At 46.0% G+C, this 110350-nt stretch overlaps 6 protein-coding genes and 2 long non-coding RNA genes across 11 annotated transcripts in view; 4 read left to right on the forward strand and 4 right to left on the reverse strand.

The window, feature by feature from the left end:
- The first annotated feature begins 1024 nt into the window (after positions 1-1024).
- LOC144155168 (F-box only protein 22-like) lies at positions 1025-43033 on the forward strand. Its single transcript, XM_077686449.1, has 4 exons — positions 1025-1413; positions 4321-4513; positions 6988-7270; positions 32313-43033. The coding sequence occupies exons 1-4, from the start codon at positions 1219-1221 to the stop codon at positions 32941-32943; spliced, it is 1302 nt and encodes a 433-aa protein (XP_077542575.1). The 5' UTR covers positions 1025-1218; the 3' UTR covers positions 32944-43033.
- LOC144155171 (uncharacterized) lies at positions 20469-24405 on the forward strand. The gene is made up of 3 exons (XR_013319519.1): positions 20469-21154; positions 21271-21444; positions 21592-24405. It is a non-coding gene; the product is annotated as an uncharacterized LOC144155171 (long non-coding RNA).
- Positions 43034-43862: 829 nt separating the features above from the next.
- LOC144155172 (uncharacterized) lies at positions 43863-54168 on the reverse strand. Its single transcript, XR_013319520.1, has 4 exons — positions 53965-54168; positions 50819-50998; positions 46688-48402; positions 43863-43998 (listed from the first exon to the last, which is right to left on the reverse strand). It is a non-coding gene; the product is annotated as an uncharacterized LOC144155172 (long non-coding RNA).
- Positions 54169-54292: 124 nt separating this feature from the next.
- Positions 54293-62169, forward strand: Ppl (glycine cleavage system H protein, mitochondrial). Its single transcript, XM_077686450.1, has 5 exons — positions 54293-54560; positions 55114-55197; positions 55913-55972; positions 59058-59189; positions 61942-62169. The coding sequence occupies exons 1-5, from the start codon at positions 54428-54430 to the stop codon at positions 62034-62036; spliced, it is 504 nt and encodes a 167-aa protein (XP_077542576.1). The 5' UTR covers positions 54293-54427; the 3' UTR covers positions 62037-62169.
- Robl (dynein light chain roadblock) lies at positions 60887-67070 on the reverse strand. 2 transcript variants are annotated; one of them, XM_077686451.1, is made up of 4 exons: positions 66542-67070; positions 66088-66163; positions 62924-63091; positions 60887-61023 (listed from the first exon to the last, which is right to left on the reverse strand). In XM_077686451.1, exons 1-4 carry the CDS (start codon positions 66545-66547, stop codon positions 60905-60907), a joined length of 369 nt encoding a protein of 122 aa, XP_077542577.1. In that variant the 5' UTR covers positions 66548-67070; the 3' UTR covers positions 60887-60904. The 2 variants fall into 2 exon arrangements, with proteins under 2 accessions (XP_077542577.1, XP_077542578.1); XM_077686452.1 differs by lacking the exon at positions 60887-61023 and adding an exon at positions 62149-62278 and having other exon boundaries at positions 66542-66691.
- A 2792-nt stretch (positions 67071-69862) lies between these two features.
- Zc3h3 (Zinc finger CCCH domain-containing protein 3) lies at positions 69863-88890 on the forward strand. Of its 3 annotated transcripts, none has more exons than XM_077686453.1 (11): positions 69863-70061; positions 70127-70239; positions 70434-71783; positions 72490-72583; positions 73251-73378; positions 73455-73674; positions 73733-73894; positions 76447-76645; positions 79568-79767; positions 85083-85231; positions 88793-88890. In XM_077686453.1, the coding sequence occupies exons 2-11, from the start codon at positions 70176-70178 to the stop codon at positions 88828-88830; spliced, it is 2604 nt and encodes an 867-aa protein (XP_077542579.1). In that variant the 5' UTR covers positions 69863-70061; positions 70127-70175; the 3' UTR covers positions 88831-88890. The 3 variants fall into 3 exon arrangements, with proteins under 3 accessions (XP_077542579.1, XP_077542581.1, XP_077542580.1); XM_077686455.1 differs by having other exon boundaries at positions 73458-73674; XM_077686454.1 differs by having other exon boundaries at positions 69863-70046.
- The window catches only part of LOC144155174 (putative ATP-dependent RNA helicase DHX35), a gene marked incomplete in the record, with an annotated part of 25093 nt that continues 3623 nt past the window's right edge, over positions 88881-110350 (reverse strand). The window contains 13 exon segments of the mRNA XM_077686456.1: positions 88881-88987; positions 89071-89182; positions 89249-89402; positions 89465-89594; positions 91021-91098; positions 93658-93752; positions 93827-93919; positions 93981-94035; positions 94120-94244; positions 94304-94456; positions 94538-94634; positions 98044-98131; positions 101378-101578. Coding sequence (XP_077542582.1) covers positions 88955-88987; positions 89071-89182; positions 89249-89402; positions 89465-89594; positions 91021-91098; positions 93658-93752; positions 93827-93919; positions 93981-94035; positions 94120-94244; positions 94304-94456; positions 94538-94634; positions 98044-98131; positions 101378-101578 — 1414 coding nt within the window.
- Positions 102097-104930, reverse strand: LOC144155175 (putative ATP-dependent RNA helicase DHX35). Its single transcript, XM_077686457.1, has 6 exons — positions 104673-104930; positions 104474-104610; positions 104295-104387; positions 103252-103329; positions 103082-103186; positions 102097-102318 (listed from the first exon to the last, which is right to left on the reverse strand). Exons 1-6 carry the CDS (start codon positions 104713-104715, stop codon positions 102283-102285), a joined length of 492 nt encoding a protein of 163 aa, XP_077542583.1. The 5' UTR covers positions 104716-104930; the 3' UTR covers positions 102097-102282.

Consider the following 110350-nt stretch of genomic DNA (forward strand, 5'->3'; position numbering starts at 1 on the left):
ACCGTACTGTACGTTAAAGATCATAAATCCTGTCGGGGGATGATAGTTAACCAGTAGTCAATTGGCTAACTAGCATTAGGTGTCGACGGCCATACAGGGTGGCGAGGCCTGGGCCTCTTTTGCACTCGGGGAAGCACAGAATTAAATATAGTTTGAGGAGACGCTCGGAAAATCGGATGATAAGAAATGGGGAAAAGATTGCACACAGTCATTTGAAAGCGGGGCAACTAAATAGCACAAGACGACAAGAGAGCTCGAGGCGCAAATATGGGACCATCAAAAAGAAAGTGGCGGGAAGCATGGAAGCAAAAAGTCGCTGGAGGTTGATAAAGCAGGCGAACAAGGAAACAGAATAGAACATTTTTACTGTAAAACGACACAGGGTGCGTTGCTTTTTGAAGTCGAAGCTTGCTGTCTGAGAAGCAACGCCTACATTAGCAAATACTCGCAATTGGATGACACTTGTGTATGGTGTGCAAAGATTTCTTGAGCTAATTGAAGACTGTCCGTAATGAAATGCCAAAGTTTCCGTCCAGTTCGAAATGGAGGGAACAACCACCTTCCTGAAGCACTGCATGGTTTTTACAGATGGTGTACTGTTCGACTGCTCGTGCAAGACCGCAATCTATAGCGAATTGTGCAATCGGTGTAGGGGTAGGGACGTTGACAGTTAATGGGAAGCAGTGCTGGCATGCAGTAGAAATTAGTGCCAGTCTTCATTAAAAAAAAAAGCAGGGAAGTGGCAGCAAAATAAGGCCGTAGCAACAATAGTTGGTGTGAGCCTATAATCAAAGGGGAAATATGGTCCTTTGCTTAGACGAAAGGTAAATGTTAGCAACAGAGTCACAGAGTACTAAGGCAGGCCAGATGGCAATTGCCATCACCTGCACGCATGCGAGAGCCAACGTTTCGATCTATAATTATCATTCCTCCATGATAATTATAGTAACGTTGTGCGAGAGCTGCGAGAGGGCGAGAGGCGTTTTCAAAAAGGAAGCTTAAAAACATCATCATCATCATCATACTGAAAGCTGGAAGCGCTGGCTGTGCGTGCGGCGATCAGTCGGTTGGTCACAGAATGCGCCGTGCGCTTGTTTCACTAGTCGCGTAGTAGGCGCCCTGGGCCCTGGCTCGAGGCATAGCACGTAGCAGCCCAGCTCGTGCCGCTCGAACCATCTGACTCGAACTGTAGGTGTGCGGCGCCCCGAGTTTGATGAAATGGCGAGCTTAAAAGAGAATTCCATATTTAATATATTTGGCTACGTAGTGTCTACTTCGGCAGATCTTTCAGAGCGCATCCTCGGCTATATGAATAGCCGCGAGCTAGAGATTTGCGCTCGAGTTTGTACCCTCTGGATGTCTACTGCGAGACGTCTGAAGAACAAACGTCACGGGTTTGTACATTGTTTTGAGGTAATAACCTTCTTATTACTCTTCTCGTAGTAAGTGCCGTATTTGTTTGACGAAGATTGATATTCGTTAGGGTGTACCACAGTGCTGTTGTGCTCGTTCCCGCTTTTCATATTCGAATTCGTGGAGTGCTCAGACTTCGCCCCCGCGCTTGATTCTGCAACCCAGTCGTAAGCACTAACCTGTTTTGGTAGGGCGCAATGTAACGTGTGCCTTCACCTCTTTTCACAATGTTGACGTCTGATGTCGAACGCTGGTATCGGGTCAGCGCTCGATCGCAAGCATCGGTTGCGTTTTCCGCAGAGCGCTTACTTCGTCACGACCGACTCGGTAACAGTATAGCAGATCATCATTGAAATTTCCAGTGGTCGACCGCCACTGCAACTTTCAATGACGATCAGGGAGGGGTATGTGACAAGGGCGATCAGTGCGCGCGGCGCAACCGATGCAAGTGCTGCGGCAGTCGCGGCTGCCGGTGTGCGCCGTGCATGCGTAGTAAAGACTTGCATGCGCGTGCGGGTGATGCTGCTAGCGCGCTCAAAGCTGCAGGACTGTCTCTCAAGGCAGGGTAACACGAGTAACCGCACTCTCGGCATCCACGCTCTGTCACTTCTCTGACAGTAATCTCACGCGCCCCAAACCCAAATGTCCTGGTGCAGCCGCAAATTGTGGGACCATGTAGGACCCCTGCAAAGAACTGAACTCGCGGAGCAAAATCACGCTGCAGGGTGCATCCGCGATCTCAATTTTGGGACACTTACGAGGACCTGAGTGAAAGAAAAAGATGCATAGCGCAGCCGTTATCAAAACTTTGAAACGCCTTTGAGAACCTAAACTCAAGGAGCGAAAGACAGTTGAATTAATGCTTACAGCGCGACCAATTACACGAAGGACGAAAGAGAGTGGCTACACGGACAAGCGCTGACTTCCAACTGATCAAAGGAAGGATTGCCCAGAGAAGAATTTTTGTTTAGGTTTTTGTGCTTATTTGATGGTTGACGGCAGTGAACAAGTGCAGAAATTATTTGTGTTCGGTCACCATGAGGATTTTCTTAACACCGTGCACAGATTTTTCTTTTCTTCCATGGAAACACTCTTCTAGATTTTGAACCGTTTTTATACGAACTATTAGAATAAAGCAAATGGGCACATTTAGGGTATCGGCCCATGCCGGAGTGCAGCGTGCTAGCTTGTAGCCTTCTTTATCCTGCACTTGTGTTAGCAGTACCCATGGCTGGAAAGACCAAAGCCAATATTTTGTGCCACCAGAGTGTAATGTTTCTCTTGCACATCCTGGCGCTCTGCATGCGTGACCAGAGACGGCGTATGCTTGCGCTATATCCCTTGTCCCATGTTGGGACCGAGAATCAAGTATTGATATTCATTTGATTGATCGGAGAGGGAGAAAAGAATGTGACCGATTATGAAGTCGAGGATAAGGGAAAGGGAAAGTCCCCGAATGGCATTGACTGCACTGTCAGCAGCACATGGTTGAACTGTTTCATTGTGAACCAGTAACGATTATTTTTTTGTTCAGTTTACCTACAGTGCAGGTTAAGTTCTGGCAAAAGTACTGGTTTGCTTTTGGCTACCGGTGTCGGCGAGGGGATCCAAAAGGGGCACTTGCCCCCCTTAAGCCACACCAGCACTTGCCCCCGCCCTTTTCTCCACGATGAAATGGGTTTTCCTCCATCATCCTGTCGACGCTCATGCTATTCAGGGTCAGTTTCTGCATGTAAAAAATTCGTGCACTTTGTGCAGAACCACGTAATCTAGGCATTTTGTTTCGGAGCACTGTGTCACCAAGAGCGCTTCTGAGTGAAAGCAGCTTGTGAGGGCACGTCAACTAGCAAGGCGAGACAGGGCAAGGCAGTCACATCAGTGTGGCAGGGTTCACTCGGATGCAAACTGCCTCAAGCCAGGAGCTATAGACAGATGTCACCTATGCAGCCTGGAGCATGCCCTTTGAGCGTTCCTGATGTGTGTTGCAGTGTGTACCAGAATTTTCATGGAGCTTGGATTGAAGATGTCACGGGTGTAAAAGAAGAATTAATGCAGAAGCATTAGTATTCTTAGTACGTCAAAAACCCGGCATTCGTGGCGCACAAACGGTGCACGAAATAGCTGACGGCTGGCACACAAAGTGGCCGGCTGCTCATAGAATAAAAAACAGGTCAAAGTATGTCTGGAGTGTCGCCAAACTTCTCAGGGAAGCTCCTGTAACAAAGGGAAGTAATTGAGTTGTAAAGAAAATTGGGTAAATTTGGGTCTGGGTGGGATTCAAACTTGGACCTCCAATATTCAGGATGAACATGTATCCCCACCACCACCACAGCATGACTACGCTTATCTGTCTAAAAGTGGACCTGGTGAATGCTTTGTGGCCTGTCAAATTAGAAACGTGTGTTCGAGACATGTACTGAGGCATACGGGAGTAGTTTGAGCATGCTAATTACAGGAGTAGCAAAGCATGTTCGCAATAAGGGGTCTTTCGTCTTGGTGATGCAAACGTGGTATGTTCCGAGTAATAGTAATGGAGGAAAGAAAAAGAAGCAAAGGGAAAAGGAGGACCTAGTCAATGCATTGTGGCTTTTGACTTAAAAACGTGTGTCGAGGCCTATATGAGTGATTTGAGCATGCTAATTACAGAAATAGCAGTTCCGGAAGTAGCACAGTATATTTTCACTTGCTGTCCTTTTTTCTTGGCGATGCAAATGTGGTTATGTGCCAAGTCATAGTAATCGAGACAAGAAGAAAAAAGGTGCAAAGGGAAAAGGATGATAGCGGTAATGAAAAGACATGTTCGGCAGACGGACATAATGCTTTCGCAAACTCTAAATCATAAGGAATGCTTAGGTGCCCTTGTAATTTTTGCAGGGCTTCTCTACCTGAATGCTTATTATCGTGCAGACCCTGAGACGCAAACGCAAGGCTAGCTGTCAAGGAGAGTGCAGCAAGGATTTGCTGGAGAAGACGCCAAAGACTTTCCTGCAGAGTCTGAGTGATTCCTGGTCAGAGCCACGGCAAGCACTTGTTTTTGGAACTCCATCCATGTACCGGGTCCTCACATCTGTAAAGCTCCGCAACGACATGAGAAACAAAGGTAAACCACTTAAGTATGGATGTCCTTTATGTTTGTTCTTATTTTCAGTTAAATTTTGCCAGATACGTCATCTGCAGGGTGGCTATATTAGCTGAACTTGTGCAATGTGTGCTATTTTGTGGTAGCTTTTCTTTAGAAGAAATATTCGAAACTTCGATTACTTCACAAATAGTGTTTGCTACTTGATTTGATTCGCAGTGCAGTTTTAGTGTTCGAAGTACTTGAGGTTGTCGAATTTCAAAATTCACAAATACAGCAATAAATGTTGGCTCTATTGTGCGACACGCAAACTTAAAGGAGTCATGAGGACAAGACACAAGTTTGGTTCATTCAAAAGACGGCCTCGTTAGAATCTTACTGACACCAGTTTAAACGTAAACTAGGTCAGTATGATTCAGTAAACCAACGCGCGAGTACCTCGATGCCAGCACTGCCGTACAGGGTGGCGGTCCCGTGCAGCTGCAATTCGGTCAACGTGCTCAACGCGTTGTTCTTTTTGTTTCCCACGAGACCCAGCAACGTAAAACAGATAAGATGATTCAAACTTCGCCAGTAAACCGCATTGCGGCGATAATTTTAGCGCGGTTTTAATAGAATGACTTGCTTCGGCGGCGAGTGACCCAAAATGGTGGCACCAGCGTATATGTGTCTCCACCCTGTACGGTGGACACGTGAATCAAGGGATTCTAGGCTGCAGAGCGGTTGGTTCCTGTGATGTCATTGCAGACCACGTAAACACATGATTTAGCGGGAAAATCAAAATTTTAACTTAAATTGATTAATTTCTTGGTGAATAAAGCATCGTTTGTATCCGGACAAGCTCTGGGGGCACTATAAAACATGAAATCTTTTGAATAAAACCAACTTGTATTTTGTTTTCATGGCTCCTTTAGAGCTTCATGGTATGACACTCATTTTTCAGTTGGCTTTTTTGCACAACGCTATAGCTGTGCAAAAAAGCCTATCACGGGTAAGCCTTGCGCGAAACAAGTGCAGGCTAGCTTTGGTGAATGTTAGCTGAATTGGGACGTTACTTCTGTACAGTTTATAACACGAAGAGAAGTTTCCTGCCAGTATGGTGGCATGAATAAGGAATCGATAGTTACTACTTGTTGGCAATGCTTGGAGCAAGGTCATACCAGCCACTAGCATGCCTAGCAACTTTGCTATCACTAGAGGAACTGCACCCAGTCAAATATATGCTCTCTGTATACACAGTATGTTGAAGAACCTGCATTTCTTTATGGCAACGTGTGCCAAATTTTTGCTCCACTGCCTTTTCATATTGTTTTAATCCCTCATTTTATCATTTCTGCACATTTTTTTATCAAGTCCCGACTAAGTTATCTTTTTCTTTTGTTTTTGTAGCTAAGTTCTCTATGTGGCTAAGTTTTGTAGCGCTATGCACACGGAAGCAAAGATATATGTATTGAAAAATATTTGGTTCGATTCGCAGTCAGCTTTTACTGTTTGTATCGTACTGACAATCCCAAATTTGATATTTGCAAGTGAAAGCACCCGTGCGTTCAGGATTTTAGCACACGTTGAAGATCGCCAGGTGGTCAAAATTAATCCGGGGCCCCCCACTAGGGTGCGCCTAGCTTTGGCGCGTTAAAAAACCTCAAAATCATCAGTCAAATTTGATATTTGCACACCTGTAAATTTCTTGCGTTGCTGGTATCATGGCACGTGTGCTGCGAAGCTCTGATTTGCAAAACAAAATGCTTTTGCCACTTTGGAAGCTTTAGAGATTGAACCCAGGCCCCTCTGTTTCCGAAATTTCGAAGTTTTGTCAATATTTATTGCTTTTTTTTTTTTTTTTTTTTTTTTCTGTTAAGAAACATCTTTTGTGGCTGGAGTGGAGCTGAGTTAGTTACCAAAGGCTCGTCCTTTCAAACTGAACAGAGCTATATTAAAGCAAAGCTTTACTACTTTTGTCTAGCAGTTTCGCCGCAGACACACTTTCTGTGACACACACCTTGAAGCACATCGCGTTATTTGCTGGGCCTACTGTCGGCGCTGCGCACAAGGCCCCGTTTTCAGCCGTTCTGCTCACGTAGCGGCGGCCGCCGCTCATCCGATCGGCAGCCGACCAACCCCCCAGCATGCGCCGCTGGGTCGTCTCGGGCTACGTGACTCGTCTTGCACCGCGTTCACCGTGAAAGAGGAATGTCGCGTTCGGTGTGAATGAAAGCGAGATCTGGCCTCCTTCTGTGAGCGTAGCATGGGACCGAACGGCTTTGAGCCGGGGTCGGCAATACAGCTACATCAAAGGTTAACGAAGTGAAACCAAGACTCACCCAGACTAAGCCATGCTTTTGCTTTGCATATCCAAGGTTAGCTGAGCTGAGCCGAAGCCATTTTTGTTGTCTTCATGGCCCCTTTAGAAGCCTGGGCAAACGAAGGGATGCAGTGAAACTGTGCTCCTGCAGGCACAGGCTCGGTGTCCGCTGATGTGTTCGCCCACCGTGCAGGAGAGGGGCGAGGCCGACGGAGGCGTGGTCCTGCCATGTGCGTGGGTGCTTTGCTGGGTGCAGCGTCTGACCGCCTCGCTCTGCACCTCCCGCGGGGCTGCTCCCTGATGCTGGGCGCTGCCGAAGGAGTGGTTGGCATGGATGCCGATGGGCCTCTGGAGGTGGAACGAGGGGAAGCAGCCTCGGGCCTCCTGCTGCCCACACTGCTTCCTGACGGGGTCCGTGCACGACCGTTTGTGGTGACCAGGAGCCAGCTTCGGTGCAATGATGATCCGAGCGACTGGTAAGGCCAGGAGTCCACCGGCGCAATTGCTTTCCGTGAAGACGTTTCGTCTTCACTAATAAAACGAGCACGCTTTGTTTTTAACAGTGAAGCTGTTTAGCAAATCGTATTTTTTCGTGTCCGCATCTAAAAATACCAAGAAATTGCTGAGCGCGCACACGTGAGCGCAAGCCTCGCGGCTACCGCTGGACGGTTAACAAAACCAAGAAAATGCCTAGTGCTGGTGTGTGCATGCCTCGTGACCACCGCCCAGCGTCTCCTGTGCACATTTGTCAAGCCAAGCATACCCACTTAGGGGGATTGGCAAAGATTGCGGCAACTGCCCGGCAGTTAAAAAAGCAAGAAAATGCCGAGCATTCGTGTGCACGTGCCTCGCGGCAACCGCCCAGCGTCCCTGGCGCACGGTTGTCAAGCCAAGCATACCCTTTTAAAGATATTAGCCAAGATTGCGCCCCCCCCCCCCCTTCCCCTTTCTCCCCCAATAGCTCCAGTGTTTGCCGTAATCGTGGCAACATTTGCTCAGAACAACAAAGAATGAAAGGATCACTTCCAAAAATCACTTCTAAAAAAAATGAAAGGAGCTCACACTTATAGCAACAATGACGGAGTAAAGGTCGTTGTGTCAGCAAAGAAGAAGCAAAACGGCTGCAATCGTGGACTTAAACTGTCGTGATGGTCGTGAAAGTTGCGTACAGCTTCGCTATACTTCGTCTTGCGTGTTAATGTGAGCTGCCTTCATTTTTTTGTTTTGGAGGCTTTTAAAGCTTCACAATTATTTTTAAAGAACAGCTGTGGTTGTCGTCTGGGCCCAGAAAAGAAAGCTTTTAAGGCCCGCAAGCTTTTAACTGTGAATTATCAGTAACTTGAGTGAATCTGCTGACACAAAAATCGAATTTACACACGGATCGAAATGCATGCAAGTGATGCTGATGAGCCCTGCATAGGTGCTGCCTGAGTCAATTTCATCCCCGACAGGCAGCTCATCTTTTGTGTCAAGTACTTGACATTAGACCTACTGTCTTCATTTTGGTTACCTAGACAAGGGGTCGGCAACTTTTTGAGGCAAAGGGCTGAGTTGCATGAAGCCACCCCGGCGGGGGTCGGGATGGCTTCATGCAAAAATTTGGTGAATTAATAATAATGTATGAAACTGGAACATGGGGGACAATGCCAACTAGGAGCGATCTTTATTCATATCTCTCCCCATGTGAGGTCAAAAGTGCCATGTCGGCCTTCTGGTGGGAAGTGACAAGGGGAGGGAGGGGGTTCTGATGTCGTACCAGGGGCCGCATAATACTACCCCACGGACCGCAACCTGCCAACCCTTGACGTGACCATTGCCAAAACACATAAACACCTGTAAAGCCACCCCTAATAATTTTTCACGGTGATGTTTGTGACTATATTTCGTATGGGTTTAAGCACAGCGTAAAGGTGGATAAAGGCTCTTTTACACTTGGCGACGTATGTGAGCAGCACAAGTGAGCGATGCAACTGGAGCAACCACCACTGAGGTGCCCACATGTGCCCCCAATGACGGCGGAGGCTTTTTATCTCTCTTTCCTTGTTCTTCTTGTGTTTATTTATTTATTTGCATTGAGACTTAACTTCAACATCGTGAAGTATTACAGATTTCTTAAGAGTACGTATCACCTGTGGCACTTGCAAGCCCTGTTTTGGAACTGCTTGGTGCTTGCATTTTGTGTCGTTTACTGTCAGCACAGCAAAATTACTACTGGAGCTACGCTCGGTTTGCATTGAAGGAACCACCTTCATGTGCGAAGGGCTCGCAAGCCTGACCCCCGCCCAACGAAATGACGCCGGCACACAAGAAACAGAAATCACAGGTTTATTCCGGACAATGAAACAAAACGGCATGCGTAGAAGTATCAGCATGGAACAGAACAGTCATGCGAGCAACGTGACACTCGATAACGATCTGCACCGATTGTGCAGAAAATAATACGGCACTTTCATTAACACTCACGGTGATGTCCGAGTCCATTGTCCCAAGCTGCTCACCACATGTGCTTGTTAATCCAAGCCGACCGAGGTACGTAGTTGCAGTCGTCTACCACTCGCTGCTCGAATCGTGGCCATCCTCTGCCGCCGGGCGGTTCCATCCAAATCCCCCTCCGCACACGTGAGAGCAGTCTTTATACCAGACGGGGCCGTTTTGCACATGTCCCAGGCGTGATACGCACCACATGTGTTCCTTGTCCGCTCACTGTTTATCATACGAACACGCACAGGGCTCATGACGCATAGGGGCTGACGTCCGTATCTGTTATCTGTGTTCGTCGCACGTTCACTGTACTGTCATCACAACGTGCACCATGCGTAGTAGCTGCGTCCCTACACTCCCCCTCCCCCAAGACCGGACAACTCCGAAGTTGTCTGAAAAACCCTTGGAAGCTGCAGCCGAGGAAGCCTGCTCCTTCGGGTTCAGGACGGATGCCGGTTTCGTGGATTTTCCCGCTCGAACACTGTTGCTGTACCATTGAGTGGCTAGCGCAACCTGGAACAAAAATGATGTTAGTTCTCTGCACCAGAGGTTCTTCCATGATATGCCTTAAGGTCATCATGCCTACTGGACCCGTTTCCTGTCCTCCGTGCAGGTTACGAAGGCGATAAATCAGCCAAGGTGTGTGCTGTGTCACCTTGTGAGGGCCTTCCCATCTGTCTGCCAGGGAAGCAGCAAAGCCTTCTGCTGCATCGCTCAGTGGATGTGTGTGACATATAGTCAAATCTCGATGTAATGGACTTCAATGTAATGAAACCCCCCATGTAACGAACCATGAAATTTTGTTTAACTTCAAGTGTATGCACACCATGTATTTTCACCCTCTGTGTAACGAAGTCCCGTTTTCCGAAATTTCAATGTAACAAAGTTTTATTAACAACTAGGCACGCAATTTTGATTGTAGAAGTAGATTTTGGGAGATGCAAGCGCTGAAACAGGGTTTCGATAAAAAGTGAACGGTGACTCGGGCCGCCCAATGTCGCGGATGCAGCGAGCCACGGAGTGCGTGAGCGAGCTCCTTGCCTACAAGTACGTATGGAGCTGTCGCCGCTGTATTCCGCTGCTTTGCCCTTCGTTCGAGTTCGCTCATGCTTGTTGGGTTCCATCGTTCTGGCAAGTGCTCAGCAAAGCTTTTGTGGGTCATTACAAGCCTTGCGCGCGCGTTTTTTTCACGCCTGCGTCCATGATTGCGCGCCGGCAGCGGCTTCTGCCTCGGCCAGAAAGCGACTCGGGCCGCGCGTGGCAGTGGGAGGAGCCAGATGACTTTCGGGAGGCGTGCACCGCATGGCGGGAGCTTCGAAGTGCTCAGGGATGCTGGCTGCTTAGAGTTTCTTAGTAAGTAGTAAGAAACACTATGGCTGGCTGGCCCCGCCAGAGACGATTAGGCTTACCACCATGGAGGATATTAGGGGCAAAGCCCCTTAGGGGCTCGGGTTGTCGGCGTCTCATGTCGTAACCGTCGTCTCATGTAGTCACGGTACTAAAACACCGGGACACTTACTTACGCCTCGCGCTAGAGAGCTTCGTGTTTCAAAGACAATAGACTTTTACAGCAAAGCTGTATACCTTTACCCCCAAATAGTTTCATCTTTGTTGGCAAAAACGCCAAGGCGCCAAGAATACACTTATGCACTGCATGCTTCACCCCTCCCCAGGTTTCACGTTAGCGTTGATGGCCCGGGATTTTAGTACGCGTTTTTGCCCGCGGAGATAAAACGTTCTAGGGCGAGGCATTGTAAAATGAGTGTCCCGGTGTGCTCTTTTTGTTTCAGTCTGCCTTGCTTCTTTTGGTTACCTTGGCTGTCTTTGATTCGCCACTGTTCTTTTCATATTTCATCGTTAGCCTTCTAGTCTGCCTTAGCCACTGCATGTCCACGCTTTTCATGTATATGTCCCTAAAAAGTTTAGCTATCCACCTACGTGGATCCATTGCTCTCAACCTCCCCTCAAACCATATTTTACTCGGAGCTTCTCGAACTTCAAACGACGCCCAGCCCATATCTCCCTGCACTGCTTCGTCAGTTGCTTAACCATGCGTCCCTAAGGCCAAACGGCCTACAGTTCTCTTCTCTTCTTCACTTCTCTGATTCAGTGGAGTCCTGAAATGAGGATGCCACTCTGCTAATTTATTGTTCATAAAGACGTTCATCGTCTCTCTTTCTCTTGCTTTACCAGAGAACGGGTTTCTCAAACTCGGTGGAGCAAAAGTTGTTGGTGTTGTTCCTGTGGCCCATCTCACGAGAGGGATTGGCGAGGAATCGGGAGCTTTGAGGCGCTGATGTGCCCGCTTCCCAAAATTCACAAAATTGTGAACTGCAAACATAAAATAAATATGTAAAGATGTAATTCCCACTGTTAGGCGGAGAAATGAAAGCGAAGAAAGCGGTTTGATTGATTGATTTTGGGGTTTAAAGCGCTGAAGCTACACCTGGACTACGAGGTGCGCCATAGTGGATGGCTCCGGATTAATTTTGACCTCGGGGACAGCTTGAACTTGCACTGAAATCTTGGCGCACGGGCGTTTTCGTTTTTCGCCTCCATCAGAAAAGCAGCCACCGTGACCAGGATCGATCCCACGTCCTTGGGCTCAGTAAAGGAAGAGAGAGACACAAACACCGTGTAGAAGAGAAGCCGCTCGAAGTGATTCGTGTCACAAGACGAAGAAACAAATGCGAAGAAAGATACACAAATACAATGTAGCAGTAAAGGAGTTGCTAATAAGTAACACCAGGCTTTCGTCGTTTTTTGAAGAAGGCGAAAGCCTGCCATTATAAGCAGGATTAATTAAGTGCCTCGAGGATTTTGTTTTTGTTTTTAGTTTCAATCATTCCTTACAAATTTGAAAGGTACCGATCGTCTAGTCACACAATTAAAACTATTTATTGGGAATTACGCATCTTTGTGCAGGTAAAAGGCGGTATATTTTTCGGTTGCGTACTCAGAATTTTTTTTGTCTGGGCAGAGCAGAAGTGTAAAAAGGGTAAGGTGATATATGCCAGAAATATGGAAATATATGGAATATATATATGGAAATATATCCATGGGTAACACAACTGACGCGCATTGATTAGAGTTGTTCACGAGCAAGGTATGTACCTCTGGAAGCCGAGTTTTAGCAGACGACATCGCGTTGGGCAATGGACAATCGCACGAAGTCGCGGGTTCGATTCCCGGCCGCGGCGGCCGCTTTTCTGATGGAGGCGAAAAGCAAAAACGCCTGTGTGTACGAGATTTCGGCGCACGTTAAAGATCCCCAGGTGGTCAAAATTAATCCGGAGCCCTCCACTACGGCGCGCCTCATCGCCTGCGTTGCGTCGGCGCGTTAAACCCCACAATCAATCGGCAATGGACAATCACCACAGTCACGTGATATCTAGCTTGTTCACGAAATAGGCTTCAGTTTGTTGTTTCACAATCTTGAAATTTAAATGTAATTTTTGTAACAACTTTGATGTATAAGTTTTCTTGATATAAATTATTGCTTTGCTCAAAAATAAACACCTTACTTGCATCACATGACTTCTGGAGTGCAAGTTATTTCAGATGAAGTGGCAACCGAAATTTTATGCCTCATACGACGAAATTTAGGGCGCCGCGAAGTCGGCGATGCCGGGACATGCACAGTCAGCGTTGTACGTGTGCATTGTTATCTCACTGTTCTACGGTGATGCGTAAGTGGTGAGGTGATACATGTGTTGGTGCTTTTCTCCTTACCTGTGCACAACTAAGCGATTATAAGGTTATCTAGACTGTTCATTATTGAATGGGGTAGATTTTTGTCCCGTATAAAAAAGGAGCTACACTTCGTAACTTCGTGGTCCTTCATCCCAAGCATACATTTTGTAGCTCCCGCAGCCCAGTTTTTTTGATGGGCGCTTTCCTAAGCGGCGCGTATGACGTTTTACAGGGCACTTTTCGCCCTCATTGTCAGCTTTTTACCCGCATGAACAACTTCGTTGCCCCTCGTGTTGCATTTCAGCGACCGGTTAGAAGTGCTTGCTGGAGCTACCCGCATCCCACGGGTGGTCTCCATGGCTGAATCAGCGCACCTGTGGCTTGTGAGGCGCGTTTTTGCCTGAAGAAAACACCCCAGGCGGTTCACGCTGATGTCCGGCGTAGATGATTAAGCTGCGAAAAACAAACAATGCGCCAGCCGTGTATACGCACCACGTTTTCGCTTGCAGGAACCGCTTCATGCTGTTAACACTTCATTTTAACTGCAAATTTCAATGTAGCGAAGTAAATTACGAGTTTTACCGACTTCATCAGCCCTTGTAATACTGCCGGCGTTGTTCGAGACGTGCTAGATCCAGGTGTTGTCTGGCCTCCTTGAACACTGAAGGAATATTCAATAGGAAAACACCGATCGCGGCTGAAAAGCAAGGCTGCTAAAGCCGGTTGAGCAGTTGACCGTAGTCGGAGTAACAAACGCCATTTCGGATAGGTGAGCATCCCAGTCTTTGTGGCGTTCAGTGAAGGCCACCAGCATCATCTTCAAATTTCTGTTTACACGCTCCATTATACGGTGGAATCCCGATAATACGACCGCGAGAAAGCGTCGTATGACTGGGGTGTCGTACAACCGGGGTGCGGGTAACTACCGGCCTAGTAGATGGTCTGACGCGACAGGTGGGCTAAGAATTTATTTAAACTACTATATTTAGCGTGTTCAAGAAACGCCTATGTTGTGCCCCTCCCCTCCACGGCGTCCGAGCTAGCCTGCCAGCCAAGCACCGCGCGCTACGCGACACCCGTGCAGCCACCTTACCCATGCCGTCTGGTGCTATTTATAGCCCGCCAGCCCGGCACCTTGCACGAGCAAGATAAGGCCAACGTGGTCGAGCAAATTGAGAGAGGAAGAATGTGAAACTACCAAGGCTAAGCGAAACGAATGATAGTACAAAGCGGAGATGAAAAAAAAAATACGGCATTCCCGTACAGGGTGGAGACACTCCTTGAAACGGTCCCTTGCCGTCGCTATTGCGTCAAAGTGCTCAACACATAGCTGACATAGCTGTTTTTGTTCCCCACAAGACCCAGTAATGCAAAATTGATAAGATGATTCAAACTTCGCGAATAAACTGTGTTGCAGCGAAAATTATAGCGCGGGCTTGCTATAGTGACTTGCTGCGGCAGCCAGCGAGTGACCCAAAATAGCGGTGCCAACGTATTAGATGGTATTCGTTGGAAAGTTTAGCTGTCAATTTCTTCACCTGGCAACACTGGAAATGGCCACAGACATGGCCGATAAGCCACGTACATGGCGCGGCTTGGGCCACTGCGCCCGCACGCCAAAGAAAAAAAAATACTGGCGTGCGTCGTCTGCTCCGTTTCAATCCGATTCTAAACGGTGGCGTCAACAGAGATGTTATTAGTCGCGCTCACACTGGACGCGATGATGATGATTGTAGGGTTTAACGCACCGACGCAACGCAGGCGATGAGGCGCGCTGTAGTGGAGGGCTCCGGATTAATTTCGACCACCTGGGGATCTTTAATGTGCGCCGAAATCTCGTACACACGGGCGTTTTTGCTTTTCGCCTCCATCAGAAAAGCGGCCGCCGCGACCGGGCACACTGGACTCAAGGCAATACTTTGCGTTCGGTGGGGTAGAGTTTGTAACGTGCAACACAGACATGTGCTTAGCACGGACAAGTACCGCCATCCCACGGAGCCTGATGTAACGAGTGACGGCGCACTCACACGGTTGCCTGCATGCGCGCCTCGCTAGTGAATACAAGCAATACGTGTCGCCACCCTTGCAGTGGATGTGCGTGAATCGAGGTGCCCTAGCAAAGGAAGGAGCGGAGTGACAAAGCGGCTTTGAAAGACACTGGTAAGCAGAGAGCAGAGATGTGAAAGGAAGAACCCTGATCGAGCGGGCGAGGAAAGTGGGTGTTCGGTCTTCGCCATGGGGTTGCGTCATGTGTTTTCGCATTCGGCGGTGGCTCAATGGGAGCTTCAAATTCATGGTGCACCTGCCACCTGAACTGCGCCTGAAGTTCAGCTGAACTGCTGCCACGTGAAGCCGTCAAAGGTTAACTCCCACTCACCCGCTTGCTTGCTTGCGTCTGTTCAGCAAGTTGTCTGGCCCGCATGCGGACCTTTGCACATCAGCCAGCGTCAAACGGGGGCTCAGAATAAAGTAAGGTCAGGACGAGGCGGCGAAGCAGTGTAAAATATGGGGAAAACACCAGTTTATCTGCGCTAGGGTCTGTTGTATGAAGCAGTCTGCGTGCACCCGAGTGTCATATCATCGGGGTTTTTAATGCATTGTTTCTATGGGGAGTTTGCCAGGACCGCGGTGATCCGTCGTAAGAAACGGGTCGTCATAAGTCCGGGGGACGTCTCAGCAGGGTTCCACTGTATTTGCTTGTGGATGGTATGGAGTAGTCTTCTTGTGTACTATGCCCAGAACAGAACAAGTATCCCCGAAGTTCTTGCTAGTGAAGTATGTCGCATTGTCCGTTATAAGCTCTTCCGGGAATTCAAATCGCGAAAAGGTATCCACCAGCTTATCCCAGATCACCTTTGAATAAAGTTTACGCAAGGCGTACAGCTCTACCTACTTCGAGAAATGATCTGTAATGATTAGGAGGTACCGATTGTCTTTCACCGATCTTGGGTATGAACCCATTGCATTGCATGCCACAATTTACCAGGGAAAATGGCTCGAAACAGACTTAATGAGGTCCGGCGGCTTACCTCCTCTTGACTTTACAGACGGGCATGTCTGCGCGTACTTCATAACCTTCTTTTTCATGCAAGCCCATGTGACAACACAACAAAGCTTCCTGAACGTTTTCTGTTTGTCACTATGACCTGCCAAGGTAGTGTCGTGGTAGTATTCCAAAAAAAAGACCTCCTTAGGCTCTTTGGTACGAAAACCTGGAAGGGATAGTCACCGATGTCTGTGTCTGCGCTTTGAATGTACCGCAGTAGCACGGCACTGCACCGATAACGAACTGCACCGATTGTACAGAAAATAACTTGGCCCTTTCATTAACACTCACGGCGATGTCCGAGTTCATTGTCCCAAGCTGCACCGTGCGCACTCACCACATGTGCTTGTTAATCCAAGCCAGCAGGGTGACAAAGTTGCAGTCGTTTACCATCACTGCTCCCATCGTGGCCATCCGCTGCCGCCGGCCCGTTCCCTACAAATCTCCCCTCTGCTCATGTGAGAGCAGTCTTTATACCAGACACGGCCGTTGTGCACATGTTCCCGGCTTGGTACGCACCACAAGTGTTCCTTGTCCGCTCACTGTTTATCATACGAACACGCACAGGGCTCATGACACATAGGGGCTGGCGTCCGTTTCTGTTATCTGTGTTTGTCGCGGGTTCACTGTACTGTCATCACATCGTGCACCACATGTTGTAGCTGCGTCCCTGCAATGTCTCTTGCGTCTGCTTACGATTGTGCAAAAGTGGCTTTGAGAGAAGAAGAAGAAATTGTAGTTATTCCATTATCGATTTGTATATTTAAATTGGACCAAGCTATGCAGGCAACGCCAAAGAAATTTGCCAGAGGCACTTGACTACTTAAGTATAGGAATGCGAAAGCGTAATAGTTTCGTGATTATAGTCCCGTGGGTGAAGTGTTTTCAAGAAACGTTTCTGCAATGAGTAAAGTTGTTGCCTGCACAGAAGCGACTGCAATGCCGGCAGGGAGTGCAGAGGTGTGCTGTGCAGAGCTCCCAGGCTCGCTGGTGACTGCTGCACTGCTGGGTGAGGCAGCAGTGAGAATGGCGTGGTGTGGCTGAAGAAGCCGTTTTTGCGGCCAGAACAGTGGTGGAGCAATGGGGTGCTAGAGCACTGCCACACTCCCCCACTGCATAGGTGCGGTGCATTGCTGATATCACATGTCCATTTTTGCCTCCGCTGTATTATCGTACGTTCTCTTCCATTTGGAGCTTGCGCGGTAACATTTCGGCTGGCGTACCCGCAAATTTTCCCGCCATTTTTTCGCGGTGCAACCATGGTTGCCAGCCCAGGACTGCCCTCCCCTTTACGGACTGCCTTTACGGGCCTCATACGTTTGCAGTACCTCCCCTAGGCACGAAGCGAAAAAAAACAGAACGAACCCGGGCCCGAGCCCGAGCCGCGGCGTGAGCGCGCAGGGGTTTGCAACCAGAGCGGACTGACGATCCGCGGCCTTTACGGGCCCCAATACGTTTGTAGTACCTCCCGTGGGGACGAAGCGGGAAAAAAAACGAACCTGGGCTCGAGCACGAGCCCGCGGCGCGAGCGCGCAGGGGTTTGTAACCAGAGCGGGCTGACAGATCCGCGGCCTTTGAGGGCGCCAATACGTTTGTAGTACTCGCGAATGTATGATGCGAGCTAATCAACAGAGGGCAGTCCTGATCTGGCAACCAAGGTAGCCCAGCACAAAAATTGCGGGAAAATTTGCGGGTACGCCAGCCGAAATGCTACCGCTTGCGCTGCATGCTTGATGACTTATTTTTATAACCATCTTTTGGCCAAGCTATCCCATTTTTTCTCGTAATGGGACATTCGCAGCGTTGATACTGAAAGCTATGATACTGAGTGCATCCCTGTCTTCAAGAGCAGGACAGGTTGGGCCAAGTTTGCAACCTTTGCCACACTTTTCTTCCCAGGACACTGAATGGTACAGAGAGTAAGTTATTATCACAAGTTGCATTTTCCGATTTGCTACTTTCCTATGCAACAAACTTAAAATCTGCTGTATGGTTTCACGCTTTCTTCCTAGCTACTTGTGGACTGCCCTGCAGACTTTCAGTATGCTTCTAGAGCTTAAACTGCATCGCAAGATGGGACACAAGAATGCAGAAGGCCATAGCCACGAAACATTGCTCGACACCATCCATCAGGTAATGTCCATGGCCCAGAAATTTATAGAACTGCATGGGAGAAGCTTTTTAACTTAGTGCAGTGTAACCTCGTTACAACAGATCTGCTTACAACAGATATTTGGATACAACATACCGATTTGCGATGCTCGATTGGTCTTCCTAGAGCCACTAAATAAGCTACTCTTCAAAAGTAACAACACTGACGCACGGCAGCAGCCATTTTGGTGCCTGACACCAGAGTAGCCAGCTTTATGCACCCTATTGTGGCCGACATTGAGGGGTGAAATTGGTCCGGACACCGCTAGGCAACCATGACAGCTGTGTTTACTTTTCGAGGATTTCGAGACAGCGTACCAGTGTGGCAGGGTCAGGCTCAGTTAAGCTAGCGCAGCTTATTTAGTGGGTATAGGTTACGCTAGAGCCACTAAATAAGGTGCGCTTTACTAGTGGCTGTAGGTTACGCTAGGTGACTGTCATTCTTTCCCAGTGGGAAGCGAAGCAAGCGTTTTCCACCTTCTGCCCACTCAAAACAGCCAAGTACAGAGCAGCATGGCATCGCTACTCTGTCTGGGGCTTAGAAACTCGCTCTCAACATGTCATACAGCCACAGTGCGCTCTGAAAATCACGATTTATCGAAGAACGCATGCGTGCGGCAACACAGAGACACCAAAATGTCAGCGCACATGGGTCTTGCGGGGTAAACAAATGTCACGTGACGTGTTTCGACCAATGGCCGCTGTCGGCGGCATACAAGGAGAGAAAAGTGTGCTGATACTCTGAAGCCTGATCTAGTGGCTCCAGGTATTCCTATATCTCCCATTAGTTAAACTTCCTTTACTGCAGATTGTGTTACAACATACATTCGGATATAACACACTAGATTAAAAGGTTAGCAAGTCTATTTTTGCACCTATACAGTGGACTTTTCAAGTGCAGGCCTTCATTTCATACATTTGCAATGATTGTGTTTCTAATTTACAGTGGTGATCAAATAACAATTTGAAACGACGAAAAATAATTGTGAAATAGTAGAAATGTCCTGGCTGTCAGACGATGCGATTTAAAATTTAACAATGCTTGTGCAACAGACCAGATGTTTATATGTGAAAGTTACAATAGTTAAAAGAAAAAAATATAAGTCCCCATAAGGTATAGATGGCAAGATCTCTAAGCGGAACAGCGAGACTGTTACTTGCACTTCGCTTATACAGTCAAACCCGACTATATCGAACCCATTTACATCGAATTATCCTTTATACCGAACAATTTCTGGACACGTTGCATTTACAATGAGAATATATAACAAAAACTATGCTTATATCGAACAAAAATACCAGCAACAACCGATATATCGAACGTGAAATGCTGCAGAAGTGCCCCCTCCTCAAGTTGGCTTTCCCTCGGGGTGGAGAAATTCCACTGGCACACTCCTCCGAGTGGTTTAGCCCGGCCGCTCATGGGCAACGAGCGTTTTTTTTCCCTCCTTTCCTTTGCTCTCCCTATAATGACTGTGCCACCACGCCGTTTAGGGCGTGCCGTCGACACCCCCATGCAAAAATTGATTCTGGCCCTTCCGCCATGCGCTTTTTTTGTTTGTTTGTTTGTTTGTTGTGTTTGCGCCGTTCACGCGTTGTAGGCTTGTTTGGAAGTGTAGCTGTGGTGGCTAGCGCTAGTTTCACTAAATAATGGCTTTTTCAGTGGCTGTAGCTATCGTGAAGCGGCTAAATTTGCCTTTTGTCATAAAGCTGGCTATCGTAAATCCCGTCAAACTTGGTGAGAAGGCGGACGTCCCCGTCAGGCATGAGAGCACCTTGTCGAAGTAGGTTCCGGGCAGATTTTACTAAATAAACCGCCCGAAATTGCTTCAAATCTGCTGGCTTGTGCGTGCCAGTGATGACTGAAAATCCTGAGGAGTGCCACAAAGCCACGACCGGTGTAGGAATTTCCGGATTCCCATGCCGGATCAACAGTCAATGAGTTTGTGAGTGTGGTTGATGGTGTCACGACCAAGGGAGAGTTTGGGAGACTACCTTGCCAACATCGTAGCGAGCGCAAGTGAAAAAGTGAAAGCGGGTGCAATGAGGAAAGCAACGACGATCCTTTGCCCATAACCTCTGAAGTGATTGGTGCACTCGCACTAGTCCAGCGAAACCCCAATGTAAAAAAAAAGTGTTATTAAAAAAGAAAAAAGAAAGTTTATTAAAAAAAGAAAAGAAAGTAGTATTACTGTTATTGGGACAAAGCAGTCGTTTTAATGAACCAAACCTGTATTTAATGAAACCAAACCAAACCAGCCATCTCCATTGTCTTTTGTTTTGCATCACCTTTACTTTTAGTCACATGTTTTAGTATGTACGGTCTCATCATAATTCAGTAACTTCTTCTTTGGCGCTCTTTGCCCATAGTCGGCCTTGCGCCAATAAAACCCAACTATCATCATCATCATTAAACCTGTATTCTGTCTTCATAGCCCATTCAATATCGCTCTGCAAGATGACTAGCTAAACGTGCACAAATTTCTAAATATAATATGCTATTATAAACCGTGGACGGAGTGTGGTGAAGCCATAACTTAGTGGTAAAATGTAAAGCATAGAGCAGAGGCAGTAACTATTACAATGCATTTACTAACTGAATCTTTAACAAAAGGACAATTAGGTGCAGTTTATGGTACATACAAAAGTATAGGCATGTAGAAGGCTTCACAGTTGTTGCATTGATAGTTCAATGGTTTGTGCTGCCTTTATCAATTGCAAGTTTGGTACTGTGTGCATAATCTGTAGTCATTTCAGAGTCAGACATGTAAGCATACCTGTTCGAGAACAGTGATCGCTAGGGCAAGTGTGCAGTACTCTCTTAATAATAATCAGCAGGACGCCAGCCATCCATGTTGTGCTGTTCCACCTTCACCCGATTCTTTCATAAAATGCTATCTTTATTGCTTTCTAGGACTGATCCCACCACTTGCTGGTGTTACTGAAAGTCAACAGTTGTCAGGAACTTTGAAGAGGAGGATTTTCAATTGTAGGTTGAGTAGGGCCCACAGAATCATAGAAACGCATTTGGCATTTGGGCGCAAAAGTGGTGCATTTTTCGACGACCTTTCAACGCCAATGACAAGGACGTCATGTAATTCACAGGAGCCTGCGTCAAACTCCTAAACTTCCTGCTGTCAGAGCCTGCTTCCACTGCCAGCCAGGCTTGACCGACCACAAGGACTGGCAGGAATGCCTAATTGAAGGCAGTTGGGGCAATGAGAACAGTGGGACAGGTGCCCCGGTTGATCTCTCCACCATGGGGTGCCACTCAACAAGGTACGGCCTACAAGTACAAGTTTGTCCAGTAAATTTGTGATGAATGCTACTGTGGTGCTGCTCTGAAAAGTTTCTGGTGGATGAGGAGAGAATCACAAAATCACACACGTAAATATGAGCTTGCCTTTTATGTTTCTTTTAATTCAGGACTGCTTATGACATGAGGGACGAGCCATACAAGTATTCCATCGATGAAGGGCAAGTTCCTTGGCCAGAGGCCATGATAGCGAGCAGCAAGGCATAAAGAGGCAAGTTGTTTTAAACGTATGTATTTATTTTCAGATAACAAACCACCTTGTGTTCAGGGCGAGAGAAAATGTTTGACCACATACGTTGAAGTCGAATTTTACTTGAAATGTGACACATTGTAAAGATTGCACACGTGGTAACAGTACAAAAGGAGACCCTGAGGTTAAACACTATCTGAGGGGCCTCCTAACTTTAAATGCACAAGAACAATATGCTACATAAAGCATGTGTGAATTGAACAAGAATAATTAATGGGTTGTAAAAGGCAGGACAAGGCAGGCAGGTAAAAAAAGGAACTTTGTAGTAACAATAGAAGCAAACATACATCAAGTTAAAGCATATGAAACAACCATAGCAAAAACAAGAATGCACCACAGAAATTTCATGCAATACAGAGACATGCAATACAGAGACGCAGAAAAAAAGACGGTTGTAGTGGCAATAAAAATATGATTTAAAATGAACTGAGTAAATAACAATGGAAACAATCTTGAGGTAATGGCAATAAAAATATGATTTAAAATGAACTGAGTAAATAACAATGGAAACAATCTTGAGGTAATGAAACAATAATAATAAAAAATAATATTACGGAAAGTAATTGAAACAGGTTACCACATCAGGCAGTCAGGATTTTGAAGATTCTTTGAGATTTTTCATAAAGTTATGATCAAGAGGATTTTGAATTTCAGAAATGTCTGTATCCTTTCTTTCTGCGGCAGAGTTCCAGCCTGCTCAGCAAAGGACATGCACCAGTAGTAATTGTGGTTGTGACTGATTCCTGATAAACGTGGTTGTACTGTGTGATTGAAATGTATGTTGCTGCTAATGGTTTATGTATTTCATGTTTGTTATCCTACCCATGTGCCTTAGAAAGCCCTGGTGCTTTTACAGCCCTTGTGTCAGCAAAGAGGAAATAAGCTCCAGTAAAGAGTGGCGCAAATTATTTGAGCTGTGTGTACAGTGGGGTCCACTGTTAAAGGAAAACGTCAAGCGCGTGGATGCTGCACTCCGCAAAGCGCCGGCACCGAGAAGTGGCGAGAATCGGAGGCAGCCGGCACATGCGCACTGACCACATGAGGCGGCTCTGTTGTCTGCTACGGCTCTCCGCTGCGCCGCTCACATCCTTCGAGTGCGAAATCCCTCAGCTATTGCAAGCTGAGCGGCGCAGCGGAGCGCCGTAGCAGACGACAGAGCGGCTTCTCCCACCTCGTGCGGTCAGTGCGCATGGACCGGCTGTCTCCGATTCTCGCCACTTCTCGGCGCCGGCGCTTCGCAGAGCGCAGCATCCACGCGCTCCCCGTTTCCCTTTAACAGTGGACCCCACTGTACACAAGAGACAGTTGCCTTTTAAAAGTTGAATGTGTATGTAAATACTGCACATTACTTGTGGCCATATGTTTAAACTTAGCTTATACTACCTTTCAGTAAGAGCAGATATAGCAGCTTGGAGCTTTTCTGCAGTGATTCTGCAGTGACCCTAACTTTTGAGATCTGTATGAAAAAGGACATTATTTTTCCTCTGCCACTGCTGTCGAGTGATCTGGTGCGAAATACAACTTCTATTTCTGGGCTCTCTGGTTCCAGGAGGCTGCTTGGCATGAAGTCTGCATTTGCGTTGTGCAACTCGCTAACTTCAACTTCCAAAGCATCGGCCACTGCTTCTCCCATTTTAGCTCTCTCCTGCAGTAACACACAAAAATAATGTAGATCTTAGCACATGTGCTATGATTTCAGCAAGCACATCAGATACCAACTATTGTGTTGCAGTTGATAACAAAACTAGTTGGTGTCAAGTGGACAAAGGTGTGCAGATGAATTTTTGCGATGTATTGGTGTTACATCACTGATGTTAATTGAATTAAAATGTACAGGTTGCTTAAGTGCCTTTGATCACTAGTCATCAAACCCGAAACTGTTTACGAATATGAAAATGTGCTATTTCTGCTAGAAATGAATATTTTAATTCAATGTTTTGGGGTGTAGTGCCTTTATGTAGGAGAGCCTCCTCAAGCATTCAGTTGCAATGTGCAGATCAGGCAAGAAATGTTCAATGATTAAAATGTAATCAGGTAGCCTTGTCCTGTTAATATGTTAATCAACACAATAAGAATATTACAAGTGCCTGAAACAGTTTGTATTGTATTGAAGGTGTGTCATCACATAAATATTTGCGCGTTCATCTGCCATCTAACTGGTCAAAGAAAATCTCACATATATTATATTGTACATAATTTTTTTTAACTGTACCCGCCGCGGTGGCTCAGTGGGTAAGGCGTTGTGCTGCTGAGCACAATGTCGCAGGTTTGATTCCCGGCCGCGGCGGCCGCTTTTCTGGTGGAGGCGAAAAGCTGAAACGCCCTTGTGTACGAGACTTCGGTGCACGTCAAGGATCCCCAGGTGGCCAAAATTAATCCGGAGCCCTCCACTACGGTGCGCCCCATCGCCTCCGTTGCATTGGCGCGTTAAACCCTACAATCAATCAGTCAATTTTAACTGTATGTCAGGATATATTTGTAGGAACTTGCTTTGTTCAACATTGCACTGGTTCATTTCAAAATTATTCATGTCGCTTTGTACTTTTGATTTATCATCAAGTGTCGAGTGTCACCACAATGAAGGCACCCTTATCTCTACCACTACTCAAACATCACTGGCAGCTAGCACGGTCACACTTATTAACACAGTAGCATCACTCGGCTCACTGATTTTCTGTGGGTACTGTGTCCGCAGCTGCCGTAGTCTTCAGCTGCACTAGTCAAGCATCCACAGAAAGACATCATTACTGCCATCCCGAAACAGTGACTGCAGTGGCCACATGCGAGCGCCCGCCTGTAGCTGGAATCGGGTATAGCGACAACTGCAGTGTGGAAAGGAGGAGGGGTGCTGCTAGCCCCGCCGACATTTGAACTGTGGCAGGGAAGAAGAGAGACATGATTTAAGCGCCAGCCTGTGCAGTGAAGTTTGCTCTCTCGTGGGTACCTGCATCGGTGAGCCATTATTTTTGCGTGCAGTGGCATAGTATAGGCATGTTGCACTGATGTTTGCCATCCAAGCAGCAGCACCATTTTGCACATCCTGATGATGTAGGGCATGACTTATTTTTGGAATAATCACGTGCCCATCTGTTCATGAAATTCAGGCTGCTTATTAAGCACCACTGCTGAAATCTCGGATTCTGCAGCTTTTAGATCTGCAGTGTCTAGCCTCTTTGTGTAGAAAACTGTATATTATTCTATTATTGTTTGCTTTGTGTTTTTCAAATACTGCTTTGAAACCATCTACTCCCCTTCATAACAATATCCTTAGCCCTGAGGGGATGGAAATAAATAAATAATAAACTTTACCTGCGAGATCTAGAGAAGGTTCTTGTAATATGTTACTGTACTTTCTTGAGCATTTGTGGAGCTGTTTTATTCCGAAGTTTGCAAAATGATCGTTTTTTGCTTATTGCTCAGCTTCTTTTTTCATTTTCTTAGCCCCTTATGGGACAGTCAACTGTCACCTACAGTGTAAACTATGAATAGCTAAATGTAGACCATCACATTCATTGTTTTCGTTGGCTACAACAATTGACACTGTCTTCGTTGATGCATGGTCAGTTCACAGCCAAAACAGTCATTGCCATTGTTGGTGTAGTCGTTGATACAGGACATTGGCTAAGAAGCTAAATAAATGTATATCATCATTATTGTCACTGTCAACTTTGTTGATGCGTGGAGAGCCCGCAGCAGTGCATTGCTTTTGCTGCATTCCCCGTACGCTTCAATGGTTATGGCCACTACCCATCAAGATCGCATTGTCTACATGAAATGATGTCTTTATGCAGGTCACATAATTACTGGTGCTGGCAGAGCCTAATCTAGATAGGTTGGAATGTGGCTCATCCATCACACCTCTTGGGCAAACACTTGGTTGTAAATTTTAATAGCGGATCTGTTTCAGGGTTGGGCTGGACTAGTCTGTCCTTGTAATCGTGTCACGCCCCCTCTGCAGCAGGTTTCTCCGCCCTCAAAAACCAGTACAGAAAAAATTCATTCAAAATTTTAAAAAAGGCCCTAGGACTTTCATATTTTGAGAAGACGGCTTATACTGCCACTGTTAAAATTTCTTCCCAGCAATGAATTTGTATTTGGAGGTGAAGCCAACTAGATTGGCGTAAGCTTGGTCTTTGTAAACTGGCTTTCCCACATTGTGTGTTGTGCAGTGAAACATAGCCATCTACGAAGGGAGTAAGATTACACAATACAGCTCTAACTCTTGTGTTATCAAAATTACCCTGAAACAAATTTACGGCAGTTAGCCGCTAAGGCGGCTCTACCACGATGCTGAGTTTCATTTACTTCTTGTAATCAGTTAGTTCACCGTGAAGTTGTGCACGTTGTAGTTTACTGTCTGCCGTCAATACATAGCCATCTGCGGAGGAAGTGTGGTTACCGAAAACGGCCGTGACTGCTGTTTTACTGGAAATTGGCTGCTAAGATGCATTACGCACAAGAAGCCGAAGCTAAAGGGAATATTTGTAAAGACAACCCACAGCTCCTGTGTTTCAGCAGATTTCACACAGGGTGGAACCGCGTTTTATTTTTTTGTTATCTCAAGTGTGCAAAGACTTCGGTGCAACTTGTCAATCACACCCACATAGCAACACGTGGTCACCGTATAATCAGAAGAGTTGAAAGGGTGAACTTGCTGCATCACCCGTTTTATGATATTGCCTTATCATTTTGATGTGTAAGGGTGTGTGCATATTTGGAGTAGAGGTGCACAAATATCAAATTTGGTACAGCTAATCAAATCAAATATTTTTGAATATGAAATTTCAGAACTGCATGCGAATAAAGGGAATATTTTTGGATACGAATATCTTTGCTTGAGTGTGCATAGAACATAAACATATGTACAAAAAAAAAACTGGCAGTCAAGACTTACACATCTGATTGTTCATGTACTAGTGCTTGATAAGATGGTGATGCAAACAATTACAAATAAGTAATTAAGATAGAAAATAGTGGAACAAACATTTTGCATATATGCTGTGAAGAAATGTGGGTTATTCGGGAGGCTGTGAATAGAGCAGGTAGGTACATTTGACTGGTCCCTCCAGTCATCAAAAGAAGGCATGCAAGTATCAGTACCGTACTGCAAACCAACAAGTAATAACACTTGATTCCACTATCATGCCTCTATATTTCCACGATTCAGATGTGAATCATGTCATAGTTATCTCACTATGTGTGCGTGCGTCCTTTTTTTTTTTTTTTTTTCGACTGGAACCTTGTTTTCAGCTTACAAATTATGCATGAGTAGCATTGCACTTGAGGTAATGTATACTTCAGCTAATAAGTACTCGAAGATTTTAATGTTCGTAGGCCTTTAATTTATAGTGAAGACACGAAAATAGCACAGTGTGAATGCCTCTCTCTTGACCCTTGTGGAACTTTTGGAGCACCTGTACCTTCACTGGACGGCCTCGCCGAGTAGTTCAGCTAGATAGATAGGATAGGATAGACTGTTCCCGTTCCCTTTAAAGGAGCCATGAAGAGAAAATGCAAGTTTGTTTTATTCGAAAGATTTCGTCTTTTACAGTGCCCCCAGCGCTTGTCCGGATACAAACGATGCTTTATTCACTGAGAAATTAATCAATTTAAGTTAAAATTTGGATTTTCCTGCTAAATCGTTTGTTTTCTGGGTCTGCTATGACATCACAGGAACCGACTGCTCTGCAGCATGGAGTACCTTGATTCACGCGTCCGCCGTACAGGGTAGAGACAAATATACGCTGGCACCGCCATTTTGGGTCGCTCACTCGCCGCCGAAGGAAGTCATTGTGGGAAAACCGCGCTAAAGTTATCGCCGCAATGCGATTTACTGGCGAAGTTTGAATCATCTTATCTGTTTCGCGTTGCTAGGTCTCGTGGGAAACGAAAAAAACAACGCGTTGAGCACGTTGACCCAATTGCGGCGGCACGAGACCGTTAAAAAGGGGTCTTTACCCTGTACGGCGGTGCTGGCCTCCAGGTACCCTACAGTGGCGTTCCTGCGTTTCTTTACGTTACCTGAACCTAGATGGCGCCACCATACCGTGGCAAGCCTTTGGTTTGTTTTTGACCGTATTTAAACCTGGCTTGTTTTTGTTCTGGGAGAAAAAAATCGTTCCCTGAAACAGTGCTCGCTGGACAAATATGGTCACGTAAGACACCGTTGCTTGCGTCAATCTGCCAGTGTCGTCTGAGACAACCCCAAAGCCCTGCAGTGCTGTGCAGCTAAACCAAGCATAGTGCGCGCAGTACCAACAGCAGTACGCATCAGTACTTCTATGTTTACATGTGCTTTCGTAACTTCCACTGTTTCTCCCACCATTCTTATTGCTTTGTAAAGAATGTGCCCTAAATTTAAGCGCAAATCGCTCGTTTGGCTAGCTTGTAAGCTCTACCTAATTTGCGTCTGCTTGTGCCGGCCTCTGCCAATCGCAGAGCTGGCTCGAATGACATCATAGGTTCTGTTGCGGGAAATGAGCTGGTGGGTCGCATCGCCATTCGCTTTTTTCCTAATTATGTAGCTTATTTGAGCGAAGTTTACGTTAAAAGTGGTGTCAGTATGATTCTAACGAGGCAATCTTTTGAATGAACCAAACTTGTGTTTTCTCTTCATGGCTCCTTTAAAACGGGTGATCGACGGGAAATCCAGATCTGGCGTTAGCTTTCTTAAAGCTGGTCCGTCCTCACTGTCCTTGGCGGTGGTGACTGGCAAATGGCATGGCTCCCAGTGCCATCCGTGTGCAGAGGGCTCCGCTTTCACGATCCGATGCGAGCGATTCACACTCTTGAGGGAGGGAACAGCGGATTTCCGCCAACTTTTGTCACTGGCGGGACAGCTTACTTGGAAGCAGCTCATCTGACATAACACGGGTGATGGCTTCGACATACCCGTTCGAGTTTTCTTTGCCTGGGTGCGTTAAGGCCCGTTCACACTTGCAACGAAAGCGAGCGAAAGCCAGCGAAAGCGATGGGAATCATGTCACTTTGCCGCGCCGCGACAAAAACGATCGTCGTGTGACAAAGCGACGGAATTCCCGTCGCTGTTGCTTTCCTTCATCGCAAGTGGGAACGGGCCTTTAACGTCAAGCAGGCAGGGGTCCTGCAACTCACTCGCAGCAATACCGGCTGCACCATAGCCCGCGCAAACCGCAGTACTAGCGGCTCACGGGCGCACCCACATTCTCAAACACCTTGGGTCGCAGCATTACCAGCTGCACTAGACCCAGCGCCCGCTGCAATGGGAACGGCTTACGGGCACTATGACAGTCACGCTCGCCCACACACACACATCACCTACCGCAGCATACAGGCTGCCGTAATAAAGCCAGCTGCGGCTTACGGGCGCCGCGCCTGAAGGCCTGTTCCCACTTGCGATGAAAACGAGCGAAAGCGACGCATCGTCACGGGGTGACCTTGCGACAAAACGAGCCCCCTGCTGAGCCACGCGAAGCTATCTCGGGCGGAACCTTCTCCCCCTTTCCGGAAACGAGATGCACGTACCCAGTAGTGTGGACGGTGTGGAGACGATTTCGTCTCCCATCGCACCACTGGAAGCGAAAAGAAAAGACTTACCTTCAACGTCCTCCTCGCTCTCAGGGTGTTGCGACGATAATTGGAACACTATAAAAATTTTACCTGAGCGAACCGCTGCTCTGTTCGCGCTCAAACTTCACACGAAGGTCGCATTTTGTGGTCTATTTTGTTTGACACCAGGAACGACGACGGTACTTACCTGTTTATCCTGTAAATAAATAAAAACGATTTTCGCCTATGGGAAAATGGCGGCTGTTTTGGACGTGCGAGCCCAGAAACCGGGTTTTCTGATAGTCTGCTAGCTTATTCCTAGGTGCATTTTCTGATCGTCTGCTGCACCATTTGGCTCCTTCCTACCGTGAATCCCAAACGTGCCTTTCCCTCTGCATACCCCAGGTTGTTCCGTCGTTCCAACATCAACTTGCGCTGGATCGCACGTCTAAATCAGCCGGCACTTTCCCATAGGCGAAAATCATTTTATTTATTTTTCAGGATAAACAGCTAAGTACCGTCATTGTTCGCGGTGTCAAACAAAATAGACCACAAAATGTGACCTTCGTGTGAAGTTTGAGCGCAAACAGAGCGGCGGTTCACTCAGGAAAAATTTTTATAGTGTTCCAATTGTCGTAGCAACACCCTGTATGTCCGACGTCCTATCGGCCGCCGCTGCGGCTCAAAGCTCGAACTCAAAAGCCCTGTAGTGACGGGTTAATTTTTGTGCGTTTGCGTACTCCCAATTGCTGCATACTCGAATGCAGAGCACCGCACCACATGGTGCTTGGGGAACAACTCATCGCTGCCACCGGCGCGTCTGCGCGGGTACGACGCGGCGGGGAAGCCGACACGCCGCCTTGTTGAAAGTAGACCTACGTGCCTCCAGCCTCGGAAGTGTCAATGTCGGCGATACTCCTCCGGTCGCTCCACTCGCTGGCGTTGCTTGCCATTTTGCCTGTATGCGCCTCAATCGCGTTTGCAGTAGAGGCCCCACGTTAAGGGCACCAAAATGTGGGTGGGTCCGACTCGGGCGATCCTCCACACGCGCGTGGCTGCCGTGACAACGGCGCCGGATTGGGTGACAGGCATGAGTAACGTGACCAGACGTCCCGATCTAGGTGGGACACATCCCGGTTTTGCGGCTGTGGTCCCGCTGTCGCGCAGCCTGCTTGTGGGACGGCGTTTTTTCCTGACTTCGGCTGGAAATATGGAAAATGTATCAAGCCCAGTGTCACTAATGAAAAGCTGGAGGAATGAAAGAGCCAAAAGAAACTGTTTGAGGAACTTCAAGAAAAAAACGCACACGACAGGAATAAGCAGGAAACTATTGTTTCTTGTTTAGTCCCAATGTGTGAGCTGTTTTCTTGAAGTTACAGTGTACCAACAAACCCTTCAGTACACCGTTCTGCGTTTGACGAGAGCTGAGTGGACGTGCTTCAGTACTTATTTACTTATTCAGCAAATAACTCATTGTTGCTCGTCGAAGAAAGGCCAAGAGAACTACGAAACAAATGATCTTTCAGTTAAAACAAAATTGCGTTGAGACATTTAGTGTCCCTTCAAGCTATGTGCCACGTCCTTCCTTACATCCCCCCCTCCTCCCTCCCTGTCCCACTTTGGGGTCCGAGTAATATGGTCACTTTAGGCATGAGACAAAGGCAACCGACGCCAGCCTCTAAGGGGAGTTTATTCCCAAAACCACCCTAGCGTTCCCGTCTTCTCGTGAGCGTGCACATTGCACAGTGAGCCTAGTGATCGCATTACTCGTGTTACTTTAGATGAATGCGTGTTCAATTTTTAAGGCGAAAGCCTTCGGTCTCTGTGCGTCAGGGTCGCGTTGTGAAGCGCACAAAAAAAAGTGTGTGAGGTACAGAATATTGAAGCACGCAGCGGGAAGGGGAAACAGCAGTGCTGGAGGAGGGTTCTGAGGAAGGGCGACAGAGTGAAATGGGAAAGGGAAACAACAGCGCCGAAGGGGGTACTGAAAAAGGGCAACGAACTGTAGAACGTTTTGGACATGTCCAGTATATACGTCAGTGTGCGTTCAGAGCTTCATTTTACACAGCTATGGGTGATGACGCACCAGGCCCTAATCGCGAGTAGGGAAGACCAAGAAAGTACGCCATGGTGGAAGAGGCTTGAGCAGCTTGAAATGCTGCTCGTCGTAAACACCGTCATAAGCAAGCGGCCATGAATGAAGCTGCTGCAGCAACATGAAGGTTCAACAGAAAGTTCAACAGATCAACAGAAGGTCCCACTGGGCTTTCACTTTCACAACTGCTGTGGTGGCTCAGTGGCTAAGACGTGCTGCTGAGCCCAGGGATGCGGGTTCGATTCCCGGCCGCCGCGGCCGCCTTTCTGATGGAGGCGAAAAGCTAAAACTCCTGTGTGTTCGAGATTTCGGTGCATGTTGAAGATCCCCAGGTGGTCAAAATTAATCTGCAGCCCTCCACTACCTTATAGCCTCATAGCCTGTGTAGTTTTGGCACGTTAGACTCTATTAATCAATCAATCTTTCACTTTCACTTTATTAGAAAGCTCTGATCATCTCCAGTAATTTTTCTTCCTTCAGACTCTGTGAGGATTCCCTATTGTTACCGGAATATGTCTAAATAAATGGAGCAATTTAGCTTACTGTGAACTAAAGTTTAAGCGGGCCAGGTATGCCTGTGGAGTTAACAATTACCTGGCACCTTCGGTATGTGGCAGCACATAATGGTACACAGTAGTCTTCATTTTTTCAGTGGATGGCTGCGCACTCAGGATTGAATATTTAGGAACTGTGCTCTATTTTTGCACTTTTTTGGGACTCTTGAAGCAGCTATGTGCTACTAAATTGAGGAGCCAAGTCATTACCCGAAGTGAGCAAATTTAGAAGTGTATTTGACGTGTTTCTAGAGCATCCTGCTTCCTGTGAGTAGGGAATTGTTTGCTCATTATAGTGATTTTAGTCCAGGTTATGTGGGACTACGTGAGAGGGATTGCTTGAGGGTGCACTGTGGGCCTAGGATTTTTAGATGAAGTTTTCAATGGAATGAAACGGCTGTGCAGGTATGCCACTGACTACTTCAAAAGCATCGTTGGCCTTCCTGTTGGCGATGAGGCTCTGGACGTGAAATGCATCCTCTGGTTCACCGTCGCTGACTACACCCTCGATGAAGAGGATGAGCAGCTCTTTGAAATGATCAACGACTTCGTGGCCAGCTGCGGCGCTAGCCGCTTTGCTCTTGGCGGAGCGGTTCTCGATCACCTGGGCATAGTCAACCGCCCTGGTGGCACCGATGAGCTGTGCGTGTGTGGCGGCTACTGCTTCTCTGGAGACGCGGTGCGTGCTGCGTCAACCATACTGGGCCCTTCAGTACGGGGTGAGCAGTCTGTGGAGGAGGAGCTGACCAAGTTCAAGCAAGCGTGTGACTTTGACAACTGGGACAAGGCCAACTCCATAGGCTTCATGTTTGCCTGTGTCGCACGTGGCATCAAGCAGCACGGCAAGCACAACGTTGAGGCAGACGCCTTCTCACGGGTTTTTCCTGGAGTGCCGCTTATGGGTGCCTTTGGCAATGGAGAGATTGGAGTGGAGTATGTGCCTAATAAGAAGCCACCAGAAACCATACTGAACCAACCATGCCTGCACGGCTACACTACGGTATTTGTCCTGCTGTCCCTGGGAGGCAACAAGTAGCTGAGCCCTAGTGAAAGCTAGCTGGCCATGCTGTGATGATGTGGATGACTGCATCTCTCACAACGTGGTCACTGCTTGGAAAAGTCTCAACCACCGGGTAAAATAACACAGGAGAGGTGACTCAGCCATTTTTGCAATGTGCTTGCATTGCACCGTAATTGCCAGACTGATGTTACACACCTACTGTGTGCCCAGAATTCACAGATGCTATCTGCGTCTGCTCCTCTCTGCACTGCGCACCTTTGTTTGTGCTTTTGTCCTCTGCGGCACATTGTGACTGTCAGATTCTAACGAACGAAAAATTGGAAAAGGATCATGGGTCATCTGCTAGTGGTACTGTGGCGATCAGTGGTCATTTTTGTTTGATACAAATGCAGAAATTTAGAATAATGATGTGAGCATCAGTGGTTGATTTAGAGGGAACCATTATATTAACATTAAATATCCCCTCCACACCTCCCTCCAACAGAACAGTGCACCGTTTTTGTTACGTTAGCAATGTTCGCTTGCTTTCATGCCCTGTCTGTGGTGATGAATGTGGCATGTTATCAGTATTATTGATAGTTTTTTAAAGATAACAATAGTATCAATAACATGCCACATTATCGATAGTTTTTAAAATTAAAATAGTGCAAAACACTAATAATAATTAACTGTCGACAGTACTGATGGTAGTTTTACAATATTTGGCTACCCTGATACTGTGACAGTTAATGCAGATTTTCGTTTAGTACTGATGCTGAAATGTAAAAAAAGACTATACAAAAAGCAGTGGATGGATAGATAGATGGAAATTTTATTAGTCACGGTGTGGTGGAGACAGTGAATCATCATCCTAGCATTAAGTGCGAGACACATGCACGAAGGGGCCATCCAGTGTGATGCACAACTGGTCAGAAATATGGCTGCCACGACTAGCTGCATGGGTAAATTTGAGACACGTGCTCCGCTGCGTGCATGCGATGCGTCACCGGCATCGCCCTGCCCACTGCTTTCTTTCCATGGGTGCCTCCCTGTTCAGCCGCACTTTGGCCAATTTAGATATATGTGCAAGAGAAATCCGAGCAGGAAAAGAAAACGTTTATCAACTTGAAGTAAAAATTAATAGTACTATTACATTATACACTGCATTTTATATGTTCAGCAGATCAGTGTGACGACATTTAGCACCAACGATTCCGCTTGTCCATGCTGTTGGTACTGCTGGCAACAGTGCCTACCAGGCGTCTGCAGGTATTGTCGTTTTCAATGCATGACGCGTTCTGCGTTGGCTCTATCTTCTTTGCTACTCTGGGATATTCACTGGAGCTTTTTGTCACCACCAACTCCGCACAGCCATGAGCCATCTAGCCCACCAAGGCAAACCACTTCTGAAAAAAATATATATAGAAAGCAGAAAAAAAAATGCACTGTAGGGACTCGTGGCGGGAGCCCCTTCTCCCTTCGCAGAAGCGCATCGGCGAAAAGCGTGTTAGTGCGCCCTGCGCTGCCCGGCACTGCTCTCCTCAAAATACTCAGAACTGCCACTAGCGCCTCCTCAGGGCTTTGAAAGCAACTTTCACAGTGATTCCATTATGACAAAACTTTCGCACTCATTGGCTGCGGCCGCACGACGGTCGCAACGATTGAACGGTTGCATCTGGCTTGCCAATCTAGCGTCGTGAGCCTCCTCCAATGAGCATACGGTGCCAAAACTGGTCGTCCTGTGTGGCCGTCATCACGATCAGTCGAATGCCAATCGCGTGCTCTCGTCATGCATGTGTCTCGCACTTCATACGTGTCCCCCTCTCCTCTCTTCCCCTCCCAAAAACTACTACACCATTTTCATTGTTACATTAGCTTAGTTGGTCATCATCATCATCTTCTTCTTCTTAATCATCATGACCTGCCATCATTTATGTACGCTGCAGGACAAAGGCCTGTCCCATAGACCTCCAACTGCAACTGTCCTCTGCTGCCCAAGTCCGTTCTTTGCCCCCGAATGTTTTTACATCATCCTCCCATCGAGTTAATGACCTTCCCCTACTTCTAGTCCCACCTCCCGGTAGTCACTGTGCTAAATTGGCTGCCCATTGGTTGTCTTTTTGTTACACCACATGCCAAGTCCATTTTTTTCTCTCGGTTTGAGCTATGATGTATTCTACCTGCGTTTGTTCCCTCATCCAAGACGCCTGTTTCCTGAGGGCCATGAAGAAAAAACACAACTTTGTTCATTTTGAAAGAGCTAGCCTTTGGTAACTTGCTCAGCTCCAGTCCAGCCACAAAAGGTGGTTTTTAACTGAAAAAAAAAAAAAAATGCAAGAAATACTGCCAAATTTTGCGCCTATAGTGATGTTAAATGGGCAGAAGTGGCATAATATGGGTCAGCACTCAGACGGAACTAGAGACCCAGTCATGTTTCTTGGTGGTGGCAGCTTAGGTCGGCGGCCACCAATCGCATGACCAAGATTCTGTGACATGAATCACCGAAAAGTGGCTGGGGAGCTGTTACTGCTCCACGTGTTTTCTTTAATATCTTGAATATTTGTTTAATGTTTGCGATATAATTGGTATCATTGTTACTTGGACAAGGCAGTCTCTTTTAGTGAACCAAACGTGTATTTTCTCATCATGGCCCCTTTAGCCATTGTTCTTCCGTTCTTTGCTCCGCAGCTCATTGGGCTGACCTAAGTTCTTTCTAGGCAAGGTGTCAAGCGTCTGTCCCTCAAGTCATCACCGTAAATATGCAATGGTTTTACACCATTCTTTTTAGTTACAGAGGCAGCCTGCTATTCATTATATGAGAGTGCTTGCCGAGTGCATTCCAGCCCAACTCTATTCTGCACCGGTTTTTTTTCCTCATGGTTGACGTAGCGCTGACAGCCCATCCAAGGAAGTAATATTTGTCCATATCTTCAGGCATTTTATATCCTGGGCTCAAGAGGATGCTTTTGCATATATATTTAAAGGGGCCATGCAGACAAAATACAAGTTTGTTTTATTCGAAAGATTCGTGTTTTATAGTGCCCTCAGCGCTTGTCTGGCAGCAAATGATGCCGTAGTCACTGAGAAATTAATTAATTTAATTTAAAATTTTGATTCTCCCGCCAAATCGCGTGTTTTCGAGACGTCAGCAATAAAGTCATAAGAGCACGTATTCAAAAGAACTTCCACGGCGTCGTTCGGCTCTGCAGCCTTGCTTGCCGTCAGTCCTCCAAGATGGCGCTGCTATAGTCATCCACGAACCGTTGTCCACCGTTGCTTTGTTTTTGTGCGTATTTGCACCTGGCTTGTTTTTTGTTAATGTAAAAAGTAATCGTCTCGTGAAACATGAGGTATGCTCGACAAACAGGGTCACGCTTTCACCAATCGGCCAGTGTCGTGTAAGACAACTCCAAAGCGGTAAAGTGCTATGCAGCTAAAACAAGCATAGTGCACCCAGCACCAACAGCAGTGCGCATCAGTACTTCTATGCTTGCGTGTATTTTTGTAACTTTCATTGTCTACCTCACCCTTACTGCTGTAAAATGAATATGCATAAATTTAAGCACAAACAGCTCGTTCAGCCAGCTTATAAGCCCTGCCTAACTTGCGTTTGCTTTTGCCGGCCTCAGCCAATCGCACAGCTGGGCACATATGACATCATAGGTTCTGTTGTGGGAAATGAGCTAGTGGGTCGCATGGTCATTCCCTTTTTTCCTAATTATATAGCTGTTCTGAGCAAAGTGTATGTTAAAAGTGGTGTCAGTATGATTCTGAAGAGGCAATCTTTTGAATGAACCAAACTTGTGTTTTGTCTGCATGGCCCCTTTAAAATTATTTCCGATATACGTATTCACATTTAACTTTAGCCCTACGTCCAAACTTTCTGAATGCATGCCGTGAAGCACTTTTTGAAGGCGTTCTCCAGACTCGCTGAACAAGACAATGTTGTCTGCAAATGTAAAGTAACTCAAATACTCTCAATAACTACCCACTGACCTGACCTCTCCCAGTCAATCTTCCTGAATACCTCCTCCAGGTGTGCTGTGATGGTGTCTCACAGATTTGTATTACTCCCTCTCTGATCGGAAACTTTCCGCTCTTCTCGTGGAAGATTTTCCTGCCTGTACATACCTTGTATATGTCCTCCAAGGGTCTTGTGTAAGTCTGCTCTATTCCCTAGTCTTTCTATTGCTTCTAGTACCGTGGTGGCATCTATAAATTCAAACTTTTTTGTTGTTGTTGTCTGTAAATTCCGTGCAAATGGGTTTATTATACTGTGTGGATTTTTCTCTTGCTTGATTGATGACATGGATATAATGTTGTTGAGTATATTTTTGTAAATCTAGCCTGTTCTCCTGCTCGGTGGAAATCTAGGCTGTCACATATGAGGTTAGTTATTGCCATGAAGACAAAATACAACTTTGTTTAATTTGAATTAACGAGGTTTTGGTAACTATATTATAACTGAGCTCCGTTTCAACCAGGAAAGACGCTTTTGTAACCAAAAAAATGCAATAGTATTGAAATACTTTCAAATTTAATGCTACAGTGATTGTAACATTGGCAGAAGTGCCGTGGTAGGGGATAGGGGCAAGCACAAAAAACATAGATATCGGTGCACGATAGCATTTAAGCGATAGAATGAAACGGAAGTAGAGGCCCCACTACAATTGCCCGGTCATGTTTCGTGGTGCGGCTTATGTCGGCAGCCGCCAGTCGCACACAACATTCTGAGATGCATCGAGAAAATGCCAAAAAGTGGCTGGGGAGTCGCCACTACTTCATATGTTTCCATTAATATCTCCATTATTTGCTTGACACTTGCAACTCATTTGTATCACTGTTATTGGGACAAAGTGGCTTTTTAATGAACCACGCTTGTTTTTTTGTCTTCATGCCCCTTTAAGTTCTTTGACGTCGCCCTTCTTGTGAATCAGAATTACGGTGGCATTTTTCCAGGCTAGGGGAACACTAACACTAAAGTGTAGAAGCAATAAGTTTACATCGGTAAATTCAAGTGTCATGAATACAAATACAGTAGCAGCACTTGGTTATTAACAGAGATGACAAAAGCCTAAAAACAGGTATCAACACCCCATGCGCTTTCCCGTACTATGGTTTGTGACGTCATGAATCATGAATGCATGGTGAATCAAGATTTGTAGAGCTTGCCTAAGCATTTTTCTGAAACAAACACCGAGACCGGGACGTGCAAGTATAAAATAAATATACGCTGGAACTTTTACTGGTCATGCACTTCTTAATTAACAAAATACATCAGCTAGCGAACGTTATAAAATAGGATGCCTTACCACAGGCAGAGGATTTGTTCCAGTTTCAATGTCGTTGAAACGTTTTGCCTTGCAGTACAAGCACAGTCGAAAGGTTTATGCAGGTGAACATGTGAGCCTATCGTACTCACTGACAACTAGCCCACACTGTATTTATACAGCAGTCAGCAACAACAGTCGGAGATTAGCGCCATCAGCTACCCAGTGTGGATGCAGCGGCTGTCAACTTAATTGATGGTCAGTTGCACTTGTATTTTCTACGCCTTCTCCCAGGCAGCAGCACCTCACTAAAAAGTTCCGTTAAGGGCGGCATAGAGGGACAAAACTTGATGGCGGACTTTGCTTGGATGCCGTCTTACTATGACGGCGTCAAAGGGACCCTTTCTGATTGGCTTCCAAACTTTGCGACAAAAGTGAAAGCCAATGAGAACAGCCTTTTAGCTAGGTGGCAACGATGGAGTCGAGAATATGGCCCTAGCTTGCTCCAGGTGCTTCGTGATGTGTTCTTCAACGTCATGAAAAAATGGAAGGAAAATGAGAAAGGGAAAGGCAATCTTTAATGATTTCTCACCTAACAGAGCATCATTGGCCAGCGAACAAAAGCCTAGAGAGCTACAAAGCGATTTTTTAGTTCAAGCAAAAAGTTATCGAGCCTTTAGTGGTTTTCAAGCTTTTTTAGTACAGCATCTTTTCCCGCCTTTAGAAGAATCATGGTTGTTCCGTCATCACCTGCAGTTTTTCCTCTCCATTTCCGTGAGCACCTTTTCCACCGTCTCTTTATTTACTAATGGGACCTCACAAACCTAGTTGATAGGTTCAGACTGTCCCCTAACGTAGCTTTGTTAGCTTGCAGCTTAATATAAAACTGCTTCGCTACTTTCATTATGTCATCCGTGTTGTACGTAGTGTGACCTCTTTTGTCTCTGACTGGGCACATTCTATCTTTGCCCACAGCTAGCTTCTTCTTGGTCGTTCTTAAGCTGTCATCTTTTTCTGACATTCCTACTATCTTTGCCAGTGGGTATGAATGTCATTAACCTTGGTTCTGTTAATAGGTTTGGAAGCAATGTTGGGGACACTCGTGCCATTAATCATTTTTTAAAACTGTCAATGGTGTAAAAGCATTAACTGTATACTCAACTACAAGTTTATAATGACAATCTATGTAAGTGTATATTTGTGTATATCCCTCCGCTGACCAATCTGTGAAGACCGGGTGTGTTGAAACGAAAACTTCAGTATGTGCAGCTTTTGAAATGAGGCCAAGCTTGACTAATACGATATTTTCTGCTTTGCTGCCAAGTCTGGTTTTCATCATTGCACTCATTAATAGAAGTAGCAAGCCACATAAGAAGCAATAATTTGCTTGAATTCACAGAGATCATCATTCATGCATTATTGGCATCTAATACTTCAAACAGGCTGGTTCGACTACGTTGTTTCGCATGGTGTCCAGCATAAGGGTATGGACAGAAGACTGCAGAAGTCACATTTGCAACTTGTTTGCATTAACAGTCGCAACTTGAGCACAAAACACCAATGAGCCCAATTCTGCTGCTACTCATCCTCTAGTGCAGGGGTTCTCAGGCATGTTGGTCCCAGGGAACCCTGCTAAGCTCCGTTAAGTGCCAGGGAAACCCCCCCCCCCCTCTCCATTTTTCATTCCGTTCACGCTACATTCTCGTGCAATAAATTCAAAAGGAAGCGAGCTTGCTTGCTTTTGAATTTATTGCTCGTGAATATTGACTTTATGCGAGCGCGTACGCTAGCGGCACCTATCTCCAAACGGGATGTGTGCAGGGGGGTAATATAAGGCAGAGATTCAAGTGCAATAGTTTAACCACGCGGCCAGTTTTCAGAGTCTGGCTGACTACAAGCTTCTGCACAGCTCGCGCCTTTGTGTTGTGCACTGAAATGTGCTTACTGACACTTGGGCATGCGTAATGGAGGTTCCTTAGATCGATCACACCTCGGGTTCGCCATCTACCTAAGTTACTTGGCGAGTGCGGAACGAGGGAAAATTTATCACTGGCTCGCGGAACCCCGAGGAGGGGCCTGCGGAACCCCTAGGTTCCGCGGAACCAACTTTGAGAAACCATGCTCTAGTGCCGTCCTTTGCACAGCGTTCACATCGAAAACTGACCGGGAATAGTAGTGATGGGAGTAGTCATGTTGTAATATCACACGACAGTGGATGAAAGCAAAGCAATACCACCTGTGGCATTGAATGAAGAATGAGAGTTTTAAAGTTCATATTATTTACAGTATACATATAAGAATATTTTAGAATACCTAGTAACAAAGTAAAATGCTCGATAAACAAAACAATTGGTACAAGTATTTTTCCAAGTTTAGTTATTACCATAGTTTTGATGATGCAGCTTGCTCCGCGTGCTTTATCTAAACATGCGTATTCATATAATTGGTGCACCTGGTACACTATAAATTATAAGTATTTAGTGTAAACTCACACTCTTTTCTCCAGCTTTTTGGTTAAGTGTTTTAATAAAACTGAGCTTAGCTGCCGGACTATGTCAGGCATTGCGAAAAAATGTCCAGTGGCAGTAATTAGTTGGAGGAGGTGCTGCTTTTGAAATTATTAACTTGTAACAGAGTATAGTTGACCAATGATGTGATTGGCTGAAGTCATTTGGAGCAGTTTTTGAAGCAGCAAAATTGGGTTTTGTAGCAGCCAAGACCAGCACGTTGGAGCAACAAAAGGGGGATGTTGGAGAAGTGAGATGCAAGTCTTGGAGCAGTAAAACTGCGTTTAGCATGGGAAAACAACCCACAAGAACACCCAAGCACGTTTTCTGAAGCAAAGATAAATCTATTCACAAAATTGTGTCTGTTACACATGTGCATATCCTCTTCCATCACTCCACCTCAGACAGCAAATTGGCTCATATCCAGATGCATTGCTAAATGTAAGTGTGCAAACTCACAAAATAAGCCAAAGTCTTTTTTTGTTTCAAAATGGCTTACCGTAGAACAGAACAATATGAGCTCAGTACACGCGATCTACATTATTCACAAATTTGCATTTTATGCATAAATAAAAAACGAATTGACTTTCTAAGTCTACAGAAATATAAATAGATTTTAATAAATGGCTGTACAGATTTTTATCCTACAGGACTCTCCGACCCTTGTCCACGCACACCCCCCCTTCCACCACCAAAAATAATGCACCAATTAGGTACACATCCTGAAATACTCTGACAACGTCCTTGCTTATTCATGTTGCGTCATTTGTGTGCACAAGCTTGTAGTACTTAGCAGTCAAAAGTGAAGGTGGAAGGCTAGGGTCGGCGAGTCGTGCAGGAACAAAGTCTGTACAGCCACTTAATCTCTTTATATCTATATGGACTCAGAAAGTCAATTCGGTTTTATTTATGCTTGTAACGGAAGTTGGGCACAGATTTGTTGAAAACTAGCAGGATGTGCCTTCTGGCACAGTTCGCTGTGCGCAGTTGGAGCGGCAATCATGTTGTCACTGGTTGACTATCAGTAGTACTGTTGACAGTCTTGCGATAGTTACTGAAAGAATTGAAGGTCATTTGACATTAGCTGCTAACATTAGAAACCCAGTGCATCCTGCACTGGGGCTCATGAGGTGCACTTGCTGAGTCTTGCGCTCATTCTTGAAAAAGACAAAGGCGCGAGAAACATGGACAAAACAAGAAACTAGTGCAACAGACGAGGCATATTTTTTTTCCTCTTTCGTCTATGTTTTTTGTGCCTTTATCTTTTTTAAAGCGAAGGTTTTCTTAGTGGAACTGATGGCATTATGTAAAAAAACTAACGCATTTCCTCATAAAATGGTTGGTCGTCCGAAAAGCTCTGATAAGATCTCTGGACACACGACGCGTGCGTGAAACCAGGCTTCGATGGTGTCAAAACGGTTACTTGAAAATCGCGAAAAAGGAACGGTTCTAGATAAGACAATGCATGCATCGATCATGAAGAAGGAGTACAATAGTATACCTTTATCTCATAAACCATGTATCGCATGGTTTGTTGTCGCATGGTTTCATTCAAAAGTTGTCGCATGGTTTCATTCTTTGTTTGCGATTTTGGTCTTTGAAGGTTTGCCAATCAATTGGACGCACTTTCAGCGAAGGTTGGATGCGCGCTTAGCTTTCGCACTTTTCTCAACTTGCTCTAGGAAGGAATAGTAAATTTCCTTTCACGCGTGTGGAATGAACTTGCCCATATTTTTCGTTCACACGAGTGGATAGGATTTCCAAGCACTGGATCCCCTCCCCACCCAGCCCTCAAACACACGCACAATCTCCGCATCAGGTTGAAGTGTAAGTAAACCTTACGCCACCAGTAACCGTAACATGCAAACATTCTGAAAGATAACGAGAAATTACTTTAGATAATAAAAATGAAATTATCATTCATGGCGTTCATGTGGGCTTGTGAGTAGCAGGCTAAATATTTTCTTCATTATAGCAGTGCATTTCACTGAAAAGACATGTTTAGTGATTTCTGATGTATGTAAAGTTGTGTCTTTAGGCTTGAAATCAAGTCCTGCTAATGTTATATTCAGGGCAATATTCTGTTTTGGGGATGCATACCTTGCTTGTAAGGGGTGAAATATGTTTTATTTTATGTAGTGAAGCATATTCTGTTCATTGAAGCATACCCTGTTCATTAAAGCAATACGCTGACTATTTGTAAGTAGCACCAAATCATACAAATTTTGTCAGTCTACCAAAAACTGATCAAGAATCCACGAGCGATAACTTTTAGGTAATTTATTATTGAGAATTTTCTGTGAACAAAGTTTTTTTTTTGTTTCTCCATCAGTTCCGTAATTGTCAGAATACTCTTGAATAACCATGCGGATGTTCTTTGCTGTGTAGACGAGATTTCCTAGCAGGTCCCTTGACGTTCTTCACAGGCATTCAAAAAAGAATATTGGCCAATTATTCTGCAATGTCTATCGATCTATAATAATATATTAATAATTTGGCAATAGTTCACTACCACCAGCAATATGCCAAGTTCACTGTAGTGTACTATCGATAGTTTTGCATCATCAACCTTCACCTCTACAATTTTCTCAGTGTGGTATAAGGTTGTATAAAGGACCACAATGGATGATGCCATTGTGACCGATGCATTTTCTTTCCCGTGCCGAAACCACAGAGAAGAGTGAACTGTTGGCAGAAATCTTTTATAAGCATGTGAGCGCAACAGCTCTGCTGGCAGGAAAAAAGCCGGCCTAACCTTAGACGATATAAAATGAATTTTGTTGACACACTGCTTAAGTTTGAAAGCCCATTCAGCAATGAAAAGAGAAACTATACAGGCCGAGAAAATTTTAACGTCTTTTTATTGTCAATTAGTAGCACGACTGGCTCTTATGAATATCAATAACCTCATTACTTCTATCGTGTTGTTTTATTAAACATAAATATGCAACCTGTGCTGCAGTAGAGGCAGCCACCTGTAGGTGACAGCCGGAATAAAATATAGCAAGTTTCGTCGCATTACAATCGGTGCACTAGTTGGATCCAAAGCGCAGGTAGTAACCCCGGTGATAGGCCAGTAGAAAGTCAAGCCCCGGTGGTTCAATCCGTTTGCTGCTGGCGACAGGCAGTGCTGTGGCGCAAAGTTCGCAGCCATTCCGGTCATAGGTGCCACTGGGCCCGACAGTGCACTTGGGCTGTACAGTTGTGGTGAAATTGCTATTCTCTGTGGCATTAGTGGTGCACACTGGTTGGTTGAGTCGCTGCTCCTGTTGTATTCTGCTCTGTGGTCTCTGCCAAGGACCATACCCTTGTCACTGTAAAGCAAGGGAATGCACCCTTGTTGGTTACCTGTTTTAGCTGTGAGTGCTCCTCCTATGGGCTTTCTTGGCCTGGCATGGCATGTGTAAAGATAGTCGTAAATAAAAGCGATTTGACTGCCCCCTGTGTTTCTTCTCTTGAAAGCATGCATTGCTTGACATAACCCTTTCGTGCCCAACATAAAGATTTTAGAAAAAATGGCCACAAGTAAATAAATTTTGTGTATTTACCCCTTCCCATTGATGCTTCGACAAGTTAAAATGGAAAGCCCAGAGTAATTCACACAGAAAACAAACCCTCACATATCTGTGGGCTGGGCTTCTATTTGTATGATCTTCGGGTAGTAAGAATACCTTAAAAAAGGCATCAGGCACAGAAAAACTACATTTTTACGTATTATAAGTTTTACATTGTTTTCAGGAGTATTTATATTATAAATAGGATTTTGTGAAAATAAATAATGAAGTTTTAATTAACATATATATTAATTATAATTAATAATATTATCACAAGTAATTACGCAACAAGTTGAAGGTTAAGGTGCAAGGAAACATTACCAATGAACCAGAACAAAACCGCGAATAAATGAGACACCAAGCGCTGCAGTGCACGAGCCCACTAAAGTCCCTTCATCAGCTTTAGAGCCCGCCACCGTGTGCCGCCCAGCAAAATTTTCGTGACGACGAAAGCCCAGCCCACACAAATGTGTGGGTGCATTTTTCAAGCGTGATGACAGTACGCACACGAAGGGAACGGGTGTGTTTTTTAGCCGATCATGTTTTCCCAAGTCCTGAAAATCGCGTCTTACGCTTGTTATTCAGAAAATACGAGAATAGCAAGAAGAAATACCAGCTTTCATCGTGAAGGCGGCTAGCGTGATTACGACGGCTTGGGCGCCGTTTTTAATATGCTATTTCTCGCCCCCTGGTGGCGAAATGTGTGAACAGGTGCCACTTAGTAAACGAATTTGTTGACCCACACAAAACACGTTTGTGTGGGCTGGGCCGTAAAGGGATAAAGTGTGTCCCTGAACGAGTAGCAGCTAGGTGTAGGTGTCTTCGCTCATGACGTTGTAGTTTCTAAGCATTTGAGCGACTGATTTCAGATGGTGAATCGCAACTATGGATGTGCGTGTAACCCCATACATACAGGCAGGGGCAAATGAACAAGAGGGAGCCATGTCCTCTCAATGAGGAAGGTCTTGCATGTTGTCAGAGCAAATTCCTCTGGCTTAAAAGTCTCGTCTGTGTTTTTCAGGCACATTGTATATTTTAGTCGTAAAACAGCGATTTAAGTACTTTAATTGGGCTTAAAATAAGCCAGTTTTAATCAAACACAGTAACTAAAGGAGTGTATTTATGCTTGTTTGACGTTCCACGCAGTTTTGGCAAACATACAGAAATAAATGTGCATGTCGTACAGAAGAGCCAAGGTGTGCAGCTGTCCACTTCCTACACACAACTGTACTTGACAAAGCATCAACTATCAGTGCTTAAAATGCTATGCACATATATGCAGAAAGAGACTACATTATGCCTTGGGTCTGCGCATTAGTAGAAAAGTGGTACAGGCCACATGCCACTGCGTTTGTTCACTGCAAGAAGGGCAGAAGGAACAAATAGCATTTTGCACATCGGCTAGCAGACCTCCCTTTGGTAGTAACTGACTTGTAACCATTTTCTAGTATTGCGAGTCTTTATCATTTTTTAGACACTCGCTGCTCGTGCTATTGAAAACGCATTTAATTTTGAACAACCTTTGGAAAGTGTACTGCCAATCTAATAGGTGCATAATCCGTTGATAACCCACCATGGTGATCAGTGGCTAAGGCGTTGCACTACTGAACACGAGGTCATGAGTGGGATTCCCAGCCAAGGTGGCAATTTTCCTGATGAAGGCAGAAAGCGAAAACAGCCGTGTGTGGAAGTTTTGGTGCGTGTGAAGGTTCCCCAGGTGGTCTAAATTAGCCTGTAGACATCCACTATCATGCGTCTCAGCCCAGGTGTCGCATGGGTGCATGAAACCCCAAATCTTAACCTTTCTTAAACGTAGTGCGGTGACAGTTAACTTGTACAGTTGCTTCCCAGTGTGCTCTGCAGCTCCAGGCAACCCGATTCCAAGTCAGCATGCTACCACCTGGCCCAGGGTCTCGCCTTCCCCTCTGCATTATCCCTCCTCAACAATGTTAACGGGCCTTTTCACATGCACTGGATCCCTGCTCACGCAGGCACACCAGCTTGCCCACGAAGCTCTCCTCCGGGTACCTGTCGACACCCACGACACAAATCCTTGTCCTCCTCCCCCCCTCCCTACCTTAGGAGACCTTAGTCTAAGCACACATCGCATGTTCCCTCCCCTCCATTCCGGGGTTACCGGTCGCGAGCAAATAGTCATTCGGCAGGCTCCATCTACTCCAATGCACGCCAGACACCCCTGTCCCACTGTGTCCCCACTGCCTTATTGCCTCTACCCAGGACCACATTCTGTGACAGTGCCCTTACAACACTACCCAACCACACAATTACACCGGAGAGTCGCTGCTAGCTGTTGCGGCCAGTCTCCAAGAGCAACGGGAACTGGCCGCACACATCATCAGGGCCCTCAGTGGCTGCCTGGACCGAGGCGGCTGAATCGTCTCCACCATCCCATGACCAATAAAGTTTCTACCTACGTATCTATCTGTACCTGCTGGGGCGAATGCTTGGACCAGTGGTGTAGGGAGAATGCTGCCCTGGATCCCAAACCTCCTCTTCCAATTGTATATGCTCAATTTTTTTCCTAGATGTATATAATCTTGCAAGGGGAAATGAAGGGCTCTGATAAAATTATGGCTGGTGTGGTAATATTTCAGCTGATGAGGCCTCTCCCCTAGAGTGAATAAACAGTACTGTGGAAAAGAAAGTTGCAACTGCCAACAAATCAATTTCAATAAAATTTGTTGCTTCCATTCCAAGAAGTTGTCTAGAGACTTCATTTGTATAAAGACTTGTTTGTCTAAAAAAAATTGTCTAGACACTTCAATGGCTCATTGCTTACACAGTCGACTCGTGTTAAAGGAGCCATGAAGAGAAAACACAAGTTTGGTTCATTCAAAAGATTGTCTCGTTAGAATCATACTGACACCACTTTTAACGTAAACTTCGCTCAAATAGCTACATAATTAGGAAAAACGGGAATGGTCATGCGACCCACCAGCTCATTTCCCGCAACAGAACCTATGTCGTCACATGAGCTAAGCTCTGCGATTGGCGGAGGCTGGCAGAAGCAGACGCAAATTAGGTAGAACTTACAAACTAGACGAACGAGCGATTTGCGCTTAAATTTTGGGCACATTCTTTACAAAGCAATAAGAATGATGGGACAAACAGTGGAAGTTACGAAAGCACATGTAAACATAGAAGTACTGATGCGTTCTGCTGTTCGTACTGCGCACAGCATGCTTGGTTTCGCTGCACAGCACTATGGGGCTTGGGGTTGTCTCAGACGACACTGGCCGGTTGACGCAAGCAACGGTGTCTTACGTGACCCCATTTGTCGAGCGAGCACTGTTTCAGGGAACGAATATTTTCTCCCAGAACAAAAACAAGCCAGGTTTAAATGCGGGCAAAAACAAACCAAACGCTTGCCACGGTATGGTGGCGCCATCTAGGTTACGGAACGTAAAGAAACGCGGGAACAAACCAACACCGCTGTACAGGGTGGAGACAACCTTTGAATGGTCCCGTGCCGCCGCAATTGGGCCAACGGGCTCAACGCGTTATTCTTTTCGTTTCCCACGAGACCTAGCAACGCGAAACAGACAATATGATTCAAACTTTTTCAGTAAACCGCGGTGCGGCGATAATTTTAGCGCGGTTTTGACACAATGACTTGCTTCGGCGGCGAGCGAGCAACTGAAAATGGCGGCGCCAGCGTATACGTGTCTCTACCCTGTACGGCGGATGCGCGAATGAAGGTACTCTAGGCTGCAGAGCGGTCGGTTTCAGTGATGTCACTTGGGACCACGAAAACGCACGATTGAGCGGGAAAACCAAAATTTTAACCTAAATTGTTTAATTTCTCAGTGAATAAAGCACCGTTTGTATCCGGACAAGCGCTGGGGGCACTATAAAACACGAAATCTTTCGAATAAAACCAACTTGCATTTTCTCTTCATGGCTCCTTTAATACAAAGTCCATGGGGACTGCAAAATACCTGGAATGAACCAAACTACCACTTAAACGAAAATCACAAGGACAGCATTGTTATTAGTCTGCTCAGAATTTGGACTTTTGTCGCCAAGTTGAGCATACGACATGGGTTTCCATGGTAGTTGAGACTTATTGCTGAAATCGAAGCCTGAAGCGTCCACCATACAAACTGCTCACACGGTACTGTGGGCAACCAAGAAGTTTGAGACCTGAAAACAGATGCGTACACTGGCGTGAGTCTCAACTAACGTGCCGCTTTATCAACTGTGCACTGCCCCAGTTGCGATTGCGCCAACATCTCTACACATACATGGCGCTGTTTTTGTGCTGAAAATTCTGAATTTTATCATGAAATGACGGTCACCTTGATGCTTCCAATAACCAACTTCGAATAACTTCAAATTAACCTATATAATGGGGTTTAGCTTTGAATTATTGAGCAATTTTTTTCATTGGATTGCATGTGAAATTGCTGGGACCAACACATCACTTATAATTAACCAGATTCCAATTAAGTGACTTGACTTCGAGTTATCAAACGTTGACTATATGCATTTAGACTTTAATTGCTTGCACTCTTGTCCGCTCAGGGCAGACGGTTTTGATTGATTGATTGTAGGGTTTAACGCGCCGACGCAACGCAGGCGATGAGGTGCGCCGTAGTGGAGGGCTCCGGATTAATTTTGACCACCTGGGGATCTTTAACGTGCGCCGAAATATTGTACACACGGGCATTTTTGCTTTTCGGCTCCAGAAAAGCGGCCGCCACGGCCGGGAATTGAACCCGCGACCTCGTGCTCAGCAGCACTCAGGGCGGATGGGCCTTAAGGACCCAATGGCTGTGTGTGCATGTGCATGTGTACAAGACTCGATGGAGAAGAGACGCCAAGGTATGCCACATGTGCAAACCAAAGGAATTAACCTGGACATGCTGCATGGCTTACTTAAAAGGTACACACGCTTAGTGCACAAAGACATTCTATTCTGCTTCATATTTTGGAGATGCACCAGCCGCGGTGGCTCAGCGGCTAAGGCGTTGTGCTGCTAAGCACGAGGTCGTGGGTTCGATTCCCGGCCGTGGCAGCCGCTTTTCTGATGGAGGCAAAAAGCAAAAACGTCTGTGTGTACGAGATTTCGGTGCACGTTAAAGATCCCCAGGTGGTCAAAATTAATCCGGAGCCCTCCACTACGGCGCGCCTCATCGTCTGCGTTGCGTCGGCGCGTTAAACCCTACAATCAATCAATCAATATTTTGGAGATGCACTGTTGGAAAGTGAGATTCAGTATGCTACAAATCAATAGCAATTCCTGCTCATGAAATTCTTTTATTTCTATCATAATGTTGCCCATAGCTACATGATCCTGCAAAGAAATTTAGACACATTTTGTTGCTCGTTTAGATTGATAATCATACTAAACCAGCTCGCCCGTGCCGTTTTGTAAGTAGTGAAAATGTCCCCCGAATATTTGGGACACCATTTTTGTGTGGAAGGTGGCCGATTTGCTGCAGAATCGACAAGACTGAGCTGCCCACGAGTACAAATGTCAGAAGGGTGCACTTCAGTCTGTTTGCTTGGTGAATCAGCTGTGATCCTCTCACAGCAGCTGTCATCGTCATTGGCCAATCCCTTGAAGTGGGTATGTGACCGGTCCCAAAATCATTCCGAACTGTGTACTTAGCAGCTGCGAATCCATATTATTGTAGCTTCATGAAACCAGCATGACACACATGCGATGTAGCAGTGAAGTATTTGCAAGTGGGTGGGTGCCATAATGTTTTCGCACTCAAAGCAGATAAGTAGACTGGCACCTTGAAAGCTGTGTTCCATATGGAGTAAGAGTAGAGTAGTGGTTAAGTCGCTTGCTTGTCACCATGCATCCTTGGGTTCGAAACCATTTTTGCCACTGACAGCAGCTGCTGTTGTCATTGGCCAGTCTCCTTGAGTGGATATTCGACCGGTCTTAAGACCATTCCAAACTCCATAGTGGGCAGTCATGCATTTGTATTATGGTAGCTTCATGGAGCAAACATGACACGTAATATTTATAATATTTACTTGCATCGAGGAAAATATGGGATGCAGGACGCCTGCACGGAAAGCCATCAAAATGTCAGCTTGACAGAGCTGCAGGTCCCTGATCTGGCAGCTTGAACAGCATGTTCTTACAATAATGTTGCTGGTTATAACAACAAGGGTTGTCACACATAATGAGCAATGGTAAAACAAGGTCAAAAACGTTGGGCACAATGATTACACCACTTATGAAGTGGTGAATTAAGTTTCACACCAAAATGAGCTCTGCAGAAATTTTACTTTAAAAAACTGACAAATGCACCTTTTTTTCAGTAGTGATCTGCGCATGCACGCACTGCCGGTCTGTCATTCTCTCGGGGCGTCACAGGCAATATAAACAAACGGGCACATTCCCACCTTGCTGCAGCTACTGCCTTCTAGCACTGCACCTTTTCATCCACTATTTTCCAACAGTTCCTGGTGAGTTCAGGCATGCACGCACAAAATGAAGCTTACAAAGGAAAGGGGCAAGCACGTTTCAGGCTGCCCACATGGCTGCCAGTGAGCAAGTCACAAAGACGAAAAAGGAAGTAAAGAAAATGGCACCCACTGCAGGTTTGTCTGGGGAATATGCACCTGCTCCTGTAAGGAACAGTGACTGGTGGGTGGAGGAGGGATAGCGCAATAAGGATGTTCCGTGCACAAGTTTTCTGAGAGTGATAAATTTTGTTGGGGGGCATTGCTGCCCTCAATTTTTACTTTGCCATGGCGGCCGCTAGGACGACCAGAACTGAAAAAAGGTTCATTACATTATAACCTCAGTTTTGCAGTGTAACAACTAGCAATTAGTAATATTACTCAGTACTACATTATTAATTACTTAATAATAGGTGATGGCCCATTAATCCCGGCATGACATAACAGCAATGCTTTAGCAATTCAAGTATTCTGCTTTGGCGCGCACACGTGGCATTCATAGCTCTGTGACACATTGGTTTCAGCTGTAACTTCCTCGCTTCCATCAGCGGGAAAGAATGTGGTGCTGTGCATTAACCTGCTGTAATACGCCCGGAATGGGACAAACTGTTATGGATGCTTTGTGACCTTGAGTACTGTAAACAGTAGATGACTTTAATCTACTGGGTCTTTAACTTTCCCTGGATATTCTGCGGCTAATCTGAGAACACTCGTCAACAAATGAGTATGTGAAAAACCTAGAGTGAACTATATTAACTGCGAAAAAGAACTACCGGGTTGCATCTTCGACAGTCTGTGGTAAGCACAGGAGTGATAATCAGAGAGCCCACTGACAACCAGTGGACGGCACGCTGCAGCTTTCCACATACTGACAGCTAGAAGAAGTGCTGCGTCACTTTCATTAACAGTGGAACCCTGCATAGGAGTATTCGTATCCTGGAGGGTTCATGTTCACTTTGATGCTAAACAAGCATGGTTGTCTACTCAAAGGGGCCGTGAAGACAAAATACAAGTCTGGTTCATTAAAAAGACTGCTTTGTCCCGTTAGCAATTATACCAACCATATTGCAAACGTCAAACGCATAATAGAGACATTAGGGAAAACAGATGAAGCGGTGGCAATTCCACTGCCATTTTCCAGCACTTTCCCTCAGACGTCACACAATATTTTTTTAGCCATTGGCGGCCGCCAACCTAGGCCACTGCCAAGAAACATGGCGAGCGATCGTAGTGGGACCCCCAGTTCTGTCTGATCATATCACCTCGATGCTAACGTGCAGTCAACACACTGACAGCCATGTTTTTAGTGCTGGCCTCTATTGCGTCACTGCTGCCCATATTACGTCCCTGTAGTGCGGCATTTGAAAGTTTTGCAACATTTCTTGCATTTTTTTCAGTTCAAGCATCTTTTGTTGCTGGATTGGAGCCGAGTTAGTTACGAAAGGTTAGTTCTTTCAAAGTGGACAAAGTCATATTTTTTCATGGGCCATTTCACCTGTGTACAGCACTCGACACGTAATGTGCATGTGAAACGTTTCTTGTTAACCATTATTTGGACTGACTTTTTTACTCGAGTTTACACGAAGGCATGCTTGACCAGTTCTTAGCAAAAGATAGCTTCAGTACATGAGCAGTGAAAGCGTGCATGATCACTGCATGCCAAAATTGTGTGTACAGCCATAAGCTTAAGTTTACGAACCATGGGAGCGGTGACTAAAACTAACCGCTGCGCCTCCTCGTTGCGCAGCACCTGCTGTCGAGACCGCGCGCAAAGCAGTCCCGGCCTATACGTGTGGCACCCATGCCACTACGACACTCTTTTTCGTGATTGCCTCACACTCCAATAAATTGGTGCTAGGAGAACCTCACTGGCTTTTTGCAGGCTGCTGGTCAACACACCCTCTGTGGATACAACGTACTCGGTTTCTCTCTCTCGCGCATAATCGGCAGTAAAGCTGCTCCGCTGGCATAGTTGGCGCTGCCTAATGCTTATCTCGTGTTTATAGCCCTTGTTTTTAGCTGCTCTGGGCCACATAGTGAAGCAGACAAAAATCACAGTGCAGTCGAAGAAAATAAAAACCTCATCTTTCCCCGGCTTTGACCTGGTGCTGATTTATCAAAGCCAGGGGCAGTAGCGGAGACAGTGACATGCATGCTATACTGATTGTGCCGCGGTTAGTTTTGTCCACCGCTCCCCGCTGTACATGGTACAGCAATTTGAAATGCAAGCGGGTGGTAATTATGCTGGATTAGCTGCTTCACACAAATGTGCACAGCGATGACATATGAAGTCCTGAGCTTTCATTGGTTGTGTGCGTCCGTGAATTAGAGCTCTGGCACTTTGCCTAGAATCCCTGTGGCATAGTGCTCAACGCATGCACTATCGTCCGTCTTGCCTGTGTCCTCGCCTTTTTAGTGCTGTCTAAAAATGCAACCGCAACAACATGCTGTCCCGCATTGCGGTTATAAGCTTGAGGAAGTTGGGCGCAAGTGCAGAAAAAAAAAAAATAGTTACAGACGATTACTCGTTCCTGGTGCAGGCAGCGCTCGGCCTCTACACGGGCAGCGCGTTTAGCTGCAGCGGCAGACGAAGCCTCATCTCGGGCTGCGCGTTTCACAGCAGTCGTCACAGATTCTGCCTAAGTGGGCGCCGCTCTTACGTACCCCAACCGTACGCACCTTCTTCGCTTTCCTTCTTACTTTCGAGGCATTTTCTCCCGTCTCCTTTTCACGCTACCACTTCCCTTTCTTCCCTGGCTTTTCTCGCTGTACTTCCGCCCCCCGCTAGGCTCTTCGTTTGCTCCTGCCCGTTGGTTACGCCGTCGCTAAACACCCACGTACAAGCGACAAAGAGCTGCGCTAAAGGGACAAAAAAAAGTTTAGGCCACGCACCGAAACGCCTGAGCTTATTTTTAACAGCAGCTAACAAGCACACCATGCATCCGGCCGAACTAATGTCTTTCTACGCTATCCTCGTTAACAGGTGTCTGATCGATCTAACATGCAACGCGTAAATCAGCGCGAAGACCAGTGGGGGCACACCAGATGACATGGACAGAATCTTTTCTTCATGCCATGCGTGACAAGGCTGAGCGCCCCCAAAGCTTGACACAGCCGTACAGACGAACCAACGTCTGATGACGCTCGAAACATGTATACAGTGCCCTGTCAGAGGGCTGGTGGTTCTCGTTGCCGGAGATTTAGAGAAACCATGAATGGAACTAGAGCCACTAGTAAGCCAGCCTTTATATTACGGCAACAGATGGAACAATCTCTTACCCCGCATAGAGATTAAAATTGTGCTACGGAACCACAGAAAACTGTTACAATGGAACTACGTGCTGAACCACATCTTTCGCCATGAACAAAACCATCGACAAAACAAGCCTCGCGATGTCGCCGGAAATGGCGTTCCCAGTGTTGCCGGGCTGAAATATTCATGGACCTAAATTTATCCGAGAGTAAAGGACATGGTTGGGTCAAATTATTTTTAAAGATAAAAATTACAGATGAGCTCGCTTTTAAAGGTAAATCTTCTAGCTGCATAGTTAATTCTGGAGCGTCACTGCGAGGATGAAACTGTTGTCAAAAAAAAAAAAGATCACAAGAGGTGGAAACTTGGCGTCGTCTGGTCTTCGAATGGACGGAACGCATCTTATCGCTTGTTGAAAAGCCAACTGAGTTTCTACTCATCGGGCAGATTGTGTGCGGGTAGGGTGTTGGACACATTTTAACAATTAGAATGGCAGCTTTTCGGTGCGTCATAAGGAGTGCAGTTCGGCATTCCTTCTACGGAAAACAGGATGTCCTAAAGTCCTTGCAGCGGTGTGCTGGTTCGGCCCGATGCTTCGCTGTGAGTTCATCGTCCAAGGCAGGTACGTATGTTTAGGGCAATTTCTACTCTCTTTGAGGTCACCTCTGCGCTTTTTGCATTAGGAATTGTGCGCTTGTATCGTATTTCTTTTTCCTCGCACGTGTTCTTCGCGAGTGTACAGGGTCATGTGTTTTCCCATAGAGTTGATGTGTAGCGGCAAATACAAATGATCTTGTTTGTCACATCTGGCTCACTTTTGTACGCATCGACTCTTTTTCGCTTTTCTGGTGCGAAAATAAGTGTGGTTGAAACGAGTACTTGATAAACCATGTGGCGTGGCCTCGGGAGGCGCAATCGTATGATCAGCAGCCTTTATCAGCGCCCGCGCCTGTTGGCGAAACCGTTTATCTTCGCTGGGGAACGAGCGTGATGAAGATAATGCCCCGTTCGTGACTCGACAGGTTTCTGCTCCGTAAGTAAGCAAGGCCAGCACAATTTAATCAAAAACAGAATTTCAGTTTGCCATAGATGCAGGTAGTTTGGTTATATGCAATGTAGTGATGTGGTGGGGGTTTGTTTTTTTAATAAGGTTTCCATTGTTCCTTTATTTTCAGAGCGCAAGTTTTCAGAAAAACATGAGTGGGTGGTAGTGGACGGAGACGTTGGCACAGTTGGCATCTCCAACCATGCACAGGCCTGTATATCATTCCATTAACGTACTGCATGCAAAACGCATGGGGATACTAGTGCACGTGCTTATTTGGGACGTTATAAGGTGCTTCAATGCATTCATTTTTGAGACACGAGACTACTGAAAATAATTACACGCGTACATAATGACTTGGCATGTAGTGCATGGCAATGCAGTAAACTGCCGCTTAATAAAAGCAGTTGATTTTTTTGTGATACTGCTTTTTGTGACAAAAAAGCAGTAGCCTGACGCAAAGTAACAAACCAGTGTGACTATAACGGGCTTGATACTCCGGAGCTCCACCTGGGCTGTAGTGGAGAGCCACAGATTAATTAAGGCTACGTGGGATTCTCTAATGTGTGCTGAGGTCTCGTACCCACCAGTGTAAAATTGCCTCGACCAGGCATGCCACCTCGCGAGCTGAAAATCGAACCTGCAGCCCTGTGCTTGGGAGCACGAATCCTTAGCCACTGTTCCAAGGGGGGGAATGATTGCCGCTGTAGCTGCAGAACGCTCCTGTGTGCAGTTTTTTATGGGAAACCAATGCCAAAGTAATGGTTGACTGTGGTGGACACAAAGCCGCGGTCATCCTCTGCAGTCGCGAAACGTACCGTAAGTGAACAGCCTCTGCGAGTGATTAGTGCTGTAACGTGTGATTGCCGACAATGTAGAATGGTTGGAAGAGCAGCTCCACTCAAGTATGGCTTTGCTTTTGCAGGAAGCGCTTGGAGATGTTGTCTATGTACAGCCACCTGATGTTGGCACAGAGATCACGCAACACGGTTTGTTATTCCACTTCATAATGATGTCTGCCCTCAGGTTGCAGGGGTTGTTGGAAGTCTGGAGTTCTTTTGGCAAAGGATGGGAGAGTTTGCGTAATACGTGAATTACAAAAAATGCACTGTCTCATGGCAATTCCCAGTGGTCAAGCGGGAGTAGCAGATTGTTCACTGATTGGCCTCATGGAGCAGATTTGGTGCTTTTGTTTGAAATCTGGGAAAGCCGTTGGAGCAAAAAGTGAGCTATAATCATTAGACACGCAGGGTCACCAGAGTCTTAACGAGGATGTGGCCATTTTCAAGAGATGCCTAGCTTGCCTGATGTTGCACTTCTTTCCGTACAATATTTTCTGAGAGTTTGTTTGCTTTCTGGAGGTAAACGAGGAAATTTAGTGGACAGACTTTTTATTAGGCACCTTAATTAGTCAGTGTAATATTTTGAAAAATTTGTCCTGAGAAACTGATCAGTTTAGTTTAATAATCAAAAATAGAAAAATTGGGGTTACTTGTGAAAAATCATCAATGTGGAGTATTTCCTCTGCTAGCAATTTAAAATGTACTGCAAATTCATAAATACCAAATGAACTAGGCTTGCTAAACTTTACCCGCCCTGGTGGACTCTCCCAAAGGCAAAAAAGTAAATCAAAAAGTCTTTGTGCCACCTATATTTACATTCAAGAAAGTGGGCAGTGTATAATCATGCCTCGTGAAGGTGTTTGTTGAAAACATATATAACTGATACAGTTTTTAGTAATCAAGCAAGAGCTTGCTCTTTAAACAGCAGTGGTCTGGAAAAAAAAATTTAATGCAGTTTTTTTTTTTTTTGAGGCCGGCAACGACGCTCAGGTGGTAAGAACCACACATGAGCTCGCGGGTTTATTTCTGCCAACTCATCATGGCTATTACTTTCCCACAGGTTCCTTATAATCGCACAATAAGTCTAAAAGCATTCTCTGGTCCTAGTTTTTGTGCAATGAATGTAAATAGCTGCCATTTTCTCTGTGTGTGTTTACCAATGTTTGGTGTACTGAGACCATCTTCAGTACACTGCTGGTGCCTTACAATCTGCCTCCTACACGTCATTCATGCAGCCACTTTGCGAAAGGGGATCGATCCTCGCCTCTTCAAAACATTGCCATCCAACTGCTCAATAGGAGCAGGGCTGAAGTGGGGAGGGGAGGCAGGAGCGATCCACTTCCTCAAGCTTGGTCAAATCTTGGGTTCAATATGCCAGAGCTACACCTAGGCTTGTGGCATGTCTAGGTGCAGCATATTGGGGAGCTGTAGATTTAGATCACTTATGGTTCTTTAGTGCACACAAAAGTCTCGTGCTTGTGTATGTTGCTGCCATCAGAAGCACAATCTCTGCAGCTGCAATCAAGCCTGTGCAGTACACCTTAGCCACCGAGGCAGATGGTGCGAGCAAGGCATGCTGGAGTTATGCTGGAACAAGGCAGATTTGCTTGGCCGTTATCAGGAAAAGCTAAATAAATAGTGTTCAAGTAGAGTGGAGGAACTTTTCTGGATTGGAGTTTCTTTTTTAATTGCAAGTTGGCTGTTGCTACTGGCAATAATGTGTGAGAAAAGGAAGTGAATTGCAAAATCTGAAATATTCGTATATATACATGTGCAAAAATTTCAAACAGCTTGAAATTGGCAGGAGCCTAGTCAAAACACTTTGTTTAGTGGGATATTTTGCATACAGCTAATTTCGACCTCGAGTACTAACTATACAAAAAAGGTTTTTACAATACGGAATAACTTTTTTTTGCCATAAGGCACCCAAAGCAGACGCCTATAAAGAAGTAAGTGTCACTTGCCATATAAAATGTTCTGTAAGGCTGGGGCTGTTCTTTTCACAAGATGAGAAGCTAATGTATAGAGCTGGTGTTCAAGGGATGAACAGTCGGGACCATGACAGTGCCATCACCTAAAAGGCTGCACTACGTAGCCAGCCAAGTGGGAGCCAATCTGAAAACTAACGTACTTCCCCTTACTTGATAGCGATGTCAAAGGAAAGAAGTTATGATCAACAATGATAAAAAAAAAAAAGTTGGGGTGCCAGTCTCTTCCAGAACTTGACTTTCAAAATATATAGTACATTTGCGGGAGGGAGGAGATGCTGAAAATTTTCAGGGATGTCTTGCTTCATCGGATTGCAAAGTTGTTAGCACATGCTAAATCACTGATAGCATGTGCTAGCAAGAGTGAGCCAAGGGTAATGTAGCTGCGTGTTTTAACGCTATGCTAAATAAAAAGAATATACAGTTAGCTTATGCATTGCTCTCAGAATTTGAACTAATGCTCTTTTACTCATTGTACCCACTGCTCCTTGGCCTTTCTTCCTTCAAATGACAGTGGCTGTTTCAGGCCTCCTTGAGTGTACAGGACAGGATGCACAAAAGTAGGCCTGACTCCCCCTAAACTGCACCTTTCATTATTCTTTTTGAACAGTAGACTGCTCTAGGAGAAGTGCCGCTATAACTCTCTCGGTCACACAGTGGCCTCAACTGTGCTTTTCTGAAAACTGGGCTGGCTGAAATCAAATGTGGATGAGGACCAACCGGCCATAGCGGTGAATTTTAACGAAGGGTTATGCTTTTGTGTGAACCTGCATTTTGCTTGAAAGTTGAAATTTTTGTGCACTCAGCACAGTATCATTGACTGACTGCCTCCAGACTGATTAAGAAAGTAAACGACGGATGAGTATTACGAGCAAGTCAACGTAACAGCCCTTTTGGGTCTAGATTCTTTGAAAAAAATGGTCTGTAAGAAGACGTCGCTGGACTTTTCGTCAGGGATGAAAGTGCTCGCATTGGGTGTTTATGCTGCATGGATGGCCTTGACTGCCCAAATGAAGCACGATGTTTTAATGAAGTGTCGCTGTGTAGCATAGTATAACTACTACTTGTCTCTGTTTTTGCCTTCTGCCAGTTCAGGCAACTGAGGAACTGATTGCTTACTGGTACTATTATTTTAAAATCAGGCCCACAAAGAATGCCGTATTTGCCTCAAGAGTAAGCTATTTTCTGCATAATGTGCTCTGCTCCTATCTGATTCGATGCTTTTCTTTCTTTTTGCATTACAGATGAGTGTGGTGCCATTGAGAGTGTTAAGGCTGCCAGTGAGATTTATACGCCTGTTTCGGGAAAGGTCACAGAGGTCAACAAAGCACTTGAAGATAAACCGGCTCTTGTAAACAGTGCTTGCTATGGTGAAGGTGGGTAGATATTATTCAGTACATTGCGACACATAATTTGAGATGCTAGCACCTTCTACTCGGAAAAGTCAAGAATGAATGTGTTTCGACTAACAAAGCAATTTGCCATTTTAGCAATTACAAAGACTGGGCATGTGCGTATATAGACGCTGCCAAAATGGGCGAAGTGAATATGGCCGTGAAACAAAGCCTCTGATTGTATAATGTGACCCTTCTGAATGGTTGTCATGATTTTAGCATTTTCACCAGAGAACCCTGCAAGCACTAAGGATGGCCCATGCATATTTTTTAAATTGTACAATGTACTTGCTCAAATAGGTTTTGTAATAGCTCTACATGGTACCATAGTCGTGTCCCAAAGCAGATGGCACAAGAATGCTGTAAGCATGTGGCATGGTGGTGGTGTGGCACTGCCTTTAAAGTCTGGTTGATAAAACCCTCTTAGCCAGCTGGCCCTTTCGTCTACACTGCGATGTCTGTAGGTTCAAGTGAAAAGCATGCACTAATTAAAGAGCTTGCCATAAAGTCCTAAGGGGCACCCCATCAAAAAGATGGAATGAACATTGTGGGGTGGGATGAGCTGTAGTGTGCAACCTGGAACTAGCCAAGATGTTTGTAAAAAAAAAAAAAAAATGAACAGCAGTAATACTCTGGTGGATTATTTTTTAAGGCCTTAGGTTTCTGTTTCAAGCACGCGCATTGAGAGGAAAAACATTTGAAGTTGTGACCAGAGCGAGCACGTGCTGGGAGATGGGAACAGCAGTGTGGGAGGAGGGCTCTGCTAAAGGGCGACACAGCACTTGCCGGGAAAGAGAAACGGCAGCGCCAAAGGTGGGACGGCTGCTCGTGCGATGCAAGCCGCCCTGAGAGGTGAACAGGAGGCTCCTGGCGATGGTGAGTGGGAAGAGCTCTTCCCACTCACCATCGGCTAGACAGCTGTCTAGGGGGGGCTAAGTTGTTATGGGCGTGGCCACAAAGTTCACCAGAAGGTCAAACTAGCCTTTTGCGTTCAAATTCAAAGTTCTAAGCATCCCCGTCATTTTTAGTGGTCAATCAGCTCTCGGGATTTTAAGGTAGCTGAGGAAACTTCAGCTAACCTTGGGCTGAGGACTGTGTATCTGTTCGTTTTTTTTTTTGTTTAGTCGAGTGGGAGGCCATTGAGTTCAGACCAACTTATTATGCAGGGGCTGTCCAATGGGAGATTGGATGGTGCAGCAAGAATATGACCATCATAGTCACAAAACACAGTTGAACTGTAATTTTACTAACACCAACTTTGCTCGCTGAAATTTATCTATAGGGTTTAGCATATTTGTGAACTTAATCTTGCAAACAAAACTGAACATTAACTCAATTATATGAAGCTTTCTGGAAGAGAATAGGAAAAATTTTACAATAAAAGAAAATTTAAAAAGACCCTTTTCCACCAACATGAACATCAGTGACTACTTCAGCAGTGATGCCAGTGCAGACATGGACACAACAGAGGATGTTGAGAAGATTAAAATTGTGAACGTCATTGCCAGTGCAGTAGATGTGTCCAAAGATGACGGTATGGATGCTGTCGACCTCCAGAGGTTTGCTGGATCTTGGCTATCACGGTTGTAGCGGTCGCAAGCGGCGAGAGCTATGCAACATCTTTGTTTATCAGCTGTACCCAAGGCAAAACAACCAGGTGGCGAAAACCCAAAACAGCAGTGACGCCATAAGTTCATTTAGTCTCGAACATCAAGGAAGTTGTGCAAACAGCTGGAGTGCAGCCGTTTTTTTGCGCCCCCCATCAAGCTGGGATCACTCTGCAGGGTGGTGAACAAAATCGGCCCAGTGGTAGCGGCTGCGCAAAAAGCGTGCAAAGCTATTTGTAAGATGCACCTCAAAACCTCGAACGTCGTGTATCGTGCACCCCACTGTCCCGTTGCTTGTGTTACATTGGCCAAGCAGGACGTGGCATAAAACGGCCACCTGCGAGAGCATGCAGACTTGATGAAAGAATCAAAAGGCCCCTCACTGCTCTTGCCACAAATGCAGCTGCACACTGAACCTGCAAGGATTTGGGGTACTGAGGCCAGGGAAATCTGAGGGCTTCAGGATTAGTGAGAATAATTTTGAAAGCATGGCGTTCATTTTGCTGCACACAAAAGAAATTGAATATCTTTTTAAATGATAACGCTCTACCTTCATGTGCCTCTTATTTACTCGCATCATCCTTTCTTGGAATTTCACTAGTTCCTCCCTCCCCAATTTTTCTGCTAAGCTTGGCAAAATAAACTACTCGTGGCTAGTCCTAGTCAGCACCTGCATTAATCCCTTCCTAGTCCTGTTCATGTCGTTTTTCCTAGTTTCCCCAACACCAGTGTGTCGCGTACTTGTACCAAATTCGTCTAACTTTACAGTGTCAGAACTTTTAGGGTGGGCACCAGATATGGTACTGTGTGTACCCCAAATGCATTTTGTCTTGTACCATGCTTTGTACATAGTGAGTAAAATGACAAGTTTGCTTTCTGCTGCTATCCAGATGACTGCAATGATATAAGCAGTGATCCCCTCTTCAGTGCATGTAATTTCAGCTCTACTGAAACTCTCAGCACTGGGCGAGCTCAGTTCAAGCATGGAGTTTGCCATTTGATGAGCTGACATGAGCACCAGCAGCAGCGCTTACTGTGCATGCACCTGTGAGGTGCTCACTGCAAGTCACCGAGACATCTGTTTGAATTTTGTGGTGTTTAATCACATGGATTTTTGACAATTGCAGGGTGGATATTTAAACTGAAGCTGAAGAACCCTGATGAGCTGAAGTCTCTCATGGACGAGAAGGCTTACGAAGAATTCCTGAAGTCCAGTGCTTAGGATGGCAAGATTCCCTGTAAATCATGCTGCTATGACTTCCAACAAACAGATGGAAAAAGAAAAAAAACTTTTCTACTATCGTACTATTTTGAGTGCAATTAACTACGATGAATAAATGCGCAATTAAGATTTATTGCATGCACACACACAAGAAAAAAGCAGTTGAAGAGCACCATGGCCTGTCTGGTCGTTTGTTACTCATCCAGATGGACTCGTTATCACGATTAAGCAGTAGTTCTTGTCTGAAAGGAAGGGGGGAAATAATCTGTTAGGCATCTTTTTTTTTCCCCCAATCGGTTAATTGTTGCATAGTTCGCCACTATTTTAGTGGTTTATAAAACTATTCCTTGCCACAGCTCAACTGCAAAATTGCATTCTCTGCACAGAGCAAGAATATATAGGAGGCGAAACGGCCCATTGCGGCAAGCGTGGGCGAGCGACCAGATGTCCCAATGAAAACCAAGGCGGACTGCCAAGCTTCGTAGCTGCGACGACGAAGGAGAGGGTAGCGGCACCTGATGGACGAAATGATAGCGGCCGCAATTCATTCCGTGACTGCGCAGTGCAATGCTGATCGCGGTGGCCGTGCAATTTCTTCACCCGCGGCAGATGCCGCTAGCTCGACCTCTGCCGAGCACTTGACATTATCTGGCCGCGCTAGGAAGCTTTGTTTCCCCTCCTATCTTATTCTTGCTCCGTGATTCTCTACTCAATTTTATGCTGATTTTTACACTCTTGCACGGACAGCAATAGCACAGAACAACAGGTGATCAAGTGTGTATTGCTGCAAACCAAATAGAAGTACACATAAAGTGTCCTCGACAGCCGGCTCCAGCATGCACAGGAGTGGCTGATCAGATTTCCACGTTGTGTCTACAGGCACCCACCTGGTGAGATAATCAGTTCATGCTTCTTGGTCCGCACCCGCAGGAATGTCAAGTCGTTTCCAGGTTCCAAGTCCCGCAGAGTGCTCCGTGTCTGCTCGCAAAGCTGAGCCACAAGGGTGGCATACTGCATAGTAGTCGTGTCATCCATTGTTGATTTGATGGGCGACCCTGGAAAAATCATCAATCAGTGCTTTAAGACTGGTCCTGCACAGCAAAAGATGGCCCAGCATGCGTAGATGCAGCTTCTGTTGTTTGGCACAGCAGCATTGCACCGGGAGGTTTTCTCAAACACCCCTCGAGAAGATGGGTTCACAGCATAGTCTACAGGCCTTGGTACAACAAAAATAGCTTATTTCACTTTTTTTTTTCCTTTTTCCTGGAATGTGGTGTGTGTGACACTGACAAGGGCAGCACAAATGGTGCAGGTAAATGCCCCACTGGTTTCACCCTGTCCCCATCACCCGCCCCTTTTTCACAGCAAGCCTTACAAATGAACACACAGTTACACACAAGCTTTTGTCAAATTAAACCCAGAAGTGTATGTAATAAAGTCGTGTATAACAGACATGCACTTCTGTAGACGTTTCCTTCTTAAAAGGGGACCTTTCAATAGCTCTAGTTCGTAGACAAATGGTGCTCTGTTTAGAAATAAATAATTAAAGCTGGCATTTCCTCCTCCCCTTTTTTTTTTTCGCAATGTATAAGAGCATACCACAGAGTGCCAACCAGCACCAAATGTGCACAAACTACCCGAGCGAGCTTCTGAACTGCTTCCACTTGCTAGGCGCTGAAAATGCACATGCATTTGGCAAGAGATCAGCAACATAGTTGATTTGCCACTTGCAGTTGCATAGATGCATGCTGGCACCAAGAAGGGACGACAGCTTTCACATTCACTCACACCGAACGTTTCCCGCCCGACGACAACGACCTCAGGACTATAATGAGGGCTGCCCAACGGACTGCGAAGTGCAGCACTGGTGTAGACTGTGGTGAATAGCTATGAACATTGGGACCCAGGCTGGGCCCGCAGGCCTATTGGTATGGGCACACTGCCTTCTGCGGCCCTTGCAGGCTTGGGTCTCCCAGAATATATGTATGCTCATAAAGTATTATTATTAAACACCGAAGCAAAACATTTGAAATTAAAGAGGAAACGAAATGGGGCAGCCTGTTTGGTAATGTTTAAAAAGTTCAGTTTTGCATCTTTTCAGGGGATACAGCCAACAGAAGTTTCCAGATGGATTTACTTTACATTTTACGCAGTGTCTAGAGTGCCATCCGACGGTGCTTTAGCTGGCCCTTTCAGTGCCATCCGACGGCGCTGCAAGCGTATGCTCCCGTGCCGTCCGGCCGGTCCGGCGTTTGAGAGGCTCTTGTACAGACCTCTCAGCACACGGCCAGCACGAAACAAAAGAAAAGTGCTCAGTTCCTTATGACGCATCAGCCAGCTCAACATCAGATGCTCGCGGGCGGTTATATAAGCCGTTGTGTTAATATATCCCTGTGAGCAAGCGAGCCGAAACCAGTTAGGTGCAATGTGCGCGTACTCATTCCCACTGGCGACTTAGCACGCCGCGTCGCAAAGCGATGAGGCGGCCTTCGCTATGCTTCGCTTTTAGTCGCTTTGCGACGGTGGATCCGATCGCTCGTCCCTCGTCGCTCGACGACATCGCAAAACCTCAGGGCTTGACGTAGTCGGTAAAAAACGTTTGTTTACATCCACAATTGCAAACGGTGTTGAGCCCCCGCCCGGTCTAAGTTGGCCCGGCCCGCCAAGGGGGGCCCGCTCGGCCGGCAAGCAGCATTCCGTGCTCATTGGCTCTTTGGTCAGTGGCTTTAGCGTACACGTGTACCAATCGACGAACAGCGTGGGACTCATCAGTGTGCAGAAACTACTTTGACTTGACAGAGCAAGCTTCATCTTCGTAGGTATAGCAGGATCCATAGCGGGACAGTAGGCTGACTTGCAGCCTTGTCGTACCTCTATCGGCGAGTAGTAAACTGCCATAGAGTTTCAACGTGGAGTTTGAAGGTGCCAGAACATTTGCGTCTGTGAAAAGAAGCGAACTTTGCGGTCTACGATACAGGTGTGGCGTGAAAGCAAACGTGTGTATTTCTTGCTGTAATAAGATGTTGAAAAGTGTCTGCTTGAGTTCGTTATTTTCGACTCTTCGCGCAACCCGCAATGCTTTGGGTACTATTCTAAATGCAGTCGCATCATCTCTCGTCGCAAGTGTGAGCACCGCCGCATCGCACGACACGCGTCGCGCGCGCGCCCGACGTGCCCGAGTTGCTGGGTGAGCGTACATTGCTCCTTGGCTTCGGCTCGCTTGTTCACAGCTAGGGCTACATTTACACAACGTCTTACATAACCACCCGCGAGCGTCCGATCTTGAGCTGGCTATATATAGTGCATCGTAAAAAACTTCTTTTCTTTGGTATGGGTATTTTGACTGAAGCTCGAAGGCGCGGGGTACTGGCCCTGTGCTGAAAGCTCCGCCGCTCAAGCGCTGGACTGGATGGCCGACCGGACGGCACGGGAGCACACGCTTGCAGCGCCGTCGGACGGCACTGCAAGGCCCCGCTAAAGAGCCGTCGGACGGCACTCTCGACACTGCGTACATTGTAATGTCCTTACCATGATGTTTCTTCAGAAAAAAAAATGAGGCTCCAATCGCATTCCACCATTTACGATTTCTAATGTCACCAATCGTGACATCAGGAATGAAAAGATGTATGGGGCAGCGATGCCTGTTTTCACGTCCCTAAACAGTAAAAATAAATTAACCCAGATTAAGAGATTAGAGTGCTGTGAATATAAATGTAACACGGGGCAGCAACAGTTAACACAAAAAATGCCAGAAGCCTGAAAACTGGTACTGATTGCCCCACATATTTACTCGCACTAAGGTTTGTGACAACACATATCGTGAAAGGAACATCAGGAAAAACTACGTTTCTGAAAAGAACAGTACGATAAGGAAGGGCATGTGAATGTGTAAAATCACAGCGTCTGGCAACTTTTGTCGAGCATGTTTTTAAAAATACGAACTTCATCCTTTAAACTTTATAAAGCAAGCTGTCCCACTACTACAGACAGTGAGATTTGCTTACGTAGGGATCATATCTGCGCGAAAGTTTAGACTTCAAACTGCACTAACCTTCAGCTGTCGTTGCCACAACTCCTACAACTCCCGGCAGTTCTTTCAGTTTTTTGAAGATCTCGTCCACTTCAGACTGAAGCAAAAAAAGAGAGAATACTGTACTTAGTACTCGTAGGTGTCATCTACTGAAATAGCGTTGACCATAGCACGTTAGAACTTGTGCGCAGACAACTCAAGTGAAATGATTCAAGTCTGCACACACTACTGCGTAGTGTGTGCAGGCTTGAATCACACGCTGTTCATCTGTATTATTATTAATCGATTTGCGCGATGGCTTCCAGATAGCCCATTTTTTTCTTGCGACTTCTTCAGAGATCGCGCAGCCTTATTTGTAGGCGTGCCGTCTCGAACAACTTTGGCAACAATCTCAAGGCACACCGCGGTTTAGTAGACATGTAAACGTAACGCAGAGGTACAATGCAGCACACTCCATCCAAAATTGAGCATTTACCGTCATGACGAACACTTCGAAGGAAGCCCCCACGACAGCCAAAGCACGAACAGGTAGGTGAGGGAGGCTCTCCTCATAGAGTTTGACTCCACCATAGGACCATAGAGAAAGAAATAGCTCCACTGCCGATGATGATGGGACACAGGGAAGCGCGCCTGGTGGTCGCTAGAGGGCGCGACGTGTAAGATGGGAGACATAAGGTATGGTAAACGAGAAATTATAATATATAAAAAAAGTACGATAACAGCGTGCGTTGTGAGCACATAGTCACTACAGGATGAGGTTTGTGTGCACTTTGTAAAAAATGCAGCAAGGCTCCCGCACTTGGTAGCCCGAATATTAGCCGCCAAGTATGTCGACTTGCTATGCCGAGAACGAAAATAAACCACAAACATACTGAGTGGCGCAAATACGCGCTTCTTTCTTGTGTGTTGTGTATTTGAGCCACTCAGTATGTTTGCCGACCTAAACCAACACGCCCAGCAACACGTTCTCTTGAAAATAAACAACTTGCAGCAGCCATAAGCAAATGGCGGCGCCCTACGTTTACGCTACGAGCAAAGCATGGAGGAAAAAAAAGCTAATCTAAAAGCTAATCTAAAAACGTTGGCTACGAGCACAAACCTTCTCTCCATTGCCACAGAAAGTTGTCCCGACCAGGGGGGTAAAGCGAGCTCCGAGACCGTACGAATCGTGGGCGCTGACATGATACAATTCTCATGGTTGCCAGATCAATTGTATTCAGCCTTCTAAAAACTTCTGCCGTAATTATTTAACTAAAACAAAGAACTGAAGCAAAATAGCTACAAATAATTGCCTCAGTAATTAAAACTAGCTTCATAAAAACTCTTTAGTGTAATTAAGCTCTAATTAGTGGAGAAAGAGTAAGTTCGTACTTCAGTTTTGGTTTCGATTTTTTTAAGTGTGCTAGGAGGTGGCGAGGCCCTGGCGCCTGACTTGCGCAGTGTGTGTGTGCAGTCTCCGGCTCAGATCTGCGTGCGTGCAAAACGTATACAAGTTATGCAACTCGGATGCACGCGCTGAGCAACTGCCTCCCCGGGCGCTTGCGAAGCCGTCATTCGTTTCTTCACGTTAAGCACCTTATCTATTGGCCCTGAACTGACGCCAGAACAGCGATTCCGATTTGACCTTGACTACCGCAAGTTCACTACAGGCTACGGAGTGGCAGCCAGCGATGGTTCCCGTTCGAAGAGAAATAAAAAGAGCTTTTATAATCGCTCGGTTCCAGTTGCTTTATTAATGGAACTTCTTACAGCCCTTCGTGCTTCGAACTTTCGCGCAATCGCTCGTGAAGGTAGAACGAAAAAATAGGTAACAAAATGCGGTTTCTTTTTTAATCAGTCACAATAAATCAACAAGTCAGTGTTGTCTTCTCACGCGCTCTGTGCGGTAAATTACTGCCCATTCAATACTCGCATTCAGTCCCGCAAGCTTTCCCTTTGAAGTGGTGGAAAGCAGCTAGAACTTGACGAATACAGACAGAAAGGAAAACGGGACACGCCGCGGACTGTATTCCGCATACTCCCTTGGCATGCATTCTTCCAGTCTGTTGGCCTGCGATCGACCGCGCTCTTTCGATCCTGTGCTTCGCCGCGACTCACCGGCAATACCAGCGTTGGCCCATGCGATGTTTTTTTTTTTGTGTGTGTGTAAATAAAGGTTTTACATTGAGCTAAAGCGACAGTTCACTTCACGTTGTTTGAAAAGCATTGAGCGACTCGCAAAATGTCACAGAATGGCAAAAAAAGCGGCAAAGCGCAAACATGCACGGAGATCATACGGAGATTCATTTTTCTGTGCGCCCAGTACGGATCAGCAGACTCCTTGGCGTCCTCGCGCATGCGATCAGTCGCATTCGAGCTTGCGCGCAAGTGTTGTTTGAGCGTTGCCACATCTTGCTCAAATAGTCTCAGTACATATGAGTCACACGTACGCTAAACCGAAAACACGTCGGTTACCTACCCACAGGAGATAAACTACGCAATGCTGTTGATGCTGTCGACGCCGCCTACACAAAATCCGCCTGGCCAGCGGTCCGCCATGTTACAATTAATCCCGGCATGCTTTGCTAGCCGGACGCGGAAATGCCACAGTAACACGTTGCCAGATTACAACCCATCGCTTTCGCCGTTTTTAGTAAGCAAAAACTCAGCTGGAAACCTTCAAATCGTTGTATCATGTCTGCCACCGTGTGTCGTACGGTTCCAATGCATTGGCTCAGCGGCGCGCTTTCCCTCTAGAGTATATTATCTCTATGGTCCCGACGGACAACTTTCTGTGGCAATGGAGACAAAACTACGCGGGGGGGGGGGGCGAACTCCTTTGTGTTACTGCGCCAAAGTACTTTTCAGTAAACTAGTTTCGGTTTCGGCGTGACGCATACGCATTTGCTACAGTTCATTTCTTCGCATGAGCTGTTTGGTTGAGTGCGCTGAACCGCAATCACCAATCATGCAGGCATGTTGACGTCTCCTTCTCTCCGTTTCATTTGATTCTAAGCAAGAACCAACGCTTTCACTGGAGAGCTCGGACCGACTTGGACGGTACCGTTGGTACCGTCGAACTCTGAACCGCCCAGAAACGCCGTCAATTTTGTCAGCGCTGCAGTTTTGAGGGCAGGCACTGATATTTAAACTCTTCTTTAGCCGAAAACTGGGAAGCACAACGGGCGCGTTTCGGTGACCCGCAACTCGCGCTGCAGAACCCATGAATCTTGCGCTCAATCCCCATGCCTTCCTATTCCAATATCTTTGATGAACATCATGCAGGCTTTCGGGCGCAGGTTTCATACCTTAGGATAGCAGTCGTACTGCACTGGCTAAGTTGCCTATTTACAGCATAAAGGCGTGTCAGCACTTGGACGGATGAAAAACGTAACGCTGTATAAACACCTGCACAGTTAGCGCTGGTCGTAAAGTTTAAAAACAATTGGTCACTGAACATTTTGCCAGTAATGTGGTTACTGACATCGAAAAGTACATTGCATTAGCAAACTTTGCCAAACGCCAATATATCGAGCCGTTCTCAGATTGGTGGTTAAGCCACCCCTTTCCATTTTTTAATGTGTGATCACTCGCACACTTCTTGGCTCGCTTGCCGTATGAAACTTTAGTATGAAATCTATGGCTTTACTGGCTTTACCACCTGGCATGGCTTTACCCGCCTATCTTCGGCACGGAGGACGGAAAGAATATCTTCGGCCATGCCAAGCATGATGCCAAACCATGCCTTGGCTTATTCATAGGCTATGACTTGTTCGTGGCTCGTTCTCGCGTTCTCGTGTGGCTCGCGGGCTCCGTGCGCAGGCGCAGGTGCGCACGCACAGAACAGGCGGTGGAACGTAGGGAACGTCTCATAGCGATGCTGGCCTGTGGCTGTTCCTGGTTTTGGCGTTGCGACACTGTGGTGTTTATATCTCGTCGACGTATAAGGAGTGCCGAACTGTTTGTTCGCTACATATTCGTCAGCTATTCTGCATGAAGAGGTTAGTCTGCCTACGGTGAGTGCAGCGAGGTGATGACTCGTAGATCGGTTGAATTTTAATAACTGTCAGTTCCCTTACAGCTTTTTATAAAAACCTACCTGGCATTCTTCGCTGCCACAAGTTTCGACAATGTCACATAGAAGCTCAGACTACGAAAAGAAGGCTCTCCAGGACGAAATATCTTACCTTTCGCGTGAGTGCAACCGTTATCTGTTAACTATTTCAGCGGAGGACGCGGACTAAATGTAGGTGATATCTGGTGTCTGATTGATTGCAAAAGTGGCCCAATTCTTCTTCGATATGTATACCTTCTCAGCGGAAATAAGTTTTGTTGAAAACATACAAAATACTCTGAAGGCCAAACTCATCAATCCTGTTCTCTTTTAGGTTTGATTGATCGTCACCAAGGCTCAGCCACATCGCGCTATGGCGCGCAAACGAAAGCGTTCAATCGGTACAAAAAAGTCAATGAATGTGCAAATCTTCATCGAAGGATTGTGTGTGCACCAACGAAGTTCACCAAGACAAACATTGTGTCAACGTCAAGTACAGTGATAACAAATGCAGGTTCCAGCAACCGGGTTGTGTCTGGTACAACAGAAGCCACTCCACATGCGAGCAACCGAGTGGTGCTCAGCCCAATGAGAACCAGTGTGAGTTCAGTCAACGGTACGATGCGAACTGGTGCAAATGCCAACAAACGGTTAGCAGGCACTACGATGAAAATTGTTGCAAGTGGTGGTAAACGGCTCGTTTCGATTGGAACAAAAGCCACTGCTAATGCCAGCAGCCCGTATACGTTGAGTAAAACGAAAACCAGTCCAAGTGTCAGCAGCGGTGCAGTGGGAACGTGTGCCAGCAATTCGCTCGCAGCAAAGGGGCTTAAAACCAGTGCAGGTGCTGTAATCCAGCCTTCATCAAGATCCGGCGCAAGTGGCAGCAACCATCTTTCCCTTTTAGGGAACAACGCACTTGGAACGCAAAAACCCCCACCAGAGCTGTCAGGTAAAATGGGAGTGAGTACAAGTGTCAGCAGCAGTGCTGCGAAAGCTCATGAAAAGGCTAATAACCCATCTGCACGAAATGCAGTAAGAACAAGTGCAAGTGCCAGTAACCGGATTTTGTCAAGTTCGGTGAGAAGCGGTGCAAGTGACAGTAACCAGATATTGTCAAGTGCCATGACAACCAGTGCAAGTGCCAGTAACCGTCTTGTGGTGAACAACCGTCTTGGCGTGCAGATATCGCCACCATCAAAACCTAGCAAAAGATCTCTTTCTACAATTGTGCACAAGAGTAGGTACACATTGAAGAAATTGCATTCTCTGCCATCACCTGATAAACAAACACCAAAGACTGCTGTAGCAGCAAATGTGAAACCAGCAAGTTTCTCCCAAATCAGTGGCCCCATGACGTCATTGTCAAGTCGCACGCCTATAAAACGACCTCTGTCAGGGAGGTATGTGTATCGCAGAAGCTGCGTGCCAGTGGACACTAGTACACCTTCGCGTGGTCCCTTTGTGGCTTCGCCACGCGAGTATTCTGGAAGAGCTACTGCATCACGCCTGCTGGTATCCAAGTACAAACTGGTTCGAAATGGGACAAAAACATCGACTCCAGTCAAGAGCCCCAGTGCCAACCTTGTGTGTCTTGGAGCCAGGCGCATAGTGAAAAAGTACAAAGTAAACAACGTCAGTCGGTCCAGAACTTCGCTGCAAAGGCCATCCCGACCCCAGTTTGGTATGCTTGCTTTGTTGATACATACCGATTTGTGCATTATTTGTAGGGTTTCAAAATGGGTTTCAAAATGGCTTTTTTTTTTATGTTTTGGAAGCATTACTTGTCATAAGTATTGGTCCTGCATGTGTGCCTTGTGTTAGGAGCATGGTTTTATCCAGTACGAGGAGCCTGCATCGATCACGAGCGAGGTGAATTGCCGCTTGCTCTCACCAATCAATCCTTTCGTTTTGGAACCATATACAAATTGCTGGGAAGGATTTGAAGAGCCTGCTGGTCCTTTTTTTTTTTAACAGCAAGAGTTAGCTTAGTTAGCTGAGAAGTAAAAAAAAACGTCCTTTAGTGTAGCAGAAGCCAATAATGCAAAGTGTCGTGGGACAGTGGTATTACATCTTGAGTGCCACAGAAACATGATTGGCAGCTCTTGGTGTGTTACGCATAAAGGTTTCATGGCTTTGGTTGCTTATTATATTACGTTAAGTTACAAGTTATATTAAGTTAAGTGGCAAGTAAAAATGTGGTTAATTTTTTTTTTAATTTACGTATACTGAGAGTAAGGTTTTGTTGCCTTTTATTTTTCATGATAAACATGGCAGTTACAAATTTCAAAGAAATAGCTCGTTACTGCGTGGAATGTGACAGCTATCGTAGCTTGTCCACAATAGAACAAAGACATAGTTTGCCTCCCTTGCATCATGTCATTGTGCAGAAAACCGTGCTGCCATCTCAAGAACGAAGCAGTCTTGGCCTCCTCCATACTCTAACACCCATTACTTCTCTGGCCAAAAACGGAAAAGCACTGGGTAAGTAAATATGAGTATTTGGAGCTTATTTCAAAAAACGGAAAGAAGAAATCAAGCTTTTTATAATTTAAATTTTGAACCCTTTATAGCTGTCTAGCCATAGCAATGCCCCTGTCAGTGAGAGCTTGCTTCTGGGCTAGTTGGTACATTTCTTGTAAAAACACTGCGCTAAATTGAAATTACGAAGACGAAGGACGGCGGAACACACGTAAGTCTGCATCGTGTGTTCCGCCGTCCTTCGTCTTCATAATTTCAATTTACCGCAGTGTTTTTACAAGCCTCTGTTAGCTTAGGAATCAACCAACAATGCATTTCATATTTTCATCTCATTTTTTTTGTGCTGCATATTGTAGCAATACAATTCAATTTAGCAGCAGTTGCAAATGCCAACTATCAAAAGTTGCCCAGTGTGCTTGCATCTCATTTTGCAGTTTCTGAGATTGTGCTGACTCTTCATTTTCGGCAGTTTCTAGTTTCTAGTTTTTTTTTTTTTTTTTTTTTTTTTTTTAGAGCTGTTGCTGGGGGAAATATATTTGCAAAATGGCACGCTATCAGTGCAGACAACATTAGTTTTGAAAAGGTGCATAAACTACCAATGCAGACCACATTAGTTTCTATTGCATCTCTTTGCGGGTTTTGGGGCCATTTCACTTGTACCCTTCTAAAGAAGAACAAGTCTGAACCTGAGGGCAGCGCAAGCTCACTACATCAAGATCGGAAGCATTACCTACAAAGCTTCACGGAATAAGCTGTCAAGGACATCCAGGAGGTCTCTCTCTCATGGCCCCCCAAAAGGCAAGCGAGCATATCCTTGTGCATTTCACTCTGGTGATCTTTTGTCTTGACTTTGGTTGCCTTGTTACCCCTCCAGCAGCGGGTTCCCCTCGCCACGCGAGGGTAATTGTTGTCCGAGGCGCCACGTACAGCATGGATGCGGCTGGGAAGACCCTTCGGCGCATTTCACGGCCGGGGCAGGGGGCAGCACAAGCCAGCGGGCGCAGTCGCATCGATGTCGGGGGAAGGACCTACGTGGAGTGGAAGCCTGGCGTGCTCTCGCAAACGCCGTCTGCTGAAACGAGAAACTACCTGAGGTTGGTTTCCGGCAGCAGTTTCGCGTTGGCCGTCATTATGGCTTCTCTTGTTTTGCAGTCGTACCGTTAACCGGAGCATTCAGAGGGCACGGACAGTCAACTGCAACCGGAAGCTGCAGCGCAAGTCTTATTGCATCTTCTTCAACCGGTTTGGCCGCTGCAACAAAGGCACCAACTGTGCTTATATTCATGACCCAGAGAAAGTAGCTGTGTGCACAAGGCAAGTGGAAGCTGCTTCACGTCGATTCTTTTCGATTATTCCTCCCTTGTATATCTCTCCCGTTGTTCTTTCCTTCCTTTCTTTTTTTTTTCTTTTTCTTTTTTATTTTTTTCTCCCTTCCCCTAGGACTGTAGGGTTGGAAAACATGACTTGCTTTGGGCAGGTAATGCATGGTTGGAGATTTGCTATGTGCTAATGACTTGTGGAAATCTGGTGAATGAAAGGCATAAAAAAAGCTAATGCATGATCCATTGATAGATTTTTAAGAATGTGTGAGCACTGTACCCTATTTCTTAAAGGAGCCATGAAGAGAAAATACAACTTCGTTTAATTTGAAAGAACTAGGATTCAGTATCTCACTCAGCTCCATTACAGCCACAAAATATGTTTTTTTAACGAAAAAAAAGCAAGAAGTATTTAAAAACTTTCAAATTTTGCGCCACAGTGACGTGTTATGAGCAAGAATGACGTCATACGTGCCAACAATAAAACATAATTTTCAGTGCATTAACTGCACATTAGCATTCAAGTGATGCGGTCAAATGGAACTAGAGGCCCCATTACAGACGTCCAGTCATGTGTCGTCGCGAAAGGTCAGTTAGGCGGGCGCCAATCGCACAAACAAGGTTCCGTGACGTCATAGAAAAGTTGCGGGAAATTGGCTAGGGGGTCGCGACTGCTTCACACGTTTTCTGTAATATCTCAGTTATTTATTCGAAGATTGCGATGATATTGGTATCATTGTTATCGGGACTAAGCAGTCTTTCTAATAAACCCAACTTGTATTTTGTCTTCATGGCTCCTTTAAAACATGCAGCATGGCCTGATGCGCATATGGTTTGAGAAGCATGCAGCACGGCATTTCTTCCACACCACTCGTGCATTGTGCCAGCCATGCTTTAAATTCTGTCTCACTGGTGCTCGCTTTAGCAGCGGCACTGGCTGCCTGTTGATCCTTTTGTTGTCCACCAGTATCGGCATTTCTATTCTGTTTTTCCGCCTACTTGGTCCTGCGCTCGCGTCACTCTTTGACAAGCAGTGATGGGAGGCGTCAAGAGGCCAGACGACATTGGGCAGCGGCAGTGAAGCGAATGTAGCGCCATCGCCGCAAGTGCTGCACCAGCAGTTCGGGGCTTAGCTGGACAACTTGCTCTTCGCATGCACTCTGTCACTGTGTGTCTGCCGATCAATTATTGCCAACGTGCCCTATTTATTGCTCACGCCACCTGTTAGCTACAGTAGTTCAATCAAAAGACTGAGTGAAGGGTGTGTTGATAAGAAAAGTAGCATTTGATATCTCTGCTGGTTTTGATCTAACCTTCTAATGAGAGCATTTGCTGGTGACCTCGGAGGCTGACATTTTATGGGCCCTATTTGCGTGCGCTGTAGTGTTACTGCAGTAAAAAAGGTCATGGCTACAGTAGCATTGCTGTTGTCTGCATACGGAAAGGTTATGCACATTACTACGAACAATTTCATTGCACAGAGGAAATGCTTTCAAGTTCTGTGGGACACTTTAGTTGTTTGGCCGTCTTGCAAGTGCCTTTTTTTTTTGCTAGGCTGCATGATGCATGGTGTGCCTGCTACCAAGTATCCCCTCACACCGAGGCCAACCCAAGTCGCCATCCCCTGCGCTGCTTCGCTTTTTCTTTTCTCAGCAGATGAGAAATGTACACCATTCAGGTTCAGCCGTAAAAGGGCGCTGTTTGAATTCATTGAGGCCGGGCCATTGACACTGTCTCAATTTTCTATTCATCAGTTAGTATGACTCGTTAAACCTTGTCGCACGAAGATGCGGTGTGCTGCAAGCTGAGCTCATAGAGGATTTTTTTTTTCAACCAATTTGTAAGGGAGGATGGCACTTTTGATAGAATGCCGTGGAACAAAATTATTTTTGTTACTGACGCCAACTACGATTATATAAACAGTTTGGCTGGGGACACACATCGTTGCTACTGTGAGCCAAGGCATAGGCCTGATACGTGTCTCATTGCGAGTTCCAAATCAGAGACTCTCCAAGATTATGTAGTCCCACATATTTTCCCAGTGCTGCAGCCATGACACATCTAAAAATTCAAAATGAAACCACAGGAGCCCTAGTTTTTGCCATTTTATTTTTTCTAACTTGCGCAATGTTATTTTACCACAGTTGACGTTCCTCTTGTGTTCCCGCATGCTAGGAGACCTTTCTCTGCAGGGTTGCTGAGGTGTCGGCATGTTCCTGCCACTGCTGTAATGAGCAGCAGCATACGCCTACTTTTTATTTTGTTCCCTCTTGATCACGGTGCTTTCATGTAGGAATGAAGCGAGATTTGGTGTGCGTTGATTCTGACATTGGGCGTATATGAGTGAGCCTACCGTGAGGAATAGCGGAGGTGCATTGGCATTAGGCAAAATTACGTTCAGTAAAATCAATGGTTTTGGGGAAAGCGCTTATTCCAAGCACTTGAATTTTCAGTCGTGGTTGAAATTTTTACTTCTGCATGAGGGTTTTTTTTTTTTTTTTAACCACAGTTCAACCTCAATTATTTTCCTCTTCTTTATCCCTCCAGATTTTTGCGTGGCACCTGCAAGGTGTCCGATTGCCCCTTCTCGCACAAAATAGCACCAGAAAAGATGCCCGTGTGTTCCTTCTTCCTCCGAGGCCGGTGCATCAATGACCCTTGCCCCTATCGGCATGTCAAGGTCAGCGCCAAGGCTGAAGTGTGTCGTGAATTTGCGGTGCAAGGATTTTGTGCCGAAGGACTCCAGGTAAGAACATCTAGGCTCTATGTATTTGAAGAGTCTAGCACTTTCCGTGTTTGGGGCGCTTCATCTGAATTTGAGCTTCTACAAGCAATGCCATGTAATGTATTACTTTTGTAGGTGTAGCTGGCACATAGCTGTTTGGGCTGGACTTAAAATTGAAGATGCGTTTGCTGCTCTGACACATGCTGTCCTTATGTGGAGGAAATCACATAAAGATGCTTCACGATTGCAAGTGCAGCATGCACAATGCACCACAATACTGGAGCGATATTCTCTTTCCTGTTGTGTCTAAATTATGAATGCTTCATTGTATGATCTGGGGTAGTAAATATTTGACCATGAAGTCTTGCACATGTGCCTTAACATTTGCAGAAGTGTGTATCCTAATTTGTATTGATCGATTATCATGCTTGCACTCCTTGGAGTTCCAGTTGAGATTTTAAGCAGATGTTTATGAGAACGTGTAAGCTAAAGGTACAGTCTTTGTCAAAATTTTCCAGGCCAAGCCGAAAGCGCACCGGCCGCAAAAATTTCAACGTGCAAGCTTACGTCCCAAGCGAGGCTGAAACGTTTTATGCTCGGAAATCCAGAGAAAACTCCTTTCTTTCTTACTGTCATAAAATAATTTTGTCACAATTCGAGGTTAAGCTTATTCTTTGAATTATTTGTGGTGCGGAAGGCTTAGGATATGTCTAGAAAATTATGACGCAGTGTGTGCATATACACTCATGCACAAGAAAGGAAGTGTCTGGTCTAATGAGCGGAACATTCCTTTTTGAGCTGACTTTTTTTGTGTGTAGGAAGTAAAGGAGTTTCTTTTCTGAGAAATAGTTCTGTGTGCATGTGAAATAGAGTGGGAACGACGCAAGCGCTTGCGTCGTTCCCACTTTTTTTGTCCCGTGTTTTCGCTTGCGGTAACCATCGTGAGCATTTTCCAACTCTCCCGATTCGCTACCTTATTGCTATCTCCGCACGTTGCCAGTGGTAGAATAAACGTTGTCAGTGCTGTTCTGCTCTTCGTGGCACATGCCCACTTAAGGGAGTAACCAGGAATCAAGACCTTTGAGGGGTTAATGTGCCCACTTTACAAAATTTACAAAAATATGAATCGGTAATGTAAAAGTTGTAGAATAGTAAGCCTCAACATGGCAACACGTCGAGTAGAAATGATGCCTGACCCGCTGCGGTGGCTCAGTGGCTAAGGCGTTGCGCTGCTGAGCACAAGGTCGTGGGTTAGATTCCCGGCCGTGGCGGCCGCTTAATCCGGGGCCCCCCACTCCGGGGCCCCCCCCTCATCGCCTGCGTTGCGTTGGCGCGTTAAGACCCACAATCAATAAATCAATCAGAAATGATGCCCACCACCTGCCAGAACCCTGCTTCGAGGCAGTCTTGGGCAGTAACTTGTTACTAGCAACGCGTTACCGGTAACTAGTTACTTTTCTCAGTAACTTGTAACTGTAACTAATTACTTTTAAGTTAGAGGAACTTGTAACTGTAACACTGTTACTTTTTTACAGAGTAACTGTAGCAGGAAATACCATTACTTTTCCGCAACACGGCTGCTTTCGCAGTTTAGGAGAGTAGGTTGTTACGAGGATGGATTATCTTTCCTGCAGAAGACCAAGGTCGGAGGTTGGTCTTAGAGGGGATGTCTAAAACTATTCCTTCATCTTGAGCGAGCAAAAACAAGAAAAAAAAAGCTGGAAAGTAGATTTTTGAAAAGAGGGAAGCTTTTGGTGCTAACTTTGAGTGGAGGGAGTTTTGAAAAAATATTCCCCGACACCAAGGGCGCATAAGCAAAAGAGGTTGATGCAACAAAATGAGGTGTGCAGGACGGTTGTTGGTGTTGGGCTTGAGTGTGCCCCTTTTAGGTTCCCTTCGTGTGGGGTTTTACCACGTGCACTTTTGACCACCCGCACTCCTCCGCACGTTAATACTAAATAAACTCTATCATTTGTTTTGCGATCTATTACTTAGTTTTATACAGTAACGGAAAAGTAATGACGTCTCTTTTCCACAGTAACTGTAACAAAGTTACTTTTTTGGCTTTAGTAACTGTAACTGTAACACTGATACTTTTTGCTGGTAACCTGCCCATGACTGCTTCTGGGAAGCTGTGGTGTGTGCCAGTCTGCTTGGTGGCATAATTCACAGCCCAAGGCAAAGAAACAAAAGTGAAGAAAGAGACACAAACATGGTGTAGCAGAAAGGAACCCGGTCCAAGTAATTCGCACTGAAAGACAAAGAAAGAAAACAAGAAAGAGATGCAAATACGACATAGAAGTAAAGGAACTGCTCATAACTATAACCAGGCTGTCCTTCAAAGCACATAAGCAGACATAAGTGCTCAGAGGAATTTTCCTCTTTACAGTGGGGTACCATTTTGGTGCCGTTTGTGTTGACAATGCAACGGCCACTTTTCGGATTTGATGAGACATTTAAGGCTTTCTCCTTAATTACGTCTGACATCTGCCAAGTAACTTGTTGCAAATAGTCCTATTTGCATGTCCACGTAGCAAGTTCCAGGAAACTTGCCAGCTATGTTTGTGCATGTTGGTTTGTTCTGTTTCAAACACACCACAGTTGTTTCCCTGGCAGGCACTGTAACAGGATCAAACAGAACCCAGTTATAGTCATATTCAGACTTCCTGAATGCCAGTGTTAATTCTGACAGAGAATTTCGGGTTTGGTCATGTGATGGAGGTCGATTTCCAGTGTCACTCAGTGCTGTGGGCACCATGTTGCCAAACTAGACGATGTGTAATGTACAGACATTTTCTTCATGAAATAAGGCTATGTGCTGTTTTGGCTTGTGCTAGACCTTACATGAGTAGGTTTGGATTGGACCTGAGTGAAGGCCCTCCTGTGTTAGTAGTTGTATTACAACGTGATTGTGCTCACTGCCTTTGTCTACTTTACTTACAGTGCAGAAAGCAGCATATCCTTATATGCCCCGACTATGCTGCAAAGAAGGAGTGCCCTAGGGGAAATCGGTGCTACCTGAAGCATCACTACCGCCCTCCAAAACGCAAGCGCGAGGAAAAGACAGTAGAAAGCACTTCCACAGGCTCTGGTACCATCAGTACACCTTCTGCTACTACTAGTACACCTGTGGAAAGCCAGGAGTAAGTTTCAAGTGATTCCACGCCACATGGGGCAGCCAACTGCGTTTTCAGTCATTTTTCGTGATTTTTTTTTTCTTCGTTTGCTGTTTCTCTCTTACCATCTTTAGTGTCACAAATTACCCTGTAAACATTCTGGTGGGGACTCTAATGTCCTCATTGCTTGGACCGTCTCTCATTTGGCTGCATTAGGTACATTGATCACAGAATAAGATACAAGTGTGCATGCTTTTGTTTTTGCATGCTTTTGTTATAAAAGAACGATTCTGATTCACAAGAAGGGAGATACCAAAGACCTTAATTTAAGTATTACCCATCAGCTTACTCTCAGTTGTATACAAGCTGTTTACCAAAGTAATATTTACCTACCAAAGTAATAAGGGTACTCAACAATGGATCGTATCCATCTCATCAATCAAGTAATTGAAAAATCCGCAGAGTATACTAAACCACCTTAGCAATTATAATAGACTATGAAAAAGTGTTTTATTCAATACAAACCACAGCAGTGCTGGAAGCATTAAAGTACCAGGGAATAGAGGAGACGCCTACCTAAGACATCTAGACGACATATATAAGGGATGTATGGGCAGGATAACCCTTCAAAAGCAAAGCTTCAAATTTCTGATCGGAAGGGGCATACGGCAAGGAGATACTATCTTGAAGGGGCATATGACCAGGAGATACTGCTCACTGTATGTCTGGAGGGGGTATTCAGGATGCCTGACACTGGGAAAACTCAGGATTACGGATAAACGGAGAATACTTGAGCCATTTAAGGTTTGCAGATGATATAGTCTTGCTAAGTGAGTCCGCAGAACACCTGCAAAAGTGCTTGAGGAACTGCAATCAGAAAGTGTGGTCGTGGGTCTAAAAGTAAGTATGAATAAAACTAAAGTCACGATAAATAAGCATGCTGCCAAATGTGCCCTCTTCAGCATACATAACAAAATGCTAGAACACGTAGAAGAATATAACTACCTCGGACAGGTTGTCAATGCTGATCCCATCCACAGGAAAGAAATCCGGCTCAGAATAGGTATGGGCTGGGGTGCACTCTGCAAGCACTCCCAAATAATGAGAAGTAAGCTGCCTCTCATCATTCAAAAGAAGAATATACAACCAGTGTACTGCCGGTGATGACATATGGAGCAGAAACTCGGTCCCTTACTAAACAACTGGAAAGCAAACCTAGACTGGCTCAACAGATGGGAGCAACACTTAGGGACAGGAAACAAGCTTCCTGGATCAGGGAAAAAAAACTCCAGTAGAAGATATCATAGTTCAAATAAAGAAAAAGAACTGGTCATGTGGTGAGACGAAATGACAGCCACCAGGGCAACAGAGTGGATACAGAAGAAGGGGAAGGCCAATAACTCGTTAGAGAGACGAAATAAGGAAATCCGAGAGGAAAGAATGAACTCGAGCAGTGCAGGACAAGAGTGGTTAGAGGTCCATAGGAGAGGCCTGTCGCGGAAAGGACCGAGCCGGGTCACGAACGGGAGCCGCCGCTTTAATGGGACAGGATGGAACACTATGTACAATGATAATGATAGCAGTGCACGCTCCGTTCGAGCGCACGGTCTCTTCTTCCTCCTCGCTACTAATTCCAACATCCTCCCGACCTCAAAGAAAGGAGTTAAACTATAATATCAGGCACAGCTTTATCGTTCCAATGTTCGGGGTTAACACAAAGCCGAGTCGGGGGAGTCCTACGTCAGTCCGGGGCAGCGCCGAGTGCACTTTCTCCGCCACCGGTGCTTGTATCGTCTGCCCAAACGACGGAGTGTAGAGGAGAGCCACGTGAGGTAGGGCACACAGCTCGCTCTGTCAGCGCAACAGTGCATAGGAAGCCCATCGCGCGAAGAGTCCACCTGAAGTCGTTGAGACGCCTTGAGGCGGTGTGGGATCTGGCCTGCATATCGTTGCTTGGAATGTTTCCCCGTTTTTCGTCTGGTCACCTTCTTCACTGCCGTTGTGCGAGCGGTTCTTTTTGGACAGAAAATCCAGAAGATGCCCCTCTTTTGCCGTTCTTCTTGGTGTTTGGTGCTTCTCCCTTTTTCTCCCTGTTTTTGTTTTCGTCGCGTCCTGTATTCACCTTGGGTAGTAGGTTTCGCACGCCCCCTACAATCCGTAACGTTAGCATTTGTTGAAGCCTTTCGGTTCGCGACGACAGGAGATACCGTGCGGGGTAGCCTAATTTGGGTGGTGCGGTCGTTTCTTGAGTCGGATTCGGGTAATTCACCTTTGGGGTTCTGGCGGTTCAAAGTTTCTGGCCGTGCTGAAGGCAATAAAGCGCTATTTGTAAAATTACCAGTGTCCGATTCTCGCTTAAGGTCCTGTTCCAGTTCGCCTATCAAGCTTATGCTGGGATTATCGTTGCGTGCTTCGTCAGTTACGCCCGTCAGTAATGCCGCCGACCCGCCGAGAGACGTGCTGTCACTGTTTGAGCCGTAATCAGGAAATGAAGGTACGCCTCCATGGTTCAGATTTCGTCTCATTCGTTCGCGAATCGTGCTTTTTAGAGACGATCGCAAATCCTTAATAACTCCTCCTAACTTCCATCTTGTCGTTACGATGGTGTTTGTCCATGTTTCGGCCCTTTCAATTTCCTCGGCAATCTTGTCAATGGCAACGAGGTCTTCAATTTTGCCGTCCATTTCTTGAGATCTTGCTCTTTCTCTATCAAATACTGGTTCCAGCTAAAGAGCTGCACTAGCGAGGGCGGTCCATATGAAAGATGCAGCTCAACTCGTTTTATAATCGCCGATACTTCTTCACGTACCTGGAGCCGTTGATAAAGAAGATTCTCCATCGTTTTCCTCGGCGTTGGTAAGTCCTAAAGATCGTTGGGAGCAAGTCCAGGAAAAGCCGTTAGGCGTTCCTTGTGGTGGCTACAATCAAGCACTCGTCGTTACATGGTAGGAATGTGATGCCTTGATCGTGATTGCCTTTTGTTCATGTGCATGGAGCTCGTTCCCCTCGGGTCGCTTCCTTCTGTTCCAAGCTCGTTCTGCGTAAGGTTCCACGGTCCTCGCCCCACGGCTCACGTTGTTGTTGGTTGGTAGCTCGCTCGGACCTTCAACCGTTGAGTTCCCTTGGCGCGGCTCCAGACGAGGACACAAAGGCACCGGCGGAAGCTTCTTCTCGAAGGTCGATGGGGCCGGCGCTCGTTAGGGTGTCTCACGTCTGTGGAAGCCATTTTTCCTGTCGTTTCGGCACCATGTCGCGGAAAGGACCGAGCCGGGTCACGAACGGGAGCCGCCGCTTTAATGGGACAGGATGGAACACTGTGTACAATGATAATGATAGCAGTGCACGCTCCGTTCGAGCGCACGGTCTCTTCTTCCTCCTCGCTACTAATTCCAACAAGGCCTTCGTCCTGCGGTGGACATAAGTAGGCTGTTGTTAATCATAAAAATGACAAGCTTGTAAAGTATTTTTTGCAAAAAAACTGAAGCAAGCACGATCGCACTGACAGTCTTAGCAATACAGAACAGTTCAGTTCTAAGCTTACTGAACCTGCTTATCCAGGAAACCCTCGTTATAGTGAAGTGCACAGGATGGCAAAAAAATTCAATATAAGCGGTAATTTGATATATGCGACTGCCCCGTAAGGGCACAGGGTAAGCCCTGTACTTCCCATGCATTTTTGGCCATTTTGAGGTACCTTTTTCTCGGCATCTACTAAAGATATCCGCATAATGCATATATCATTTTCTTTAAAATTTTAGGTTCTTTTAATTGTACCAGAAATATTAAAATCAGACTAAAATTATTTTTTTATTAATTTTTTTCTGTCAGTACCTAAATTTTGGCATTATTTACATATTAAAAATTGTGACAAAATATTTTCATTTCTGGCACAGTAGATGTGACAACATATGTATATGACAGGAAAAGAATATCAGGTGGTTATCCTGGAAGATATAGGAAAAAATGGTACCTATGTAATAAAAAACATTGTTTTGAGATAATGTTTTGAGAGTTTAAAGTAAGAAAAGAGGTGAAAACAATACTTTTTTGCCACAATCACCACTTGAGTCATTTATTTAGAAAGCACCAGCTATGTAATCACCGTAGAAGTCATTTTTTTGCTTTTCAGGCTGTCGTCTGTCCTGCCTTGCCTATTTTGTGAACTGTCGTACAGTTCCGCAAAGTTTCTTCACTTGTGGTCAACTTCTTTCAGCCACTTGGTGGTGGTGGTGCAGCCAGGGTTTGATCCAAATGATTTCAAAATGCTGGCTCAAGCATTGCTATCATCATTGAATGAAAAGAACAGCATCCAGTGTTGCAATCTTCAGAGTGTGAAGCCCAAAAAAGACGTTTTTTGGTGCGCGGCTCCAAAGGACAATGTGGAAAAAACGTGCACACTGTCTTTGGATGGCCTTGGCTAAAATATCAGCTATGCCATGGTTGCCAAGCAATTTCTTAATACAGGTGGTTCCAGTAAAGCGTTTTGATCAGGAGCTGGAAGTTTCTTGATGGAAAAAATGACAAAAAAACATGGAGCACATTCAAAAAGGGGACGTAGTCACTCACTACTTGCTTACAGAAAAACTGTTTTTGAGCCAGAAATATGACCTTCTAAGAAAAGTGTGATTATGGAAAATGTGCATAAAGAAATGAACTTGTATAATCGCGAAGAAAAAAAGTCTTTTTTCTTTTAATTTTGCTTTACCCTGTTCCCTTAAAAGCTCCGTGGAAGCTGTGCAGGAGTGGTTAGTGCGAGATATTCAGTGAAACAAACTTTTATTGAGGTTCAAAAATGGCAGTAAGGTGCTTGTCAGTTGTATCTGCAGGGGGGGAGCCCATAACAAAATATTGATCGAGGTAAACAAGAAAGAGAAATGCCAACTTTGTGTGGTTTATTTCCAAATGAAGCAGGCTTCTCAAAAAAGAAGAAGCAACAAACGGTGCGATCTGGGAAGTTAAAGAAAACGTTGTTTAGCCATTAAGGTTCCTTGGAGCATGCAAGTACGCAACAGAAACCTTGTGAGAGTTTTTGCAGCATTGCGCTGCATGGCTCTGTATGGCATTGTTAACGCCTCACAAACTTCTGTTAGGTGCAATAGGTGCAGTGGTCCTTGCATGTGTAGTTAGAAAATATTATACTGATTGTTTGTTTGTAACACTTTTTTCTTTTCTTGTTTACTCTGGTTTGGAAGTGTGTCGTGGCTTGTGTCAAACTCTTGCACCAGTCAGTTTTGTGCTCCGAGAGGATGAAGGGGAAATTGGGCGGCGTATGGACGAGGGAGACGCCGCCGTGGCTGCAGCTGTCTGTCTGTGTGTGTGGCATCACCCATTCGTTTCCCCAGCCTGGCAGGCTGTGGGCCCAGCAGCAACAGCAGCAGCAGTGTGGAAGGTGAGCAGACACGGCCCAAGATGTCCCAAGCACCCGCATTCATACCGCTGGAGTCTTGCAAGCCCCCAGTGGCCACTCCTCCACCTCCCAAGCGCCGTGCCCGTGAGTCCTCTTGCCAGTCAGCATGTGGCCCGCAGGGTCTCACGTGTGGCCCTTTTGCTGCTCTTTCATTTTTGGAAGGTTTTGGTACAATTCCTCGTGTCTCGACGCTGCATACGTGGCCTGGCAAATTATCGCGTTTTCGTCCTTCAAGGGTTTCTGACTCTAATCATACAGCTCGCATTATCCCGGACCACGACTCATTAAAATCACATTTTTAAGCTGCAGCAGGGGTGCAACAGCCCAAATTAGATTTGGAGCAATTTTTGGAGCAAGAAAATTATGGTTTTGGACCAGGCTACGGGAAAAAGATGCCTTCATTTTTGGAGTACCAAATCTCGAATTTGGAGCAGTTTAATACAAAAGACGTATGCACAATTTAAAATTGGTTCAAATGTGTTTTAGCTTCAATGGACAAAGTCCTGCAAATGTGACCAACGAATTCTACACAAAGCTGCAAGGCGTGGTGTATTTGTGCAAACCTGTAAAACAGGTTCATCTAAGTGCTTAGAGTATTTATAAAGATCAAGCGACGAAAGAAAGAAAAAAAAACAAGAAAATGGTATAAAAGCTGCCAACAATATTTTTATTTGAACTCCAAGTGCCCTTCTAAATAACCAGCCCTAACCTAATTGCATAACAAATAGCTCTTCCACCTGAGCAGCATCTGGCTACACTAGATAGAAATAAGAAAAACTGTTTTTTAATACCACCAAAAGCTAACTATCAGCAGATACATGACTACTACATATTTCATTGGTATGACATAAATGTTTTCCTTTAGACATTTTTCAGTTCGTCACGCTCTCGAAGCTTCCAATCGCTTGCTAGTTTCGTGCAGCACGTTGCCTACAGAGCTCATGCAGTCACTGCCGCCCCGCTTGCTGTATGTACTGTATGTACATGTTTGCCATGGGAGAATTACTTGCTCCCACTCAGCTCGTGACCACGTGCACGGATACAGCGAGCTGCTTTCGTTAATGCAAGTGGCACACACACAGTGCCTCCGCAGTGCACTTGGCGGTCATGCACAAGGAGGCAGCAGCTACCTCCACGTTTTAGTTGTCGCCTATTAGGTCACCAACAGCGCTGTGCCACACGTGCGTCTGCAGATATCTGAAGATGCTTATCAAAATTGGACCGTCGGCGATAAGCCACACTCGTGTGCTCTGCTCTTGGTGCCCGCTATCACTCCTCTGCCCTTTTCCTATACAGTGAACTAAAAGTGGCATAGACATAGGCGATGGACTGTGTATGAACTTCTGTCTACGCAACTGGATCGGATGACTTACAAGCCTCAGGTTGTCGAGTACATTATTCTTTGCTTGAGTTAGAGAAACTGAGAAATTTTGTGCCTAATCGGGCATTTTGGTGCAATGTGGCACAATTTAAACTAATTTCATGGTTTTGGTGCAGCTTGGCTCAAAAAATATGAACTTGTATCAAAATGGTGCAATTGGCGCAGCTGTTGCACCCCTGCTGCAGCAACCCTCGTGGCAATTGTGTGGCGTGAAACTGCATCCGCAGATGTGACATTGGTCCGAGTTCTGCATGAAATCCCAAATGTGGGGGAGGCTCGAAGGGTTTGCAAACCCCTTTGTCAGGTGTGGGGGATTAGGTGCATTTTAGACCAGTGCGTTGTTTCCCTGTTGGAAACTCCAGAAAAATGCTGCAGCAGCATTTCTAATAGAGTGAGTTCGTGCACCGACATGATGGGATGAAAACAGCGCTTCATAAAAACATTAAAGGGGAACAACACAGGCACAGTCGTTAAAACTGTGGAGACTTGTGCGTTTTATATATATATATATATATATATATATATATATATATATATATATATATATATATATATATATATATATATATATATATATATATATATATATATATATATATATATATATATATATATATATATAGCTTGGCACTTATGCGCAGGAAGGGTTTTAGGGTACTATGTACAACCAAAGTAGTTTGGTTGTAGCCTAGAGCTTGTGGTTGTATTTCTTATCGTCATTCTTGTGTTGCGCTATTTTTTATTCCATCAGACCTCAGGTTAGTTCAGAACCCTATACCAGTGCATCCCTCATAGCCCAGGTATTGATAAAAAGCATTGAACACCAAAATCCAAATTAATCTTTCCTGTGTCTTAACAACTGAATTTGGGCCATTTTGATATAATTCGAACACCTGCTTTATGTGTGTTTTGAAATAGTACCTTTGGGAAATTTTAACAGCCATCAGAGCGTGGGGCCACATTTGGCTTCATTGTGGTTGATGCACTTGGCTCATATTGAAGAGAGATTATTTACGTTGCTTAGGACAATACCAAAGCCTCTGGTAAAGTGCATACGCTGCCCTAGTTTTTGTAATAAGGTGATTGTATTAACCGGTTCTTTTTAGGGGAAATGCACTATTATGTGGACACTGTGATAGACATATTAATATGACTGGGTGGACGCTACCGGCATACAGCAAGTCTAGCTAAAGTTTATGAAGTTTATTATTTCAGAAGCTGCGAGCACTACCATGAATGCTAAACGGCTCTCAACAAAGCCGCCCAACATGCGACTCTCAGTGTTGTTCTACAGTGGGTGGCCGAAGACGAGCAGCTGTAGGAATTTAGGGCCTTGTGGTTCCACCTGCCAGTAAGGGGGTGGGGGACTGTACGCTTAACATCCAGGTTTTTCTGCTGGCCACTGTAGAATGTCACGGTTAGTTATAGCTATGCTGCATGGCCGTTTCAAAGGCATTCAGAGGGCCTTTGAACACATTGTAATGAAGCCTAGTCAACTGTCAAAAGTTTTCTTGCAGCACAGGTATTAGAGGTGCACATTGGGCAACTTGCATGCAGCTTGTGAATGGACTATAGAATATTGTGTGCGTGGCAGAACTTCTGGGCGTAGATGAAAGGTTAGAGTTTGCAGTAGAAAAGATAACAAGAATTTTTAGCATTCTGAAGGTCTACTTTGCCACAATGCACCTGAATGACCATACACCACTTTGTCAAAGGAAGCAAATTTGATTAGCAATGTTACACACGATTGTGCTGTACAATTTGATTTGTGCTGCCATCGGCATGCTTGCATAGCGCATTGTCAAAGCACAGACCACATTCTTCCGAGTTGTCATGTGCTGGGCCTTGCCATTGAGCTACTTACTCATTTTGATCACAGCAATTGGTCCCTCTGCAGTGACGTGGTGAAACAGACCCTCGGGCAATTTTAAGAGTAGCATTTAAAAGGGGCTCATTCCTTTTTTTGTGAAGCAATTAATTTGAAAAGGACGCTAAAAGACAAGACCATCAGTGTACATAGGACTGTAGCATTATCGACAGTGTCCAAACTACTTGACAAGTTGTGCCCTGTCACATTTCCCCTATCAAAGATGTACATTTTGAGGCTACCAAACTGCAGTTATGTGCATTTGAAAACTGCCAGCATATATTCTTTGAGAGCTAAGGTGAGCAAGTAAACTTTTGGTTTGAAGAGATAGTCAATTGTGAGAATGGTAGGCATGCAAGTGAACTGGTAATGATCACCCCTTTGCAAATCCTTTCAGGGACCGGCATCCGGATCCGGCCAAACTTTCTCTCGTAAAATCCGCATCTGCAGTGTGGTAAGATGCTGAAATACACAAAATGAACAGGTGGCCTGCTATTCTGTTTTTATTCCTCGCTTCATTTTTTAATTTTTATATAGTGCCAAATTTGGTCCTTCATCTTCATAATAGGCTTCCTCTTGCAGCATCCATATCCTGCACATGTAAAAATGAAAAATTTGCAGAAAGGTTTGCACTGCACTGCTGTAAATAAGCTATGTCGGAGGCTGCTCACTCACCGTGCCGTACTGGTAAAATCCTGGTGCCAGTTCGTACAGCCACGACGACTCCACCACCGTGACGTTTCGCATGAACTCTCTGCTGGTGTGCACCAGCTCTCCGAAAACAACCCTGCACCCCCGTGTATTTATTGTGAATATAGAAATAAAGCTTCACGCAAAGACTTTGGTTCCTCACCACTTGGGCTGCTTCTGTGTGTAGAGCACAGACGTCGGGTGGATGGCGAGTGCATGGTCCCCGCACACAGTGCGGTACTCCCCCGAGTAGTGCAGGTAGGCGGCATTGGCAAAGTGTCCGGCCACGATGCACCGACACACTGCGTCTGTGTCGCCTGCAATCGAGTGTTGCACGTCAGGACACTCACAGCGTCGACTGCGGGGATGGCACACGTACCCTGACAGGAGACCAGGGGGACTTTGTACCTCTGGAGCAGCCTCTGCAGCTGGTTCCGGATCTCTGCGGCTCTCACCAGCCCATTGTAGTTCAGGAACATTTGGCCACACCACTGCTTGTCCTTCCCTTTCTGTGTGAGACAAGGCGTTCGTTGAATACTTGGGCCTCGTTACTTTTGTTGTAAGCCTCAATTCTGACCACAGCAAGCAGTGTACTGGGAAAGACACTGTAAAAATCATAGAATGTGTAGGCTGGCTGATTTATTGTCAGAAGAGTTCAAAAGTGTCATGTATCTTGCACCACTTTCCTCGCCGGTTTGGGGTTTGGAATGTCGGCCAAAACGACACTAGACAGTTTTAGTTGAGCGTACGCAGAGAGTTGCACACGCACGTAGCGGCAGCGCAGCGCGCGCAGCAAAGTTCTCGCGAAGAACCAGTTTTAGTTGGCCGCACACAGAAGCTGATGTCAAATAAACCAGCAGCGCCGAAATGGCAAAATGTGCATTTGTGTATCACACAGCGCCACTCAACACCAGATTGGCAAACAAAACATGCGGTTGTTGGGCATCACCACATGTAAACCTAGCCAAAAGAGGCCGTAAACCAGTTTAGGGGGAAACGCTACTTTCGTTTCGTGGGCGAGAGAGACCGTGGAGAGGTGGGGTGGGCCTTGCGCACTACACACGCACACGCCTCGCACCCCCACAAGTTCCTGGCGTGCGCTCAACTAAGACTGTACTTTCAAGTCTGAGGGTGTAGTTTCAATAAATGGAAGGCATATTTAGCCTGTGTGCTAACAAAATGGTGCTAGCCATGAAATAGGTGGAAATGTTGTTGAGGACTGTGCCAGCACCGCACTGTATGTAAACTAGCGTGGCATTTTTGTTCTAGTTTAAAACGGATGGCTGCAATTTGCACTCTTTTTTTTGTAGGGCTTCGGACTTGTTTAAACATCTTAGAACAACAGTGTAAATACACAGACACTAGGGGAAGAAAATGAATCCCGCTGACGTGTCCTGTTATCTTCTTCCCCTAGTGTCTGTGTATTTATGTTGTTCGGAGATGTTTAACCAATACCAACTTGCCAAAATGTTGATCCTTCTTCAGACTTGCGAAAGATACAACAGAGCAGGTTGGCACAGTTCACTTCAGGTGCCCACTGCACAGCATAAAGACAGCTTTGCCCCCGGGCACTAATGGTAGTCATCAAGAGGTCTGTCAAACGAGTGGAACTACCACTTCCTTTCTTGCATCAATGTATTTCTTATCTGGCCCGTGTTCCTGCTTCGTATTTCAAAATTTCTTAACATGACATGCTCAACATACGAGAGCTCTTTCGTTTGCGTAAAGAGTATTGAACTAATTGGACTTCCTATGCACTCAAGCTTTTGTTGTGAGCAAGGACTAGCAACATACCTCCCTATATGTAATGTGCCTTTATTATGTATACATAACGCAATTTCAGTAGAAAATTACTTTAACCTCTGTACTAGCATAAAAAGCTTCACGCCCTCAAAGATTTGCAAGCTTGATATTATCGAGTAGAACAAGTCTTACTTGGATGAAGGCGTTGTAAACATTCAACAGGGTCAGCAGGTCTCCTTCAAGTACTGAAAACTTGTACTTTGCTTTCCTCTGCAAAGGGAGACAGCCAAAATTAGCAAAACCGTATTGGTCAGGGTTTGTTTGCACGTTAACAGTTTCACGGCTATGGGAAGTATAACGCCCAAGCCAGGAACGATACTTTGCAAGTTTAACCAGCAGAATTTTCCATTCAGTGCAAATATTAAACTCACTAGCTCAAAATTATTTTGAATGTATACGTAGACAACACTATTTTGCAACCAATAAGAATTCACCGATTTCAGCGTGGCCGCTATGAGAAAGCTGTTTGTGTGTTGTGTACATATTTTGCAATGAACAGCTGTTGAGGCCATAACTAAGCCAAGTGCATACATACCCAAGTTTTCTTAACTTGGTGAGAAGTGGTCCACCAGTGTGATCCAATTGGCGGTGAGATGTTTGAGTGGCGCCCCCTGGATCTGACGTCAGCTTAGGGACCCGCTCCGCTGTCGTCTGCTACATTCGTGCCGCTGCTACACCCGCGCCGCGGTCGTCCGGTTGTGACTGGCAGCAGTGCCTTTGCTAGAAATCGCCCGCTTTGATGCTTTGGGGCTTTAAAAAGCGCGTTTTCAATCAGATTCTGGCAGCTCTGAATAATTTCAAGCTTTATCCCGCACAAGTTTACACAACACACGAGGAGAGAGAGAACGACTTTCAGAGAGCATCGCTCAGACGATCGTGTGTAACTCGTCCTATCTAGCGTATTTGCGAGTTTTAGTGCTGAGAGCTCCTCGATAAGTATTCAAAATGCGTAGGCTTCCCTTAACTATTTCTGAGATGCACTTATGAGAACTCAACAGTCTAATGCTACGCATCAAGCAGCGGGACGCGCAGCAGGAAATAAAACGGGTGTTTTCTATTTCTTTCGTTGTTGTTAGATGAATGTTGTTTTTTTTTCTGTGCCCAACGCATTCATTTTTCTCCACCGTCCCAAACGTCCTTGGAGGTTTGGGGATGTTTGCGAGGCTCACAAAGTTCGTGTGAATATGCAATGCAATGAGATTTGTGCTACGGCGCAAATAACGTTGTCCACAGTACTCGAAGGCGGCTTTTGTGACCTAATTTCTATCGAACCGTCGTTATCGCAATGAACTCAATCTCAACCCGAAAAGTTATGACATGATTACGGTGTTGAAAACTACTTGCTAAAGAACGCAATAAATAGTATACATGCCAATTTTCAGTATAACACAATTCGAAACCAATGAATATGTCCAGACAGCTCTTTATTGTTTTCCAACCCCTTCAGTCGCAAAGAACAAATCCTGGACTACTCGGGATGACATTCGGTGAATTGAAGAATGAATGTTACTCTCTCGTCTTGGATTGAGGAGCCTGCCCACTAACCAGCTCGATTTTACTGTTAAAGTTTTCTCCTCCTCCTTGTCCTCCTCCTCTTGAGTGCAGTTTTACTATAACGCCTATCTGAATATTGGGATGGTATGACTGTGGCAAATGTACCGAAATATCCCTCCAAATCTGAACAAACATAGTCTTACTGTATGTTTGCCATACAGATTACTCGTTTCGCTCAACAAGCCTGCATACTGGTTAGAAGCCTGGTATAAAACCAGCACGCGCCTATAGAAACAGCAGGTTATTTGGAAATCAATCTACAATATTTGTGCCCCATAGTGCATGTCGGCACACTTTCATGCCGTGACAACGTGAAGTGACTTGATACAATAGTTTCGAGCGTTAGGCAAGGTTGCCAAATCTGTTTTACCTTACATACGATTAGCTGGAATCGTAATGCCTTCTGCCAAAGCCGACAGCCCCAAAGGCCTGGAATTTGTTTTGGTCTTCCATTTTAGCTGTTGTCGGTTGTCAGCCTCAGGCTGTTACCTTTGTTCGAAAGACTGCTGAACACAGAGGCTGACGCCCAGCTCCGACTCTTCGCGCTCCGCACAGGACCACCTTCGCAGCAATGCATGGGCGACGCCGGCAATGTTTATTTCCGGAGCGGTATCAAAAACTATACCTAAAATCACGCCTTGAGCTGGTTTACGCTATTTTAAGTCTTTTGTTACGAAAAAAAGGTTGCGCATACGCGATATCTGCTGCGGACAGGCACAAAATCTCAACCGCGCGCAAAGAAACAGCAGAGAGAGCAAACCGGAGTGAAGCAGACGACAAATGCAAGAATCCCTAAGCCGACGTCACGAAGGCGCGCTCCGCAGCGCCGCCCGTGGTCGCGCTCACCGCCAATAACCTAGCAGACTAATGCGCGCAAGCGAGTGGTGGATGATAACCTGGCACTTCACCGTAACAGCTTTGCCAAGAATTTTGGTCCTGCTGCTTCATTGGGAAACCAAAGGAAATCTCTTGGTGCATACAGGCAGCAACATAGCAGAAAGTCAATTTTTACTGGTTCACTAGCAGCAAAAATTAAGCTGCAGGTTAAGCTGATTATACTTACACACTTGCTGCTGCATTTCACACTGCACAGATAGAAACAATCTATGGCTATAGCCAGGTCAGTGAAACATTGGATATGATTGGATTTCAAAAAAAAAAAAAAAAAAGTGTTCTTAGAACTATGTTGTGCTGAGAAGTGGCTGCCATTCTCACCGCCTCTGCTCTTCTGCTTGAAGGGAACAAGAATATAGACTCTATTTGCAGCATTGCCACGATCGTCAAAGCTTCTTCCGAACAACCAAACTCCCCTGGAAAGGAAAGAAAATCTGTCTTAAAACCATCCCGCGCTCGATGCTTTTTTTCAGATGTGACATTAACGTACCAGATGCCAGCAACATTTTTGCCTGCATGGCAGGCACTGGAAACATGACCATCTTCAGTCCCAATTCTGTCAGGCTGCCGCTGTTGTCAAGTGCTGTGAAAAATGTACATTGCCCATTGATATTTCTGCTGAGCAAATGTGTTGACATTCTCACCTCCCAAAGCATAGTCCAGCTCTAATGCATTGATCACAATACGAGAAGGGGGTGGCTGAAAACAAGGGTGCCCGAAGTCAGAATCACAAGTCTCCTGGGTCATGATGGGTGGCAGCAACAGACTGGCAGAGCTACCCACCGAAGGAAAGCTGAAGTGTGCAATGTTGTCCACTCCCAGTGACTTGAGCTGGAGTATGAAGGTTGACAAGTTGCTTCGCTGAATCTCCGGGGTGGTGTGTACCGGCAGCTGCTTGAAGTCCTCCTCTGGAAAAGCGACGGGTATGCAACAAGCGTGCGTGCAACGATCAGCCGCAGCCACCAACCTCTGAACAGCCTGTAGACCTTTCCGGCCGACACCCTGCCCGCACGGCCGGCTCTTTGCCGGGCCGAGGACTGCGACTCGGGCACTACCACCAGCGCGTCCGTGCTGGTCTTGGGATTGAAGAAGTTCAGCTTTACAAAGCCGCAGTCGACCACTGCATGAACACAGAACACATTCGGCTGCTTGAGAATACAGGCCCCTTTGTTGACACCTTAAACACCCGCAAACAGCTTACCGTAAACAATTCCGTTAATGGTCACCGAAGCTTCAGCAATGTTTGTCGCTACAATTACTTTCCGGACCTTAGGGCTGAAAGGCTGGAAAGCCTTCATCTATTTGGAAAAAGAACAAGCTTTGTCAATAGAAGTTCACTAATCCATTCCCTCAGAAAAACACGTTCTGCCACAAAACTGCATAAAAAGCATGCGGGTTCCATGAGCACTCTGGATGCAGGAAATTAGTGAAACAAAGGCATATGCCAGCATGAAAAAAATCTGTGCAAAACTAAGTACGGAGGGTAAAATATTCCACTGTAGCAGTTGAAAAGTAGTAATGATACATGCAAAACAATAGTGCAAAACAGACCACAACAAAAATGGTTTTGTAGCACAAATATGGCATAACTCCACAGCACAAAAATAAAAATGTGTACTGCACTAACAAACTTTGCTGCATACTAAAACAGTCACAAATTCTACCAGTTTGTATGTACATAAAAAGATATGTACAGTAGAGCCTCATGTCTACAGGAGATCACAAAATAAAAACGTTATATGGTGAGCAGTGATATTAAACTTGAGATTGCACAACGTAACTGTCAAGAAAATAACTGGAAGTGAATCAACGGGGTTCAACTGCACACGTATATATAGGTAACGGGAAAACTTTCGGTCGGATATATATATATATATATATATATATATATATATATATATATATATATACGTGTGTGTGTGTGTGTACTACAGAAACAGTTTGCACATTAAGTTAAACAATGTTACGGACATAATGACCTGTTGCTGATGATGATATGAAGGATACTAGGTATTTGCTTACTAGGAGACTGCACTATGAAATGATTGAATTAAGCCAAAATAATAAAAGGGACCAAGTAAAGTGAAAATTCAAACAAGAACTCCAGTCTGATTCATTTTTACTATTTTCACAGTGCTGATACGCATTCGAGACATAGGCACACACTGACGAATGGAAGGCAACTGGCATTTATAGATAATTATCAGTGCCCTATTAGCACTCCTCCTCATCCCTTTGACCCTTTCAGGGTCAATGACGTACATGTACGTCCCCTGCAAACACCTTCAAAATGGTCACTGGCGCACATGTACATCATTGCTTGCATTTTTAAAAAGCGTGCCTTTTTCTATCATTTCTCTCACTTGGCATGGGCTGCCACACTGTGGAAATACGTGAAATTTCTTTCTTGCGCCGATGGCTCTTTTTTCCTTTTTTTATGCTCTACTACAGCGTTACACGGGCATCCTGTCATGCACTCGCGCGCAGCGGCTAGTTTCGGTTTCGTCCTGCGCGCACTTCCCGCTTCTTGCACACGCGAAACTGTTGCGCCTCTTGCGTTTCTCCCCCTTCTTGTGCCCGTGAAATTTTAGGATTTTTCTTGTGTTACTCATGAATAAACCACGTGTATGTAACAACACAAACTATTTTTTTGTCACTTTATGGTCACCCTAAAAAAAATTACAACAATTTTTCTCGAAATACATTTGTCCGAAGAATTTAAATCGGCAATAAAAAAAATCGACCCTGGGGGTCGCATTTGGTAAAAAATTTGACCCTGACAGGGTTAAACAACTGTGCTGTGTTCAGCTCTGGCTCTTGCAACAATAACCTGAACTCACAACATTACGATTCCTCAGTGTCCACAATGTAACGAGTAAAAGAAAGCTTTTAACGTTAACATTCCGGACATCAAAACAAAGCCACCTTGCTTCGCTGCAAGGTGGCTTTGAAAGCAAGAAGCTATCCAGAATAGTGTTTCTGTCACTGTCAGGTAACGCCCCATTCCTTAATTCTGATTGTCATATTTCAGACTTTATTTAAACTTGGCATCCTAGTTAACACTATACTCGGTGACAACTTAAGAACGGCACCGGAAGTTGCCGCTGTGCCTTATCACCGTAGCCGGATGTTTCTCCGCGCGGCGCAAGTAGGGCGTTACTGGGAATATTTTGAATATGTCGTGAGCCGTTCCTGTGATTTTTAGATGCGACGCATCTCTTTCACTCGCCTTGTCCCTCCGGCGTCGTCCGGCGTAGTCCGCATCCCTCCCCCATTCTCCTTGCCGCGCCAGCGGCGCGCTAGCGCCGCTCTCACCGCAGCGCCATCTGCGTGTTAGCGCTCGCAGGCGCTCGCTCCGTCGCCGTGCCAGCTGTGCGTGGGTGCGGGTTAGCGCGCAGCTTGCGCTCGGTTAACACATGCGCATGCGCTGCTATGCGCTGCTCTCTCTCATTCCGCTGCATAAGCGGGATTCACACGACGGAGAAACCCTCTCACGGAGGCGAACGGATATGTGACGTCAACAGCACGTGACCGGATTATCCGGCCTGGCGGCGCATCCACACGTGCGGAGCTACGCGGAGTGACTAGCAGACGACAGCGCCGAGGAACAGGTTCCATTCCCCGCCGAGGGCCACCGCCGTCGAGCGAAAACATGCGGAGGCATTTTCTTTCGCGGAGCCACCGCGGGCTATCCCCACCGAGGGGCGGAGCCTAAAACCGGTCGCGTGAGCGCGTCCCGCGGGCCAAAAAGAGAGGGCTTCTCCGTCGTGTGAATCCCGCTATATCAACGCAGTAACTGCGCCGCTCCGCTCAGTCGTTCCGCCGATGACATCCTCCGATGACCACCGATGATTTGAATGGGGACTAACAGGCCTGCTATCGCGATGGTCGGCGCAACCGTAAAAATTTACACCATCTTCCCGCGAGGGGAACCATAGGGTAGATGCGACGCATCGGGGGTGAACATGCTGCGTAAAATATGGACACACAACAACAATGGACACACTAACATAACGGAAACCCCCGATGCGTCACATCTACCCCATGGTTCCCCTCGCGGGAAGATGGTGTAAATTTTTTGGACTTCATATGCTTATAAAAGACTCCAGTGACGACAAACAAACTGCGTGAGACAAGGCAGACCATATCACGCATTCATAGCAAACCCCTTTCAAAACGCGCGTGCACTGCCGTCACGGGTCCGGCGCTTTGGCGGAGTGATACACTACATGAGGTGGTGCCATTCTTGAGTTGTAACCGAGTATAGTGTGACAGCACTGCAACACCCACGGTGAACTCAGCAGTGTATGGGAGCCACAGCTCGATGCTTGTACTTTTGTATGGTGTTTAGCGACGACTTCATTTGCTGGTGACCCACTAGAGACTCACCATTCCATGGGTCACCAATGATAGTGATGTCCCACTCAGTGACTCACAGGTAGGTCACTGTTGACACACACGCACCGCACGTACGTACGCACGCACGCGTGCACACACACACACACCAGCGAGTCAGTGACCTACCAGCAACAACTAGCCAGTGACTGCTGAAATTTCTTTTCTTAGGCTCAACTTTGCTACTAGTGCTAAAACCTCTTCCTTTTCACTTAAAGAGAATATCTTGGAAAAAATACTCATTCTGAAGATTGGCAGAATGAGTATTTTGCAAATCTTGCAAAAAAATCTTGCTGCAAAATTGTTTCATACCTGTTCGGACTGGGGCAGCGATCCATACAATGGCAAGACATACATGCTTGGAACACCCGGAACATTTTTCGTGTTCCTTGAATATTCTCTGAAACAAAAATGTACAGTATTATAACTTTACTTGCTGCATCTATAGATCTCGCATTGTAAATGTAAGTACAGCAATGTTTTTTGCAGTGCTGCAATACAGTACAGTGCACATCTCTAGTTCGGAACAGCGGGTCGGTTGCCGGTCCATACTTAAAACCGGCCGTCATTGGCCGGTTTTTTTGCTCTCGTGTCGTGATTATGTCCGTTTTGGCATTTTATCAGCGTCAATTCAACAACTAAGACGATAAATGTGAGTCGAGAAGCTGCGCAAAGACACACAAGCAGAGCAAATACGCGGGCGAGCGCGCTGCCTGAGCTGGAGGGGGACCTAAGGGAGAAACAAAACAACGAAATGCTGTTGCCGTGGTCAGCAATTGTAGTTACTTTTCAGTGAAGCACATACAGAGCAATAACCAAGCTCTCAATCACTTTCAGTACAAAGGTTACGTTTATTCCTCTTTAAGAAAGCGCTAAAATGAATGGCCCTGAATGTCAAAAACATGGCGTCTTTTTTTCAACACAAATTAAACATGCTATATACCATGCCCCCTCCCCCTCCCCCCCCCCCCCCCCCCCCTTCCCGAAGGGCCGGTTTTTTTTTTCTGGGAAGGGTGGCAACCCTAATGGGTTTGGCAACATCAACCTTTGAGCACTGCCTGCTACAGTGGCTAAGACATGTTGCTCAGCACCAGGCTGCCACCTCAATTCTAGGCCACGGTGGATGCTTTCACACTGTCAACTGCATTTATGACTTTCTCGCATCACCCTGCGATGGCTATGCCAGTAGAGCTAATCCCAACATGAGCAGGGGGCTGCGTACCTCCAGTGCGCGTGCATGCATGGCACTCGGAACAACGAGCTATGCTGGCCCAGCCAGTGCTCTACACCCATCATCTTAGTCGTCGCAGGATTGGCCAAGGCGCAAAAAATGCCCCTTTTGGGGAAAACCCTTCATATTCGAAACACATTATGAAGGATACCACAAAGGACACTACGATGGCACGTGGCCTCACATGAGAGTGACTAAAAAGCTAGCAGGCTCTCCCGCTCTTTTAGCCGCTCTGGCAGACCACATCCATGTGTTTGCCTCTTCTGCCTATCGCATCAATGCTTTGGCTGTACAGCAAGGCTGGACTTGGCCAGTCACCACGCCGGACCTCCCAACCTTCCTGTTCCCTCTGCTCACAATGGCGAGATGACACTGAAGCTTGCACAAACCAATGCCCACTCTGCACAGGCACACACCCAGCACACAGTGCACAATGACAGTGTCCTGAGGCACCCTGTGCTGAACTTTTCCTGGACTTGTGCCGAACTGTCACGTAAGTTGCAAGGTGTGGACTACAATTGTATAGTTGGTGCCAAAGCACTTTGGTCATAGTGCCTCTGGAATATCCACTTAAGGTAAGAGCGCTTCCGGCTGATGATGCATTCGTGTAATGTGACATAGTGAATGTCCTTTACTTTTCTAATCGACCGAGTAAACAAACATGCCTGGGTGAAGGAGATTTCAGCACACGCTGAAGGATCTCAGGTGGTTTAAGTGCACCTTCAGCCCTTGTCCACGGAGGAGGAGGAGATAGCCTTTATTACATGAGGAAGACACTAAGTCAAGTGGGGGAAGTGGGAGTAGAGGGTGGAATATTCGTAACTTGAGACATCTTGACAATAAACCGTTCAAGTTGAAGCTGGTTGGCTCCTTACGAAGGCGGAAGAGGCCACGTGGGGTGAGGAGAGCAGGCTCACGGCTCTAAACTGCTTGCGCTAGACCGCTTTCTAGGGAGTAGTGCGCAATTAAACTCAGCGTGGAGGGTTCCAGTGTTCGATGGTCTACGTATGAGGAGGAGGCATTTGGAGGAGGGTTGAAGTTTCTGTAACGCGTGAATTTCGGACAGTGCCAAATTAGGTGCTGGAGATTGGCGGGTGTGAGGGAGGCGCAGAAGGGACATCGAGGCGGCAGGGATGCGGTGTACCATTTACGGAATGTCTCTGGGGTTAAGCTAGCATTTGCAAAATATTTGTTCATAAAAATTTCGGCTGATCTTGGGAGCGGGGGTAGAGCAGATAAAAAGCCGGTTGGAGTGAGGGTCTTGAGGCGGTCTTTTTTGTCTTTTTTGTACCGTAGAATCTGTATGGCTGGCGGTAATGACTCAGGAGGCGGAGGAGCCAAGTCGGGTAGCAGCAGAGGACTGGAGGTTATACACTCCCGTGCAGCCGAGTGGGCTGCCTGGTTCCCCGGTGAGGACTCCTCGTGTCCAGGCGACCAGTCGATGCGAAGATGAATGCCGCTAGATTTAGGGATGGAGATCTGATGCAGGATTGTCCACAGCGCATTTCATAGCCCAAAGTAGCTTTGGCACATAAAACTCTGGTTTGAATTTGAACTTTTGAACCCATGTGTGCTGGCCTAACAGAATCCCCATCACGTTTAGGAAAACAGTGAGGCAAATGGCGAACAGTCAAATGAGCTATGCAACCACAACCGAATGTCACTCATGCACTATTGGGCACATCATTCGCTGATTTTGTAAAGAATGCCCAGATATGGCAGCACCGTTGATACTGTGCTCCTGCTTTACACAAAGGATTGGATTGTAGGGTTTAACGTGCCGACGCAACGCAGGCGATGAGGCGCGCCGTAGTGGAGGGCTCCGGATTAATTTTGACCACCTGGGGATCTTTATCGTGCGCCGAAATCTCGTACACACGGGCGTTTTAGCTTTTCGCCTCCATCAGAAAAGCGGCCGCCGCGGCCGGGAATCGAACCCGCGACCTTGTGCTCAGCAGTGCAACGCCTTAGCCACTGAGCCACCGCGGCGGGTCTGCTTTACACAAAAGTCAATAGCCCAACAATATGACATACTGAGTGGGAAACTAATTAAGGCACCAACATTATTCAGAGGGACGAGGGGTGAGCAAATGCAGCTTTCAGATTACTGCGAAGTACATTGCAAAATACATCACCCGATGGTTTCCCCAATTTTTAATGTCACATACCTGACTGCCCGAGCGTTCGCTCCTTCCTGGAAAACCCCTCTGGACACTTCGGTAGACTTTACATTTGAGTGCAAGTGACAACCAATGCACCGCACCACGTGTGCACAAAAGGCTTGCTTTAGAACCCGCTTTACCTGCCTGCTATAGTGACGGACTAGAGGGCTCCTTGGACACATCTTCTGTGACAGTATTAACCAAGCGAGCGGCATCGCTACATCCATACATAAAATGTTCCAGTCACACTCACTTCAGAAGACTCACAGCCTCTTCCACTTCATCCTGGCCAGTCAGGAACACCAGCACATGACCCATGCGTTGGGTTTCGTGAATTTTCATAACCGTTTCAACAGCTCCCTTGACATAATTTGGCACTGGATTAGCCAGGTAGTAAATGTCAACCGGGTATGCTCTCCCTTGGATGCTCATTATCTCCGATGAGATATGCTTGCTAAAAAAAAGGTAGGCAAATTTTCTCAGTTAGCTGTACTTGAAAATGCAAAGAAGTACAAATAAATCACATCTTATAAGCAAACATACTTTGAATGTTGAATTCAATTATATGATGTTCAGTAATCTGAAATGCAGCTTAACATAATCACCAGATTTAATTAGGCATCATTTATGTTTCAAATAAAAAAACGATATTAAAATAATGTTGTTTTTCAATTTATATCTGAGATTGCTATTTTGACTTCGCTCTACTCAGCACACCATTACTAGCAATACTGCAACACTTTACAAGTTCCAGGCAAATATAAACAACGGCTGTACCTGCCAGTCACTAATTGTAAGGGCAGTTGTCAACATTTATTTATCACCACTAATCTACGAATTTTTCTTTAAATGATTTGAGCTTAATTTCAGTCACATGCTAGTCAAACCCCCCCGTCTATCAGTCTTCATTCACCTTTCATTGGCGCTTAGATTAAGCAAAAGAGAGACATACAAATTTGTTCCGCACCTTTCAACATCACTTTGGAAAAAATTCTTGAGAACTTCTGCTTCCAGTGTTGCTGATGATATGATCAGGCGAAGGTCCTGGCCTTTTAAGAAGTATCTTCTTCATGAGTCCCAAGGTTGTGTCAGTCAAGAGAGTTCTTTCATGGGCTTCATCAAGCATAAGAACAGAGTACGACGGCAAAAGTGGATTTGTCATGATCTCGTAACAAGGATGCCTTCGGTCATAAACTGAAACAAACAATAAAAGGTTATAGGGGCACCTAAACTTTCCCCTATGATGTGATAATGTGCAAGTATCACTTTTCGCTGAGTTGTGAAAACGTATAGGTGGGTAAGTTGAAGTTGCAGCCAAATTGGCAGTCGGTGAATCAGCCATGAGCTTCCGATAGCAGCTGACATTGTCACTGGCCCATCCACCCGAGTGGATACACTGTTAAGCTTGCCAAGCACACAATGTGCCAAGCAATGTAAAACTCATTGTACATCACGCTGTAGGTACCGGTTGACAATATTAGACCCAAAGCATAACGTTACAGCTAACAACAGCTATATCCCCGTTCATAGCAACGTGGGAATCGTTGAATCGGCCGTGAGCTACTGATGGCTGCCATCACCGTCCCTGCCCAACCCACCTCAGTGTGTTTTGTTAGGCCGTCACAGACAAGGAATTTTCGATGACACATTTTGGACACGCTTTTCCGAGGATGCCACTATTTTTCTCCAACTGAGCCAAGTAATGCGTGAGGGGTGCTCTCACATTAAAAAATGAAAACACACAAACACATGCACAGCTAGACAAGTGAGCCAGTACATGCACACCGCATGAAAAGCACGCATTGGCAGGGACAGAGACACATTGTGGCATAAACAACCTTGGCACCTCCGTCTTTAGTCAGCATCTACAACCACAGCATTTGCAAAGCGATAAATGCACTGGTGCATTCTTCTTGTACGTAGAAGTGACAATGTCAAAAAAGCGATTTTCACGTACTTTGATCATTGTTCCTTCCTTGTCAAAACAGTCATCAAACCGCACACAGTAGCCAACCTCTTGTCCCACCAAGCAACCTTTCTCCGCAGCCACCCTTTTCGCTAACTGCAAAAAGTTTGAAAAAGAATACGTTAATAAATGCGAAATGCCATTAGTGGGGGAATACCCACCGATATGGCCGCCACTCTTCTGGGCTGAGTGACACCAATCATTTGGCCCTTGCGTGCCCAACCTGCCTCCATCAAGTACTGAAATTGCACAAAGAAATAAAGTTATAAAATTCGATAAGAGATTTCAAGGGCACAAAAATATGCAGTCATACAGTTGGTGAAGAACTCCAAATACATAACAATGTTGGTCACTGAACGTATTCTTTTTCGTTCTTTTTTGTCTCACCTTGTGCAATTTTTACCCAGCTTTGGAAAAGGGAGGGGAGTGGCATTTCTTAAACGCTGTGTCTAAAGGTTATGTGACAAACCCAATTCAGGATGATAAAGGTACACAAGAGGTATCCAGGACCGAGATTCTGGCATCGTGTCTAAAGGACATAGCACGATCCCAATGGCTAAAGGTAGAATGGACATGCACGAATTACACAAGACTTTGAATGTACACAAGATTGGGAATCTTTAGATAAGTCGGACATAGCCAGTACTGGTCAGCGACGCACTCGCTGATGTACCCTGAGCAGTCCTGATGCACTCCAAGCTTGCCATGCACAACTCGCAGTGAGAGCAGTCTGTCTTGGTTTTAGACAACCGGCCAAACTGCTTCTGCAAACTGAACTAGCCAGAGTCACTGTTAATTATTTAGTTACTATTCCTTGCTTTGGTTGGAGTTTAACAGTGACTCTGGCTAGTCTATGGGGGGAAGCGGTTTGGCCAATGCAGTACAAATCAAGACAGACTGTTCTCCCCTATGGTAGCGTGAAGCGGACGGCAAGTGGAGCGCCTCTGGACTGCTCATAATATACCAGCGGGTGCATGCGACGTGCCTTTAGACACTTCACTCTTTGATTTATTTAAACACCAACGTGTAAGCAAGGATAGAAGACAAAAGTAAGATCCAAGTTCACAATTAGACTGCATCCTCTATAACTAACGCTTGAAAAAAGGCACCGCCGTGCTGGCGAACAGTATTTTCGAGTGCGGCAACTTGATCTCGGAAGGAATGCATTCACAAGCTACTACGTGCTCATTAAACAACCTCTCACCTGCGGAATTTGTGTACTTTTACCGCTGCCGGTTTCACCAGTGACGATTAAAACCCTGTTCTTTTCAAGAAGGTACAGGATATCCAGGCGGCTCTGAAATACGATAAAACCACAAGTCCTAAATTCACTAGCAGCAATCAGCCCCAAGAGGCCGCGATTTTCTACACCACGCATGGTACCTTGAATACGGGTAGCTGTTCTCTCTGTTGGGTTATGGACAGGGACACATTAGGGTTGTACACATAGTTTGTGTACTCCGCATTGCCACTCCTATCTTCTATGATCCATTCCTCGTTCAGGAATTCCTTCTCTCCTCCTGCAACCAAATCAAAGGACGTCAGCCCGGCTTGCGGTAAAGGTTGCTTTTAATGCACTTACCTGGCTTCTGAAACACTGGTCTCTGAAACATTGGCTTCATCATTTGTTCAGAGTCGTAAGCTTGGTCCCAAACTACCTCGTATTGGCGTAGTATCGTACTGCAAACAAAGCGAGCAACATGTCGCTACCGGTCAAGCTCAGCAAGAAGGCAAGGCCAACTAAGCTGCTAATGTGAATCTTAGAGGAGATTCATTAGTAGTTCGGCGATCGAGAACGTCAGTGGATCAAGAGATGCCAGCAGCTTTGCCGGTTTCGCAAACAAAACATGCGCGTCTGTACAGTATTGTAAATAGCTGATCCAGTATCCAGTAGCCACGGCAGCCGCAATTATAGTTGGATCTGAAAATTTTCGCACGGTTTTTAGAGCATTTTTAGTTAAAACAAACAGAAACATAACAAAATTTCCTACAAAAATGCATGAAACGCAAATACTTCGTGGCGATGGCTTTTTTTTTTTTGTGGATTCCGGAGTGCGCGGAATTTAAACTGGTATTAAAGGGAAGAAATGTAGAGTGAGCTTTCCTCTTCTGTGTTATATTGTTTTGCGCGACATTTCCAAGAAGAGCAGGTGACTGCCATTGGGATAGCCCCCGTGACGGGTAAAACTGATAGGTTTGGCGTTTAGCCCGGCGTGAGTTGGTTGATGCAAATCCAGGAGAGCCGTCGGCGACGTTGCATCCGTTTCTTGCACAAGGCGTCACAGCGCACAAGCCGTTCCGTCAATCATCCCTCGCCTGCAGGCTTGGGGATGCCTAGCAATGCTATGGGACTGGGAGATATGGCCGGAGTGGGCCCGCAAGATTCTGCTCGCCACTCAGTCCCTGCTTAGTGACCGGCTGGTCTTTTCCAACCCTCCACCTTTAAGATAAGATAAACTACTCGAACTGTTTCTTTTTTAGTCCACTAGTTAAATAATAGATGTCTATTAACCAAATGCTCATCCCCGTTACACATGTTTTTTTTTTTTTTTTTTTCAGTTTAATTTCTTTAGAAAATCGGCTTTAGGCTGTATTACTTGTTTCCAAGATTGATTAGCGTTGTTTGTATTTAAAAACATCCTCCATTTATAGTTTCGTGCTTCGAACCACATCCCTTCCTTTTTTATTTTCTCCTGACGTCCACTGCAGCTAAAGCTTCCTATGAGGCTTCATGTTTTCAGAGAAATTTGCTCCCTGGTTGGAAGTACACCCCTTGAATTAAAGTAGACAGGTGCGTATTTTCTCTTTCTGTCTCGTCTTAGATGGTAACGTGATGTTTCACTCTTCCTTTTATTTGGGCTTGACCAAACTGCCCAGTCGTTTAATACAAGAGTTGACATGAGTAAAATTTAGAGATTCAAGGAAGGGGGGGTCCAGGAAAGCTAAAAAGTGTCTACACCCCCCCCCCCCCCCCCCCCCCTGGGTGTGTCTAGGGAAATCACTGACACAGACAAGACCACCTAGCCGCCAAAGTATCTTAACCATAGTAGCCTCTCACAGTAAGGTTCGCTTAAATATCGGTGGACGGTGCAGAGTTTATTCTAAGGAATAATTTTTACCCAGGTACAAAGTAGAAACCCTATGCAGCACTTAAAAGAACCCACAAAAGTGCATACGTCAATCATGAGTTAGCTTCCCGTTGCCCTCTTCAGCAGTATGGCCAGTTCATACGTGAAGCTCTGGCGAAGGACCTCATTTCTGGTTGCCTCCGGTAAATTGCTTAGTTAAAGATCCTCCGGTGGTCAAAATTAATCCGGAGTCCTCCACTACGGCGCGCTTCATAACCTGTGTATAGTTTCGGCGCGTTAAACCAATCAATCAATCAATCAATCAATCAATCAATCAATCAATCAATCAATCAATCAATCAATCAATCAATCAATCAATCAATCAATCAATAAAAAAATGGCTTAGTTGCGGGGAAAGTTCATGTTGCGGCAGTGGTGGCCATACTTGCACCATGCACCGATGCCTTCCAAGAGGGGCATGCTACGAACTCGAGCCCCAGGTGGATTGCTTTGCAGTCGGTACATGGAGGTTGCCGCTGGTCTCCTTTGGTGCCTGCTCAGCCTTTTCATGCCTACCAGCACGTTGCGAGTAGCCCTATTTTGGCGTCCTCCCAGATGGGCTTGTAAAAAGATCTCTCCCGAACGACTCAACAGCATCGTGATGCCGCCTTAGTCCCATCGTCGCCATGACACGTGGAAAGTGGTGCGCGGGAGGCCGAAACTGCAGCGCCTTCTCACAGTCTTCGAGGGTCTTTGTATCTCCTGAGGGCGCAGTATAGGCATACGCCGCGGTTCCCAGAAATACTGACCTCACCAGGATCAAGTTGTATGGCCTCCAGAACAAGTCGACAACATTGCTGGGACGAGCCAGGCCCAGCTTATAGTACCCGTGGGTAACGATGACACGGATTAATTTGCAGCCGGCGTTAAGAACTTTCTTGTTGGTAGGAAGGAACTTTCACAACCGGCCCGCTGAGCCTCCTGCCAAATGAACCGGAGACCGGCCGATTGGGTTCCTGACCGACACCGGACTTCGGGGAAACGAACATCGCATCTTTACTCCGGGTATACATATTCCTCTTGGCTATAGCGGGTGACATTTGGCACGATGGTAGTGCATGAAAAGTTGCCACAAAATGTACTTCATTGAAAGCCTGAAATGCTGGCTCATAAAGTAAAAAAAAAAAAACGGCGTCGGCGTCAGGCACGAAGAATCCCCATGGGGTGTTGAACACGGGTATGCGCCCGCCTGACGTACCCATCGACTGTGGACGAGGATAGTAGTAGTAGTAGTGGTAACTTTATTTTGCCCAAAAGATGTGGTGATTGTATACGACTGAGTTATTCACTCAGTCAACAAGACATTGGGGCTCCCGATGCTTTGGGAGCTCGCGCTGCGGTGTCTCCAGCCAATTGGGCGAGGCCTTCTTGCACGAGGGGAGCTCGGCTAGAGGTGGTAGCCTCCCACTCCGCGAAGGATGATATGTTAGGAAGGATGGGATGAGAGCTACGTGGCGCCGGAATGACTGGACGTGACGAAGTGGTGTGCACGGTGAAGTGAGGCTCGTTCTACAGAAAAGAGGGGCAAGCGTCTTTATGTTCCGCAGAATATATGATGGGCATGAGGTGCGGAGTGGGGAATGATAGTGTTTGAAGCTGCCTGAGAAGGACCGCATGCCTGCGAATGAATGATGCGTGCGGTGGTGGGAAACAGGCACGATCCTGGCGGAAATGGCCGAGTATATCGCCGAAAGTATGGAGGAGGAGAAAACTTTATTGAACAGTGAGATCGAGCTGGTAATTGGGCGGGGGTCCTCACTCAGTCCGTTGGTGCGGCCTGCCGTCTTCGCCCTTTCAGTGAGCCAAAGCTGCTTACTTAGGTCCGAGCTGGCAAGTCCTCTCTCCCACTGCTCGTATGTAGAACTGGGAAGTGGTGCAAAGTCTGGGTTTGAAGGGCATGTCCAAACCATATGGAAGAGCGTTGCTGAGCTGCCGCAGTGCCTGCACAGGGGGTAGTATAATGTGGGGTGAGGCGTGTAGCCCGTGTGGGATGTGGAAATGTGTTTGTTTGAAGTTGTCGGGGGGGGGGGGGGGGTAATTGTTATTCTTTTGTTATTTTTTCTGCCGGTGGTGGGAAGGTGCGTCGTGTGAGCATGTAGTGTTGGGTGACGTCGTATGTAATAAGTGAGTGTCTGGTCCTCTCGTCGTCCTCTTGCGGTGCCCGGTGAGCAGGATCTCAGGCGTGAGCCGCTACATTGCCGCGAAGGGATGAGTGGGCAGCGTCCAAGTGATTTTGATTGTTCCTTCAGGAGGGTGTTGGGCTAGGATGCATAGGGCTTTCGTGGAAATCCTTCCGGCTATGTACTTCCGACACGCCGCTTGCGAGTCTGTGATAATGATCTTGGCTTGGGTCTGGGTTATGGCTAATGCGAGCGTCTCTTCTTCCGCTTCGAGGATGGTAGCCTGGCGAAGGGTGATACTAGTATAATAAGACCAGTGGGGGTGGCGACAACCGCTGTTGTGGTATTTGCACTCGCGTAGTCCACTGCGTCTGTGAATACTGTTGTTTTTTGAGTGACAGTACAGCCTTTCAATGGTTTGTGCCCTGGCTGTTCTTCTGCCTTCATGGTGCTGAGGGGTCATATTTCTTGGCAGGGGAGCAATTTTTAGCTTCGATCTAATTTCTAGAGGAATACTCTTCGGCAGTATCCATTTCCATTAAAGGGGCGTATCCCAGGTTCTATACTTGCCGTCTTGTCGGGTCGGGGTGGCGCTTAGTCGCGCTTTCTGGGCGTTCAGGCGCGTCTCTGTAAGCTCGTATATGGTATTGTGCACCCCTAGCGCCATCAAACGAGACGTAGAAGTGGTTGTTGGAAGTCCGAGGGCGTGTTTTAAAGGCCTTTGGTATAATGGTGTCGATCTTCCGCCTTTCTGCGGCCAGGGGGGTGGCGTAGGGGGCGACGTACGTAATTCGTGAAATGACGAAAGCTTGAACAAGACTCAGCATGTCCTGTTCCTTCATTACGTGTTTTTGGCTGCAATGCGACGGAGCATCTTGACGATGTGAGCGGTTGACGAGTTCAATTTCCGGATTTGTTGCGTATTTTTACTATTTTCCTGGTAGGTCATTCCCAGAATTTTGATGTTTCGAGTGGGAGAAATCATGATGCCATCCAAGATGACGTGAATGTCCGTGGTGGGATCACGGTGGCGTTTCTGAACAAGAGAAGCACCGATTTGTGAGGCGCGCAGGTAAGGCCGCATTGCTTAGCGTACGCATGGACAGCTTCTGCGGCCTGTTGGAGGCGGCCTTGCATGGTTCCCAGCGATCCCTTACCACCCAAATCGTTATATCGTCGGCCTAAATGCCGTGGCTTGATGTCCGAATTTTGCTCAGTTCTTTCGGGAGGTTAATTAGGGTGATGTTGAACAGTATTGTGGACAGAACCGCGCCTTGCGGCGTACCCCTACTTCCGCATGAGAAAACGTCGGATAAGTCTCCCATCTTGATGACAGCTTTGCGGTCTGCGAGAAAACAGCGGACGTATCCGTACATTCGTTCGCCGCAGCCGAGGTCATTGATATTCTTCAGAACGGCGCTGTGAGCCACGTTGTCGAAGGCCCCCTTGAGGTCTAATGTGAGGATGGCCTTCGGCGTGGTCTTACTGGCTGCTTCGAAGATGTCGGCTTTCAGTTGAAGTAGGATGTCTTGCGTGGATAGGTGCGGACGAAATCCGAACATGGTATGTGGCATTTGGCCTGTCGTTTCTAAGTGCCTTGGCAACCTGTATAGAACAACGTGTTTTATGACCTTCCCGATGCAGGAGGTCAGGGAAATCAGCGGAGGTTGTCGACGCATGGCGCGTGCCCAGTTTGGGTAGGAATCTCACTTCTGCCCCCTTCCATGAACTCGGGAGAATGCTGGTCATCCAGCAATCGTTCATTTAGGTGGCCAGAGCCACGATGGAAGCATCGTCCAGGTTTGCCAGGACTTTGTTAGTTATTTTGTCCATGCCAGGAGGCGTGTTCCGGCGGATCTTGACCAGGGTAGCCCGCACCTCAACCGGTGTTATTGGCTGATCAAGGGGTGACATTCGGTGGTCCACTCTGTGTCGGTAAGGCTTCCTTGGGTGTGTCCGGAAGTGCCTGTTCTTGAGGGCACACATGAGGTCCTCTCCAGAGCCTTACTTTT

The sequence above is a fragment of the Haemaphysalis longicornis genome, unplaced genomic scaffold, assembly GCF_048455015.1.
Source record: "Haemaphysalis longicornis isolate Haplotype H1 unplaced genomic scaffold, Haemaphysalis longicornis Haplotype H1 scaffold_1, whole genome shotgun sequence".
Classification (NCBI taxonomy): domain Eukaryota; kingdom Metazoa; phylum Arthropoda; class Arachnida; order Ixodida; family Ixodidae; genus Haemaphysalis; species Haemaphysalis longicornis.

What these genes read in the sequence shown, in the direction of transcription:
- LOC144155175 (XM_077686457.1), bottom strand. Translation starts at nt 104,715, where the DNA reads ATGATGAAGCCAATGTTTCAGAGACCAGTGTTTCAGAAGCCAG. An exon ending in ACCAGTGTTTCAGAAGCCAG is followed by an intron (nt 104,611 to 104,672) that starts GTAAGTGCATTA and finishes ATTTGGTTGCAG; the next exon opens with GAGGAGAGAAGGAATTCCTG. An exon ending in AAAGTACACAAATTCCGCAG is followed by an intron (nt 103,330 to 104,294) that starts GTGAGAGGTTGT and finishes GTGCAATTTCAG; the next exon opens with TACTTGATGGAGGCAGGTTG.
- Robl (XM_077686451.1), bottom strand. An exon ending in TGTGGCAACGACAGCTGAAG is followed by an intron (nt 63,092 to 66,087) that starts GTTAGTGCAGTT and finishes TGATTTTTCCAG; the next exon opens with GGTCGCCCATCAAATCAACA. An exon ending in TGAACTGATTATCTCACCAG is followed by an intron (nt 61,024 to 62,923) that starts GTGGGTGCCTGT and finishes CTTTTTGCGCAG; the next exon opens with CCGCTACCACTGGGCCGATT.
- LOC144155168 (XM_077686449.1), top strand. Translation starts at nt 1,219, where the DNA reads ATGGCGAGCTTAAAAGAGAATTCCATATTTAATATATTTGGCTACGTA. An exon ending in GGTTTGTACATTGTTTTGAG is followed by an intron (nt 1,414 to 4,320) that starts GTAATAACCTTC and finishes ATTATCGTGCAG; the next exon opens with ACCCTGAGACGCAAACGCAA. An exon ending in AATGATGATCCGAGCGACTG is followed by an intron (nt 7,271 to 32,312) that starts GTAAGGCCAGGA and finishes ACGGCTGTGCAG; the next exon opens with GTATGCCACTGACTACTTCA.
- Ppl (XM_077686450.1), top strand. Translation starts at nt 54,428, where the DNA reads ATGGCAGCTTTTCGGTGCGTCATAAGGAGTGCAGTTCGGCATTCCTTC. An exon ending in GAGTTCATCGTCCAAGGCAG is followed by an intron (nt 54,561 to 55,113) that starts GTACGTATGTTT and finishes CTTTATTTTCAG; the next exon opens with AGCGCAAGTTTTCAGAAAAA. An exon ending in CTCCAACCATGCACAGGCCT is followed by an intron (nt 55,198 to 55,912) that starts GTATATCATTCC and finishes TTTTGCAGGAAG; the next exon opens with CGCTTGGAGATGTTGTCTAT.
- Zc3h3 (XM_077686453.1), top strand. Translation starts at nt 70,176, where the DNA reads ATGTCACATAGAAGCTCAGACTACGAAAAGAAGGCTCTCCAGGACGAA. An exon ending in TTTGTGCCGAAGGACTCCAG is followed by an intron (nt 76,646 to 79,567) that starts GTAAGAACATCT and finishes CTTTACTTACAG; the next exon opens with TGCAGAAAGCAGCATATCCT. An exon ending in ACACCTGTGGAAAGCCAGGA is followed by an intron (nt 79,768 to 85,082) that starts GTAAGTTTCAAG and finishes TCGTTTCCCCAG; the next exon opens with CCTGGCAGGCTGTGGGCCCA.